This window comes from Aplidium turbinatum, chromosome 4, assembly GCF_918807975.1.
Source record: "Aplidium turbinatum chromosome 4, kaAplTurb1.1, whole genome shotgun sequence".
In the NCBI taxonomy this organism is placed as follows: Eukaryota; Metazoa; Chordata; class Ascidiacea; order Aplousobranchia; family Polyclinidae; genus Aplidium; species Aplidium turbinatum.
The window spans coordinates 23711637-23831317 of record NC_137475.1 but is presented as its reverse complement, the minus strand read 5'-3'; the positions used below and the strand labels follow the sequence as shown (position 1 = coordinate 23831317).

At 37.9% G+C, this 119681-nt stretch overlaps 1 protein-coding gene across 1 annotated transcript; it reads right to left on the bottom strand.

Moving 5' to 3' along the window:
* Positions 1 to 26820: 26820 nt before the first annotated feature.
* LOC145768997 (uncharacterized) lies at positions 26821 to 89532 on the bottom strand. Its single transcript, XM_082580598.1, has 14 exons — positions 89436 to 89532; positions 88556 to 88669; positions 82070 to 82192; positions 81825 to 81950; positions 74857 to 74970; positions 63735 to 63902; positions 61982 to 62161; positions 60097 to 60179; positions 45487 to 45631; positions 42827 to 43003; positions 42313 to 42489; positions 32968 to 33153; positions 29544 to 29711; positions 26821 to 27669 (listed from the first exon to the last, which is right to left on the bottom strand). The coding sequence occupies exons 1-14, from the start codon at positions 89530 to 89532 to the stop codon at positions 27653 to 27655; spliced, it is 1875 nt and encodes a 624-aa protein (XP_082436724.1). The 3' UTR covers positions 26821 to 27652.
* Between the last annotated feature and the right edge of the window lie 30149 nt (positions 89533 to 119681).

Genomic DNA, 119681 nt, shown 5'->3' with positions numbered 1-119681 from the left:
AAATTGAAAACAATGAATATTCATCACGGGTCCCTACAACACTATCTTCAAAATGCACAGTCACCAAACATAGAAAAGAAAGAGAAAAATAAAACTTTTTTTCTTCGGTTGTGATTTATAAAAATAGGCTTACAATCAACACTTGCAAGTGTAACAAGGGCAATTTACGTTTTGCAATACAAAAACAATTACAGCCCAGCACTAAATAGACTACGTACAAAAGAATTTTACCTACAACTCTGTTGTAGGCTATAGCCTATTTAACAGAGAGAGAGAAACCTTTTATTTTGTCTGTTGCAAGAGTAGGCTAGTAGGCTAGTGTACAATTATGAACAATATGAATAAAATAACACCATACACTCTAGATTCAATAACAGAATCCAAGGAGTGGACACTTGTCACACACCTCCCCCAAAATCGGAAAAAAGGAAATCGTCTGCATTTTTTGCATAATTTTCTCACTCGCTCAATCCCATGTCATAAACCTAACAAGTGGAATTGAGAACGCATGGTTTCAGCAGTAAATTTAAAGAATAGTGCCAGTATTATTTTAAAAGGCCTTGAAAACCATGATAGCCTACTAATGAAATATTTCAAATTGAACACTTTTGAGGAAAACCGCATTTCCAAACGAACTGAAGTTTGTCCTCTCTCAACATCATCATGGGTAGAAGCATTTATATGTCAAATTGAACCTCTTGACAAAAAGCGGGGATATAGTGAGCTTGACAAAAAGATAACAAAGACTCTTCAAAAAGGAATTTACAAAAAAGTGAGTTCTCACATATCTTTTCAGATTTTTGACTCTAATAATATTCAATGAAATATCCCAAACTTTTGCTTGATCACAAGATTTACGTTCATTTAACAATCAGAGTCATACAGTGACAGGTCTCATGTTGTGCACGTTCTATTTGAATAAGGGAATGCTAGAGTAGCAGACATTGTATTGGTTCATGTATTTTTACTGATAATATGGTAGCGGGCGTCGAATTGTTTGGAGCATTTCGCCCATAGGCTACCTATAGCAGTAACTGCTGCAGTAACATCCCGAGTACAAGCATGGTAGTGGGAATGATCTGAGAATGATACCTTGGTTTTCTGCGAGTATGAGTCTATTGCAAAGAAATAAACAAACTTCCAGATCGGAAACGTTGCAGCCAAATAATACCTAAGCCTAACTTGATTAAAAACAGAATGAATTGAACTTGTAGCGCCCTGCGTTTCACCTTAGGTCTTTTTAACGTTTGTTACCGTCGTGAAATTTACAATTGTGCTTCGGGATTTTTACCTTAGGTCTTTTCAACTTTCCTTAGGTTTGTTACCGTCATGAAATCGTCGTTCTTTTGCATATATGTAACGTTACCCAGTAATTCAAGTAATTTTGTAGTTGTGCCTCAGGATTCTGAAGCGTGATTAGGGATTTGCGTTCCCCGAGAACTTGCATGTTAATCAGCTAAAAGCATTCTTGCAACCGGCAGTTTCAATCACATATGCGTAGTTTTTCGTCTCTTCAACGTTTTAGTCTACAGATGCTTGATTCCTCAGCGACTATGTATATCGCGTTTTGGCCTACAATTCGCCAGACAGAGAATTTTACTTTTGGTGTAGGGCGTATGTCAGAGTATGGTATAATTTTGGTGCAGTTCACTATAATATGATTTTGGTAGAGTAGTGATATTACTTCTGGCTCCATCGGTCAACGTTCAGTGTGCAGTTTCCTGGGTTGGACTTATGATTTGAATTATGTTCTGTTGTGGAAAGACGATTGCAATCTTTTAAGTTATGTGGTGACAATAAAAATCATACATGTAGTAAAGAAGTACAGACATCGTTCTTGGATCATTTCTGCCACATTGTTGTGCCCGAAATGTCGCTGTAGACTAGTAGGCCTACTACAGCTAGGTATGAGCGGATAAGTTAAGTTACCTGCTGTCCGCTACAAACTGAATCAAAATCATGATTGAGAACATAAAATTAAACTACAACCATAACTGAACTGACGTCGTGACTTTCGAGAAAAGAGTTCGTGGTGAACTTGTGGTTATATTTATTTAGGTTATATTCAACGTATAAGGATAGTTTATATTTAAATATGAGAATGGTTTGTTTATATTTGAATTGATATTAAGGATGTCTAACTGCTTGATGAAATTTCTATCTATCTAATTTATCTAGTTTGGCTATCTGACTCCATGAAATAATTTCCACACAATTATTGTTATTCGAATTATAATTTTAAGTTATCAGAAGGTGTTCGACTGTTCGTATAATATTGTAGGTCTATGGGGGTACAATCTAAATCTTCCTTTACAGTGTTTCTCAGTGAAAGTAACGTAATTGGTAAATTTCCTGACCACTTTTCTGGGTGGTTTTGCATACGCAATGAATCTTTTAGCACGCGATGAAAACGCTCGAGGGCGATAAGAACAAGTCGTTTGATGCTTGGTATTTAGCATTGTCATAAGATCTCGCCATTTCTTAGATAAAAAGACGCTGCCTCTGTCAGAAAGCACTGAAACAGGCGATCCAAAATATTGGACCCAGCTATTCAAAAATGCGTGGCAAACAGTCTCTGCAGTGACATTTGGCAAGGGGTGAGCTGTGAAATAACGTGTATATCGATCTATAACGGTGAACAAGTAGCGATTATGATCTGACTCTGGTAGTGGACCAACAATGTCTACAGATAGCCTATGTTATGGAAACGATTTGTGGGAAGGTCGAACTTTTGTGGTGCAGGATGAGAATATCGCCATACTTCACCTTTTTGACATTGTGGGAAAGCTTTGACCCATTCTTTAACTTGCTTCTTCATTCCTGGCCAAACAACTTTTTGTTGAAGTTGTTTGAGGGTAGACATTTTACCGCCATGTGATAACGAATGAAAATGATTGAAAAAAGTCTCACGAAATGACACAGGTACAATAGGGCGAATGGCGGTAGTTGAAGTATCACACAGTAAAGTTACGTTGGAATTATGTATCGGAAACTCTTCTATTTGAAGAGACGAGTCACTGCTATTGAGCAACTTGGTAATCTCCGCGTCGTTAGGCTGAGCTTTTGCCATCTCAGCATAATCAAACTCTGGTACGTACTGTACATTGTTGATTTCTATACGAGACAGGGTGTCTGCCACACTGTTGTTTTTGCCGTCGATGTGCCGTAAGTCATTGGTAAACTCGCTGATGGACGATAATTGACGTGCTCGGCTGGGATCAAAGATTGATGCTGGGAATGAAAACGTGCAACAAGAGGTTTATGATCGGTGAAAATGGTGAGTCACGAAGTTCCAAATAATGTCTGAATATTTTTACGGAATCGAATATAGCAAATAACTCTTTGTCAAAAGTGGGCTTTTTAGTTTGACACAAATCAAATTTTTTTGAGTGGTAAGCAAGTGGTTGTAGTTCACCGTTGATGTCTTGAAAAAGACAACTCCCAATAGCAAAATCGCTCGCATCAGTTTGTAAAATCAGTCGTGCCCCCGCTCGAGGGTAATTGAGCTTGGTAGCATCAGCAGCGATGCGCTTGCTGTCTTGGAATGCTTTAATACTGTAGATACGGCATCCCATGAAATTTTTCTGATTTCACTGAAACTGTTTCGTTAAAAATTTTGTCAATGGAGCAAGGCATTCCGCTAATTTAGGTATGTGGGCATGATAATAATTGATCAATCCTAAATAACCTCGAAGTTGTTTGATGGATTTCGGTAAGGGAAACTTGTTTATAGCATCAGTTTTCTCACTCAGTGGATAAATGCCGTCTGGTGTTATTTTATGACCCAAAAATTGAATTTCAGACACGCCTAGGACACATTTGCTTTGATTCAGGGTAACACCGTGCTTGCTCAGCCGAGCGAAAAGTTCACGCAAATGATGAGCGTGTTCTTGTTTAGATTTCGAGAACACAATAATGTCGTCTAAATAGGCCATACAGTGGGGTAGAGGTTAAACAATGAAATCCATGAAACGTTGAAAAGTGGCCGAAGAATTTTTTAAACCCATGCACATTACTTTAAATTGATGCAACCCCAAAGGTGAAATCATGGCAGTGTAATTTTTACTTTCTTCGTCGAGTGGGATCTGTCAGTAACCCTTAGAAAAGTCTAATTTGGAAAAATAGTGTGAGTCTCCAAGGCGGTGAAGCAGATTTTCTATTTTTGGAATAGGGTAGCGATCGGGGACAGTTTGCCTGTTTAAATTGCGTAGATCACAGCATAATCTGTAAGGATCAGCGCTACCGGCTGGTTTAGCAACGAGGTGAAGTGCACTGCTATAGTTTGATTCACTTACCTCCAGTACTCCATCTGTAATCCATTTGTTGATTTCTGACTTCACCCAATTGTACTTTTCCGGCGGTAGCAGTCGACACTTCGCAAAGCATGGATATCCCGACGTCACAATTTTGTGCTTCACCGGAACGCGTGCGGCATATTCAGCGGTTCGTGGTGCTGTCAGCTCGGGGAACTTGTCCAATATTGCTGAAAACTCGTTGTACTTTGTCAGTGATATGGGTGCGATACTAGCTTGTTTGCGTAAATGTTGCAGTGCGTGACGTTGTTTCGTGGTTTCATCAATAATGCATTTATTCTTCGGGTTAATTGACAAGTTGAAATGCTGTAAAAAATCTAGACCAATAATATTTTGTTTTACATCGGCGATTATAAATGTCCAAGTTTTTATTTGATCGTACCCAATTTTGATGTCCATGGTACGTCTGCCGTAAGTCGGTATTTTAGTATTATTAGCTGCATACAAGATGTCGTTGGAAAATGAAATAGAATTTTTTTCTAATCGAGTGGTTTGAACGCAGCTCACAGCAGCACCGGTATTGCAAAGAAATAGCTGTTGGGAATTTAGATCTTCAAGAAATAATATGTTGTTATTGAAACCTGGCCCTGTTTCAATAACAACAGTGTGATATACCTACCTTAGGGCCGACACCTCGTTTTTTGGTTTCTGTCTGTTATTTTACATCGAATGGGGATTGTTAGGCCGTGCTGTGTTCCATGAGCATGGCCATTGACACTTAAAGGCGGCGTGGCTAAACCTTTGATGATAAAAGCAAGTAGGTTGTTGTCTTTGGGGAACGTTTGATCTGGGCGTCTGAAATGATGTGCGATATCGGTTTGGGAAGGAATTAATAGGTTGACGGGTTCGGTCAGACTGAAGATTAGACACACTTGCCGACAATTTGATGTTGTAAGGAATGTAAGCGATCAATCTGTTGCATTAGTTGGGCATTGGGATTTTGTTCTGTGGTCTGCTGCACTGCGTTTACTGTGGCATGGGAAACGTTTGTTAGTTTTGACATTTGATCGGCCGCTTTTGCTAATTCGTTTAATGACATTTCGAGATTTCCGGCCAAAACAAGTTTGATTTGATTCGGGAGTTTATTTACAAACAATTCCCGAATTAATTCCGTCGATGCGACATTTTGAGGAAGTTTTGCTCGCATCTCGGCCAGCACTTCGGAAGGCAGTCGATCGCCGATTTCAGACAGTGACATGACGTCAGCGATGCGTTCGTTCAACGTCGGTTCAAAACGCTGAAGTAAGCGTTCCTTTAATTTATCATAGTCTGCCCCGGCGCTGATTAAGTCTTGTATGTTTACAATAATATCGTAAGGCAGACACGGTACAAGTTTGTCTGTTTTCAGACGTTGGCAATCAATCTGATAAGTAGTGAATCTATTTTCTAAGATGGTAAACCACAACCCAGGGGTATCTCTCCAAAAGATGTCGCAAAACTTTTCGCCAGGAGAGATTTTAATTTTTTGAGTAGAGGGTTCGCGATATTCGCTTTCGGGTCGAGGTTTTCTTGGGGCCATACTATAGATTATACAAGGCTAAAACTACAATTAAATTATGAGATACACAAGAGATATTGCGACGATTTTAATACAAAAATAAGAAAAACAAGTACTTACCAATGTTCTCACTTTTCTTTTGTGAAACCTACTTACGTGCGGGGTCACCAATGTGGTTATATTTATTTAGGTTATATTCAACGTATAAGGATAGTTTATATTTAAGTATGAGAATGGTTTGTTTATATTTGAATTGATATGAAGGCTGTCTAACTGCTTGATGAAATTTCTATCGATCTAACTTATCTAGTTTGGCTATCTGACTCCATGAAATAATTTCCACACAATTATTGTTATTCGAATTATAATTTTAAGTTATCAGAAGGTGTTCGACTGTTCGTATAATATTGTAGGTCTATAACACAAATTGAATTTAAACATTACAGAATAGTGAAATTGCAGAACAGGGAAACATTAAGCTATTACGAATTATTACATTTTTAACTAAACAATGAATTTAATGTTTTCTGAGAGCTGAACTGGTCTAACTGGACTGGTTTGATGTGAGCTCTCGTCAAAGGGCGAACAAACCCTTTTATTTTCCGTTCCCTTTTTTCTATTTACTTCGGGAGCAGTTTACATGGAAAATTACAGAAACACTAGGAAATGAATTTAAGTTAAAGTAGTTCACTTTAGTACAAGAAAGGGAAACTTATATGACGAAATAATGGATCGCTACAAACTGACTGAAAATAACGCACCACAAAATGACTGAGAGAAACCATATTGATTTTAGTTTAACTCTAGACCAGGGTTACTCAACTAACCTTAACAAAGGTCCAGTTTGACAAGTTGACTATTTTTAGCGATCCGGTGAATAAGTTATTTCACACGCAACCACGAAAGTTAAACTATCTCTACCAAACCACTTTTTTGATAAAATGTAACTCGAATTGGATTTCTGAGAAAGTGTTGGGAGTCGAAGTCCCCCAGCAACAATGATAATCACAGTAAAAATTGCTTCCTCCCAGTAGAAATCTGTTTAAAAAAGCCCTGAAACGCGGCAATGAGGTTATTCTTCCAAAAGCTCAAAGACCACCATCAGCACCCAGAAGGTCCGGATTCGGAGTCTGCCAGTTGAGTAGCCCTGCGCTAGACGGTTGATTTGAAGGAAACTCAGTGTGATTAGAATGCTCCAAGCAATGCAGCATGCGGCAGATGCACAACGATAAAAAGACGTAAAACTACGTATATGTGTATGAAACTGCCGATTGCAAGAAAACGCACAATTGCTGTCAGGGATTCATACTATTGCTGTTAGTGTTTAACCCATTTATGCCTAGCGTCCTATGTGTAGGACACCTATTAAAATTAAAATTTTTCTTTGCACGTTAAGTTTTTAGTTTTAGACGAAGTCAAAATACGTTTATGAGTGTTTTTGCAGCATATATCACAACTTTTTTCAAAAATTTCTTGTTTTGTTGAGGCTTGAGATCATTTTCAATTTTCCCGATTTTGCTAAGTCTGAAATTTTGAAAATGCATGTCGAATTATATCAATAAATCCGCATATGCAAATAAGCTTCCAAAAATATTTGTCATTGTCTTTATTCGTTATGTATCAACATATTTTACAACAAATGTTTAAATTTAATTGGCAGCAAAATTTTCGAGAAAATTCATTCAAAAGATTGGTGTCCTATATATAGGTCGCCAGGCACACGTGTTAGCAAAATGAAGCAAAAGCGTCAATCAATTCCCACGCATCAAGTGGTATCAAACAGCGATTGCCAATGATTTCTACGCTGTATAACAAAGTAGTTGTGTTTGATTTTAGAACAATAACATAATTATCGTAATTTGCTGAAATTTTGGATAATTTTTTAGTTTTCTCGAGGCGTTTTTACATGGAGGGCATCTTGACGTAGGCGAATTCGGCCTCAAAGCGATTTCGATCCACTAAATGACTTGTTTCAGTGATGTGTTGCTTTGCTACTTTTCATTTTCGTATTTTGTGAACTTTCATTTCAATAAAATGCTCGATGATAAGACATTTCCCATTTATCACTTTGAGCGATAACGATTAGGCCTACGCATTACGCACAAGAAACTTGCGAAATTTGATAGCGGATTTGCCTAGCGTCTTATATGTAGGACGGTCTTTTTCTCGACCAGTATTAACATAATTAGGAAAAAATTAATTGTGAAATGTTTTTTAGGTCATGATTATGCAATACTTAAATTTTCAAAAAATTTTTTTAAGTACTTTCACTTTCGGCACAAAAGGGTTAAATGTTTGGGATGGGATGGACGACAAATGGCTCCTCGTGCCCCATCCTGTGAGTACCATCTGCCTTCAACCAGATGAGAAACGAAATTTGTCAACAAAGAGCCTGCTCACACGACGACGACGACGAGCGTTTAAATCCCGAATAAACGGCACAAATTCTTAAGGAAGGGCCCAAATTCTAGCCAGCGTTTCAAATTCCTAACAAACACAGGTTTCACAACGGCAATAAGACTCAAGGAAGCATGAGAAAAGCCGCAGACGCTACAATATCATATTGAATAATTCAAAACTAAAAAAATATTGAACTGCGACATGACTACTGAGGACAAGGCAAAGATGGATAAGATACTGATTTTGAATTTGAAATTTTTAAAAGTCGAAAAAGGTATGAGCAAAAGTGTGATAATGTTCAAACCACTGCTTTACCCCCTGATGTTGCTGTGTTTTTTTTTTTTGTTTTTTTTTCTGTTTTGCATAATGAAAACATGTGTATCTGTATCACCAAATGCTTGATTTTCTTTTTTTGTATGTGTGTTTGTGTATTTACTGTATATTATGTTATTTAGGCCTACATCACCAAGCTTGAGGTGGCTGCTGACTAGATGACCGTTTGGTCTTTTCGCAGTTTCCTCGTCATATGACAAACAACCGATTATTATTGTATACTTTGTATTCTTTTCATGTTTGTGTTTGTGACAAATAAATAAATGAACTGAACTGTACTGAACTGTGTTCGTCTTTTACAGATGGACTTCAGCAGGCCGAACACTTGGAGCTGACGGAGCTATCTACTGTAAACAAATTTATGCTCTTCAGAAACAAGTTTGGGAACTCCAACACTCTGTATAGGCTTACAGGACAGAACGCAAGCTAGATCAATGACTTGGAGCAGTATGGGTGAAGAAATTGCCTCATTTTAGCAACTTTTTCACTTTAGCAACGCTTTCATCTAAGGGTGATTTACCACCACAAGCCAACCAACCAAGCGGAGTAAGTAAAGCATGTAGTTCACTACGATTTTCACCAAGACGCTTTTCCTTAGCCTTATAACATCTCTCCGGTATTTGGGTGTCAAGCGCACAAATTCTTTACAATTATACGCTCTTCAACTTCTCATCTTCACTGAGATCTGTAAACGACGAATCCATGAGAAATTTATCCATTGAAACTACATTCTTCCTCGAATGAGTTTTCACTGTCGTCAATCCACCACTGAAAGTTATGCGGTTGTCAAGTTTGGCAAATTCGGATTCGCATCCTAAATTTGTCAATGGTGCATGTTTGAATTTGACATCGTCACTACTTTGACCTGCAAAAAAGTTCATCTCGGACAACTGTCTGTCCATTGCATCTAGAACTTCATTCAGTACAGCACCATACAATCGGACTTGACCCCTCTCTGCGTTCATGCACTCCTCTTGCTTGGCTCTAATTTCTGGTATTTTCTTATCGAAAAACGACCTGACACCTTCCCAAGTTCTCTCACCACCCGTGTCATCTTCACGTTTATCAATACTAAGCAGTCCCATCAGAGGCATAATCAGCTCATCACCAAGCATTCGGTAAACTTCAGCACAACACAAGAACCAATCGTTTTGGATGTAGGCTACGTGGAAACTGCGAGTACTAGTTTGTTGGCATTAGGATCAACAATAACGTAGAAGAAATCTAATATTGACTGACGGCAACTCAAGTATTCCCTGGCTATTTCCGTGATACGCCCAAAACGATTTCCAGTAAAGCCTTTGAAACCGTCGTGTTTAATTCCCTGACCAATGACCATCCATCCAATTTTATAATCATTATAAAGTGATATTGAATGTGCAGCGTGGCTAGGCGACAACAATTTGGCGATTGCTATCTGTGCCAAAGTATGGACGCTGGTGCTGGGAAATGTGAATACTTTTTCACCAGCAGATACGTGTAGCAACTTCTGAACACCAATCTTTCGCTCTATCTGTATTACGAAAAACCTTATCGCAAGCATGGTGAATTCCCAAAATTACATGGAAACAGCATTTTGTCATCTTCTCCGCTTCAATACCTAGATGTTGCAAGAGCGTGGTACACTGGTACAGTCACCTGTCCTGTCAGACATCCAAAAATCAATGGCACCCTTGATTTCATTAACGGTTGAATTTGACAATGCTGCCAAGCATTTAAGCTTGTACTCGTATGCTGCGGCGCCATCTGCTCCTGCGTGACTTAGATTCTCTGTGTAACCAGTAGTCATGGTACGTCTGTCTCGACTGGGTCCCGATATTGTAATGTGGTCGGCCTTTACATCATACAACCGATGGCCGGCCGCTTTAGTAGTGTCATCGAGGTCGACAGTTACAACACTGTCTCCTTTCTCTAAAAGTATATTAACGACCATCTCCAAATTCATATGTGAGGCATCCTCCAAATACCTGTTGAGAGTTCTCCCACTTGGGAAAACGAAGGTCAAATCTTTGGTACATTTTCTTCGTTTTTGTGCAGGTGTCTCGGCTTCCGAGCTTCCGCTTGAAAGCGAAGAAATGAGTTCTTGGCTTTCAGAATCCGATTCATCATCACCTTCTTCATTTTCTTCAGTGTTCAACTCCCAGTTTTGATCAAATATCAAGTTAGCAGTTTTTACTATTATACCGGCTAAATCTGCAGCACTCACTTTATAATCCGAGAAACATTGCACTGTACATCGCAATATTTTTTCGTTGAGTATATTGCGACTTTCTCTGACCTTGACTTTTGGGAAACGATCACTGTAGAAGTCATTGACACTGTCCAGAGTATCCGGTAAACTGGACGATTTCTTACTACGGGTAGTGATGGAAGAAGATGAAGACGTACGAAAGTTCAAATTATTCATTGAAAATTCCACATCTTGTTTCTGCTCACCGCTGATCATGATTGATTGATTATCGCCATCAGCCAGAGACAACGATTCCTCATACTGCAACTTCCTACCCTCCATTTCTCGCATTGTAGAAGATTTCATTTCTTCTCTTTTCTTCTCAGCTGATAATTGGCGTGTATCTTGTCGGTGCTTTTGTTTTCGCCAGAAACTTGAAACAGTGGATAGACAAATAGCTTTATGACTTCCAAAGCAGTTATCGCGGTAGAATTCTTCATCTTCTGGAGCCATTTTTACTCCAAACTGCTTCTCTAATTTCGCCTGATAGTCGCTGTTTTTTGTTCGAACATCGTATGCATTTTTAGTCATTCTCTCATTAAAACTCATTACTTTACTAATCCATGCATCCGTTTTCTTGTACCTTGTATTGTTATCTTGTTTGCACAAATTTCTCAGAAGTTCATAGTTATTTTTGATTTTTTTGGATACCACGCTTTCATGCTCTGGGTATACGTTCTTTTCCACCCAATCTTTGCAAAGTTCAGTTGCAACTATTTTGCTGCTATCTACTAGTGTCAGTTGTTTCTGTCCTTTCTTTGTTGTGATTACATTTAACATGCGACCGAGGATGTATCTAACGTGCGACTATCGGGTAATTTACTCAACGTCTTTATTTCTGGTTCCTCATGGTAAACTATCCCATACAACGTTTTTTTCACAGAGTCACTTCGTGTATTAAGTGTAGGGGAGACTGGGGTAAAGTGTGCAATGGGGTAAGATGAGCAACCCCTGTTTTTGGAAAAACGAGTCGGCGGAATTTTTTTATTTTTATTCTGGATGTATCACTCATAATGCCACTTCACTCAATGTATTTGTTATGTCCACTGACAATTGCATTTTACAATGGCACGCAATTATATCAGATTATATTGCATATGTCGAAAATTCGAAATTTTTATTTTTTTGCCAAAAACTGAATAACTTTATTGTTACACTATGTAAATCAAATCTGTTTTTTTGTATTGGTAAGTATAAAGTGTGAGGATATTCAATAAAACGTTCAGGTTGGTTAGTCTTGTAGTTTTGTAAATATTTGTAATTTTGTCACAAAAATCAGGATGGGGTAAAGTGTGCAATGCTAGTTGAAGTACTGTATCTTGGAGCAATTGCTCAACTTACCCCAAAAGAAATAGCCTTAGCTTATTTAATGTTTGAACTGTTGAATTTGTGTCTTTTTAGGTTCGTATTGGATAAAAAAAACAGTGTTGTGTTGTGAAGCATAATGCCTCGCAATTATACAAACTAACTGACAGGGGAATGCTTCAACTTAATCGAATTGCTCAACTTACCCCAGGTCATTGCTCAATTTACCCCATACAATTTATGCCGGGGTAAGTTGAGCAACACGCGAATAAGTATCAATATAAAAAAAAATAAAAATCGTAATGTGATAAAACTCAATCTAAAATGTAGCTGATTCACTAGTGCTTTAAGTTTACCCTATTAAAATTTTCCAAAACAAACCGTTCTTTTGTAAAAGCGACTTAAGCAAAAAGGTGCTCATCTTACCCCACCCTCCCCTACAACTAGTTTCAGACATCACTGTTGATTATCTGTAACGACACGAAAAACGTAGTCTACAACATCAAAAACAAAGGATATAGTTGATTAATCAACTCAAATATGGTTCTGAAATTAAAAAGTAAGTATATTTTTCAATAAAAAATACACAGTTTTAGCTATAACTGTATAAAGCCATTATGTATCACTGTTTTGACCTCATATTCGATATCAGTGACCCTGAAAACATAAAAAATGACATGTTACATGACCTAGTAAGACATAATTATCAAATTTTATCTGAAAAATGTGTAAATTTGGCGGCCATTTTGAATTTTTGCATTTTACCAACCTAAGACATCATCCTAAGTCAAAAATTTCAACGGATTCGTGATCAGCGTGAAAAATGGCCATAAAAAACACTCCTTGTAAAAAAAGTAATGTTGTTTGTCCAACTCTACCAATACTTGAACATTGTACTTTCATTACTTTTAGACAACCAATCTTGGCATGATTGTTGTCCGTCTTCATGTTCTGATAGTTCATAAGCATCCTTTAAAAGTTTTTTCAAGCATACTGCTGTCATTTGCAAAGCGTATCTTGCTTTTTTAATGTGGTTCACATCACATATGGCATTGGTCAATACGACAGTATGTAAAGCAGTCGAGTTGATAATCGTATCAAGACCAGTGCCTTTCAGCAGCTCCAACACAGAGTAGAGCAGTATGTTCAATATGCAATCCACCTAGGAAACAAAAGTAATCGTCTTGGTATGGACATAACCACTGTATCTGTTTCTTCGTTGCGTACAGCGGTTGATCTGAACAGTGAACAACCAACAGCGACCTGGCCGGGATTCAGATATGCTGTATAACCTTTGGCAATGCTCATAATGTGCAGTTGCAAATCCCAGCTATGACTCACATGGTCGATTATTGGAAGAATGTTATTGATTGTTGTGATATTTGCAGTTTGATCTCTTGCTTTAGTTGTATGGTATGCAACCCATGAAGGAGGAGTACCGGTACTGTAATCTTCTTCTTCCCTTTACATTGCAGTAATTGCTGACAGCATCCTTCACATTCAGCAGTAATCTTCTTCACTGTTTTATTGTTGGAGTATCAGTTGAATGTTTTCTTTAAAAGATTCTTCAAAGTCATGCATAGTGCATTGGGGGCGTTGTGCATGTTTAGGCAGATTTGCAAGTGATACATTGAGGAATGTATCAAGCGAACATGCGTTATTTGACTTCAGTTGGTGTACCTCATCTGTCGCCATGTCTACATACTTTCTTCTGACCCGCTGTTCATCTGGATCATTATGCAATTGAAACTGCAGGATTGAAACGGATGTTCCATGCAAGTGATGAATTGCAGCAGAACTGGAGCTGCTTTGGTCGATGTTGTCATCCACTACCACAGTAAATACACCATGTCGTAGGGCAATTGGCAATACTCTTCCACCTGATCTGCAATAAAGGTATTTTACTGTAACTGAGAGTTCTTCAATGAAGCAAAGAGTGCTATAGTAAGATAAGGTTATCGGTATCCCATGATGGAACAAGACTTGCATCAAGTTTTTAGACCTAATAATAGAGTACAGCTTGATCGTAAGGTGGCAGTTGATAAAACCAGCCTTGTCCTTTGTGCGTCCACGAGAGAGCTGTGACTGAGTTGCAGGGGTGTGACAGGGACGAGTGAAAGTTTTGGTGTTCTTTACAATCAACTCACAAATAGTTTGATAAGGCAAACAAATTTTGTCATATTCTGGCTGCTTCTGGCAAATTAGTGTAATCAGGATGGTGAAGTCAGAACCACAAAAGTGATAGCTTGTTTATTCTAACACTAATCAGTTTTCATAGCCTATTGGATAATTCTAACACTGCTTGGTTTGTACCAATATTAGGTCATATTATATGAGACAAACAAAAGATGTACCGTACCGTAACTCAGAAAGATTTGTTGCAATGGTGTGTCTATTGACTGAATAAAGGGAAATCAAACTTTTCTATACCCTGCTGGAAATAGACTAAACAAAAGAGGAATCTAATTTTTGTATTCCCTGTAGGGAATAGGCTAGTAGGCCTATAGTTGGATTTCTCTTTGTGACTGACCAATCTCAATGTTTCCCGAAGACTGACTGACTGCTTAACAATCCTACTCTTAAAACTCAAAAGTTAATCTGTCTGGTGCAAATGCAATTCAAAACTAAATTCGCACCCCTTTCACTGCCCAGGTTACTGTAAACTTGCCTCCCGCTTTCGCATATTGCCACCTAGCCTACACAAAAACGGTCATTTTATCCATACGGTTTTAGTGTTTTGGACAACTGTTGTCCATTATCTGCTTCAATGATTGTTTTGGGTTAAAAAGGATGCTTCCAAACGGTTTTTCAGGCCAAATTACCCCCGAACAAGTACTCATATGCCATTTAAAAAAAATAAAACAATTTTTCTACATGCGCTCTAGCCATCACTACCCCCCAAACGGGAGCGGCATTTTGGGGACTTTCCACCCCCAAAATTTTCGGGCTCCAGACGGATTTTGAGTCTGATGTGTCTAAGGAACTTGAAAATGCATATGAAAAATGTCTACCCAAATTTGCACAAAACAGCCCTAAAACGTGCATAACTGACCAGACTAAATAAACGATAAATGGAGTCTGATAAACAACATTAGCCTCAGAAAATTGAGATATTTCGGACACATTGCAAGAAGCAACTCGTTGGAAAATTCAATGTTGACTGGGATGGTGCAAGGCAAACGAACAAAGGGACGACAAAAAATGAAATATTTTGACAATATCAAGCAAATTACAGAAATAAAAAGCATGCCGGAAGCACTAATAAAAACAAAAGACAGAACAAAATGCAGGCAGTTCATCAGGGAGATCACAGCTGACCAAACATGATCAATCTGTTGAAGAAGAAGAAGTAGGCCTACAATTTTATTAAATTATATTAGCCTACTAACTGTTGTCTAAAATTTTAGTAAACTTTTTAACATTATAAAACTCTAATTAAGTACAAACAATTTATAGTAATGTAGCAACTGCATGATTGAGTGGTGAAAACGTTTGCGCGACTTTCGCAAAGGACTTCGGTTCGACACCGCTCCAAAATTTGCGGCTGTGTCTCGGCAAAGACACTGTCATGCTAAAATAAGAATAGCCGCTGACTCGACAAATATCTCTTCGTTGCTTCTTTATGTGTTGCATTTCTGATCGCAGTGAAGTCTACGTACTCTATAATTATGTTGTTGCAATGTGTCACAATCAAGGTGCAATGCCTCGCGATGGCTTGCTTTGTATCTTCAACGAGCGTGTTGTTTTGGTTGTAGAATTCTGGTGCGATGTGTTATTATCGGTTATGACCTGAAGTAACCTTTGAATGAGAAATCTGTATTATGTAACGCATTTCCAGATTCGTCTGTAAACATGCAAATCTGGAATGTTCTGTTGTTTTTCATAATTTCTGAGCGTCGTTTGTCATGACGTCATAAGGATGTTTACCAGTAGATGTCCGATTGCGAAATATTTATTATGTAAGAATCTACTACCCTACGTGACATTCTTTAAACTTCTTTGAGCTTCTGCTTGTTTACATTAATGCAACTTGACAGAACAATGTGACATTACTTAACCTTCTCGAAGTTACTAGATCGAACAAACCTTTTATAAATAGTGGTGTAATTTGCATTATGAGGATTATTATTGTTGAGATCATTATTATTATTATGAGTTGATTATGAGAGTTGTGGTATGAGTTGTGGATTGGGAGTTGGTGCAGAAATTATTGGTGATTGAGACTTGAAGTAATTGAATACAAGTAGATGAGAATTGGTGCTGATATAAATTGTGTTCGAAATTAGAGTTAGAAGAGAAGCCGTTCGTTAAAGTCCTTTAAGAGTTTTCATTATCATTTTACCGGTAGAACTATCCGATCATTTAATTGACTACTTTTCGGTTATACCCATTAAACTACGTCATTGAACCTTTCCAAGTCTTTTTCCTGGTAAGAGATAAAAAGAAATCGTGACAATCTGGGGGCTCGTCCAGGAATTACCGAAAAAGAATAACCGAATACCGAAGAATACCGAAGGATTTATTGAAAGAATAATAAATTAACAACAAGCTGTCAAAATGGCGGATACCGTCAAACATGAGATGATTGAAGACTTACGGAGCATGGCAGAAAGAATGGGGCTGAGTGACAATGAGAAGTCTCAGTTTGTGATGGAAGAGTATCACAAGATAATGGACCAAAAGGCTCAGCGAGAAGCTGACGAAAGAGAAGATAGAAGAGCTGCTCGTGAAATAAGGAAAGCAGAACTTGAAGCCGAAGAAAAACGAGCACAGCGTGAAGCTGAAGCTGAAGAGAAGCGGGCACTACGCGAAGCAGAAGCTGAAGAGAAGCGAGCACAACGCGAAGCAGAAGAGAAGCGAGCACAACGCGAAGCAGAAGCTGAAGCAAAACGTGCACAACGGCAGTACGAAGCAGAAGCTGAAGAAAGAAGAGCGCAATATGAATTGGAAAAGTTAAGGCTTGATTTAGAAAAACAAAAACTGGACAATGGTGAGCGATCTAATTCTACTAACGATAATGTTCGAAATGTTATGGTGGCGCAAGTTAGACGTCCAGATTTGCCATCATTTGTTGAGGAAAAAGATGAGTTAGATAGTTACTTGTTAAGATTTGAAAGATATGCTGCAATAGCCAAATTGGAGAAGTCGACGTGGGCTACCCAGCTAAGCATGTTATTATCGGGACAAGCTCTTGATGTATATTCAAGACTTTCGCAAGAAGAGGCCATGAATTACGACAGAGTGAAGTTAGCTCTGTTAAAGCGATACAATTTTACCGAGCATGGATACCGTCAAAGATTCCGTGAGGCAAAGCCTGAACGACACGAAAGCCCAGGTCAATTTATTGAACGTTTAAGAAACCTTTTGTTAAAATGGTTTGAACTTTCGGGGGCCAATCAATCATTGGACGGATTGGCAAACCTTATAGTTAAGGAACAATTCACAGATTCATGTTCAAAAGATCTGTCTGTTTATTTAATGGAGAGAAGTCCAAAGACTCTAGAAGACATAGCCAGTGTGGCGGAACAGTATTTAGTTGCCCATGATGAGAAGTTGTCGATCGAAGAGATGATGTCATTCGATCATGACGAGGAGCAAACAAATAATTTTAAAGGAGGTGCTGTTCCAAGAGAAGTACGTTGTTTTAATTGTAATGGCTTAGGCCATAAGGCTGTTAAATGCCGGAAGAAGACTAACAAAAACCATCAGGAATCGAGAAAGTGGTGCAATCGTTGCAATAAGCAAGGACACGAAGCGAAGGAATGCAAGGACAAGTCATTTTCCTTATCCAATCAGTCTGGAAAAGATAAAGACACGGACTTTTATCGATGCGGTTGTGCGTTAATGATTCCTGAACCCACGCCTGAGGGGGAGAGACCAGATGAAGATGATCAGTTAGAGAAGAAAACGGGAAAGAAGACAAAAGAAGATGCTTACAAAGAAATAATACCTGAAGATTACCTGCCAGTAGTGAATGGAACAGTTGGAAACAAAAAGGTAAAAGTTTTACGTGATTCTGGTTCTACGGGTATAATGGTGAGGAGAGATTTGGTTAAAGAAAGTCAGTTAACGGGAAAAACTGGAATTGTGATGTCAATAAATAATACTTCAATCCAAGGACCGTTAGCGAGGATATATATCGAAACTCAGTATTGTAGTGGGACTGTGAAAGCATTATGTTTACAAAACCCTTTAGTTGATCTTATAATCGGAAATGTTATTGAGAGAGATTCTGAAGTTACTTGTTATTCTTGTGGCAAGAATGGTCACTTTGCTCGAGATTGTTCTGCAGATAATCAGCAATAATCTCACGATCACGGATACTACAAGCGCGAAGAACCGAGGAGAGGGGGCAGGCGACGACCATTTGGAGTTTGCTATAGACGCGGTAGACGCGAACACTTCGCCAGGGAGTGCGTTGCTGACGGCGGACATTCGGAAAACAGACGTTGCCGTGACAACCACTGCTACCGATGTGGAGAGATTGGACACATAGCCAGGGGCTGCTCTTTTGATGAAAAGGCTTGCTACAACTGTCACAGAGAAGGTCATCTGGCCAAGGACTGTCCGGAGAGGAAGTGTTTCCGATGTAAGAAGATGGGTCATCTCGCTCGCCGATGCATTGAAGACATTGAGGACGTTGGAAACTTTCGCAGAAAACGTAATTATTGTTTTGAAAAACGCTGTCCTTGGTAGTTCATGCAACGATGGACTAATGAGTCGTTGAAGATAACTTATGAGAATTGATTTATCGAGTAACTAATTGTTTTGTAATGTGTATTGTATTGATTGTGTTGTTATATTGTTTGCAACAATATTCTAAGGGGGGGCCTATGTCACAATCAAGGTGCAATGCCTCGCGATGGCTTGCTTTGTATCTTCAACGAGCGTGTTGTTTTGGTTGTAGAATTCTGGTGCGATGTGTTATTATCGGTTATGACCTGAAGTAACCTTTGAATGAGAAATCTGTATTATGTAACGCATTTCCAGATTCGTCTGTAAACATGCAAATCTGGAATGTTCTGTTGTTTTTCATAATTTCTGAGCGTCGTTTGTCATGACGTCATAAGGATGTTTACCAGTAGATGTCCGATTGCGAAATATTTATTATGTAAGAATCTACTACCCTACGTGACATTCTTTAAACTTCTTTGAGCTTCTGCTTGTTTACATTAATGCAACTTGACAGAACAATGTGACATTACGTAACCTTCTCGAAGTTACTAGACCGAACAAACCTTTTATAAATAGTGGTGTAATTTGCATTATGAGGATTATTATTGTTGAGATCATTATTATTATTATGAGTTGATTATGAGAGTTGTGTTATGAGTTGTGGATTGGTAGTTGGCGCAGAAATTATTGGTGATTGAGACTTGAAATAATTGAATACAAGTAGATGAGAATTGGTGCTGATATAAATTGTGTTCGAAATTAGAGTTAGAAGAGAAGCCGTTCGTTAAAGTCCTTTAAGAGTTTTCATTATCATTTTACCGGTAGAACTATCCGATCATTTAATTGACTACTTTTCGGTTATACCCATTAAACTACGTCATTGAACCTTTCCAAGTCTTTTTCCTGGTAAGAGATAGAAAGAAATCGTGACACAATGGAAGCAAAATAACGTGATTAGTCTAGCCTATTACTGGACTTCATGTCAACTTTACTGGGTGGCTTATATGAAACCGGGTAGGCTAAACAAACAAATAATTGAAATCCTTTTGTGGTCGGACAAAAAGAATAAAACGTAGGTTCCATTTCATATTTAAAGTAATCACCAAACTTTTGCGGAAATCCAGTTTTTATTGGATGAGTTTGGGAAAATGCGAAGTGTGTGCCCATGCGTCTTCATCAATTGGTTGACCCGTTGGGAAATTGAGCCAAAGAGCGGCCAAAGCAAGATATAAGCTTATAGTAACAATAACTATTTGTCAGCAGCTGATTGTAGCAAGAATTGAGAGCAATAGACACCGGTGTTTCATGGTTTGTAGCTCCTGTGAGCTTTACATATGTCATTTCTACATTCTATAATATCCACAGAAACAAACGAAAGCTCCATAATTGCATCGGAGCCCCAACTGACGAAGTTAGGCTACGGCCCTGATTGAATGCAGTCTAGCTTATTAGCCTACTTCAGTTGGTTCATATTCAGTGCAAATAGGCCATAAGTGATAGGCTGCATTGCTTTCACAAGTAGCCTAAAGAAGCAAAAAAAGGCTACAAACCGAAACCCACTTATTATTATAAGACATAGTAGCTAAAGCAGAAAGAAATTTTAAGTCTAACAGAATTGCAGACCAACAGCGTTTTGCTTAGACCAGGGGTCACCAACTGGCGGGCCGCATGCGGCCCGCGGAAGGTATCAGCGTACAAGTACAACCAAAAATACTTTTCTTGAGGACTTAGAGAACATGAAGGCAAGATATACTTTCCGGGAGCATATTTTCGCTTTGCATATAATTCCACCGACCGACCAATCAGATTGTAGATTGCGAGCAAACATTTTCACGAATGAAGATTTCGAAATCGAAACTCCGATCAAGGTTGACGGACAAATATTTGCATTCTATTTTGAGAATGTCTGTCACGAATTTCAATGTAAACATTGATGTTCTTTGCAAAAACATTCAGCAACAAAAATCTCTACAAAATTGTCTGTGAGCATGGGGTTGCTTATTTTAAAGTGCCCCTGACAGGTTGGACCCAAGTATAGTAACTTTTCAAAGCATTTTCTAGCGCAGAATTATGCTTAGCGAACTTTTTAATCTTAACCTCGAAGCTTGACTGGTTAGGGCAAAATTTATACAAAACGACAGTTCCGCAGCGCCACCACAGGCGAAACTCCATATTTCACTGCTCTGCGACGACTTTGGTGGTGTTACGTCATGCTGGGTGGGCGTCGTTAGCGACGAATAAAACAAATGCTTTCTAGATGTAATTGATGGATCACAGTTTGGTCGGAGTTGGTACAAGCGGTTGCTTTTTTCGAAGATTTATTGTTTTTTGCAGTTTAATAAAACTGTACTGGATATGTTCCTACAAAACCTAAAATATACTGGAAGTGAAAAATGAAGAAATCGTACGAATCATCATTCATATTTAATTCATCATCATTCATCACTATTCATAAATAAATAAAAGTTCTCTCTCCCTCTCCCTCATAATGTGCCTTCAGTTGGCCATTGAAATCCGGTGTAACGGCCATCTGGACTTTAAAATTGTTTCGGATTCGCCAAACAATGCATGATGGCAGCACAATCCGCTTGTTGCTTCCGAGAGCACCACCTTGTAGTATCCACTCCAATACATGCCTGTAAGCGACTAATTACCGATACTGCCTGCAAGGAAATAAAATCAATTTGTTTAGTGTTCATTCTTTAGCGTTTAGGGTATTTTTAGCCTAATGTAGCATCCTTACTCTTTCGATAGGTCTCCGTTTTCTCCTTTCGGTTTATTGCTTTTTCTCCAGTTCTTCCTGCTCCTCATAAAAAAAGTCCTCAGAACTGCAGGATGTAAGTGTGCCTCAAAATCGGTCAAATTGGTAACACAGCTAGATGCGTCTTTCTTCAAAAGTGCTTTCATCTGTGGCACTTCATGGCAACATACACATTCATTGGGCTGGGACATAGACTCGCACTTGTGGCAAACGCACCACCTACAGTTCCCAGCACGCCACTCATTGCTGAGAAGATCCAAATCGGGTTGGTGGTGTTAACAGAATCATCTCCATTGAAGTGAAGAGAACATATACGACTAGTTTTGTATGGTCCATCCCACTTTCGAAGACTTGAAGAAAACTTTGACCATTTTCTTCTCAGCACCTTGTTTTGTTTGAAAGCATGAAAAGATAGCACACATCTTTGTCACTGACTTTGTCACATAAACAGCAATTTCCAGGCATTAGGCTACCTCAACCATAAATTAAGGGTACTGTCTGTGAGATACTGCTGTTACACTGCAAATGGCTATAGCCAGATTAGGACAAATAAAAAATTATCCAAATTGTAGCCCTACAAGAGTTTAGAAAAACTGCAATTTTAATTGAATTGAGATACTGTTTGATAAAAATAAGCTCCATCTATTTGATCTAAACCTGATAGTAATAATAAGTTGACTTTTTCATTTCGGTAATTCTCATTTTGCACATGCTTTAGACCAATAGAGCCCCACATATTGACGTTTTGAAGCAGTGTCGTACCATACTTTACCAACTCACCACAGAGAAAGAATGTAACCTTCCCACCCATGGTGACGTCACAGCGAGGTTGCCGTTTTTATTTTCGCAATTGAATGAGTGCCAGATTTGCCGATAGTGAACGAAAGTTTGCAAGCGTGTAACTTAGTAGCATGTTGAAATATTTTACGATTTGCTGGTCAGGGAAGTTTGTTAGTGTCATCTCTTTGGTATCTTAGGTAAATTTAGCAAATTTATTTTCCTGTCAGAGGCACTTTAAGTTTGTAAATGTCATGTAAACGCTAGTGTGCGTTTCATCGTTATTGCGTTTTACGAGCAGTATTCCCTTTATGAATTTTTTTTTTGGCAAAGTAGGTCGGTGTGCCAACTCAATTTATAATAAATTGGCAAAATATCATATATAAATTTAAAGACTTTTTCTGGTTGTATTATGAAAATATTTAGCTTATTACTGCAAAATGTTGTTAATCAACAAATCTTGCCATGCTGCTAAGCACAGCAATATTGACAGTTGTCTAATAATCAAAAAAAGACTGTTTTATGGACTCTCACAAAAAGGATGAAAAACTAACTCATTGCTTTTTCAGAGAGAACATTGTTCATGAGTTACGATAGAAACGTTTTTTCAGTGATTTCTACAAGCGTTTGTTTCATGGTGCCTGGGTTACTTTCTTCCTGTTGTTTGAGCCTATTTTTCGCTGATATGTTTGCAGGTCACTATTGTTGCCTGTATTGCGATGTGTGGAACATTTCCTTGTTTACTGAAACTGCTAATTGCAAGATATCTTTTGCGAAGCGAAATGACAACACCACTCTTCCTTGGCGGTAAATATTCTGATGAAACCGTTCGCCTCGCTATAAGTGCGCAAAACAAGTGGCCGCGTTTATAGGCATTGCTGAAGAAGTCAAAAGTGTTGAGGAGTTTGGCCTGGCAGTAAGGTTGTTCGACTAATTTTGTTGCTGCGGTATTCTAAGATAAGTATTAACAACACGTAACGCTGCTGGATACTGGATACGAAATGCTTCTTTTTTAGCATAAGAGTCAACCTACCTAAAATTTTATTAGTGCGGCCCGCCACAGCTCTCCTTAGTGCCAAAGTGGCCGCTTGCAAAAAAGGTTGGTGACCCCTGGTTAGACATTAACACACTACCAGCAGTTCCTTCAAGCGCCATAGCTTATGCGCAGTTACTAGAGCCCATTAAATAAGTGGCTTATCATTGCATCACTTGGCTTGTTTTTCATATAAAAACAACTTGAATAAAATTTAACAGTCAGATCCTTGTTTTTTAACGTTGGTTCCATGCTTTTATGAAGATTCTACTAACTACTCAACAAGTTATCAAGTATTCACAAGCAATTTGGTGCTTACCAATGAAGTAGCCAGCGTGATTGTTTTCAACGTCACGCTTCATTGCACAGAGCTACAGGAAAGGTCTAATCGCGCGCAGTAAAAACTATTGCCCGATCAGCTGTCTGTCACAAGTAATACTCGTCTTCCTCACAACTGGTCTGAGTTTTTGGGAAATGACAGCAACAAAACTGCGTTATATCAACTGGTTCAACAAGCTGTGATAACTTCAGTCGATCCAAACTTGTTTACGATTGTTGTAACATCGTTAGATACAGCTCTTAACAATCAAACATCGGACATGTCTGAAGTTTCCCCATGCGAACACGAAGAGGCAGACACCCGTATGTTTCTCCATGTGAAACATGGAAAATCCGATGCCATAGTCAAAACAATAGATACTGATGTGGTAATTATTGCAATTTCGTGTTTTGACAAGTTAGAAATCTGTAAACTATGGGTTGAATTTGGAGTTGGAGAAAAACTCGTTTCATTCCAATCCATGATATTGTTTCATCTTTACCTCAATCTCCGATGATTTGCGCTTCTTTACCTTTGTTTTATAATATCACAATCTGTGATACTGTTTCGTCTTTGGAAAAAAAGGCTTGGGATTGTTGGATGCTTAATCTTACCGCAATGTGTGGCTTATTTAACTCTCTGAATTTCTCATGCTCACCTAGTTCTATAAATGACATACAAAAGTATGTCATAGCTCTTTATGGCAATGGTCCTACTATCACGGATGTAGACGAATGCCGTTATATGATGTTTACCAATGGTTGCACTATTGAAAAGCTGCCACCAACGTCAGCTGCTCTGATGCAACATACACGCAGAGCGATACATCAAGCTGAAATACGGAAATCAAGCCTCGTAAATGTTCAGCAACTACCTTCTCCTTTAGCTTGGGATTGGAAACATAATGATGCAAATCAGCTTGTTCCGTTTTGTCAGTCTGCTTGTGGCTCTCGATGTTCCTGTAAGAAAAAATCCATAAAATGCACAAGTCTTTGTTCATGCGAGTACGAAACATGCAATTCGACCACAAAATATCCAATCCTCTCTGATGTTTCATCTTCAATCCACATTGACGTTTCATCTCCAATCCACACTGATCATTCAAGAAATGCTTTTGACTTTCTAAACTCTATCTTGTAACTTGAAAAAACTTGTCGTACACGAATTTTTTTTAACATCAAATTACGTATGGTAGGAATTTAAAGGGCGGGGAAACCCAAATTAACTTTTTGCGAGTTTTTTGTTTCAGCGTGATGTCATTGTGTACAACATGCGTTTTAGAAAAAAAAAATCCAAATTTTGTTGCCCTCGTCTCGCTGAGGCCGCTTTTGTTTGATACCCGTTTGCGAGGCCTCGCGCGCATCCAGCTGTGATGCTGTGCGCTGTGACGTCACAAGGTACATACAGCCGTAGCCAAAAGTTTAAGACCAGACTTGATTTATGACGATTTTTGCATTACTTCCAAATACTGCATCAGATATAAGATGATGCATAAAGATGGTGCAACTGAAACAATATCTGATGCAGTATTTTGAAGTAATGCAAAAATCGTCATAAATCAAGTCTGGTCTTAAACTGTTGGCTACGACTATATGTACCTTGTGACGTCACAGCGCACAGCATCACAGCTGGATGCGCGCGAGGCCTTGCAAACGGGTATCAAACAAAAGCGGCCTTAGCGAGACGAGGGCAACAAAATTTGGATTTTTTTTTTGCTAAAACGCATGTTGTACACAATGACATCACGCTGAAACAAAAACCTCGCAAAGTTAATTTGGGTTTCCCGCCCTTTAACATCGAAAACTGCTAGTTTTTTCATCTTGAATTAACAGTGTTAAGACTCTGACATTGCATTATCTGGGGTCGTGTATTAATTTGATTTGTAGATCATAATGAGGCCTACATATTATTTTAAATTTTAAAGTGGCATGACCAAAAGGGAAATTCACCCCTGGTAGCTGCTCTTCTGGTTATTCCTTTGATGACGTCGTTATTGCGTCATACTGTACTGGAATTATTGTTATTGCTTGCAATTGTAAAATTTTAAGCATTTGCAAAACTTATAATGAGAGTATTTGATCGCTTTTTTCGGAATAAACTTACCTTTGGTTCCTGAATTTGAAGTTGTCTAGTTTTAATAATGCAATGATGACGTCATAAAAGATGCAATCATGACGAAACTACTTTTAGGAATTGTGAAATGGTTTTAGTAACCGGTACTCCAACTACAACCAACAGCAAACGACCAAAATAGGTTAAAAAAGCAAAAATAATATATGTGATGACGTCACAATGACGTCATCAATCAAATTATTTTGTGTTTATTTTGTCTCACTTATTTGTATGTGCTTTTTAAGTTAAAATATACAAAAATCAAATATGTAATTGCACAAAAATGACGTAAACAGAGCTGAAACGTGATTTCTGGGGAAATCCCCGATTTGGGGGTGATTACGAGATCCAAAAAGTTGCGGCACCCACTAAAATCAAAGTTGGGTTGATCAACTGCGAAAATATGCAAAAAAACAACGTGTAACACGTTTAGCCTAAAGATTCCCCTAAGGGCCTGCACTATCTTGCGGGATGTAAAACAAAAGAAATGGAAGCAACCATCCTTAAATTTGAAGTGAAGCAGAAGAAAAAATATTTTGTAAAGAAAAGACAAAGTTTGAGTTTTGGTATATTATTGGGCAAAGTTAAACTCTAGTTGAATTATAGGCTACCTGTAATTAATTAAGTAAACTATGCTTTTGATAAACATATTCTGTCATTTGTCGTTGTCTTAATAATAAGTATTTGACCGCTGATGCAATATTGTCCTCCTTTTTGATCCATAGAATAGGTTAAGAAAAATTTAAGTTGGGAGCCCTTCTGGTAGTCAGATCGCGCACAATTAGGATAACCCATAACATCATGTAAATCCCGCAAAACCATTCTGAGTAGGCTACGGTACTAGTACAATTAATAACCTGCACGTGTTTCACTACTAAATATTTCCTTGCATCTCATAAAATTGTTCATTTTGATGAAATTTATCCACAGCTTATTGTGTAGGCTATCCTAGCGTTAAAGCAACAAACTTTATTCTCGACCAAAGGTTTATTTATTTAGATTCAGTTTGGAAAAGAAAACAATTCGAAACAATGAAAGTCTTAGAACGATGAATGTAGCTTAAAATTCAACCTCGAGGCGGCGTATTCCCAGAGATGTACGTATACGCCGCAAATTCTACGCCGTAGACTTGCGGCGTAGAATTTTTGTTTGCGCTAACGCTTGCGGCCACATTTTTTTGGATAGTTTGCGCTTGAGGCTACACCTTAAAGTTTTCGCGTTTTTTTAGCGCATAGCGTCAACGCATACTTTTTAATGTCTTAGCTGTTGTTTGCATTTTTTTTTATCAAACTTTCCAAATTTTGAATAAGTTGAAAGAGTGTTTTCAATGGGCAAAGACATATTGAAACCAAAACGCGGCAAAACGTCAGATGAACACTTTCAGATGCTTGTGTTTCTTCGTGGAAATTCAAAATAAAACTTGTTTGTTTCGAGTGGTTTATACCGTGTGAATGTTTGGCACCTAGCAAACAAAATTAGTTTACGCTAGTGTATGCGCTGACGCTGACACCGCCAACTTTTTTATAAGGGGCGTATGGTTTTTCGAACATTTGCGTTTACGCTGACGGCGTCAAGTTTTTTTGTATGCGCGTACATCACTGCGTATTCCATATCGGTTTAGGCTACTAATAGATACGTTGTCAAAACTTTATGTTATAAATGCGTGAAACAAAACTTTCGTAAGTTATTTGTTTGTCTTGATTTTGTTTCGAAAGCTTCCATCCAAACAAAACAGACGAGTAAATCATACAGAATGGTAGAGAGTTGTGTAAGAAATCTACAAATTTATGATGAAGGCTTTCACGTAAAACGACATCTAGTGATGATTCGAGTGGTGCTTCTGTTCTTGCCGAGGAGTTAGCGGACAAAACTAGTTTGTTCAATTCCTTCCTATTTTCATTTTCCACGGGTTCCTGAGAATGGAATAATTGAGAGATTCAATGGAAGACTTGTAGCTAGTTACAGTTGCTATATTAGGTGTAGCCTAAATGAAGACATATAGCTCTGTCGCTGTGAGAATTAGTTCTATAAGATTTTAGTTTTGCAAATTCTGCCTTGTAGCCTAGATGCCAATCATTGGTTTATTTTATTTTTCAAAAACTACTGGTACTCAACGTTACCGTATATCTTAACACACGGATTTTTTTGCATAGCCTATTAATAAACGGAAGCGAAATACGTTTTGAGGCCTCCAAGTTGGCTCTCACCTCATTAAAAGTTTACAAAGCTGATTTGACTTGGTTGGACTATTGCACTTTTTCAAAGAAGCATATTTATGAAATTTAGATTGGAACTTTTTTTGAAAACTGGCAACAATAGATTTGAGTACACTTTTCTGTAATCTTGTAATTTTTAGTAGGAAAGTCTGGTGACTCTTTTGCAATATCAATACGGTTAACCAGAGCGTCACGATGCTCCATTTGGGGACCTGTTGTATCTTATCAGTTTTGTAATTGAACAAACGAAAAGGTGCAAACGATAAATTTAAGTAGGGGGTGACTTAGAAGGGTTTTGGCGAAAAGTAATGTTCTGACAGGCTGAAATTATGGACTATGGTAAGCAAATTCCAACAAGCCCAAATTTATGCCTCTGGGCTGTCATTTACTCCCTTGAACATACCCCCTGAAGATGACCACTTAGTTTTTTTTGTCGTATCCAGGCTTACACCCAGTGGTTGAAGATTTAGATTAAGTGGACGGGAAGGCAAGGAAGCCATAATCTTCGTGTCCACCTTCAGGCATGCCTTTAAGTGTCCTGTCAAAGACACAGCCGCATGCTCTTGAGCGGTGTCGAACTGGCGCTTTTTCGATTGCCGTTCCAGGGCATTCACCACTCGGCTATGCAGCCGACAACTTAGTGATTAGAATTTAGATGATTACAAATGTTTTTATGCAGTGTTGCCATATAAAATAACATTTTGTCGTACAAAATTAATTAATTTATAGATATAAAGAATTTTCTTTAATTAACCAGAACATAACATTATGTTTGAGTTCTTGAATATCAAGTGTTATCGAATTTAGCTTAAAATAATTAATAACTGTTTTCGAATGGCTACACCTGGCAAAGTTGCAATTTTTCTTTGTTTCTACAGTTTGGTGCAAGTGATAATACAAACCAACTAGGTCATTTTGCTGCATGCATGATATTTTTTAGTCTAAGATTTTCTAATAAGCTACAGATTTTGGTAAAAGCAACTTTATGGGAATCTGAGATAGTTTAGTTAAAACTACAACCAAGTGCGGTAGTGTAAAAGATTTGCAACTCCTGTATGATACTTTTTGAGATTTTTGCTAGAGGATTTTGAAGTGTTTGGTTTTGTAAGTGGAGTGTGAAATTTTTTTTTAAGAACTACTGCGGTAATGGCTACAAGTTACCAAACATTTTATGAACATTGGACTCTGTTTAGCCTACTTTGGGCTCTGTAGCCTACATTTCACTTATCTTGTTTTAATAAAACATATTCTAATCAATGAGGCGAACTTGAGATGGCACGGTTTTGTCGCTACAACATTTATGTTTTTCCAAAATAATCTAAAATGCAACACTATACGAACAACAACATTTCAATAATTGGACACTTCATCTGTTTGAATAAGTACCTTCTGACGATACCACAAAGGTGAAACAGGCTGTGAAGGTTAGGCCTACTTGGATAATAATGATTTAATTTAGGGCTACTCAATTTATAACTAACATAATTATATGAAACTTATTATTGGAGCCACAAGCTCAGTCAACCGTTTTCAATATTTCGACAGTTTCATTTTTACAGTGCCATACTTACTTCTGCATTTGAATTCGGGGTTTTCCCATTTTCCACTACCACAGCGTAAAATAGTGGAACCCACTGGGAAGAAGCCGTGATTGCAAACGTAGAGAGCCGCGAAGACGACACGGTTGCTACTCAGTAGGGGTCGTGCGTTAGGAACAACAGGAGGAGTGCCGCAGTTTCCTATAATGTGTTTTCATACACGTGAATGATCAGCAGGTTTGAGTAGATGCATTCGACACTTGATATAGCGGCTGGCGTCAAATTTAGTTGGTCTTTCTACTCTTTTGTTTGATAATTAATTTTACATTAATGTATCAAATCAACAGTGTTGGGCACGATAACTCATTTTTCAGTTAAGCGATAACGATAATCGATAAACGAAAAATGCCTAAAGCGATAACGATAAACGATAAATCAAAAAAAAGTTAAGCGATAACGATAAACGATAAATTATCGCCGATAATGTCCGATAACGATAATTTTTTTTTCTTGATTAGCGCTGCCCCATCCCATGCAGCACGAACTGTTTTCATCAACATGACGAAAAATCGAACATAATATAGCCTACTGTAAAGGGACAAAACTTTTTGTAAGTTATGCATGAATAGAATCGCAACAGCGGCAGTAGGTATCGAATCTTCAACCTCTTGATCCAGAATCAAACCACTGAGGTAACCGCCGTGCGTATAATTATACCTTCAGATACCATTTGGATGCTTTTATCAATTGAGTTACACTGCCGCTTACGTGCAGTAGGCAAAATAATTAAATCAAATGAAAATACCATAAAAAATTCCAAACTTTGTAGGCTGTATCGCTTTCTGTTTACAGCAAAGTCAGCAATAATTGAAAAAATTCCAAAAAACGCAAAATGCTTGAAAATTTATCACTAATCTTAAGCGTTATTGGCAGTAAAAGTGTGCATACTGTGAAATCCATCAAGCTTGTCAAATTAGTCGTGTTTAATAATTATCGTACCGGTAATTTACAGATAATTCAGATAATTTTTTTTTTCTTTTGTGAACACTATCATTAAAGCAATGGTAGAATGCTGAGTTGTTGAGATAAGAATTACAATATAGGCACTGTATTAGTGGGAATAAAAATATTTGATTGAGGTAGGCTATGTCGCATAGGTAAATGAGAAAGGTTACTTACGCATTTGGTTATTATTTTTGGATTAAAGTTATATCGCCAAGCTAGAAAAAAATCGATCTTACAGTCTATACCCGATCTTGTGTTGTTATTGTGTGTGAATTTTGTCTTTTAAACTGAGTTTGTGACGTAACCGCACGTCTCAAGGCAAGTTCTTGCAATTTTAGTTAATCTACTCATCTAAAGATTTAATGCGCTTAAAACAGTAAGTTTCATGTTTTGACGAGAGAGATTTTATTTTTTTACGACAATTACTAAAAACTAACACTTCCAACAAAAAAAGAAAACACAAGAATAAAATAGTTGATCGCGAGGTGGCGCGAAAGACCATGTTTCCGATGTACAGGCGGCCTCGTATTGCGACACTTTCACAAACCACTTGCCAATTTCTTTCGCTTCGCTTCAAAGGAATCTGTACCCCCTGTGCACTTACATTTTAATTGTAAAATTCACTCGCGATTGCCGATTGCAGCAAAACAACAAGAGACTTGTTGCATGCATTTTATTGCATTGCAATTTGCAACTCTAAAAATTATTGTGTTGTCAGGGCCGTCGCTGCAGGGGGGCGTGACCCCTCCCCTGACAACGACCTGTGCACACACACTTCAGGCACTGAAGAAGAAGAGGTTTTAATTTTAGTTTCATTAACTAGGTGGCTAGTCAAAGTATTACTTTTCATGGCCTTTTCACTTGTGTGTTGATCCAAAATAAAATTTATCGGCGACTAATTATCGGCGATAATCAAATATTGCCTTTGGCGATAACGATAAACGATAACTGAAAAAATAATTGAGCGATAACGATAAGCGATAAAAATTTATCGCCGATAATTATCGCCGATAAATTATCGCCGATAATGCCCATCACTGCAAGTCAATAATGTCAAAAACGTCGCGAAAGCAGTACGGTTGACAGGGTGTCCAAGGAATATGTTTACTTTTGGATCTAAGAATTTGAAGAAGACACTGCGTACTGCGTAGGCCTATTGGATCTTTATACATGCAAATTCGGTTATTTGAATATATTGACAGAAAAAACTCTCAACCTCTTAAAGAAAGTCACCTCTCAACCAAAATTGTATTTAATATAGCCTGTTGGATAACTACATAACTAGTTTTATCGCATAAGGACTGTAAATTTCAAACCATAACAATCTTTCTGCTGATACTTTGGTTTATAGCATAACCTTCTAATTGAAATAGAAATAAAAGCTATTCATTTCGATTAAACGAAACGTTAACCAATAACAAAGTTTTCAACCGTGTGATAACGATAATGCGCAACAGCGCAAGGCATGAACCAAAAAAAAGACTTCCACAAGCAACCAACTGCACTTTGGACCTGGAGCAGTGCCGGTCTTAGGGTATTTCGGGCCTTGTGCGGAATATGCTTTGCGGCCCAATGACAATGATCCAATTCAGTAATGTAGCTAGGCATTTTGAAAGGGGAGGGGGGTTTTGACGGCTGGCGGGCAAAGTCTGATGATGTGTTTGCCGAAGGCGACACCCAGCGGCGGGGGACCAGGGGGTCCTCCCCCAGAAATTTTTGAAACATTACTTTGCATTTGGTGCATTCTGAGAGCATGTTCAACAAAAATTTGTGTATGAATATGCGATTTCCCTAACCACGAATATTTAGTGAAATAACCCGAACGAATTTCAAAATAAACAGGCTAATGTTTGTTTAAACTCAAAAACTGAAATGGCACAGGTAAGAAAAATGCTATCACTATTTCCGAAATAAAAATTAGACCAAAATCTCTTTTCAGATTTCTACAATCAGCAAATGTTTGATCTAGCCCCAAAAACCTTTCCCAAATCAAATTGAAAACTTTCTGACCATATGCACTTTAGAAATTTGCTGTAAATTCTCTTCTGGTGAGCCTAGAATGACCAGTGAAACATCAATGAAATTGTGAAGTAGCCTACGCATTAGGGATTTTTCCGTAAACCGCGAAATCCTTGCGCTTGATGTTGAAGTTCTAGAAGTCACACTAACTAACTGAGCTAACACGCTAACTAACTGAGCTATCGAGATATTAGTAACTTTATCATTGCTGTTGTTTTCCGACAAAGAAAAGCTAAATTGAATTGAACATCAGACGCAAACAAAAATTTAAGGTTTTGTCGCTACGAGACAACAGCAAAAAATCGCTAACCCTGTGAACGTGTACAAGAATTTGATTTGGACCAAATTAACTTCACACCACAGTGAATTAAAATCTCTTGTTTTCAAGAATATTTTGGTTTAGTTTGTTTAGAAGTCATTTCGTCACTGTTACCGTGGCATGAAAACCTGATGTTTCCCCAACTTCCATCGTGCATACATCTCATTCTCGGTAGACCTCTCAGCGTAAAACCCGCTTTGCATTGATACGTTACAATGCTTCCAGGTCGATACTTTGACTTCAATCGTCCTGAGACTGATATCTTCGCGTTCCTCACTACTGGTGGCATGCTACATGCACCTAGAAGCAAAATAAGCTATGGCTAAACATGGTTCATTATCAACATTTTTTAAGTCATTACACAAATGAGTGTTTCTATTTGTGCCTATTTGGTGTTAAAAGATGAGAAAACAAATGTAAATTATTTATGTAGGCCTATTGCTTATCGTTTTGAACATGAAAGTGATCACATTTAAATTCTCACTGTGGGATTAGGGATAGGCAATATGTATTTTGTGAATCTCAAAACGGGTAGTTCAGTTTAAAAAATCGTGTGATATGTTGTTATCAGAGTCAATTTTTTTTTCAGACAAAGCTGCGTGTTTTTATATTTTGAAATTACTATTAGGCTACAATACCAGAGGCTTTATTTCTTATTTCGGCTTATCTAATTGAGCATAAAGTAGCCTACTTTGAAGATAATGCAATTATGAGATCTATGTAATGAAAATTTGCAAGCAACGCAAGCAAAATATTGGAGCACTCAAAAAATTTCGCTCTTGCTTCGCTTACCCGGTCCGCCACCTCATTTTCAGATATCTGCAGGTGCGCCCTGCCGTGAAAAGGGTTAAGAAACACTGCGAATACGTTTGCAAATAGGCCAAGTTAGAGAGGCAAATATGGTAGGGTTTTATTACAAAGGTAGTTATTGGATAACGGGTAACTTTCATATAGACCAAAATGTTCCTCAAGCTAAGCTGAATTTTCATGTCAAGTTAAATATTTTTGCTTCTGGAATGCTTCTCCAATCAAATGAGTCACAGTAGGCTATGCCACTGATCACAACAGATACAAAATTTAATAGCGAATCTTAAAGAGCCGTCAAAAACCTGAAGACATTTCTAGACAAATGTAAATATCCTTACTCGGCATTGATTTGCTTCGTCAGAGTTGATGATGGGCTGCATGCTTCAAAAAAACTTCCATACTTTCCAAACAACTTGCTGCCTAATTGGCTAGAAATTGTACTAGTGCGTAAGCTTGACCTTGCGGATTTCAAACAAAAAGCCACTTTGACCTTCACCATGGAATTAGATGTTTCCCCTCTATCCGGGTGACCAATTGCTCGTTAGACAGCACTGCCGCTCAGAAGTGGGCGTGAGAAACCCGTTTGGCGCCAACCGGTCTTACATCATAGATACCAATCAATGAACATCAGTTCATAAAAACTGCAGCGCCTTTTTGAGAATACTGCAAGCTGGTGACTCGACGACTGATGGGCTATAGTCTTTCGCTGCTTCCTGTCGTGGTATCTAGATTGCCATGGTGCTATTCTATTCATATTGTATATGAGTGTTGGTCACAGCGGAAAACCATAATATCTTCGTGGGAAAGTTGAACATAAAATTCCTGAATCCTTTCGTCTGTATTCGATGATACCGAAAAAATACTCTTCTGAAAACTTCTTATCACGAATTGTATTTTAAAAAAAATAGCCACAGGCTGTCGAAAAGGACGCAACACAGTACGCACTAAAACTTGTCACCACAATACAAATTACCATGATAAAAGACGGAAATTTCGTCTAGTTGGTAAGCACAAGCAAAACAGTTTTAATATTCGACCAACCTTCCAACAACAATTCTGAAATGACGAAACTGACTTGAGATATTTCAAATGCACGTAACCAGCTTCTGTGGCGTAACAGTGATAAACATTGTGAAGCAATTTTCACAGGTGTTGAAAAGGATTGTGCAATGTTTTACAGGTGTTACGAAGGGATGATGCAATCTCTGCTCATTTTTTAGCAATTTCCATGACGTAAGACACCAGGTTCAGTAGACCATAACGGTTTTATGTGACGTTTGATTTGGGGAACGATTGTCCGTAACATAGCGTCCCCTAGTTATGACAGTACAGAGATGTTTGTTTACGTCGCAGATTCTACGCTGCAGATTTGCGGCGTAGACTTTTTGTTTACGCTAACGCTTGCGGCCACATTTTTTTGGATAGTTTGCGCTTGAGGCTACGCCGTAAAGTTTTCGCGGTTTTTTAGCGCATAGCGTCAACGCATAGGCTACTTTGTAATATATTTTTTTCGCTACAACGTGCCAATACCTTCCAGCGCTGCAGTTGAAAGAATGCTTTCAATGGGCAAAGACATATTAGAATCAAAACACAACAAAATGTCAGATGAACACTTTCAGATGCTTGTGTTTCTTCGTGGAAATTCAAAATAAAACTTGTTTGTTTCGAGTGGTTTATACCGTGTGAATGTTTGGCACCTAGCAAACAAAATTAGTTTACGCTAGTGTACGCGCTGACACCGCCAAATTTTTGTATAAGTTACGTTGACGCATACGGCGTATGGTTTTTCGAAGGTTTGCGTTTGCGCTGACGGCATCAATACGTTTTGTACTCGCGTACATCATTGTGACAGTCTGACATGGCATAACTAAAAAAGAATTGACGACAATCGTGAGCCAAGAAATGAAATACACACGACACACAAATTGTTTGAATCACTCACGGTTAGGTTAATACGCAAATACAAAGGGCATGTAAAGAATGAGCTGCAATAAGAATAATACACCAGGATACATGAAATTGGTACTATAGGTACCCGCTATATACAATGGTTGCGATAATAACCGACTGTTCTTGGCTCAGACAAATGTCGGCCATCGCAGACAGAACTAGGCTCAAACCCTAACTCTTAAGTGTTCTTTACGGGGGCGAGGCACGAAATATCCCTCAACACGTAGTCTACTTTCACTTCCCCCGTACTCTCATCATAGTTGCAAACGGCAACTTTAGCTCTACGAACCACAGGCTTCCCTTTCCTAATTTGTGGGACCACCTCATGCACCCTCCCAAGTTGATACTTCCCACGTTTACCAATGTCTTGAAGAGAACCCACCTCTACAAGTTGACCAGGCTCCAAATTCTCGGCCATTTTTAACCATTTTTTTCGGCCCTGAAGCCTTGGCAAATAAAAATCGATCCATTTACTTCAAAACTGCTGAGAAAGTGACAAATTGAACCGATAATGTTTTCTTAGTTGGTCAATATCATGTGGTTGCCCAACAGCACAGTATGGGTCTAAATATGGGGTCAACAGTGAGTCAGGGGTCATGACAATAAAATCCCTAGGGTCGTCACTCAAAGGTACCAAAGGGCGTTCGTTCACGATCCCAACGGCTCTGCCTGTGTAAGTAAGCAGTTCAATAAAATTGGGCTTACGTATTAAAGTGTCCGAAATGTGAAAAAAGTACTAAGTCATATCGGCCACGAAACCAAATCTACCAAGCCGAAATCTAGCCAAGACATCTGCCAGAGAGTTTAACAAGTCAGGACCCGAAAACATTACATCATTAACACAAGTTCCTCGAAATTCAGACTTACCATCGTAAACAATGCGCTTTTTTATTTGTGACGTCACAAAGTATGGTAAATACCACTCAAATCCCTTTACATTTCCCGCTTCACCAGCACGCTCAATATAACCATTAGATATAAGATCCTTCATGGTGTCAGTAAGGAAATCACGAAGTTCAGGTTGTTTTCTTAAAGCAGCAGCTCTATCCAACGCCAACACAAAATTGTTAGGTAAATCAATATCTTCCTTCAACGGTACAGGTATCTCAAATCGACAATCTTTCAACTCAATATTCGGTTCAACAAGTTCTCTAGCCAAAATGTCATTGCGAGATAATTCACAGGTTTCATTTTGCAATGTCAAATCTTGAATGACTTTATTCAGGTCTGCTATTTCCATGTCACGAGACTCAATTTTACACTGAATGCCAGAGATGACATCCGACTCTGAAGACGTCTGCACTCTGCACACGTTAGCAACGCTTTCATCTAAGGGTGATTTACCACCACAAGCCATTCAATCTAGCGGAGTGAGTAAAGCATGTGGTTCACTACGATTCTCACCAAGACGCTCTTCTTTAGCCCACATCCAATAAGCGTTGTAGTTGCCAATCAGTACATCTACAGTACTAGGCTACATTCACTCAAATGAAACATATTCACGTCATGAAAATGACGGAAACAACTTAAATCCTGCTTATACGGTAAAGTTTTAACATCGTCAGCTCAAGCTGGGTTAACCACCAAAATTATATCACAAAACAGTTCATCCGTCTCTAACGACTTCATGTTGAGTTTAACAAAGTCAGCACAAGCAGCTTTCTGACCAGCCAAGGTATCCATTTTAAACGACGCTTTATCATACGGTTTAAGGCCAAGTTCGCACACCAAATCACTCGAAACAAACGTCAACTGCGAACCAGGATCATGCTGACAATACACCAACTTCGATTTACCCGTCATTGGATTCAAAACACGAGCAGCAGTAAATGCGGTTAAAAGCTCCTTTAACATTTCCAATCTTAACATTACGCACAGGAACTCTGGCACAAGCATCATCTTTGCCGACCGAATCCAGAGAATCACGTGACGTCACATAAAAATCATGCAAGAGAAAAAAATATTTCCTATCATTGTTAGGCCCACACTTATGACAGTTGGTCACATGATCACAGTCCCTAACCATATGCTGGCGCAAACAATTCAAGCATTTGCCAGCTTTCACAATAACATCTCTCCGATCTTTAGGTGTCAAGCGCAAAAATTCCTTACAATCAGACAAAAAATGATGTTCAACTTGACCACGTGACGAACAATACATGCCGGTAGGTTTCTACGTCTGGCCTCACCACCGCGCGGTGCGCCAACAGCAGTCGAGTACTGCGAACTTCCTGACATCACATTATCATGGGGTTTTACCGACGTCTGCCTAACCGGACATGAAGGCAATTTTCCTTTGCCAAACTTTTTAAAATGCTGCGACTCACCAGAATCGCCCATTAGCATAATGCTAAAATCAGTCGACTTGCGTGTTTCCTCCCGTACTACAAAATCGAACAAACTCTGAAAAGTAGGCTCATTAGTGCTACCATACTGATCACCTAAAAAGTCAAGATAGCGTTGTTTAGCATCAAACGGGAGTCGCTTAGCCAAATCCAAAGCAAAACGTCCTTCCAATTTATTGTGCTGACCATAAGCTTGAGCGTAAAGCAGACACTGCGACAATTCATCTTTAAACTCTTTCCAATCACTAGAATAGATCGAAGTCAATATGCTATCATAACGGTACTTCCTAATTTCCGGTTCCGCAAAAAGACCTCCACGAACTTCAAAACGTTAGGACAAGCGAGCTAACGACATTTCTATCTTGTCTTCCTCTGACAAGTCAGGAGTGTCGGAAACAAAATTAGCAATCGTTCGTGCAGCTGTTATAACACAAGCTGCTTGTAACAAAGTCAAACGAGTTCCCTTTAAAAGGCGAAGCTGCCATCAAAGCCGTAATACGAATTTTAAAGAAGATAAATGGCATATTATTACCATCGTAACCAATCAAGGCCGCCTTATCAAAAAACGTCCAACCATTTTGGTATTCAAAAAAGCAATCCTGTTGTTGAGAACTCGATTTAGCGGGAGAAGACAAGCTATATCCCTTAAGGGGCTGAGGGGGCTCAGTCACATGCACAGCCCGATCACGATCCTCACACACGAATCAGTAGACGCGACACGCCTCTCACAACCACTTAAATTACGTGTAGCTGGGCGATCAAAAACTAGCGGCGCAGAAAACTGTGAAGGGGGCAAAACATTTCTTCTGATAGCGGCCCCGTGACCTGTACGTTCTGGGGGAAAAGTTCGGCTATGATTCGCAGACCTTGGCTCTAGAGCCTTCGGAAGATCTTTAGCTGCGGTCCCGAGACCTCCTGAAACCGCTTGAAAACATGTGGATTGCACTGGTCCACTTACGGATTGAACAGGCGTCTTGAAAAGGTTAAGTAAATTTCACCGCGATTGATGTTCACTTCTGGAATGGCTAGAAGAGCCCTTCTTAGAGCTACGCCGGAGCCCACCTCTGATCGATATTCAGCTAAAGCTACCTCCTTACGTTGTTCAGCCCTCAACTGGGCGTCTTTGATTGCGAACTCAGCAGCTCTCGCGGCGGCCTCAGCAGCTCTCGCTTCGGCCTCAGCTCTCGCGACGGCCTCAGCTCGTATGACTACAGAAAGTTCCCCAATTCGAGTCAAAATATCCCTTCTAAGATACCAGGCCTCCCTGACTAACTTAGCCTCATCATTATTGGGTCCTTCCCCAGAATGGCCTGCCCGACCGCAAAGAACATCATCAGGTTTAAACCCAATCGAGTCGACGGCGGTCGAGTCCTTGTCGACACCGAGTGTAGACATATTAAATACTGGGCTTAACAATTAAAATTAAATTACACACACACAAACAATTACATTAGTTATGAAAACTTAACAGCAATGACCGTAAAAAATAGAAATGCACAGTACGTAGTTGTAGGGGTATATCAAGTCCAACCCCACCTGGAGTCTTCCAATCTCGGCTATTGAAAGTTCCACACAACTTGCTTGGATTCGTCCAGTTGAATCTTCAAGCACAGATCGATAGTTTTCAATCTTCTTCCTTGCCAATGACCAACAAAGAGACGTCTTTAATTTTTAGCTTGAAGTTCTTCGGTTCCAACTGACAAGAACACGTCTTTTATTTTTCTTTCTTGATGTGCTTCTGTCCCTACTGACAAGAACACGTCTTTTATTTTTCTTTCTTGTGCTTCCGTACAAACACTAGCTAGATGACGGTCTTTGTATTTTTTATGGTCATAGCAGAAAACCATAATATCTTCGTGGGAAAGTTGTAACATAAAATTCCCGGATCCTTTCGTCTGTATGCGATGACACCAAAAATACTCTTCTGAAAACGTCTTTTCACGAATTGTATTTCAAGAAAAAATAGCCACAGGCTGTCGAAATGGGGCGCAACACAGTATGCCACTAAAACTTGTCACCACCATACAAATTACTAGAATAAAAAACAGAAATTTCGTCTAGTTGGTAAGCACAAGCAAAACAGTTTTAATATTCGACCAACCTTCCAACGACAATTCTGAAATGACGAAACTGACTTGAGATATTTCAACTGCATGTAACCAGCTTCTGTGACGTAGCAGTGATAAACATTGTGAAGCAATTTTCACAGGTGTTGAAAAGGATTGTGCAATGTTTTACAGGTGTTACGAAGGAGTTGTGCAATCTCTGCTCATTTTTTAGCAATTTCCATGATGTAAGACACCAGGTTCAGTAAACCAAAACGGTTTTATGTGACGTTTGATTTGGAGAACAATTGTCCGTAACAATTGTATCGTGCTATTCTTGCAATAGATGAAATAAAAGTTTTCTGTTTCTCTCTCTCTCTCTCTGATGGATTTGATATAAATATTAACGTAAAATGATCTAGTTATCCACCAAGCAAAAAGCCTATGCAGATTAGCAAGGTCTAATATACCAGAACAAGAGACGGAAGAATCTCGCCACCACATAACATATCATTAAATGTTTACGTCTAGTTTTTTTTTAGATGAAGATAATGGTGCTAGCCACTCAAAACAGAGAACAATTGGTTTAGCTTTAGACTACGCCCCTGCTGAATACTGTGCTGCAATACTTGGTGCAGAAGCGTCCATACTGACCTTGCCCATAGGCTAATTAACAACTGCCTGCAAACTGTCACTGGTTGTCTCCGACCAACTCTAACTGACTGTTTGCCTGTCCTTGCAGACATTGAGTCAGCTACACCAGTGTTTCTCAACCTATATTTCTTAGCGGACCCCTTTCGGTGCCTTTGAAGCGGTCGCGAACCCCTAAAAGAGTTTTATCTGAAATTTTGGTGTATTGCGTCTTCGAATGGAATCAAACGTTTCATAAGTTTCGAAGCGACACACTCAGAACAATTTGTTAAACTCGTGACGCACCACTGACGATTGATGACATTGACGAAGTTATGAGCTGGGCTATATGTTGGAACACAGCATCAAAAATTAGTAATCTATATGCTGATTTAATGATTTTCTGTAATTTTTATCAAAAATTAATAGAATTTTTGCCACTGTTAAAAAAATTTCTCATTTTGTTTCATTTGTAATCAATATCAATTTGTTATAATCACAGGTAGGCCTATGTCAAAATATTAACCTGTCTGCACTTTGTGTAATGCTCACTGCTCTTGCAGTCAAGTGTCAAATATGTACCGATTGTGGTGATTTCGTACTTAAACCTTCTATAAAGAAATAATTACCAAAATGAACTATTCCATGTAACTGTGACGTTTAGTGGCTTAAACCGTTGGGAAAGCAACTTGGAAATATGCTGCAGCAAGGTAGTAGGCACGAAGGGCGTAACCGTCAGGCGAAGCCCGTAGGCGTGTTGCCGAAGGCAACACTTCCAGCGGGGGGTCTGGGGGGCCTCCCCCAAAAATTTTTGAAAAACACTTCCAATTTTGTGCGCTCTGAGAGCATTTCCCTGGAGCCTCAGTGGTGGTTTCTGACAGGAACGTTTGCGTTAATTGGCATTTATAGGCAAGACATGCGGTTTGGTAAGGACTTAGACTACTTACAAGCGATACGAGTAATTCTAGTCACGAACACAGTAATTTTCATGTTAAAATAGACGTGATAAAAATAATGAGAAGTTAAACCTAGAATTCAGTCATTATATTTTGCATAGTTTTCGCTCAGGTAAGCACTGCTTTCCTTGCTTTCCCTCACCGATCGTCACTGCCATGTAATGAAAAGCGTTTTATCGTGTTTGACGGATTGAAACAGAGATCTTTTCTGCGGTTATGAATGGTTTTTTCAATCTGAACACAGATAGCTTTTTGTTTGTTTGTTTTATCTTTATCCTGCATTGTGGGAAAGCGGACTTGAGCACTATGCATCGGTGTACGCCTTCCGACGTACACCTGACCCACGCTGCAGCCGACGGCAATGTCTGTTTCCGGTTGTCTACTCTACTTATGACTTAAATTTGGTACTACCCATTATTCGAAATCGATCACAATAGGCTACGTATATTTGAACAATTTCAATAAAATCATGCAAATTTGGGCAAAATTTTTATTCTGCCTCCCAAAATGTTTTGGTCTGTACGGCTATGCACAAAAGTGACACAAAATTGCCCGATAATCAATCAAAATGGCACAGTCATTCATGATCAATTAAGAATGAAAAATAATGAGAAAAATATTGCAAAAATAGTTTAGCCTCATTGAATACTAAATGAGACCAGTCAACGTTTGTTTGTTAATCTGTTTCAAAATAACTTTGTTGATAAGTTAGTCGTTTCGGATTACCTGTGCATTTAATGTTAGGTGGTGACCATCGTAAATCATCTCTGCAATAGATGAAGGCTCTTCCGACTTGAATGTAGCCCCGCTTACAAGCATACTTAAGAACTGAACCTACTGAGTACTTGTCCCGAATGGAAGGAATATAGCCGTTCCTAATAAACGGAGGAGACCTGCAAGCATCTGGGGAGGAAAGTTTATGAAACTCGAATTTATTTTGTGGATACAGAAAAGTGATAATACTAGAGTGCAAGTTTGGATATTTCCGTATGTTAATGGAGAGTTGTGATTTATTTCCAGTTGAAGAAGCAGTCGCGCTTTAGGTGAAAAACCTTCTAGCTCATCATACCAATTCAATGACGTGCATTAGAAAAAATAAGAGATAGTTTCGGGATTTTTCGTGTTAGATGGAGGTCTGGGTGAGTAATGGAAGTACAAGAGACAAATATTTTCTAATTGAATGCTTGCAATGAAAACGGTGAAAGCAAAAGTTGCAATATTCCTACAAAGCTCTACTTACCGACACACACAAATGTAGGCGCTGTAAATCTTCCTGCTTCGGTGCACATCACTGTACTTGCACCAAATGTAATAAATGCATCGTTGCAAGAATAACGAACAATCTCCCCGACACCGTACGTTCGTTTCGGGCTAACCAGCGAGGCGTGTTCCACGTTCGGGTAGTCACTGCAACGAACTGGGAAACAACAATAAAGCAACTTCATTACAGGTGGAGTTTGAGCCTTTGTGGCAACGGGTCTATCTTTTTTTTTGCTTTAGCATGTTGATGAAGAAAGCAAGCAAACTTTGGTAAAATCAGCCAAATTACGCAAATATTCTAGCTTACTCCCTTTTCTGGACGGATGATGGTAGACTTATACCATTGTTTGTAATATGTTCTGCAGTATGCTTTCCATTGCCACAATAACAAAAAAAAAACGACCCTACTCCCCATTCGTACGCAGTTAAGAAAATCAGACACCTGTGTGAGAATAATAATCGAGACGTACCAGCACTGGCTTTAAGGATGATGGAATCTCATACTCAGTATCGTGTGAGCAAGATCTCGCACCTCCTCTGAAATCCCTTAGCTAAAGGACCTATTTGTAGTGATGCCATCTAAAAAAAAAATTTAAAACCATGCCCATTGCCCATGTACAAACATAGGGCAAGGACGCATCAGGTTAGGACGCAAACTCTTTCAATGCAGTGAAAATAAAAATTTCACGTTTGTCATTTTTAGCAAAGAATAAACTCTCTCAATTTTTTTGAGAAAAAAAAAGTAAATATGCCGACAGTGCAGCAGTTTGCACTAGAGTCTGTCAACCATAGTCTGGTTTGCTTAGATGCTTATGTTTCCATTTGTTTCAGCTTATTTCATGGAACTTACAGTATGTTGTACTTAATTACAGCCTTGTATGATTTAAGCTATTGATTATTGAGTTTCTGTAGAAGTATTTCCATCTTTTGTCTTTTCAAGTAGCCAAAAACACTAATTAGACTGAAATGTTATGAATACGGGGTGGTTAAGTTTGAAAAATTAACGTTGCAACAAAGTCAGATCAAATTTCAGCACGTTCAAATATCAGTTGTTTAAAAGTCACATACAGTAGTCCACGCTTATTAAGCACACGGTTAGTGGGCCCACCTGCTTATTAAGCCCAATTTGGTCTCATCCAGAATTAGTTTTATTAATTCCAGTAAAAAAAAACGCTTAAGAATCATAATTTTTACATTTTCTTGAAATTGTGCAAAATACGTCACCATATTGTTTGTTTGTTTGTTTGTTTGTTTATCTTTATCCTGCATTGCGGGAAAGCGGACTTGAGCGCTATGCATCGGTGTACGCCTTTCGACATACACCTGACCCACGCTGCAGCCGACTGCAATGTCTGTTTCCGGTTGTCTACTCTATTTATGACTGAAATTTGGTACTACCCATTACTCGAAATCGATCACTGGGTAGAGGCAATTATCGTAAAGTTTCTTGCCCAGAGAAACAACAGAAAGTGCGGGTGGCTGGAGTCGAACATACAGGCTCTCGACTGCGAGCCCAACGCGCTAACCACTCGGCCACTGCTGCCGATCTTTTGTTTTGCTTTCGACATTTTTACGCTTAATAACGCTGCCAACTCAGTTCTTAATATTCTTTGATCGTTGGGTTGTACAAAACACGCCTCGTTGCTGACACAACTGGCAAAAAATGCAATTCTCGGTGGATTGCAAAATGTGTGGCGAATAACAGGAAAGAATCGATCGTTGTGTACAGTTGTTAACAGATCTAACAACTTTTACCAATAGTGCAGTCGGCCGTAGTCAATTATGCGTATAGGAGTGGCAGAAATTTGTCTACTCTTAATAGGTCTAGCCGCTTAATTAGCCCAAAATCGTCTGGTCCCGAGGTAGGCTTAACCCTATCTATAGCGACACGGGGCTTTATGAGGACACCTCACTCTAGTAGTGAAATATTTCTCAGAAGAAAATATGATAGAATGTGAAATTCCTTGACTTTTAGTTTTTGTTCTTTGCGAATTTTCTAAACCTACACTGATCATTTTTCTACCTTCCTGCCCTTCACAAAAAGCATTTCGTCTCAGGTGGCTGGACATTTTCATGCAACGCTAGATATTATAATTTAATGTAAGTGCAATATAAATGTTAGTGCAATTACTTTGAAATGTAAAAACGCCTAAAATGCCTTACATTTATGCGAAAAAGCATTTTTTGTTTAGTTTAGCATTACTTTATGTTATAATTCAAAAATTGCAATTTTGAAGCTATTTTTGGGAAAGTAGAATAATAACCGACTTTCTGACGCCTTTTCAACTCAAACACTTTATTTTAATAAATTTGTTGGGTAAAAATTTAATTTCTATACGCACAATACACATGGCTATTATCTCATAAAATATTTTGGCTCTGTGATTTTCATAGCTCCCGTTTTTAACGATTTATTAGCACGGGGTTTAAATAGCCGTGATGTGCTTTTCGCGTATGAAAACAACTCGTATTAAGATAGGGTTAAGCAGCGGGAAGTACCTTACTGTACTGTACCTCACATTTTTTTACCAGAATGTACATCATCTGTGTCATACACAATAATAGAAAATATAAAAGAAAACTCACTCTACATATTCCTATTTATGCCAGTAATCAATCTACTCTACAAGCCTCACTAACCCGGCGCCTTTTTGCATGTAAATGGAATGCGATGACGACATGGCACGTCATTCCAGCGACCGTTTCTATGGTGAATCATAACCACACAGTCTTCTCTTCCAGCAAGCAATCGATTAGGCTGTCCCTTCAACCAGTTCTGGTAAACCTTGACAAGTAAACAATTGTAAATTTTATTTTGTAGCCTACAAAACGTAGCTGTCATCGTTTCGTTGTGGATTCTTAAACTGTGTGCTGCCCACACAAGTGCGGGTCGCAAGTGTGCCGGGAAGACTTGACGGTTTGAATGGTATGGTTTTGAATCTTTATCCACTTACTGACAAAGCCTTGATGGGTTATTCCTGGTAGTTTCGCATACTTGTAGTGGCTTTGGATGCAGGGCCGATTACCGAAATTGACAGAGTAAAATTTCCGATTGTTAAAGTCTTGTTGCCGAAGAATTATTTCATCCATTAGGTGCCGCTGAATGGAGAGCAGTCCTTAGAATTCGTTGCTCAAGCGCACACCCCGAGAGTCCAAACAGCGCCGCTTGATCTTGAAGCTTCTCGTTCACGAAGTCACGCGATAACCAACTGAGCTATCCGGGCAGACAATGTTGCCATCGTAAGCGCAAACCTACAAAGTATCGAATTTAGTTTGAAGAGAGCACATTTGCTTGCGTGTTGCAGCAAGCTACGATAAATAGTCGATAATTAAGTGAGTAAAACGCTTGATCATCGAACCACTTCCAACGTTTAACTGCAATGTAAAAAATCCGTATTTCATCTATATGTCACTTACTTGACATTCGCAGGCAAAAAGAAACCCTTCAAATTAAGCATAGCCCAGATCGCTCCTTTTCTGCATGACACTAATCAAAATCAAGCCCCGAATCAAAACTATTTGTGCACACAACCAGGCACACCTTTCACCTTGAAGCAGCATATAAGTAGGCCTTCAGTAAATAAATTTACTGATATGTATAAGACACAGCCGCTTGCTCTTGAGCGGAGTCGAACCGGCACCCTTTCGACTGCCGTTCCAGCGCCCTCACCACTCGGGTGCGGCTGCACTGTCTTGTCGGCAGCATAGCCGAGATTCGAGATTCACGATGTTCCCGGATTACAGTGTGATCTTGAAAATCAAGATCGTGATGTGATCTTGAAGATCACTTTTTTGTTTGACTATGATCTTAAAAATCAATAAGATCAAGATCACTTTAAAATTAATTTTACTTCCTAAATAAAGACTTTTTTTTAGAACTCGTACCTGTACAAAGTAATTAGCCGCAACTACTAACATTAAGTTTTGTTAAAAAAAGTCAATTTCAAGTCTAAGTTTATTTAGCTTAGTGTTGCCATTTCAAAATTTAAAAAGCTTTCTGTGTTGGCCATAAAAAACTTTTTTATGTTGCACAACGTGACAAGCACAACGCGACAACGTGACACAGCACAACGTGACAACTTGCCCTCGTTCAGCTGAAACCACAGCACCAACCTGTTTAAGACCTGTAGCAGCAATCACCTTTTGTAGTTTCTGGACTGTGTTGCACCCAGTCTCGTCCAAGTTTCATACCTTATCAGGAGTAAATTTTTCTCTCTCCAGTAGACAAGAATAATTTTCAAAAAATGTGCTACCATTGTGCCTGTTGAAGCTAGTTGTGCAACTGAGAGAAGTGCTTTCTGGAGTACGGAAAGACAGGTCAGGATGACGCTCATGAAGTCTTATGACCAATCACTTCCACCTTCTTTCAACTCATTCCAGGAAGTTAGATTTTTTAACTTAGCTTCTTTGTCATATTGATAAGCTAATCTTTTTACTTTCTTAGTGCACAAGCCACAATAAAGTTTCGATGCTTTCAGGAGATACTCAGCAAGAAGATTCGCATGATTGTCGTCAAAAACTGATCTGTTATTAAAGTAGGCTATCCATATTTTGGTAGTGTTATTAGGCCTACATTTTGTTCAGTGCTTGAACCCAGTGCTTCACTGCGATGTTTCACACAGTAGCATACCTTCGCAATGTCATATGCGGGATCCTAAATCCTTTGGTAACAGCAAAGCATGGTCTTTTATTGACAAGAACTTCACCCATTGCTCTCTCCATAACATCCTGAGGTATTTTACATCTTTCAGTTTTTTTTTGTAGGTGCGCATGTTGTAAAGCCAATATTGTTCAAAATACAGAGAAATTAGTAGCAGATTTTTGACTGATTACACAGCTATAGCCTACAATGACAAAACATGCAGTTATCACTGATGGTTTAAGTAATAAAGTAAATATCAATAACCTACACCATTTTGTAAGCCAAAATAGGAATATTACTGTGTAAACAGCTTTATTCAAAATTCAGGGATTTGTTGGAAAAACTTTTCAACATGGCCTACCCCATCTGCAATTTTCCAACTAACCCTACATGATCTGATCAGCAAAATTTATTAATAGATTCAAGCTGAGTCTAAGCTCCTGCAAATGCTGTGGTTATTGGTGTTGACAAGTTGACAACATCTACTATCATTACATAATAACAGAATTTTCGCTAACCGAACAAACAACTGAGCTACAGACTAATTTAGATCACCTATGAAAAAAATTTATAAAGTTCAAAAACACAAAATCAAATGATCAAACCAAAAAAAATATGACGAAAAGGTTCAAAGGTCATGTTTCACAAGATGGCAGCAGTTTAAAAAATGTGAGGAGTTAAAAAATTGCAGTTTTTCAATTAATCCCGTTGTCCAACTTACCCCACTCTCCCCCTACATTTGCGACAAAATCTCTAGATCAATCGTTGAATTTCCTGGCAAGAAAATGAATGAATGCTCGACTGTATCACTCAGTTTCTCCAGGCAATTTTAATAGTTGATTTCGTGAATGAAGCAACAATGACTCTACTTCTTCTCGAAACCAACACGACAACTGGGCCCCAAAATAATGTTTTAGCTAAAATACAACTAATTTGTATCTTGCGTTGCATGTTTGTGTTAGGCTACTCAGTTTCTCTAGGGCCTAGGCAATAATAGTTGATTTCGCGAATGAAGCAACAATGACTCTACTTTTTCTCGCCTGGCTTTTGTCTGTGAGAATACTGTCTTGATTAAATTTCTAAAAAATGCAATTTGAATTTGTATGATTTTTGTGTGTCCGCGGGCCCAAAATAACACATTGTACAACAACAGTCGGGGCCGTACAAAAATGTCTTGCAGGCCGGATTTGGCTCGCATGCTGGACTTTCGACACCCCTGATTTAATTCAACCTTTTCTGGACTTTTTGCAATTCAAAGTTACGGATCACAGCATCAAATCATAAAATCTTGCGACGTCTGAATTGATGCACAACAATGCATAGTTACGCTTTTCAATCAGTTTTGAGTCATAGTGGAACGCAAACAATTCTTTACAAATTTCAATGTGCTAAAACCACGTTCTCAAATCGCAACTTTTGGAGGTAGCTATAACATGAAAACAAACAAAAATTTATCACAACAAACTATTTGGAAAAACGCTTCGGCAGTTGCAATCAACGATTTCCTTGTGTGGATATTATGGAGTGGTTAGTTTTGGTTTCCAGCTGAAGTTTGCTGCGTAGCTTTCCATCAAAAGTACCAACTCATCCAAAATGTCTTGAGAAATGTCGTTGTTGTACAAATGGTTTAAATTTGTTCACATCATACATACGATGAAATTAATTTTCATGAAACTTTAAACTCATTGACGATATCTTTGAGTTTGTTGATACATTTGTCAATTCCAACAACTAGCGAATTGCAAAATATGGTAGAATGCATTTCGTTTAAATGATTCAGCATGTCAAGTTATAAAAGGGTTCTGTCACCAGGAAAAAAAATCATTTTCTTTTAAATTTATGGTTGCTTCAACAACTTTAGCTTGCGAGTACTAGCCTACTTTTCTCAACTTTCTCTTACCGTACTTAGATTAGGCTACATTTTTCTTTAATTTCATTAAATTCATCAGTGAATCTAGTGTAGTTTAGGACCGTAATTCACATAATGCAAGCAGTCACAAATTTAAACTGCTACAGTTGTAGGCTACTTTAGCATTGACTCAGCTTCCGATCTTGCTCTTATTGGGTGCATTTAAGTAACGTCTTTAGATCTTCAATCAGGCTACAAAAGGGTAATGTAAAGCATTGGGTTTGACTGCGCCATACCGTGAGTAGGCTACCTTTTCAAAGAAAATTTTCTTTACAAAGATAGTAGGACAGCTTTCTTTTGATTTTTCAGAATTTTTCCACTAACTGGACTATAATTCTAAAGATGCCACAGGCTTACAGTCGATCATTTACTCCAAAAATGATATGACATCTGAACAACACTGTAGGCAGCACTATGAACTTCAACTAGATTTAAGCAACAACATCCATAAACAAAAAATAACCAGGAAGGGTTTACTTTTGTAGAATCCACTTGGAGATTTTCCCCTTTTTGACACTTCGTATTGGTCTCTGCTGCCGCCATTAAAGCATAACAATTCCTGGCGTGCAAAATTGTTGAATCTCTTTTTTTGTAAACTACCCTAGCGTGAGGGTGTGCTAAAGTTCACTGCATGGCCTGTTCGACTCCCAGCTTGGCTTCTCTCTTAAAAGGTTTGTGCCAACTATGTTTATTTATTTTGCAGCACTTGACCTTAATGTTTAAAAATCAGATTAACCAGATTAAACAGACCTACAAGCTAAATTAGGCTCTGAAAAAAGTAAACTTACGTATAGGGTTGAAGAATGATAAAAAAATGATTCAACTTTGTTTACACTTCTGTTTTGTGAATTCTAAAAAAAATTATCTTGTCTTTGCCTAATCTTAGATGTTTCAAAGGTTTAGAGTGGCTATGGTTACAAATGTTAAAATCAAAAGCTGCAAGCCTAAATTTTAAACTGATGTTCTGCCACAACTTTCAACAATGTAGGCTACAGTACTGGTACAAACTTCAAGAAATACATGGTTATATATCATCCATCAAGTAAATTACAACAGTTTAACAAGACGAATACAAAAACAAACGCAATTTAGTGTAGCCTACAGTCTGGTCACAGCGGAAAACTGTAATATCTTTGTGGGAAAGTTGTAACATAAAATTACCGAATCCTTTCGTCTGTATGCGATGACACCAAAAAAATACTCTTCTGAAAAGGTCTTTTCACGAATTGTATTGCAAGAAAAAATAGCCACAGGCTGTCGAAAAAGGACGCAACACAGTAGCCTACTCACTAAAACTAGTCACCACAATACAGATTACTAGGATAAATAACAGAGATTTCGTCTAGTTGGTAAGCACAAGCAAAACAGTTTTAATATTCGACCAACCTTTCCAGCGACAATTCTAAAATGACGAAACTGACTAGGGATATTTTAAGCCACATAAATTGCATCTGTGACGTAATAGTAGATATGCATTGTTAGACAATTCCACAGGTGTTAAAAAGGATTGTGCAATGTTTTACAGGTGTTACGAAGGGATGATGAAATCTCTGCTCATTTTTTAGCAATATTTCATGATGTAAGACGCCAGGTTAAGGAGACCTTAACGGTTTTATGTGATGTTTGATTTGTAGAACGATTGTCCGTAACATCTGATCCCTAGTTATGACAGTCTGACATAGCATAACTAAAAAAGAATTGACGACAATCGTGAGCCAATAAATGAAAGACACGCGATACACAAATTGTTTGAATCATTCACGGTTAGGTTAATACGCAAATACAAAGGGCATGCAAAGAATGAACATCAATAAGAATAATACACGACGATGCATGAAATTGGTACCATATAGGTACACGCTATACACAATGGTTGCGAAAATAACCGACTGTTCTTGGCTCAGACAAATGTCGACCACCGCAGACAGAACCAGGCTCAAACCATAAATCTGAAGTGTTAGGGGGCGAGGCACGAAGTAAGGGGTAAGGGGGCGAGGCTCGGGGGCGAGGCACGAGGTACGAGGTAAGGGGGCGAGGCACGAAATATCCCTCAACACGTAGCCTGCTTTCACTTCCCCCGTACTACAAAATCGAACAATCTCTGAAAATTAGGCTCATTAGTGCTACCATACTGATCACCTAAAAAAGTCAAAATAGGGCTGTTTAGCGTCAAACGGGAGTCGCTTAGCCAAATCCAAAACAAAACGTCCTTCCAATTTATCGCGCTGACCATAAGCTTGAACGTAAAGCAGACACTGTGATAATTCATCTTTAAACTCTTTCAAATCACTAGAATAGATCGAAGTCAATTTTCTACCATAGCGGTACTTCTTAATTTCCGGTTCCGCAAAAAGACCTCCACGAACTCCAAAACGTTGAGACAAGCAAGCTGACGACATTTCTATCTTGTCTTCCTCTGACAAGCCAGAGGTGTCAGAAACCAAATTAGCAATCGTTCGTGCAGCTGTTCTAACACAAGCTGCTTGTAACAAAGTCAAACGAGTTCCCTTTAAAAGGAGAAGCTGCCAACAAGGCCGTACCGTAACACGATTTTTAAAGAAGATAAATGGCATATTGTTACCATCGTAACCAATTAAAGCAATCCTGCTGTTGAGAACTCGATTTAGAGGGAGAAGACAAGCTGTATCCCTTAAGGGGGTGAGGGGCTCAGTCACATGCACAGCCCGATCACGATCCTCACACACGTTAAAATCAGTAGACGCGACACGCCTCTCACAACCACTTAAATTACGTGTAGCTGGGCGATCAAAAACTAGCGGCGCAGAAAACTATGAAAGGGGCAAAACATCACTTCTGATAGCGGCTCCGTGACCTGTACGTTCTGGGGGGAGGAGTTCGGCTATAATTCGCAGACCTTGGCTCTAGAGCCTTCGAAAGACTCTTAGCTGCGTCCCCGAGACCTCCTGAAACCGCTTGAAAACATGTGGATTGTACTGGACCACTTACGGATTGAACAGGCGTCTTGAAAAGGTTATGCAAATTTCACCGCGATTGATGTTCACTTCTGGAATGGCTAGAAAAGCTACGCCGGAGCCCATCTCTGATCGATATGCAGCTAAAGCTACCTCCTTACGTTGTTCAGCCCTCAACTGGGCGTCTTTGAGGCGAAATCAGCAGCTCTCGCTTCAGCTCTCGCAGCGGCCTCAGCAGCTTTCGCTTCGGCCTCAGCTCTCGCGGCGGCCTCTGCTCGTACGGCCTCAGCAGCTCTCGCAGCGGCCTCAGCTCGTACTACCTCAGTTCTCGCAGTGGCCTCAGCAGCTCTTGCTTCGGCCTCGGCTTGTATCTGGAGCTCCTCTCGTCTTAGCTGCAGGTTAACTTGTGCAACTATCCGTGACGAGCTCCTAGACATCCTAGTGCTTACACTTGAGGCGCTATCCCCAGGATGTATGTCAGCATCCAACATATCGGAGTACCGTAGTCCAGATTACTCTCTTTGTTGTGGTTGCATTTTTTCTGTTGGTTAGGTATTCGTTCTGTCCATTTTTCAGCAAGTTGAATTTTTTCTTTGGTATATTTTGGGAAAAGTTTAAAGCTCTTTTTAAGTTGTTCAAGTGCTGCAGTGTAGTCGTGTTGTGTTTCATCTCCTAACTCGTAATGCTTCTCCAATCTCCATATATAATTGCATTGAATGTATTGTAAATGTGGGGTGGTGCGATTTACCATTGAGGTACAAGCGGTCTATTGCTGTTTCTTTAGTGTAGTTGTTGGTCACAAATTTAAAGTTCGAAGTTTTACAAATGGGGTGGTTAACGTCTCAAAATACAACAGTTTTATCGATTTGAGAGGTTTCATTTCTCTGACAGTAAGTTTCAAGTCGTGATTTAAAATGCTGTAATTAAGTTGAGTTTTATCAATTCTGTGATCTTTTGGTCAAATGATATTCAAATTATATCATTTATAAAGCATTTCAATATTTCCGCTTGTTTCAGTATGTTGGGAGCTGATTTGATGACGTGGTGCATGGCAATGTTGGCGATGGATACAAAATGGTTGTCACCTGTTGTTGTACCTTCTGGTTGTTTGTAGAAACTCTCACCGTTTTACGAGATAACATCGTCAAGACTATAGAACGTCAAATATGTGTTTCTGTTGCAATTCGAGGATATGTTGTGTGTTGTTCTATGGGATATTTCAGCCACTCTTTAATTAATGATTTTTGAAGTTAGGGTATGACGTAGAACTTTGATAACAGCCGCGATTAAATGTAATTGATCGCTCTTATCTGTTTGTCAGATTGCCGTTGCATAAATGTTTCTACATAATGTTTGCTATCTCTACAGAATTCATTTATTGTACTTCGACAAAAGGTTTCAAACATCCTTCAGTAAACTAGTACTGACCTTAGGAAAGCAACTGACAGAAAATCACAGCGAAGAAAAATAAATACATTCTCAGTGACAGGCTGCTATTGATTTAGCTTAATCTTGCAACTTCCTAATGAAGGAGAAGTGATTAACGGCAAACAAAGATTGCAAACACTTACAAATTGCTGCACTCTGTACTAACAATGGGCAGAGTACGGCATAGCAGTCAAAGAACAAAAGGTGCATTTAGAGCGCGCATTTTTTACCTTACAGTATGCTGCAGAAGATTAACACAGAATCGCAGAGAAGGTTTGCTGGTGCAAATTGCAACATAATGCGGGTGATTCAGTGTTTGATTTCAAGAGCAAATGTTTTTTCTTAAAAGCGATTTGAAATCTATTGCAGACGTATTTCACTTGAATTCTGATTATCCCTTGCATAAATTCCAACAAGCCAAAAGACTCACAGAACGTTGACAAGAAGTTTCACCTACACTGAGTCAGTTTTTGGAATTAATCAGCAAAATTAAACCCTACAAAGAAGATTTTCATTTCCACGAACTCTAGGCCAATTGTTTGTAAAAAACAGCTATCACAATCCCCGTGACAAGTGCTTCTTCAGAAAGAAGTTTTTCAGCAGTGAGTTTGAAAGTCATGTTTGCGTGATGATATGACAGACAAAAGGCTTAGACCAAGCAACCTCGGTATTATTAACATCGAAAAGGAAAGGTCAACTGATCTCGATTTAAATGTATTCGTTGATGCATTTACAAAATGACCCAATTTAATAGGAGAATCGTTTTGGTGTGGCCTAAATGGTGCCGTTATTGCCAAAATACCCAAAATCTTCAAGATTTGTTTAACCTTATCTTAATACGAACTGTTTTCGTTCGAGGAAAGCACGTCACGAGCTATCTTAGCTCCGTGCTAATTAATCGCCAATAACGGAAGCTATGAAAATCACAGAGCCAAATATTTTACAAGATAATAGCCATGTGTATTGTGCGTATAGAAGTTAAATTCTTACTCAACAAATTTATTGAAACAAAGTGTTTGAAATGAAAAAACGTCAGAAAGACGGTTTTTATTCTACTTTTCCAAAAATAGCTTCAAAATTGAAATTTTTGAATTATAACCAGTGCCGCCAGACCTTCAACATTGAGGGGGCAAAATATCACTGCACGACAGTGATATTGTTTAATTTGTCTTGTTTTGTACTGCTTGTCTGCTTTGCAGTGGCGTATCCATGAGTTTTGAAAGGGCGGGGGGTTTGACGGCCGACGAGCGAAGCCCAACAGCACGTTTGCTTAAGACAACACTCAGCGGCTGGGGGTCTCCCCCAGAAAATTTGAAAAATTACTTTGAATTTGGTGCATTCTAAGAGCATTTTCAACAAAAATGTGGGTGTGAATATTCCTGTAAAATGGTGCTGTCCGATGGCATAGCAAAAGAATAAGATCATGTTTTCTTCGGCATTTATCGGAAATTAAGCAAAGGCTCTATGTTTTCTTGTTGCTAATTCCTGGCTAAGATATTTGAATGTTTGGTATGGGCAAAACTCGATCTTTTAATGCAGTTTCGTTTAAAATTAGTCAAACTTTGTTTTAGAGACATAAAGAGACTGAAAGCATCATTCTCAATATCGTGACGTCACACGCATGCCAAAGGGGGGGTTAAAAACCCCAAAACCCCCCTTGGCTACGCCACTGATTATATCCTTATTATGAAAACATTGAATGACCCAATCTTCTTCTCTCGTATTGTCGCTATATGTCAGGGCATCCGTTGGTTAGCCACTGCCTGGTGTCGTCATCGATGGAAATTAGGCCTTCCATACCATGGGATGATCTATATAGCCGTCAATCCTTGATAATGTGGACTGCCGTCTGCAATTCGTCACACTCACAAGCAGCACTCTCTGCCAAGCCCCAACGCAACATGTCTGCACCATAGCGTCCAACACCAGTGAGCAAACGGTTACGCCTTGATGAGGCAAGTCTAGAGAGGCCATGGCCCAGCTGGTTTTCGGACGGGGATCTGAATACTTGGCGAAGTGGGGACGTGCTGCTTGACCATTGTTCACACCACGCCGCGTGGCACCACTGTTTGCTAGGGCTTCCACCAGAGGCTGCCAGAAGGTCTTGTGCAGAGCGTACAAATGGCTTTCTTGATTTTAGCCGCTGCTTTGGTGGATATCTCAGCGCCGTTGTGTGTAGCGGATGGCCAGGGTTTAGGGCTTTACGGCTCAGGGAAAGAACAGCACGTTGGCGCCGTAGTGCAGCAGGCTCAATGTTTGCAAGGACAGACAAACAGTCAGTTGGAGTTGGTAATGACCCAATGCTGTAGGCCTATGCACTGCCACTACTCTACTAACTTAGAAAAGCAGTCTCTCACATACCGGTAGCTATACATTTCCACACGGTTCAACGACCTTGCTGGTTACGAAACAAATCCTTAAATAAGACGTGAAAAATCATGTCCTTGTTGTAATCGCTGCTGTTACGACAAATTGTTAGCATTGTCTCGGGTTTTTCCACTACGAGATAAAAAAATGATGAAATATTACACAACTACTAAAAATAACTAAGCAAGAACCAATCTGCTGGACTGCCGGTAACAATTGTTACGTAGTCTAACAGGCAGCAGGTAAAGTACATGACTAGAATCACAAAATCATAATAATAACAGCAGTAAGAAGAACAAATTTAAAATAAAAGAAAAAGATTTACCCCCTCCCCCCTTTTGCAACTTGAGTAGACTTCAGGTTGGGATCCAAAAATTAAAAAAAAGTAATAATATGTAATAAGATACAAAAAAATTAAAAAGATGATGCCTAAAACATTGGAGGGGCAGCTGCCCCCCTTGCCCCCCTCCCTGGCAGCGCTACTGATTATAACATAGAGCAGTGGTTCTCAAACTTTTTACAGTCTAAGCACACTTACAATACTACAAATAATTCTGGGCACACTTTATATAAAAATGCACTGAAATGTCATAATTAAGTCAAATAAATATATAAAACTCAAAAATAAAGAAATTATCTTTTTATTAATGGGAAACATGTGCTTGATGAGCCTGTGAGATTTTCTCAATGTTCGGTCTTATGTTTGAGAGGCAAACTCTCATTTCCTCATCGATGCATTGCAGAGTTCCTCTCTTTTTACACTTAATTGTGGCGAGGGTAGAAAAGCCAAGTTCACATAAATATGACGTTGAAAATTGCAATAAAACAGTCAGTGGTTTTTTAGATATCGCGACATGTTCTTTTCTGATAGAAATCCAAAAAGCTTCAAGAGACCACTCTTTGTATTTCATCATCAATCCACGATCTGTGGACACAGCTGCCAGTTCTTCTTTTTCTGCCAGTGTTAAACTATATTCAGAGGTACGGTACTTTCTAAAAAAGGATTTCTAATCCAGTCATATTGCGCAGTGTTAAGTGATGGAAAGTAAAAATTCATTTTTTCTTCTAAAGTTGATAAATGTTCAATTACAAGTGGAAGGATTTCAGTTTTGCAAGTATTAGTTACCAATGGGAACATTTCTAAACTACCTTTAATCGCTGCACTTTTCCAAACGTGTAATTTTTTCTGAAACGCTTTTATCTTGTCAGTGGATGTAAGAACGTTTTGCCCTTTCCCTTGCATACTGGTGTTCAAAATATTGAGATGCTGAAATATATCTGCCAAATATTGTAATTTAGCAATCCAAAATTTACACTGCAACTGCAAGAGATCACAAAAATGTGACTGCTTCATTGCTTCAAAAAATACAAGAAGTTCTTGTCTTAACTCGTGTACACGAGTAAGCACTTTGCCTCTTGATAGCCACCTCACCTCGGTATGTAAAAGTAATCGTTTGTGTTGAGATTCCATATTGGTACAGATTTTTTCAAATAGCCGCGATTTTGCAGGTCTTACTTTTATAAAGTTTACCATCTTAACAACTTCATCTAAGACCTCTCTTAAATTCTCTCCTAAGGTTTTTGACATCAAGGCCTCTCTATGCAGAAAGCAGTGAGTTACAATAACATTCTCGTTTTTCTTCTTTATAAAAGATACAAGTCCCTTGATACAACCTACTATAGAAGGTGCTCCATCTGTGCAAATGCCTACACACGATTTCCACGATAACTGCCACTTATCAAGGTAGTCATTCAGAATGTTAAAAACGTCCTCACCTTTAGTAGTCACACGTTAATAAAACGAACGAATGCTATGAGTTGTGCCTTGTTGGTAATGTCGGTAGTTTCATCAACTTGCAGAGCAAAATCTGAAGAGTGGAGTTTATTACCACTTACATTTTTCTCAATATCAGAAGACATTTCCAGAATACGCCTGCGAACAGTATCGTCTGACAGAGGTATCTTGCTTATTTTTAATGCTGCTTCGTTTCCTAACATCGTACTGACAATCTTTTTGCAAGCAGGCAAAATAATTGACTCACCTAAAGTATGAGCTTTCATATTTTGAGCAATCAGTTCAGAGACTTGGTAAGAAGCAATTTGAGCTTTATCAGAAACAGTCACTATACTCTTAAAGGAACTTGCTGTTTTTTGTTGTTGCTCAGACATTCTCTGAAAATAGCTTATGGGTTTATCTTTTAGATAAAAGTGTTTCTTTTTAAAATGTTTAGCAAGTTTGCTAGGGACCATTGATTCATTGGCCATCTTCATTCCGCAAACTAAACATACAGGCAAAGGATTATCATGACTTCCGATCCAGGAAAACCCAAAACTTAGATAGCTATCATCATATTTACGAGTCGGTCGTGGTTTTGCTTTATTACTAGTACATTTTTTTACGCTTAAATTTTGGTCACTTTCGGCGTCAACTTCATCAATGTCACGCTTTCTCTTAAGAAACTTATCCATATGTAAGAGTAAATTTTTCTAAAAAAAAAGATATTTACATCAACGAAATTTATTCTTAGCTATAAAATCCGCATTACAGTTATTTACTACTATACTTCATTAATGACTACCTCCAGTACACTACTATTAACACCTCTACCACCTTTTCTATGAACACTAACTCAGCAACTAGCAATTTCTTTCTGCTTTACAATTACATTCTGAATCTACTCCAACAACAAAAAACACACATAGACAATTGCTATTGTGAGCAACAATAGACAATTGCTATTGTGAGCAACAAATACAAGTATTACCGAATGTCTGCGACCGTGCCTGAAATTATCGTAATAATGATGTTAAACGGAAGGAGCAGATAAGAAAATTGATCTAATATGGTAACTATTCTTTTTGTTTTTCTTATTAGAATACTTTTTTAGGAATGCTGTTGGGCACACCTAGATAACCTCTGGGGCGCACCAGTGCGCCCGGGCACACCGTTTGAGAACCACTGACATAGAGTAATGCTAAACTAAACAAAAAATTACCTTTTCTCATAAATATGGCATATATATATATGGCATTTTTGGCGTTTTTACATTTCAAAGTAATTACCGTACACTAACATTTATATTGCACTAACATTAAATTATATATATCTAGCATTGCACGAAAATGTCTGGCCACCTGAGACGAAATGCTTTTTGTGAAGGGCAGGAAGGTAGAAAAATGACCAGTGTAGGTTCAGAAAATTCGCAAAGAATAAAAACTAAAAGTCAAGAAATTTCACATTTCTAGCATATATTTCTTGCTGAGAAATATTTCACTACTAGAGTAGGGGGTCTTCATAAAACCCCGTGTCACTACAGATAGGGTTAACTGTTGCCCGCAACCACTGTATTTTAGTCTGTTTGTACTGCAGTGAACCCAAGAAACTTTGAAGGCTTTCTTGTAACCACTTTTCTAACAACTGTTATTAAAATGTGTTCGATTTTCGACATGTAAAGAAAGAGGTCAACTTCTTCTCTATCTATTTTACGACTTATAGTCAGCCTACTGTTAATTTTTTTATATGAACACGAAGTGATGTGTTATCTTGATTTAGCATGTTTGTTCTTTAGAAACTCTCATTAGTGTTGCTTTATCTTCAATCATAAACAACCAGAAAAAGCAAGTGCAATCCGAATGACTAGTCCAAGCTTCTTAAGACAGAAATTTAATATTCCTCATCAATTAATATTTTAAGCTAATCTCAGTTTTAAAGCGATTTATATCGCCTTCGTTTACGACGTCACTGAAAATGTTATCTCCTCCTTCTTGGAAAAACAGTGTCAGTTCTTTGCCTTTTCTGTAAAATGGACCTGGTTATGCCATTGGCATTGACAGGTCAAAAACGTTGATGCATACCTTTTAGATCATCACAATGATTGTTTGGAAAGGTTTAGTTTGAGGATATAAAAAGAATTTTAAATCTTAATTGTCACATATCCATAACGTAATCAATCTTTCAGCAAACACCTCACCAAAGGAGACTTATCAGTCCACTTGTAGTCAGATTCTCTTCTTCGATCATTTAAACCAATCCATTGGTACTCGTTCGTTAGCCCTAGCAACAACACCGTTATTACTTAGTTTATTCCGGACTAAGGCAATCCTTGTAGCCCCAAAACATAAACTACCATGAAAATATCAGAACTGGTAGACTAATCAAATAATAAAGAGCCCAAAATGTAGATACTAAACTCATATTCAGCAAACAAACGTTTCGAAAACTATACTGTCTTCATCTTCAGTGCTACAAACCAGTGTTTTAATAATTTATAGCACTAAAGGTGAAGACAGTATAGTTTTAGAAACGCTTGTTTGCTGAACATGAGTTTAGTATATATGGTTTGGACTCTTTATTTATTTTTTATTAGAGAAGCATGATTTTTGGGCTCTAATTTTTGGTAGACTAACCTTCGCTACTTTGCCAACAGCCTACGCCCCACATAACATGCATCAACGCAATAATGTGAGTCGCAGGAAACAAGCAAAGAAACAGAAAGTTAATTGATTAGAAACGTCAGCGACAGTTAACACTACTGTAGGATGACTGAAAAAAGTTTATAGGCCTACCGTTAACGATGGAAGGTGTCGAAATCGACACCTGCACTATCATTGAAACGACATATAGCAAACATGCGTATTGTGTACTTAGTTGCGTTTCAAACTAAGTCAGGACCACAAATTATAAGTTCTTAAAACTAAAACTATAGTTTTGTTGATAGTGTCGTGACAGTTATTATTGCTGCGAGGCGTATTTTTCGCATTCAGTAAGTTTCCCATTGCCAGTATCACATTTTCTACAGGCTATCTTTCGGCAGTGCTAGCAAATTGTTATGGTGTCACTATCTCTGCGAAATTCCGCCTCAAAAAATTAAGGAGAGATTTCGACTGCTCCTAAAGTTGAGAGTTGTTCGCAGATGCCTGAGTGGATGAACATCTTCCGTTACGAGCACGGCAATGTGAACCTTCCTCTGGTTAATGACAATGGAGGTCCCATTACAGCAATGTAAGTGGAGGCGGTCCACCAGCCACTTGATGTTGGTTCCGCCCATAGTTGTGACGGATTGTCCTACGATTTATGGGCTCGGGTTCCAAATAGCGACTGTCAGAACAGCGACTGTCAATAGAGCGACCACACGACAGCGATTCATTTAAAACAGCGACTGTCAATAGAGCGACTACACGACAGCGATTCATCAAAAACAGCGACTACCACAACAGCGACCTCACTTCTTTTATTAAATCCAAGGCTTACGCGCACACGCACTCTTTCACCCCCTCCACACATACCTTCCATCCCCCACACCTCTCTACATAGTGCCTTCACTACTTTACCTTTGCTTTGCTATTTTCTAACCCTACAAGTTAAGGTTTAAGATGACAAAATAGCAAATGAAAGTTACAGCAGCAAAGGCATAAAACAGCTTTTGCCTGGATGGTATTCACACACTTCACCCTATATTTGGTCGATTCTGACTCATGACGTTTTTGACCAAGAAGCTGAGCATCTGTACTTCCAATACCTTAGCCTACTAATTCTAACTGTAAACTTGTAAACTAAAACTACCCTAAAAATACTTTACAAACTTTATCACAGATCAACTAGACTAGGCAATCATTGTCAAGCTGGTGCCATACAGAACCACCCAATTCAAATTTGGCGCCTACAATAAATAAAATTCAAAAATATGCCACATAGGTGCCAGATGGGGCATTTTTATGGCACTTAAAGTGTTAAGTCGCTATCATAACAGTCGCTGTTTTAATGCAGTCGGCATTTATACAATCGCTGTTTGGAATGTCGCTCACTTCATTACGTCGCTATTATGAAGTCGCCATTATGACAGTCGCTGTTTTGACAGTCGCTATCCGGCCTGGATGCCGATTTATGGAAGGTTGGGGACTCTTGGCCAGCCTTTTTAAGACCTACCGGATCAACCGCCGCCTGCCAGACCAGTGCAGATCCATAAAAATCATACTCATATGCAAAGACCCGGAGGGTGATCAGCATGATATCAGCAACTGGCAGCCAATCTCTATCTGCCAAAATATTTATAAAATTTATGCCGCCGTATTAGAAGGGGGCGCCTGCAGCGATGGGAGGGGGATGGAGGGAAATGTTGTCAGCCGAGAACAAGAGATTCATACCCACATAGGGCGTCTATGAACATGTGTTCATGTTCGACACTATTCTCTCGGATGCACAGTCGCGCAAAAAGAATCTGTCAGTTTTGTTTCTGGACATCCGAAACGCCTCTGGCATGAGTACATAGTCGAAGTCCTGAGTCATTTTGACGCCCCTAAAGATCTTGTTGAGTGGAACTCTGACCTATACGTTTGTAACACCTGCACCGTCCGTTGCTGCAACGGTGAAACCGACCATATCTCTGTGGGGCAGGAAGTCCATCAGGGCTCTCCGTTGTCTGTCCTACTATTCAATTTGGTCATCCAAGTGCTCCTCAGGAGCGTCCGTGACAAAACGGAATGCGGCTACAACTTTCCTGCTAATGAAGACATAAAAGTGCGTTGTATCGCGAGCAGATGATTTTCCTCTTATTTATAACTGATCCCTTCTCTCCCTGGTCCCCTGCGCAAGTGTGCCACCATATCCTATAGGAAAGCGTCAGCATCCGTATGCTGGTCGATCCGGAATCTTTCTCCCTAGCAGGGGAGGAAATTCGAGTCATTCCCAAAAGCGAAACGTACAATTTTGAGGCTTGAACCAGATACGCCTCGGATGCGTCTCTTACCCAACCTTTCATCTCCACCCTAAAGATACACTTTCTTATTTTATGAAATCTTTCCTCACTCCAAGCCAGAAACTTCTGACGCTCATTTCTACCATTCTTCCGTTTGTGTCATACCATCTGCGAGTGCGGTCCTTCAGACAGTATGAATTTCTAAAGCTAGATCGACCGGTGTTGCAGTGTTAACAGTAATTGTGTAATATATTTCCATCTAAGCTTTTTTACACCAATTAGTTGAGTTTTTGCTCCAAATTTTATTTAAATTTTGTCTCCCACAAGAACTAAATTTTTCTTAATAGCTCAGCTTCTCTTCCCCTTGGGAAACCCAAAGTTTATCCGCTCTGCTTAAAAGCAGACATTATAGTTCTCAAACATACCTGTGTTACAATAATGAGGTGGAGACATGGGCGCTTCCGGGCTATCAAACTACTGCCGGTTTTAGCCACTCTGCATGATGGGCCACCCTGTCTGTTGTGGACCGACCTTTTTGCGTTGCGAAAAGTTAGGCTGTTTCCCTAGCCCGATCCGCCATTCTAAAATTTGCGAACGGGTTGCACAAAATTTTCAATCCACCCTCTTCTTCCACTGGCACATTGGCTTCTCAGCCTGATCCCGGCAACTTAAGCTGGTGGACCAGTGGACCTCCCTCTCGGATGCACTCCACCCCTAAATCACGCCGTTCGTCGCCGCCGCAGGGTGTAGCAGGCCGGTTCTTTATTGTCTCTGACCTGGCTATGTTTGTTGTTGTTTTCTTGTTGTGTCAATTATTTTGTTCTCGTGCATTGTTGAATCAAATAAAACCGTTCATCACCGTCACAATGTGGAGAAGACGTATAAGTATTGACGTTGCATAATAATGTACTCACTGTTCACAAAACGGTTCTCTTTCCTATTGTTGATGCTTGTTAAGGTTGAGTTGCGTTTGTTCCGACAAAACCTTTCCGCGTTCCGCCATGACAGGTATTTTCCTGCTTGGTATTGAAAACAAAACCCTTGAAACTTTTGCCAGCCTGCTTGACACGGAACGGTCAAATCTGTACACAAGGTTCGTCAAAGTGAAATAATGTTCAGTTGTTTCTCGGCAGTCGAGTGTAGCAGGAACTCAGCGATAGACACGTGTTTCGCCCATGAGGCTGGGCTCATCAGTATCGCACCACTAGTTCCTGCCACATAGTTCTCAACCGCTGCTTTTGTCAGTCAATTGAATTCTTACCTTTGTGGAAAGAAAACAAGAAACCAACTGTCGCCAAGGATATGCACTGTTGAAAAGGAGCGATCTTCCTGGCGTCAGCACTACCTGACTACTCACTATAGAACAGCGAGCATTGTGTTTCGCTAACCATACCGGTGTAGCCTCCACACTAGCCATCAAGACTTTTCCGAATACATGTGTTTCTCGGCAGTCGAGTGTAGCAGGAACTCAGCGATAGACACGTGTTTGCTGAGTTCCTGCTGTCGCTGAGTTCCTGCTACACTCGACTGCCGAGAAACACATGTATTCGGAAAAGTCTTGATGGCTAGTGTGGAGGCTACACCGGTATGGTTAGCGAAACACAATGCTCGCTGTTCTATAGTGAGTAGTCAGGTAGTGCTGACGCCAGGAAGATCGCTCCTTTTCAACATAATGTTCAGTTGTCGAGTGTCAAGCATAAACCCACTTCATAGACAAGTTGTCGATTAAGAATATCCAATGCTTAATAAATTTCTGAAAACAGCTATGAGAATTACAAAATACCATTACAACATCATCTCAATTGCAATTTACTTCAATGGGAACAAGTCTATAGATGCAGATGAATTGTTTAATAATTTGAAATAGCCCATAAATAATTTTTCAAAGTTCTGCACACAGACCAATAGAGTACGCGGACGAGAAAGCTTTTTCTATCGTAACAGAGAAGTGACATTAGTAGTCTCGTTCCATCGCTCGTCTTTATCTAGCGCGCAATTGCAAGAAAAGCAAGTCTTTCGCAAGGTTCTTTACGCAGCGTTAGCTATGTTTTTGCTTTGGAATGAATATTGATTGGTTTTTGTTATTAGTTGACCTGTTTGATTTAGACAGGCTTAAGGCTTGGAAAGTGAGTTTTAAATAAGTCTTCAAAAGGCCTTTGTTTTAAATCGCTAAACAAGTAGGATAGGCTACGGTATTTTGCAACGTAAAAGTTTAGATAACATTGTGAAATAAAGACAGGCAAGACACAACAATACAGCAGGGTTGAGCATTATTGCAATATATTTTACATATTTACAAATAGTTTTAACAAGCAAACTGTAAAATATATTGTTATAATATAGTGATAATGCTCAACCCTGTTGTATTGTTGTGTCTTGCCTGTCTTTGGTACAAGAACGCAAACTCTCTCCCGAAACTGTATTGTGCCATAACGTGAACAAAAGACATTCAATTCAGTTGGTTTTGCTATAGAAGCATGGCAGCTAGCATGGTCTTCGGATAGGTTTTCTGTGTCTTAATTTTTTACCTGGAGTAGCCTGGTCAGGCAGTATTTATTGTATAAAGAGTTTCAGTTATTTTTAAGGTTGACTTGTTTCAGGGGGTGCAGCAGGTGCATTCTGGTGAATTTTTTGGCTAATACGATGGTAACAATGTGATTTGAAGTAGCCCTCCTGTCTACTGAACGGAAAGTTTGACTGTGGGCCTGGCCTATAGCTAGGGTAGGCATGCCCGAGTTATAGCCTATGCCAGGAAAAATGTCACATGTTGAAGTAAAGAATTACTTTGAAACATTTTTTTTAAATATGCAGAGATTCTTATTAACCACTGCGCGTCGGCGTTTTCGCTAACCTACGCAGCGGCGTTTTTTTTTGGGGAAAATCTTTGCCGGCTTTTGGGCTGTACCAAGGTCTTGTAAACCGATATAAAACTACTTCAAATGGCAGATATTGTTCTTCAAACAGTAAATCAGCCTCTTTTACATAGATTCAACGTATTCAGGCCTTCAATCAACGTAAAATGACTTGTTTAAAACCAGTTGTGAACAAACAAGCTTTCTTCAATTTTGAGACTCCTCAAAAGCATGTGAACTCATGTGAAACGATTTCCGCTGGGTAATCTAGCCGGCGTGGAGTAATCAGCATTTTTTACATGGATTCAACGTGTCCAGGCCTTGAATCAATGTGAAAAGGCTCATTGAATGTGAATAGCCAGTTTGAACAGACTTTTCTCGAAACTGCTTGTAAGCAGACCTGGTTTTCGCTGAGAAAACAGAATCATAAGGATGATTTATTGAAGCCAAACTATTTCTGATATAGATAACAGAAGTACAATTTGGGTAGAGAGGTAACTCTTTTAAACCATAAACAGACATAACTAAGCAACAACACTACATTTAACATTATAAAAACAAAAAAATTTGTTTTTATAATGTTAGATAACAGAAGCTTCAGGGAATTCACCGAATCATACAAGCTGTATACGACCAATAACGCTGTTCCAACGTTAAGCAACAAAAAGTTGCGTCGTGCTTACTGTACTGAAAACGCGCCGTGTCGATCATCGATTAAGCGGCACATTTTGGCCAATAAGCACCCATTTCAGCATTTTACTAATTGGATGTCATTTTACTCATTGGTGGCATCCAGTTTAGATTAGGTGCTCCGACACAACTGATAGGATTAAGTTTTTCTATGTGACTTTCAGGGTCTGAAAAGACACATATGAACAATTTTACATAATATAATAATTAGTAGTATGTAGCCTACATTTTATTTCTTTCAGGCTAATACTTTACTGCAAGTAAAATTTCATATTCTACTTTGAAAACAATACCTCCCATCTGAGACTATGGGGTTTAAATGTTATGTGCCTGGTTGCAAGGGTGGTTACTTCTCTACTATGAAAGTTGATACCACTAAAACAACATTATTTGGATTTACCAAAGTGCAGCATTACGAGAAAGTTGGGTTAAAGCTATTCCTCGTAAGGATTGGATTGTGTCAGATACACATAAAGTGTGTGCAAAACATTTCACGAAGAGGATTTTATACAGGTTTCTTCAGATATTCGCAAGAATAGACGTCTTGCCAGAGACACGCAAGAGTTAAAGCGCTTACGCATAAAATCAACTGCTGTTTCAAAAGTATTTCCAGAATTGCCAGGATACCTTTCGAAACCATCTTCTTCAGCCCGTGCTACTTTTGCTAGTACTGCGCCAGCAAGGCGATATGTGGAAAATGAAAGAATCCAGCAGCAAAATCAGCGCTTGCTTCAGCAAGACGTTTTTGATAACTTTGCATCACTTACAGCCAAACTGAAAGATGCGCATCTTCATCTACCTTCTGGATTTGTAACTGTTTTTAAAGAAACCACAGTTGTCTTTCATTATGTAAAATATGCTGAGGATTTTGCAAGTGCCCCCAGCTGCTTGGATCTGTTATAGTGACTGAGAGCTTGAAAGTTACTGCATTTTTTTCTTTGGCTGTAGTGCCACCACATTTGTATAGGCATTTGCTGCAGTCTCAATCATTGAAAACCACCTCTAAATTGGCGAATATTCTAGCTTTCTGCAAATCTATTATGGATGAACAAGATTCTAAAAATACCAGCAATCGTATAAATTTTGTCAGCATTGCTGTATCTGCATTACAAAACTATCTATCAGCGGATACACTGCCTGACTGCGGAGATGATGGCCATTCAGATGCATCACTAATTCTGTTTATATGTGAACAGCTTAACCTGCTTCTAGTTGCAAAACAAGGACGCCGTTACTCCAGCAACTTAATAACTGTGTCTTACTTGTGGCATCTGACGAGCACTTCTTTGTACAAGATATTAAAGAAGTTTTTTATTTTGCCTTCTATAAGACGACTTCAACAGCTTTCTGTTTCAAACACTGTGAATGGTGGACAAATTGATGTGCAGTACATAAAGCAACGCACTGCTTCCCTACGGAACGAAGAGCGAATTGTCACTTTGATGATAGATGAGGTTTATACAGCGCAAAGAATAGAGTACAGTAATGGAGCCTTTGTTGGACTTACGGAAGATGGGACTTCTGCAAAGACGGTTCTCACATTTATGGTGCAGTCAACATGTGGAAAATATAAGGATGTCATCTGCTTGATACCTGTCAACAAATTGGACACTAAGTTGCAGCGCTTCTGGTTCAACACGATAATGGTGGCACTGCATGACATTTTGGTCGTGATAGCTGCATCTGTTGACAAACATGTTTGTAATAGGTATGTAAATTAATTAGGCCTACTGTATATATATAATAGTTAATTATATCATAGGTACATTAACTCTGTTGGTTGAACTACAATGCATGTGAATTAAGTAGACTAGACCAGTGGACAACATTAAAATATTATCAAATATCCTCTATGGTATGAACTTTTGAACGGGTAATTCCATCTTTGATTTAGATTTTTTTTTTAATTTGACATTAAATATGTGCCATAATTGTTTGATTTTTTGAACAAGGAAAAAAAATTAAGATTTCTATTGTATGGTTTTTGCGGATGCTAAATTGTTGCGGCAGTTTTATTTTTTCTACAACTTCCTCAATTGTTATGTACCGTATAGTAGCCTATAGTACCAATATAACCGTAATAGTTGTGCTTTGCTGCTATTCTATATTATTTGTTTGAACAATCTGTCATGGGTTGTATTAGACTGTCACAATTTACTAGTGCTGTTGATAAAGTACCGTTACTAAATGGAAAATGGTAGGAGGGTGCACATTTTAAAGATACATGTAATGTAACATCTAACCATCAATGGTTGGATGCATCCGTCGTCGCATGGTGTATACCTTGACTGGTAAGAAACAGTGGTTGTGGAGCACTAATTGCAATTCATTTGTTTTAGGAAGATGTTCATGGACTTGTGTGGAGGCAAACTTTCACACAGTATTGTCCACCCAACAAAGCCGGACGAACGCCTCTTTCTACTTTTTGATTTTACCCACAATTTCAAAAACATATTCAACAATTTTGTCAACAAAAATCGCATGCATATTCCTACTGCTGGTCATGAGAACATTCTTGGAGAAATCTGCATACCACTGTTTGATCACGTGAAAAGATTGTATTCTATAGAAGAGCACAAAACATTAAAGATTGCTCACACACTGAAAAAAGCATCTTTAAATCCAAGCAATCTTGCAAAGATGCGCCTGCCACACTGTCAAGTAACCTTGGTTTTTTTTTTCGCTGACACTTTTCGGTCATTTGTCCGAAATGACTTGAAAAAATTCGGTCATTTTTTATTTATTTCGGTCATTTTTTCTGAGGAAAATATTTCCTTTTAAGTAGCTGATACAAACCAAAATTTGCACTTCCTGACTAATTACAACATAGGCGCCAACTTTTTATGCTGTATTGATACATAAAACAATAAATGAACTAGCGATCGGCAGCAGGACAACATTTTTTGAATGCAAACCGCAACAGCTTTGCGATAAATAATCACTAGAACGAGTAGGATGCTACAATTCCACACCAGACAAAATCTGTCATTTTTACATTGATTTAACGTCTGCAGACGTTGAATCAATGTAAAAATGGCTGATTTTGCTGCTTGCAACATAGCAAAAATCTACCATTTTGTGTCGTTTCAATGTCATCAGATGTTGAATGCACCCAAAAACAACATAATTTGCTACGTAGACGGAGCGTGCGTTTAGCTTTACGCGCTTGCAAACAGACTCGATGTTGCTTTCGAAAGTCGAAACCTCTGCAGTGAATTGTCGCGGCAGTGAACCGCTCGCTGTGAAAATGAACTTGAAGTCTCGGCACAACGTAAACACCAACCAACGCAACAAGGGCTGGTACAAACCGCATTGCGCACATGCGGAATAATCAACGCAACAACGGACTCGCGCAAACTGCATGGCGCACACACGACCGTTGCCATAGAAACCTGATCAAAGGCGGAAATATGCGCATCTTTTGTTTCATCTGCAACACGAAAACAAGTCAACCATAAAGTTGAAAGCAGGTCAGTCATAAGTTGCGATATTGTAGTGAAAAGGGAGCTATAATCAAACGTCTCTCCGTAACTATTTTTCAAGAGCTGTTTACGGATGTCAGCAACTTCTAAATTTATTCAAGGTGACGTGCTGTTGAATTGATGTAAACGTGAATGATTTTACTTACAACAGGTACATTTTCAAGCGTATAATCAAGTTAGTACTTGCATTCCATTTTCAAGACATTGTCATTCCATTTACAGTATACCTTTTACTTTTTAGTAAACCTTTTCGTCTCTTATTTCATGGTAATAAATCTAATTCGTTGCTAAACTTTATGTTGTGCTTAGCTTAAAGAGTCGCAGTCCATCAACCGCTAGTTTACGCAGACGCATGGCATGTGTTTGCTTAACCGAAGTGGTCGAGTTTTGTTTATAATAATTAACGGTACCGGTAGGTCGAACGTAGCGATAACTCCGAGTGTGGCAATAAAAGCAATCCTAGTGTGACGACATAATTATGTCATCTATCTGCGTGACATTTTGCTGAATTTACGTTGCTGCTGATGAAATGCGCTTTCGCCCCCACGGCCAAAAAAATAGTTAGGCACCTATGAGCTACAACATTAAGTTTCGCTGAGAAACGTTGTCGTGTTTTATCTGAGAAAACTTTCTTCAACGTTCATCAGCGAAACTCAACCTTGCAACACCCGAATTGACTATATATTTTTCGGACATTTTGACCGAATTGACTATATTTTTTTCGGACATTTTGCTAAAAAATCGGTCAATGACCGATAAATGACCGAAAAAAAAAACCCAGCAAGTAACCGTAAAATTCGCAAATTGACAGGAAAAGGTTCTGTTAGAAAAGAATCTTTGTAATGCCTTTTGTTGTTTTCTGTTTTATTTTTGTATGTTGGAAGAATTTTTGGCTGTATGGCCTGTTTTGAAAGTTATAAGCTTTCGATTTCTTGCAGTAAGTTGTCTACTGCTGGTCTACTTATGCTGTTTATTGACAAGAGGTTCAACCTCTGATGTTTCTACATACTTTGCTTTTGTCGTGTCTTACCCCTACCCAGTATTTTTTGAACATTTTTTTGTCTAAATGTTCCCCGATAAACTTCAAAAAAAGTCAGAAGATATCAGCTTCTTGCATGAACCGTTTTTACGTGGTAAAACATTTGTCGCAAAAGGAGGGCCAGTATGCGCGCCGGGTGGGTAATTTGGGTATGTATTAACCTCCGATGAACCTTTTATGTTTTACCAATTTACAACGTCCAGGTTGCTATTATAATGCGTTTAATATACTTTGGTGTTGCTTTGTGAAGCACCATAGAGCTACCATAAATGCTGTGTTTTCCACTGTGTAGATCTGGTTGCAATACTGCATGACATCATTGACTTAGGATCTATGCTATGATATCCATTTGTTTAGTCACAGTTATTGTCCTGTACTATGCTTAGTGCTGGCATGATTTACCTATACCAGTATCAAGTTATTCATGCCTTTTGTTTTTGGTGTATAAAACGTCTTAGTTTTTGTTTACCATATTGTCACTTGTCAGGTTTGGTAGTTTATCAAGCATGAATCTTGCTTTGTTGGGTTTAATGTAGTTAAGAAACTGATCTTTTTAAGATCTTCTTACGTTGATTTAACGTTTAGTGACATTGAATTGATGGGAAATATGACGAGTAGCTGTTAGGTTTGTATAGCGTACACTTCTGAAACATAGATCAAGCTTCACTGCAAGCTATGTATGGATTTCATTGTAACTTACATATTAAATTTTACGTTGAAATTACGAAAATAAACGTTTAATTAACGTTGATATCAATCTAATTGGTATTCACCTGGTGAACATTATGCTCAAAACCAGGTGTAGAAGAAAGAATTGCTTTGGTTTTACTCAAATACTATTTTGACTAAGTAGGACTACTAATGACAGGGCAAAAAAAGCTTTCGCGTCCGCATACTCTATTGGTTTGTGGTTCTGCATTGCAATCACCTTGCTGGTGTTAATTAATTTTTTAACTCAGAAAAATTTAGTTAATTTTAGTTTGCCGCGGTATGTTTTTGTGAAAGAAAAAAGGAAGTTGAAAATGATATGGAGTGTTGTATGTGTGCATGAACCTAACCTTCATCTTTCTTAGTAAATCAGAAGGTCAGTGGATTGCGTGTTTTACCACACCTGGAACAGTGTTAGTGGCCTGAACTAGATCCAAGGAACATAACAAAACTAGTCTTTTTTTACGAACAAGTTTGCTTTTACGGCCGACTCTAGTAACAAAAAACATTTACTCCGCCTGCTAATCTTGCCACAGAAAAAACGTCAAAGAAAACCTTCGTAACCACCTCTGAGCATGCAGACCTTGCTGAAATTCGTACAAAACTAAAGCATGGATCAAAAAAACATTTCTCAATATTTCACTTAAACACGATTAACTTAATAAAAAACAAATTTAAATTAGAAGAATTAATGACTCAGTTGGATTTTAAACCGAATATAATGTGCATAATGGAAACAAAATTAAAAATGGAGAATCTACTAGTTATTATTGCTGAATATAGCCTAACTTTATGCAAGCTGATTCTCCAACCAATGCTGGTGGCGTTAGAATGTACCTTCATAATTCAATCATTTACTCTGAAAGGCAAGATCTACAATTTATAATCGAAGACTGTGAAAACATGTGGATAGAGCTGTCCAGGGCCGGATTAAGGTTTTATGGGGCCCTGGGCTGAGCTGAAAGTGGGGGCCCTTATCAAGTGACATTTTTCGCTAAAAATTAATGGTGGAGTGGGGCTACGATACGGGCCCAGTTGCATGTATCGGTTTCACGGAGTCCCAAACAGCGGACCAGTGGCGTTGCCAGAGAAAAATTTTGTGGGGGGGCGAAATATTTGATGAATTGAAGAGAACAACAAAGTGTTTGATTTAAAGCCATCGCTACTTGATGTGCAGTGGCGTATCCTGGTGGGTTGAAGCAATAAAAGTGGTAGGGGAGTTAGAGCGTGCCGAAGGCACGCGTATTCTAGGGGGGTCCGGGGGCATGCTCCCCCGGAAAATTTTTGAAAAATTACACTCAAATAATGGATTATAGCGCTTTCTCAAAACACTTTTAGGGTAATATTTGTATGAAATTTATTAGCAGATAAACAGCTATTAACTTATTAAAGATAGCTCTTACACACGAACGGGCAAAAACTGCGGCTAAATAAGAGAACACCAAAATTCAGCTACACAAAAACTCAATAACTACACAAAAACCCAACAGAGTAAGCCATTCTGAAATTGCTTCCACAAGTTAGTTCAAAGAAACGTAAATCGCGTAAATTTTGCGCGATTTACGATTTGCAAAATTTATTGGTGTCTTTCTGTGTGTCTGAAACAAATCCTTGGGGGTGTTAAAAGCCAGATGTCTTGGAAAACGATATAATTTTCTACAAACTTTATTATATTTTCAACAAAGGGCTCAACTTCGAAATCCAAACTTGGAAAATTTGGGGGGGCATGGCCTCTTTCGCCCCCCCCCCCCTGGCTACGCCTATGCAGCGGATCACCTTCTTGTTTGCCCTCGGCTTGCCACCCGGTGCAGTAGGTGGGACCTGTCAGTGTATAACTCCGTTGCGGAAGAATGTGTCAATCTGTGGTGTATCAACGAACTTTAGAAGACTCGATAGAAGAAGAAGAACTGCATTATATCTAACTGACCATCTTGTATCAGATAATGTCTTCAAAACAGGAAACCATCTAGGAATTTTGGATGGACTTGCCAACGATGAGTAGACGAGACGAGCCATGAATAAAGGCTTTGCAACAATTCAAAAAGCTCAGCGGCAGAACGGCATGTTTCTACAGGACATTTAGGCTACCGATTAAACTAAGTGAATGTGCTGTGCAAGGGACATAATGAGCTACACTACATTTCTCGCACAGAAGAGCTTGAAGACCGTTATACTTGCCACTCATATTGGCAGCATTATCATAACTTTGACCCGTAATCCGTACCATTTTCGGATATGAAAGTATCAAATAAATATGTTTTTTGTTAACAAAACGAAGAAAAATTGAATAACTGGGGCTGGGCAGGGGTGCTGCAGCACCGCAGCACATATGGGTGAGCCGCCCTTGCTTGTTTGAGATACGAATTAAAGCAGTAATCTCCAGCTGTGCAACTAAAAAAATTAGTAGATTTTTTTCTTTGAAGTTGGAGCCCCCAAAAGTGGGGGCCCTGGGCTTCAGCCCAGTCCGCCCCCCCCCTTAATCCGGCACTGGAGCTGTCTCATACCAATTCAAAAAAAAAATTATTGTAGGCGTTGTATACAGACAGAGTATGATCCGATCAATATCTGCTGGCAGTGCTAAAAAGCAGTGCCCCGGCAGTGCACTGGCACTGCCCTGGCAGTGCACTGGCACTGCCCTGGCAGAGCCAAAAGCTGAGTCGTACTCATAACTCTGAACGATGTAGTAAGTCAAATCAAATTTGCCATTTCAATCTTATTGATTTTCAAGAATGAGATCACACAAAAAATGGCCGTAGATCAAAATCAGCGTAAAAACAGTGATCTTCAAGATCACTGGGTATAGCCTACAACATAATAGTAAAACAAATCATGTTTATCACAAAACTTTCTGTTTTTGTTAAGCGTTTAGCGAGAGAAAAGTTGGAGATTTTGTATTGTTGAAAATAATTAAAAGTGTCATGAAACAAAGGAGATTAGAAGCAATCGATCTAATTTTAAAGTATTCAAACACGGTGAACGAAATCTCGATGATGTTCTTCGCAATAACAATAGTGATTTAATCTTGAACAATACTACAAGAACACAACTCATTATTTCCATCCTTACTCAAATGCAGATGATGTTGTATGCAATAAAGAAAAATTGATATACACTATGTATATTTAGTTCTTGGAATTATGCTGTTATAAGATGAAATCCTTCTGAATTATGCAATGATTGTTACTAGAAAAAAAACAAAAGCGTTAATGGAAGGTAATAAGTTGAAAGGGCCATTGCTTGCTCACTGCTATTGAAAAACACTTACCGACTTCACAACGGAAACCAGTGAATGAGGATAGACAAAGACAAAAGTATCGGCCAGCTGATGATAGACAAGGTGCGTTGTTAAGACATGGATTTGAGAGGCAAAAGTCAATATCTGCCAAACAAGACTTCGGTCAAAAACAACACAATTAACAATCACAGGGCATCTTGTGCTCAAAAATAACTTGAAACATTATCCCTTTGTATGGTTACAAATGTTATCTTCAACAGCTTGAAAACAAAAAAATGCATATCTTATTCGATGAATTTTCAAGTACACCTTGTAAGAAAAGCACATAGTCGTAAGAAATGGGGAGGCAGGGAGTTGCTGAAGAAAAACATTGCGGATTTGGGAAAAAATGTCCAGTTATTTTTGAAAATCACTCTTTCCATCATGTTTAAAAATCTTACCAGTGTATGAACTTTACATAATTGCTATAATTTATGAAATACATTAATATTTTCAAATGAATGTAAAATATATTATCGATTTTAGAAACTATCTCATGATTGTATTGCAATCTGAGCAGAATGATGTTTTGATTCCACAATTTAAATTTAACGTAATAACTTTTTCGCTGCAGCCGCCTCTTATCTGCTAAATGTCTTAACGCTGTATTGCTTCACTGATTTGTGTTTTTCCTAGGCAATTAAGCGTCATGTGATTTTGCCTCTCCTCTGCCTTGCCGCTTGATTTTTATTCGTTTCTTTTTTATGTTTCGTGTATGTGGATCAGTTTCGTAATTTCAATTGATGTAGATTGTAGAACATATCAGTTGGTTACTTGATACAGTAAGGGCAAACATGAGTATGGCCGAAAACGTTTGTAATTTTTAGTTTATTTTCGTGTTATTTAATTTTGTTAAATGCCGTGTGGTTGTTAGATTTTATTTGTGTATGGTTTAAGAAAATCACCTCTTTACCAAAATTGAATTATTACTTTGTAAAGTATTTGGGAGTCCTCAGCCCACAGCGCAAAAAGCTTTTGTTTTAATTTTCTTTCGTATTTTTGCTTCATTTTGTCCTTTTGACCATTCCTTAGAAGTCAATATTGTACTATTGTTTTCTGATGTAATTGCATTATTACTGCATTATTACTGTCAGACTGCAATTTGTCACTAGAAACCATGTTCCTCGGTTTCTTCATTGCCGTTCGGACAAAGCGAATAAAGAAAAGCGGAATTAAAAGTGCCATGAATAGCTGCGGTCACGAAAACGATCCCAGACAGCCACTTTATCTGGCCTAGATCTCGCAAGGTTCTGGTCAAATCCGTATCTCATCTGGTAAAGATCTGGACCAGACAAAGTTGCTGTCTTGGACAATAGTTGTCTTATACACAGCAAGACCGGCTAACTCGGACGACAATTGTTGTCATACGCACATAATGTTGCCTTTTCTTGCCTGGAGTACAATGCCGTACATTGTAAGGGAATTAAGGAAAGACCTTCTGAAGGTTCACTTCACAGGATCAGCGCATTCTCTGGTGTCCTTTTAATTTTCTTAACAACCTCAACCGACTCGCGTTGACAAACATCAATTACAACAACTTGCTGTTGAGAAGCGTCATGAGCATTGAGCAGCAGTTGTCAGGTTGAAGTTTTCAATTATTGTTTGTTGCAGCAGAAGCATACCAAAGGCAAATCAATCTACGTGACTCAACGAAAACCACTAGATTAAATAGATATGTAGATAGATAGGGATTGAGCGGAAAATCTCAGAATGAGGGCTTGAATCGAAAATGCATGTTGTTTTGGCAGACAAAAGCCAAAGACGTTTTATCAATTACAGTGGTTTTCAACCTTTTCGGTGGAACGGAACCCAATGAAACATTCCAAAAGCTCGAGGAACCCGTGTTCAATAATTTAATTGCCTTATGCAAAAAGCATCGTTTGATTAATAAGAACTCCTTGAAGCGAAGAAAACATGTCGACGAAATTTGGCGGGAAAGCAGAAAGTTAAAGGTAATCGCACCACAAGGAAACAACGAAAATTCGGGATCGCAGCGAACGTGTTAAAGTGTAGCAAATTTAATAATGGCAAACCTAATCAATATTTGATTATATTTAAACAATATGCATATAATAATAAAATAGACCGTCGGATTTGAATGTCAATTTGCGGTACCCCTAGACTTACTGGCGGAACCTTAGGGTTCCGCGGAACCTGGTTGAAAACCACTGAATCATAACAAAACAAGCTAAAAGCGACTTTATTTTTTGAAAAATAGTGTTTGGAGATAGGTTTTGGTCAATTTACGGCGGATCAACTACATCCAGCTTCATGCAAGCCGTTTACATTAATGTCACGCTTTTACGCATGCGCATAGTCATGCGCACAAATCAAAATGACCACTTTCCGTGTTTTACGACGAAACCAAGACCAGAAAAATCTTTACCACAATCTTGCAACATATTTAATGTGTTTTAGTACAGTAGAGAATAATGTTTGAACTTTAAATGCCATAAACAAAAAGTGACGTCCATACAATATTAGGCAATTACACGCAAAAAGTAATTTTTAGAGAAGGGTTTTTTTCTTGGACGAGGTCTTAAAATGTCCTGTTGTAGTCTAAAGCTAGGGCTAAAGTTGGATTTGAAAAAATAAAACCGATTCATCCCCTCTCAATAGACTCATATGTTTTGTCTGTACTCAGTTTTATCGATCATAGCCACTAAGTGTGTTGGTCCAAAAAGGTTTCTTAACTCATTCTGGACGTGTCTTCGACGTAGGCTACATCTGTACTGTGATGTATGCTTTTCTACTAGGTTTGTGAGTTCTACAAGCCAAATATAGCTTTATGGTTGCGCTTTTTGTTGACCTGGACTACATTTGATATACTTGTGTCGGCATTTTATAGTTTAATTGTCGCTTATTTGGCCACCTTGTGGCAATTAAATTGTTTGTGTTTTGACTTTATATACTCGATTGAATAGTTTTACAATGGTGAAACCCTTATTTTTAGACTAGTTTTAATGGTGGGTATGTAAAAAATGATTTTTTTGAAGTTTAATATTATTGCTATATCTCTGCTCCATTTATTTTTTCATGCCTGAGTGACCCCAACCATGCAGTAACATCTTCTGTAACTTATCTTTCTTTTACGTTTTGGCATGTGGTGATTGTTTATAAATCTGGATATTTGAAGTGATCAAGGAGCATGTTAACAATGGATTTTGTGACCATTAGGTAAGCAACTATTTTTGTGTTTGTTCTTTGTTTCTGAATACACCAATTCTTTGAACAAGTAACGCCTCCACCAATTCCAGGTGGTCACAGCGGTAAACCATAATCTCTTCATGGGAAAATTTTAACATAAAGTTCCCGAATCCGTTCGTCTGTATATAATGACCGAAGAAACACACACTTGAACTTCTTTTCAAACAGTGTATTTCTGTAAAATTAGCCCGCGGCTATCGAAATGACTGGTGCAACGCCTTACACCTCAAAACTGTCACTACGATACAGATTACTTGGATAAAAGACGGAGAATTTGTCCAGCTAGCAAGCACCAAATAAACCAGTTAAATGTGCGACCGACTTCCAACAAACAACTTCGAGAATGAATCAGAAAAATTTGTGATAACTCAAAGGCGACGCAACATTTCATGTTTAAACCGGTTTCAACAGGATTGACACGAGTCTTACGGACGATGGTGCAATTTTGGCTCATGTTTTAGGAATTTCCATGACGTAATATTCAGTAGACCCGAACGGTTTCTACATGACGTTTGACCAGGCGAACAACCGTCTGCAACACCAGGCTAGGCAGAAAACGTTTAAGACAATGATGTCCATCAAAATCAGTGTTGCTAGATGTTTTTCTAATATGTTTTTATCATGCAAGTGGAATGCAAAGCTATAGCATACACACTTTTTTAAAGTTAAAGTAGAATTATTTAAATCTTGTTTGTCAATTTTTTCCAAAACAGCTACAAGTTAGAGAGTGATACTAAGTATACGACAAGACACAGAATTATGCCACAAAAAGCGAAAATTTCTGTTTCTGCTGATTTCAGGATACATAAAAAAAAATTCAAATGCCAATTTTCAAAACTGACATTTTGTGACTTGGGTACTTTTTGTTCTCACATTTAAAGCTATCGTCAAAGTTACTTAGTGTAACATGCAACTTTTGGTTGTAGACCTACTGTATGCTAGGCTTAGGCTATTATTTAACCAGTGAGTTTATGACAATCTGGTTGAGGAGATGGTCATCCCTTGTCATAGCTTGTAGGACCAGACTGCGTACGTGGTTTTCCCTACGAAGTCTACCTGGGGTGACGCCTGGTAGTACCGGCAGAAAATCAGTGGGAGTTGGAAGCAGGCAACCAGTGATTATTCTCATGGTGGTGTTGAGGGAAGTGTCAATTTTGCAAGTGTGTACGCTGCGGCATCAAGTGGGGGAAGCATATTCGGAGGTGCTGTAAACATGCGCAAGAGCACTTGTACGGAGTATGGATGTACTAGCACCCCAGGATGTTCCAGTTAGGCATCTCAACAAATTGTTGCGTGCTGATAGCTTAGCATGGAAGGCTTCAGCATAGTGTTTGTAGGTTAATTGTCGGTAGAGCTTCACTCCTATAGGTAGGTGGGACACAGGTTGTGTGGGAGTGGGTTTCCGTTGAGAGACTGACAATTGGCGCGTAGATTCCAGGTTGCAAAGGTGAAAAGGTGTGACAGCGGTCTTTGCCAGGCTCAGTTTCAGTATCCACAGCTTCAGGTAGTCTGCGATTTGGGCCATGTCATCTGTAAGTGCTTCCTCTACCACATGCCAGGACTTGTCAGAATGAAGTAGTAGTATCACAACTGAGTGCAAATCAGCGTGTTGATCCGTCACCTTCGAGATAACATGTTATCTCGAAGGTGACGGTTGATCACGTCTATCATGGATTTAAAAAAAGGAGGTAACAAATTGTGATCATTTTTTTAATATTTCTAATTTTTGCTTTGGTAATTGCAAGTGTTAAGACAAAAAGCGCACCAAATTTGATTACCTTACTGTAAAAAATCCCATTGAAACTCCCTGCTCCCAACAGATATTGAAAATTCTAATATTATGTTTGTAGGCTACTTCGTTTTGGTGGACTTAGCCATATTTTTTTTTTGACGGCAGTCCTCCACACATACCAACTTTTTTCCCAAAAACGATACGACTTTGCCGAAAATGAGGTGCCTCGTTTTTGTCGAAATCGAACGAATTTCATCTTGAAACTCTGACATATCATTCTGTATGCTTTTCTGACTATAAATGTGCACTTAACTCAATTTCGCAATAATGTAACATCTACTTTTGCCCAAACAGCTTCAAATGCTGTTCAACGTGGAAAGATTGATTTGCAATATTTGAAGCAGCGTGCCAGCGTATTAATGTTTGAAATGATAACTTGATAAGCAACGTGTAGCCTTATAGTAACTTTAATACTTAATGAAGTTTGTACTGCACAAAGAATCAAATACTCCAACGGATCATATATTGACCTTACAGAAGATAATGCTTCTGCCAAGACAGTGTATTTTTCATGGTCCAATCTGCATTATTATGCAAAATATTGCAAAAAGGTGTTGTTTGCTTTGTTTAGTTTAACAAGTTAGACACAAGAGGTTTGAGAAGGTACAGTAGTTTGAAAAGATGATGTTTGCTTTGTATGACTTGCTCAGTGTCTGTTGATCATCGTCTATGCAATTGAAAAACGTTAATATTTCTTTATTTAATTGGTAGCCTACCATTATCAAAAAGCATTTTTAAAAAGAAAGAATCTGTTGAAGAGGCTATTTTCAGAGTTTACTACCACAATATGAGGTTGTGAGATCTATGGCGGTAAGCATTATTTTATTAATAATATGTTATGCCATTTACTGGATTAATCTGTCAGCTTATATAGTGTACATTGGACTGATCAAAATCAAAGAAATAGTTTGATTTATATTTGCTTAAGTTTGTTGTATAAAGCATTTATTGGCATGCCATATTTACTGTACTGGTATAAAGCATTTTGTAAATAAGTATTTATTATTTATTTGCTCTACTTTGATACATTTGCTTAAATTTTTTAATGTGCATGATAATGATTTACCATTCATATATGATAATATTGTGTGTACCTTATTGGGTGCATTGTGATGATTTGTTTTTCACCATTCTTCTGAAATGCCAATAGGTTTACCATCTGGTTTACCAGTAGAAATGTTTTTTTTTACCAAAAAAACTTACATGATTTTAACATTTACTTTGTGTAAAATAACCATATAAAATAGCTTCAATTTGCTTTTTCAAAAAAATGTTTGTTGACATGTGTGGTGATGAACTGAAACACAGCTTTAATCATCCTACAAGGCCTTGTGAACGCATTTTTTTACTTTAGACTTTAGCTTTTGAAACGAATGCTCAACATTAGTTTGATTAGCTTATCTGCATTTTTGGCATTTTACTTTTTGATTAGATTGACCAGACCAATTAATGTGCTTCCAAAATGTTTGGGTAACAAGGGTTTAGAACTTTTTTGGATCGTGCTAACAAGTCTTTGTGGACCCCTTGTATAAGATAACTTACTTTTGGCAACTCGTTGAGCGAGATAGAAAAGCCACAATTGCAACACAACCTTTTAGAAAAAATGTGGAGACCTTACCTTTGCTTCAAGTTTGTCGAATTCTCAACAACTTATCATTAGTAGAGCATGGTTTTGATTATAAAGCAGCAAAGCTGTTTGTGTCTATTTCTTTAAAAATAAACAGCTTTCTTTTAATTAATAGTGAGCCTTTTTACCTTCAGCATCGCATTTTAGGAAATACAAAAGAAAAAAAAATGTTCTGAACTGACAAATCCACATGTTATCGAGATAGCCTCAGGTTACTAACTCCAGAAAACGTTAACAGAATTTCCCCGAAAGAATGGTTAGGTAAAACCAATTACTAATCCAACGGGAGTAACTCAAAGTTATAGTCGAAAGGGTTGTTTTTCAATAGCCTACCTTTGCACGAGAACCCGTCATCTAATAAAGTATATCCATCGTTGCACGAACATTGATATCCTCCGTCAGTGTTGTTGCAAACATGCTCGCAATTGTTGTTGCCGGAATACATACATTCGTCCACATCTGAAAGAAACTAAGCTGTTTAGAAACTGCTCAGAAACTATAATGTATAAAACAAAACATTGCATCCCATAGCAATGCAATGAAAGCAAAAACAACCAAAAATTTTTGAAACAGCTTACCATGACACGTGTAGGATTTCTCTGTTAATGCGTATCCGTTTCTACACGCACACTCAAAAGATCCGAAAGTATTGAAACACAGCTGATCGCACAAATCTTCTAGGTAAAAGCACTCATCGTCATCTACAAATGTGTTCAGATAATTTTTTTTTCGTTTTTAGGTTCATCATCATCATCATCAGCCATGCCTGAATAAGGCGTCGGCTACCACGAGTCTCCACAACGATCGATTGTCCATAGTTCTAATTAGGTTTTCAAAATTTTGGTTTGTCCATGTTGTAAGATTTTTGAAGATTTCCAAACGTGGACGCCCTCGGTGCCTCTGACCAGGAAGTCACCCCATCATTGCCGAGTGTTTGCGGTAGACATGCCCGATAAATCTCATTTGCCTTTTTTTGATAGTTGTGATGAGGACGCCAGGGGTGCACCCAGAGCGTCTCCACACTTCTTCGTTAGTGATCTTATCCATCCAGTTAATTCCCATTTTTAGGTTAAGTGGACAGAAAAGCAACGACGCCAATCTCTATGTCCTTCTTTACATATACGATTTAATGTCTTGCCAACGCACAGTCTTATATTCACGATATATTTTGAACAAAGCTTTTGATAGCCTATAGCCGACGTGTGCGGTGTGCAACCTGTGCCCCGGCGCAGTGCGTCCGGTTTGTTACTCAGCATAATACTGAAAGTGCAGGCTACTATACACTGAACTCGGCTGCATAGCCGAAGGGTGAGAGCCCGAGAGCCCTGTTTCTGCAAACACCCGTGTAATACACGGGTGCACGTCACGGGTTTTGTACGAGAAGCTGGGGTAAAAGGACACGTATATTTCTCGTGTTTTCTACGAGCCAATGTTTATGGGGCTGGTTCGACGTTCAAGGCGCTGGTTCGACACGGCTCAAGAGATTATGTCTTTGGCAAGACATTTCAAGGCATGCCGTGGATTGCGGAGTGGCGCCCCTTCGACTATAGCCCTGGATTGTTCTTATGATTACGAATAGTACGCTGCTATAGCCACTTGTGGACAGGTGACGTATACTGTATATACACATTTTCATTGTTGACAAAAAGACGGGTGCTGTTTATATACAAAAAACTTTCAGCAATTCTTTATTTTAATATTGGCAACATTAATATGTTGTGCAGTTGTGCACTGAGGTAACCACCGAACTGAAAAAAACATTCAGAAACAAATTTAAAGTAAAAAGAAAAAAAAATTCTGAACTTAATCCCGTCCAGTAGGCTAAGCGAGATAAAAACACCTGCCGTTCTCAAGTGGCTGAGAGAAATGTCTAAGGCCCTTAGCCTATTAAGGCTAGGCCTGCTGAACTGAATTGTATAATTTGTGAATAGCAAAAAATGAAAAAAACTTTGTGAATAGCTGAGCGTACTTTTTCATGTGGTTCATATCAAAGCAAGTGCAACTTTTCCCAAGCTGTTTAAATGTTGCGCTGATATAATCTGAAAAGCTTTAAGGAGCAAACTGCAAAGTTAGTGTGTGTTTACGGGTAATCGCCCCTTTTTTTTAGTATTGTGTTTTTAAAGCCTGTTGAAAAAATGTGAACACGCAAAAAGTAGATAACGTATGCCACTGGAACAAATTGTACAAAACAAGGGAAAGCACAACTGCAAATTATAAGGTATATTCCTAAATAGCCCTAACAAAAGGGAATACAAGATTGCCACGTTTTTTTTATCTCTTACACGTAAAGAGACTTTGGAAAGATTGATGACGTAGTTTATTGAGATATCAAAGGTTAAACAGTCCAATAAACAGTGGAACAATTCCACTTGTGAGATTGTAAATGAAATCCTTGTAGGACTTTATGAATGGTTCAGCACTTCCAACTGGTAGGCTAATCATCTACCGTACAACTTCTAATAATATCAATGCTCACAATCTGTCATTGCTGGTGGTGCTTTTAAAAACGATTTAATGCGTTTAAGGATCTAAAAACATCTTTCAGCTTCTGATGTTGTCATTGGAGCCACAATCAAAATTTTTAACAAGTTTAAAACTTCAGAAAACGCTTCCTGCAGATATCCATTGATAATAACTAATTCACTTGAATTATGTACACTAAGGTATTTTAAGATTTAAAGGCGTTTTTTAGCTCATTACACCCAAAGAATCTCATTTATAGGCTTAAAGCCGAACGCTCTCTCCTCATTAGGAAAATATTTAGGCAGCTTGCTGTCATGTTGTTTGATACAATTTTTTTCTCTCTTTTCCTACAACGAATTGTAGCATTTCCACCTGGGTTGGCGGCGCCAGTGTGTGCACTCTGCACTGAGTGCACTCTGCAGCCTAAAATGAAGCTAATATTTTACGATAATGAGTAAAAGCAGAGAAAGCAAAGATGATAGTTTCTGTTGTGAAGTCATAAAAGTTGAAACAAATGCAAAGGAATTTATTCTCACACGAGTCAGTTCAATCATAAATAGCTAAAAATCGATTTCGATCAGCTAGTAGCTAGATCAGTGTTTCTCAAACTTTTTTAGTCCATCGCCACTTTTTCGTTATTGAAATAAAATTTCGTCCCCCTAATCCTGTCAAGTAAAATAAACATTGATAATAGAGTGATAGACAAATTTAGTTTTAGAAATTTAATCAACGAAATTGACAGTAACATGAATACATGATAATGTTCAATGGGATGGATGAGCTTGGCGACTTTTACAAAGCTTTGAAATGTTTTGGCGACATCTTCGTAAGATAGAGTCAAAGATCATCCTGTTTATGAACTAGCAAGCGATTTCTTTGCTTTGAAAGCATCCATGCCACAGCCGAAAACCCCTTTTCAACCATATAGCAAGTAGGAAAAGACAAAATCCACATTCTAGCTTCTTTCCAGAGAAGCTCATATTTGCTAGCAACCTGACACCAAAATAAATCGTATCGATCATTTCTGAATTTCACTCTTGACTCATCATCTGTTTGCATATCAATGAACTGCTCTTGGAGTTCCACTTCTACAGTATGTATGTAGGTTCGGTAGAAAATGGTTGTACCACCCAGTTTGGAACATGGAAGTCCACGAGATCTGGAAAGCGAAGTTTCATGTCTTTATGAAGCATGTCTAAATGTGAGCAGTATTTTTGCCGTTGTTCTGTAATCTCGCTCAAATTGGAAACTGAGTTAAGACATTTTGACCTGCACTTATCTTGTTGTTGACGCATTTTATCACAATATTCAGTGATTTATGCAGTTCAGGACTGAGATTACGGGCAACCAAATGCTGACGGTAAATTACACAATGTATTGCAATAAGTCCAGGAATTGCTCTTTTCATCAGTGCAATGAACCCTCGATGCTTTCCAACCATTGCCGGAGCACCATCAGTTGCACATTGTAGAATATTCTTTAGTGGAATCCCCTTCTCTTCGTAGAAGTTTTTCACTGCATTAAAGATGCTTGATGCCCGAATATCTGTAGGAAGACTGAGCGCAAAAATCATTTCTTCTTGTTCTCATTTTATGAACAAAACGCACATATCCAAGCAGCAGCGATACTTTGTCGGTCAAGGTGGAATCATCTATTTGCAGTAAATGGTTTGCGCGTTAAACTATTGTTAGCGCGTTGGACTGTTATTGGTGGTTTGATAAATTCGCCCCCTTCGAGTGTTTTCGCCCCCCGATCGCTCCCTTTGATTTTTTCGCCACCCTGGCGCTCAAAATCGCCCCCATGGGGTGCGATTTCGCCCACTTTGAGAAACGCTGAGCTAGATCATCTTCAGTTAAGCTTATTCAAATAGACTCGTGTGCGAGAATAAATTCCTTTGCATTACAAGACATGTAACCGAGTCGTTCATATCAAGCATTGTTGTGCGTTTGACACTTGTCAGAAGATATTTCATTTTCTTGAAGTTGAAACAAAGCATTTCTTCAGGATTGAAATGAAGGCAGAGAAAATATTGCTTTAAAGCAGTGCTGCCAAAAAGTTAAAAGTTATGCAAAACTACAGACAGAAAGTTTAGGATTTTGATATTTTTTGATCTATTGATGCAAAAATATAACGACATTCAACAAATTTACCAAGTTAAGCTTATTAGGACGAGCCGCCATTGAATTGGCCATCAATGTCTCACCAGACAACAATTACAAGATGTTTTTCAAAAATTGGTTTACTATCATGGGACTTTTGACTTTTGTTTGTTTGTCAAGAGTACGGTACTGTACTACAACTATGAAGCTGCATCACTCTCCAGCAGTTTGGTTGGAAATTCATTTAAAATACGCCAAAGGAGCTCCATCCCTCTCCGATACCGAAGTCACCCGCATCCCATCAAGACCATTTTCATATCTTCTTCACTACATTTTTCATTATTCATGATCATCACTATCATGTTCAAATAATAATTAATGTATATTCCTGAACCCATCAGTTATCGATTCCCATTTTAAAACTACACCACTGTCGTCGCTGCGAACACTTCACTTCATTTTATTTAAAAACGAAACACTGTAGCCTATCTGCACAGTTTTTTGTATAATATGCTCGTGTTTTTGATTTTTCTTTTTTTGAATTGGTTGTAGGGTTTAGTAGTCCCGCATGGCTTCATCAACGGTCACACCTCCAGTTGCTTTAGGTATGTGGAGCCAACTGATTCTTTCAACTAATTCATCTATTTTAAACTGTTAGGTTTGGTGGCTGTGCTTAAATTTACTTTCATCGACGTATCCTTTAAATTTACATCGCATGCACCTTTTTTAAACTTCTGTGATTTTGCCGCCATTTCCTTTTGTTGGTTTTGTTCCCGTAAACTATTGGTAACTTTATCATTGCTGTTGTTTTCCGACAAAGAAAATAAATTGAATTGAATTAACTAATATATGAACTAAACAATGTTGAAATTTAACGTGCATAAAATTACAGCAAGACTCTGTGAATTGTGGTGTGAAAGACCAATGTTGCATTAGGTTAACAAACCCCTAAATCCTGCCACTATAACATAAACATACGTACATCTCATTTTCAACTGTAAAGTCAGTATCAAATTGTCCTGTTTTTGTATGTTTTACGTAATAATTGTTGCAATTCGTTGGTAGTATTCACGTTTTTCCTCGTTATTTCAGGAAAACTTTCGCAAGTGCTGTAGCCTATATTCTAGCACACAATCACATATTGGTGGTTGGTTAGTTCTTGGTCGCTGGTTTGAATCTTCATCTTCGACTTACTCAGTCTGAGAGTGGAGATTCAAACCAACAGCAGTTGTTTTTCAATCTCAGTGGCGAATTCTTTTTATTCATTGAAGTAGTGTGCCTGCCTCTGCACACTAGTGTGTATGAATGTGTAGTTAGATTTACTGTGATGGGGTGGTGGCTGACTAGATGATTGCTTATGGTCTTTCGCTACCATCCTGATTGCGCCATAGTCTAACCAACAGTTGTACAATGCATTGTTTTGGTAATTACATTTACTCTGATTGTTTGTTAATATATGGCGCTGTTAAAACAAAATAAATTGACTTGACTTGACTCAATGGTCAAGTAGGCCTAGTAAACGACATACGACACGCAGATGGCACTGTCATTCTCGCTGGCACAGAAGAGAAACTGCAAGAAAGTATGGACAAAATCAATGAAATCAGTAAAAAATACGGAATGAAACTAAATTTCAAGAAAACAAACGATGATGTAAAACAGTGGGCTGACTTGTCAAGCATTGGAAAAGCAAAAAGAGTAGCGGAAGAACATGACGTGTGGAAGCGAATGACAGCCAACCTTCGGATCGGAGGTGGCACGAGATGATGATGATAGTTGTTCAGGTAGTGATATTTAACTTATTTTTGTGTCACCCCCGACAGATATTTTTGCGTTCAACTTTTAGGTTAGCCTTATGCTACACTAAACATAACATTTCCACCGAAGAATTTGAAAAATATTTGAGACTTTTGTTTAACGCACCCTTTGTTTGTCAGGTAGTTTGACGCCCCGTAGACCTACTTCTATAAATCCCTTGGGACTTGGGTGCATGTACAATTTTTTTCTTTGAAATGATAGGTAAGAGAAACAATACTTCCAAAGTGTGATTACTGATAACTGATAACTGAATCTCAAGTTAATGCCAAATGCCTGATTTTGCTTTAAAAACTGAAAAAAACTTTCAATGTTGTTGTCAATGTTGCCAGATCTTCTTCTGATTTCCGGAGCAACTGACAAATTTTAAGTCAATTTTTGCAGGTAACATTGGCATAAAAGTAGCCAAAATCGGAAAAAAGTCACAAACACTATGTTGATTAGTTATTACCCAGACTAATTACTATCCTATTTTATTCAGGTTTTGTATTTTGGATAGTACTATATTTATGGAGTTTGTACAATAAACTGTATGCAATAGCATATCACTGTGTAAAACTTTGGTGCTTGAGAAGGTGAAAAATATACTTAGATGGGTCGTCACAGAAGAAAATTCTAACACGGTCTCCAAATATCTGATCTGTCATAAATTACCATCATACTGTAGCCAAACCTAAACAAATTTACCTATATTGCAAGTTTCCCCAAATAGTCCTTCAGGACAAAGGCAGTAATAGTCATTCAATCCATCCACAACGCAAGTACCAGCGTTGGAACATGTACCAGGTTGACAAGCTGATCCTAATAGGAATAATAAGTATATAGAAGGATTAGAATAATTACTTAACCTTCATCAGTGAGCTTCAGAACCACCGCACTTTAATACAATTTCATAGTTATAGGAAAAGCAAAACTTTGAAACTTATTGACAATCAATTGAAAAATTCTGAAAATATGCTAGTACTTTTGCAGCCAGCTGAACATATTGTAAATTTAAACAATAACACGCTTTGCCCTGATGTAAAAGGTTTGTACCTCAATGTACTCATGATTGTACAGTCGGTTCTGAAAACAAAGAGACAGAAAATCACGAACGATGTTTTAAGATTCAGCGTGTGCGCTTGAGTATCGTAGTCTATTGATAGGCGCCAGTGGTAGGCTTACAAACTTTTATTAGTATGCAAAACCGCCTAGGAAATAAGCTTCCAAAAAGGTTTTGTTGGACCGAAGATAAAAATTACAACAATCAATCAAACAACACATAATAAAATAGTTGAGAAAAACTAGTTGCGGTTCGATATGAATAAGCTATCATATGACGTATGTGCATGGAAAATAGTTATTTGGTATCCACTAGAAACCTCTAGCTCAGTGGTTCTTAACCTTTTTTCTTTCAAGCCCCCCTTCAATAATGGTCATGTGCCTCGCGCCCCCCTAGATTTTAAATAAGTATCATACCAAAAAAATTGCATTTTTGTCTCTTTATTCCTACACATCAGTGAGATACTTGACACTGCTTCTTCGCGACTAGATTTTTAATGCGAGGTTTAACTCCAGAGTGAACAACGTAAGTCTCCTTCAACTCTCAGCCTGTTTCTGTACTTGGTCTTGATAGCAACGAGAGCAGAAAATGCAGCTTCACAAAGATACGTGGATCCAAACATTGTTAGAATTCGAAGAGCCCGAGTTGCGATAAACAGGAAGGTAATTGGCCCAGAACGTCTCAAGTTTCAGTTCTTTGAAATCTTCTTAAGCTGTGGATTTGAACTTCATCTCAAGAAACTCCTCTTGTCCTTTTTCGAAAATATCAACTACTTTGCATTGAAACGGGTTTCTGATGAACTTCCAGGTTTCACGCTTCTCATCTAGATCTGGAAAGTATTTGATGAACTCCGCTTTCAATTCATTTATGGTGGGTTTCTATTTGTTTCTTTAACTCAGACTCAAAGTTACCATCTTTGAGAGCAGAATCCAAGGTACTGAAGCTCGCTGGATTGCCTTGTTCACTTCGACTCTTCCAGAGGTCGAGTTTGGCTATAACAGTTCGAATGATGTCATAATGCTTAATGATGTTGATTTTTTTTCCTTGAAGTTTAAGCATTAAGTATTAAGTAAATAAAGCTGTAAAAAAGCAATTTGAACAAAAAAGTAAAAATAAAGCAGCGTTGAAAATTATATAAAGCTGAAGGAGTTCAGCGCAAAATAGTTTTGTGAAGTTCTGGTCTAACTAATAAAGCAAGAATTACTGAAAACAATATAAAATAAGACAAAATACAAAATATGACGAACAGCATACGTCCTAGAACATTAAAGTAATTAAAAAAAAATTAAAATTGATGTACAACTCGCGCCCCCCCTGAGAAATGCTTCACGCTCCCCTGGGGGGGGCGCGCCCCCCCGGTTAAGAACCACTGCTCTAGCTGAATCAGTCTCACCTTCAAATAAAGAAGATACCGGTAGTAAGCTTGCAGTGACGGTGGATGTATCCTCTAATTCATTTTTGACTGTCAGAGTCGCTGATATTAATTGTGGATCAACAGTCCTCTCAGCAATATGATGATTTGTGGTAAACATGGGGAAAATTTTTACACTAAATATGGCACGAAGTTTTTTCGATGTTGGAAGAACTTTCTTAGTGAATGTTGAAACACTTGTTTTAGCAGTCGTTTGAATCACTGTTTTTTTGGATTTCAGAAGAAATTTTTTTGTTGCCTTAAGAAAAATGTTTTTTGTGGTTAATAGGTGGAAACCTTCTGTGAATGTTGGAAAAAGTATTTTGTCAGATGCATAAAGAAAACTTTTTGAGGATGTTGTAAAAAATGCTTGTGTAGATGCTGGAACAGCTCTTTTTGTGGTTATTGGAAAAACTCTTTTTGTAGAAGTTGAATGACTTTCAGGTGGTGGAAAAACTCTTTTTATAGATGGTAGGAAAACTTTTGTCGTGATTGACTGGAATTGTTCTATGAATGTTGAAATAGATGTATGTTGAAATGTATGAAGAAAATCTTTTGTAGATGATGTAAAAAATGTTTGTGTGATTGTTGAAATAACTCTTGCACTGGATGTTGGTAAAGCTCTCCCTGTGATTATTCCATAGCTTATTTGTTTAGAAATCAGATGACTAATATAATTTGGTGACGAAAAAACATTCTTTGGGGATGATGGAGGAATTGTTTTTATAGATATTGGGTAAATTGTTTCTGTTTTTACAGACATTGGAAGAATGGGTGTGACAAAAATTGGAAAGACACTTTTTGTAGACACCACAATACAATTGTCTGTGTAAGTTGAAGGAGAGCCATCTGAGGACTTCGAAAGAAATTTTTTTGTAAGTTTTGGGACAACAGAATAATTGGATATTGTTGGAATTCTTTCTATGGATTGTGAAATGACTTTATGGGTAGACGTTAGAGAAAAGTTGTTTGTCTTAGAAAAAAAATCCTTTATGAATGTTGTTGAACTTTTGCTTGTAAGCCATGTATGAATTTGTTCCATAAACAAGGAAACTTTTGTTGAAGAACTTATCCGTGATTTATTAAGAAACGTTGAAAATGTGACATTGGATGGTTTTAAAAAAGAAAAAGAATGAAATATGTTTGTATGTGTATGATTAGTGATTTTATGGGATAAATGCAAAAGGTGTGTTTTAACAAAATGAAATTCTGTATTTTTAAATTGAAAATATATTTGCGGAGTTGATAAAGAAATTCTTGTAGATGGATAGTTAGTGTTTTTATTGAAAGAAGTAAAAATAGTTTTTGCAGATATATGATATGTGTTATCTAAGAGTCTAGTAGAAATGCGTTCTGAAAATGCAAAACAATCTTGCCTTGAAAACAACAAGGGTGTGGTTTTAGTATTTACAAGCAACAAAGCGTTTGTGTATGTGAACAAAGATTTTTCTTTATGTGGTATTAAAGAAGTAAAAGTTTGAGCTAAAAATAAAACTTTCATTTCGGTAGATACAAAAGAAAATGTTTTTATGAACTTAGAAACAGTGGTTTCCGTAAAACCATATATGACCTTACGATAAACAGGCGTTTCGGTAGACACAACAATTTTATATATTTTTGAAACAGACGTGATGTGGAATGAAATAAAGCTGGTGCTTCTATTTTCAAAATATCCCTGCATTTCCGATTTAGAAAAGATAACTTCTTTGTTTTCAATTGTCTCTGTAACGATATGAGAGTTCTGAAGAGATAGATGAGAGATAGTTTTTCTAGTAACAAGAAGGGTGACTTTTGAAGAAGTAGAGGTTATTGATTCTGTAAATGTAGAAAATATGTTTTTCACAAAAGAAGGAAAGAAATCTAAAGACGTGCTGGATATCACTCCAGCCAGTTTAGGAGCGAAAGTCATTTGAAAAGCAAATGAAGATTTTTCATTAGAAGAAGTACTATCAACATATAATGAAAAATTTCGGGAAAATGCTAAAGAAAACAACTCTATGGATAAGGTCCATTGGATGTTGGAAGTAGAAGAACGAACAGGTTTAGTATAAGAAGAAGGTACGGGTTTTAAGGAACTACGTTTAATATATTCTATGCTGCCAAAAGTAATAGGTATCATGGTAGTATACTGTACCATTTTTCTGGGAGAAAGAATGATGGTTTTTGCAAGAGAACCTCGACCAACATGGTCAATAGAAGTTAAAGACACTTGTTTTTTGGAAACAGGATGGCTAGTGTTTATGTGAAAAAAGTAGCTCTTTTCTCTTGAAAAAGAAGCAATAGTTTCAATATAAACTGAAGTCGAACATTTTCTGGGAAAAAAATAAATGATTTCTGTGGAATTAGGTGAAATGACTTTTGAAAAACCATAATGGGTAATTTTTTGTGAAACAGGAGTAATGGTTATATAAGAAGAAGTATGTACGATTATTGTGAAAGCAAGAAGATTAGATTTCGTAAAAACACGATGCATAATTTTTGCGGAAACAGGAGCTATTGCTTTTTTAGCAACAGAATGGATAATCTCTTTGGAGGTTGGAGAAATACGTGCGATGGTAGCATTAGCGATAATTCTTGCAAAAGTTAAAGACATATTTGTCGAAGAAGAAGGGTAGGAAATTTTTGTAGAAATAGGATAGTTAGATTTTGTAAAAGAAGAACTAAAATTTTCTGCAGAATCTAGATAGAAAATTTCTGGTAAAGTTGAAAGAATGGTGTTTATGAAATCCGTAGAAGCATGAGCGATACGTTTTATTGAAGTAGAAGATATAGTTTCAGTAGAAGCAGTATGGACAACTCTTGTGGAAACAGTAGCGATTGTGTTTGTAAAATTAGGAGTGAAAATGTTTGTGGATGAAAAATAAATATGGTCTGTCGAAACAAGTTTATTGAAAGCAGTAAAAACAATTCTCATAGAAGTAAGAGAGATGGAGTTCATAGAAGTAAACGGCATGCGGTTTGTGTGGACATGATGTATAATGTCTATTGATGGTGCCGTTTGATGAATATTTGTCATAGCAGCAGGAACATTCACTTTATGTGACACAATAGTTATAGCTTCTACAAAAACACAAATGGCGGTTGAAGGAATACTGTTTATGGAAATGGAATAAACATCTTCCCGATAAGTATAAAGAATCTTTTTTGAAGAAATAAAGTGGGTAATTTTTTTGAAAACAAGAGAGGCATCTTCTATAGAAATAGGTACAGTAATGCCTATTGAAGTTGTTGAAGAAACAAAAGAAATTACCTCCTTGAAAAAAGGAGCACTCGTTTTTTTAAAAATAGGAGTAATGTTTTTTGTGCTATTGTAATGTTCAGATTTTATAGTAATAGGAAAACGATTTGTTTTGAAAATAAAAGGTGTATTTTGTAAAAAATAACAGGGGCTTATGTTTACAAAAGAATACGGCTTGATTTTTTTTAAAACAGATGAAATGGTTTTTACAGAGTTAGAAGTACAGAGTTTACAAGTTAGTTTTGTGGATGCAGCAAAATTTGCTGTTGTGAAGGATGTAGCAGGCATTGTTCTTGTAAAAGTTGTAGATATATTTTTGGTATATTCTAAAAGACTGGTTTCTAAAGTGTGAGAAAAGGTAGGTTTTTTCGATAATCTATAAGTTAGTCTTAGAAAAACTAATGGAGTAGTTTTTGTACATTTAAAAACAATGATTGTGTTTAGGGTAATTAAAAAGGGTTCAGTAAAAGAATTAAGGGTGGGTTTTGTTGATACAGAAGAACTTACTTTAAAAGCAAGATTCAATAGCCTTGTAGCAGAGAAGGTAATTTCAATAAACGGAAAAACAACACGGTTAGTAGATAAATATGGAACTCTTTCTGTAGATGGAAGACATGTGCTTTTATGAAATGTTGAATAGATGATTTTTGAAGATGCTGGATGTATAGTTCTTTTTGAAATAGGAAAAATAGTTGTTTTCAATGTAGAAGTTACAGTTTGTGCAGACCTAGACGAAATCATCGTTTGTGTGAATGAGTTATAAATAAATTGTATGAAAACAGGTAAAACTGCTTCTGTTTTTAAAGAATGAACGTTGTCAATAACTTTAAAAGAGGTATTGTTTGGCGACAAAGAATATATTGTTTTGTCTGATGGTAAACTAGTCGTTTTTACAACTAGCGCAAAGGTTGGTTTCGTTAATTTGATTGGCTGGGTTTTAATATGTGTAAAAGGTATTAAGTTTTCTGATTTAAAAAAAGCGACTTCTTTGGATGCCTCAATCATCTTTTTTGTAGAGGAAATGCTATCTGTTATAAACATGGCATTTTCCACAGATGACTGAAGTATATTTTTTACAAAAGTGGTAGTTGAGATTTCCTTAACTATAAAGGGAATGACTTTGGTGGAAAAATCGAATGTGGTTTCCAGGTATGTAGAAAGTGAAGTTACTTGTGCATATACAGAAAATGGAGTGGCTGTAAACGCGAAATACTTATTAATTTTATCAGATCCGTTTTTTGATATGTTAGTAAAGGTGAAAGATAGCGTGATAATATCGGTTTCGGTAAATTGCTTTAGATGGACTTGTGCTATCTTTCTTTGAATGTCATCATTCACCACATATATGTCTGTTATGAGGCCCATTGTACTTCCAGATACTTCAGTTTCTTCCAAGTGTGGCATGTTAAATCTAGCTGACGTCTTTTGCATACTATTTACAGGATTTATTGAGAGAGTATAACGTGATGTTCTATTTTCTACTAACGTTAAATCAGTCTTAACAAGCTTTCCACTTCTGGACCTTTTAAATACTTCAGCATATGATTTTTCTAGAACACTGGTTGATGTAACTTGCACTTGGATAGACTGGAAAACTACATTTGGATGAGACAAGTCAATATCTATCATACATATATCGATTCCACATATCTTTTCCCCTTTGAAAGTATTGGTCTGATTAGGATGAAGTCGAGTCAGTTCAAAAAATGTTGTTGGTGTTGAATTTAGTTCAGACAATGCTGTAAAATTTGACTGATATGTATCAATAACCTTTAATTTCGCTCCTGTTAAATTTTCCGGTGTCTCCGATATTTCAAAGTGTGTTTCACCAGGATCGCCATTAAAACTTGGTGTTTTTATATGTTTTGAATTATATTTATAAATTACAAGTTGTCTAGATACAAACTTATCTTTAACAGACGTATAGGTGCTTAAGGTTTCCTTGCTTTTTGACTCTTTGTGGATGTCCATGTGTGGTGTAGTAGAATCAGTTAAAGGTGTTTGATTGAATCCAGAAATTACTGTAGAACATGACATCTCAATATTTGTTACAACTACGTTTCTGTTAATTCTTCCTGACACTTCAGTTAATTCTATGTGTTTTCTAGTGATACCACATGATGATGATATATTTTGAATCGATTGTATGGCAATTACTTCTTTTGAAGTATCATTATCCGTTAGAAATGTGTAGGTTTCACTCACTTGTCCATTCCCTGTTACATTAGCAATTTCCAACTGTGAGTTGGCAACATTACTCACTGTTGTACTTGGTGTACAATATAACATCTGGTTGAATAAAAAAATGCTTGTTGCGTTAGAAGCGTCATCAGTTATTATAATTATCTTTGTATCATCTCCTTTTCTAGATATATACGTTTTGGTTACTTTGAATTGTAATCTACTCCCCGAAATTCTTGTAGCTTCTGTGAGTGAAGTTATATGACCATTACATGTGTTGGAAGTCGAATTGACGTGCAAAACTGTGGCTGAATGAGCAAAAATAATTACATCATCATCGTGCATTACACCACTTCCGTACAATCCACTTATTTCAGAACGCGATAAACCTGTAACTGCTGTCAATACTGGATCAAGTTCGTCCACCGTTGATGAGCTAAAAATGGTGTCATACATTTTAATGGTATTGGTATCAATGTGCTCTACACTTGATTCTATTTCAAGCACCTCCAAATATTTCTTGGTAATACTTTTGGATAAAGTTAGTGGATGATTGGTTGGAAAATCTGTTGATTCAGAAGAAAATCTATCATTGTAATATATGTTAAATGTGTTAGTTTCAAAACCTTTTATCCTTTTCATAATTGGACTTATTTCCATGTGTGACGTGAGAGTAGCATTGTGTATTTTTGACGCCAGGCGCGATACAAAAGCTCGTGTTGCATCTGTAGTGTCATAATTGAACCAAGTTTTGTTTGTACCAGATTCCTCTCCACTCTTTATTATTAGCATTATTTCTGAGTGCACATCTGTGAATTTAAAGAAAGTTCTTTGATTTTCATTACTTTGAAATTCTGGCGTTCGGTAAGAAGTGATATCTTCTGTCACAATTGTATCGGTTCCAATCTTTCTTCCCTTCGTTGACGTTTCAATTGAATCCAAATATATTATTGAAACGTTAGATCTTACTAAGTGTTTTTGAGAAGCTGTTGTTAACCTTTTAATGACATCACGTGTTAAAACCATGTCATCACCGTTTTCTATAATATCATGCCCTCTTACGATTACATCTGCTCTAATCTTATCTCTACTTGCAGTCATTTTGAGTACTTCCAGATGTCTTTTAGAAATATGTGTAAACGCTGGTTGAGTGTGATTGAATCTATATGGAATTAATAACCTTGAAGCAGTATCAGCGTCATCACTACTTCCACTTGTTTCTGTATCAAGTTCGGTCCCAATTTCCAAAATTTCAGTTATTGCTGAGTGTGTAACCAGCGCATGACTAAATGGTGTGATTGCGTCCTTGACGTCAGGAGTTAATGTTGTTCTGAAAATACTATATAAAGATACTAGATCTGATTTGGTAATACTATGGCCTTGATTTTTTGTTTTTTCACTTGTATACTCGTGAAGTTTATCGACATCTGTTGATGGTTTTTCTTTGGTTAGAGTAATTTGTGTGGCTTCTATTGAACTTATCACTTCATAATTCGTAAGAATAATGTTAATTTTTTTGTCACTCTCCAAACCTTCTATTGTGATTAAATGTTTCTTGACAGTATTAGTTGATTTTACATTACTACCAGAGCCTATTAATTGGTCATTTTCCGATAACTCGAATACTGTGGAATGCGATACCACAGCATCATTATAAGTTGCTGCTGTTATGTCAAATTGATGGCTCGATGTTCCATCTGAAACTATATTAACCTTCAAATCTACTCCAATTCCAACTTTCTCTCCACTTCCTGATCCTTCAGTTTGTGTTGTTTTAATTACTTTGAAATGTGGTATACTCAAATAAATGGATATCGTTTGCGTTTCATTTAATTTAGGTATTGTTGTCGTACTGTGTATACCAAACCCTAATTTGTTGACGACAAATTCTAATTCGTTTTGAGAAAATCCAGTTGCTTTTACTTGCGGTATGACATCGTTAATAAGAATTATAGGATCAGTAAACTCAAAGTACGTTTGCTGACCTAAAGTGATAACGCATATGGTAACAGCTTCAGTTCCAGTGTCTTGTGCATCAGTCATCACAATATCTTTAATACCTTCCTCGACTCTGTTTCCTGTATCATTTAAGAGTAGCAACGTAATAGTAGGTTGTGTGTTTAGTACTTCTGTGGAATTGATTAGGGTGAATATTTTTGCACTTGATATAACGTCATGAGTTGCAAATATTTTTTTGTCACTTAGTTGATCACTTTTCCTCTCATTAAATTTGAAAATTGTTGTTAGACTTAAAACTTCATGTTCATCTAATATAGCGTTGTCTGTCCAAATCTCTACTCCACTTCCTGATGTTTCAGTTACTTCAGGATGGGATTTTACAAAATCAATAACGGTTCTGAGTGCTTGATTGAGTTTTGTAACTTCTGTTGGTTCTGAGTTCTTTACAGTTTGTGTAACCAAGTTAGTTTTAATATCATCTTTACTTCCAGTCATATGTATGACTTTGATTTGTAGCTTGGTAACATCACTGAGCTCTCTTTGTGTATTGTTGCATTGAGATACTGTTGTAAAATAACACTGAGTTAAACTTAACTCAGTTTGATTCTTTTTAGAAGCAGTTTTACCTGTTGGCAGTTTCGCACTAATTTCTGCTACTTTAGATAATTTTAATTGCAAGCTTATGATGTCAGTGACTTCCAGTTGTCCTTGAATAAATTGAAAGACTTTTGTTGGCCATGAACGTTCTTCATCTTTCAATAATAAATCCGTAATTAGTTTGCTGTTACTTTTTCCGCTTTCAGTTACCTTCAAATGTGTTCTGGTCACATTGGCTATCATTATTTCTGTTCTATTAAATTCAATCGTTATTGGTAGACTGACAGTTTCATCATTTATTGCAACGTTTGTGACTCCAATAGTTATCTCACGTGTGAAATTTTCAATTATTTTTAAGTTTTGTATTGCTACCGTATAGCTAATAATCGGAGCAATATTTGTACTACTGGTTTCTTTGTTCAACTGTATTTCTATGACTTCGCATTTTAATTTATTAGCATTGTTGAGCGAACTTTTTGTTTGATGACAGAAAAAATCTGTTTTATGGCTTAAAGATTCATCAATATCTGTCATCTTGACAATTGCAAACTCTTTGTCATTATTTTCTAGCTGTTGCTTATTTATATTAGTACATATTGTTTTTGTTCGAGAGCCTGCTGTCACCACCAAAACTTCATTAGCTATTAAAGTAACATTTTCTTCTACATCTACATCATCTCCTGATATTTCAGTGACATTCGAAAGTTGTTTTACGGATTTATCAAATATCAATTCAATCTTTTTGAATAGAAAAACTGTAGTAGGAAATGCTAGTTCAATGCCCGGTACATTATTTTTTCTACTAGCTTCTCTTCCACTTCCTTGCATTTTAGTTAATTTGAAATGTAGGTTGTTGACGTTTGTTAATATTGTAAAGGCTTGAGCACTCAGATAAGATAATGTCTGGCCAGAAATGTCTTCATCAAATACAAATATATAAGTGCTCTCTGATTCGATAGTGTTAGTTACTTTATTAACGTTCAATTGTGACATAGCTAGATCAGTAAACATCAGTTGGGATTGACGTTTTTGAGTCACTGTAATAGAACTTATTATTTCATCATGTTTTGCCATTAGGTTTGTCCCATTGTATACTCCGCTTCCTGACACTTCAGTTTCTTTTACGTATCTAGTAGTATCATCTGATATATTTTTAGTTTGACTAAATTGTACCACACTTCTGTCTGGTAAAGTTTTATCATGTGTTACAATTGCAGCTTTATAAATTTCAGTCTTCCACACACGTGGAATAAACGTTATCTGTGCTTGCTTGAAATGGGATTTCATTGTGAAACTAAAGAGGTCAACACTTCTCTCAGATTCACAAGTCTCAATTCCTAATTCACTTCCAAACCTTTCCTTTGCTTTGACGTATTTGTCCGCTTTATTTGTAGATATCGTTAATGTTTGTTTGAATTCAAGGACTGATGACAAATGAGGCATATCATCTTTTGATAGGAACATGTCAGTGCTAGTCTCATTCATATCTGATGCTACTTGTTTTATTGTCATGTATGAAGCAGTACAGCATGTTGTTGCTGTTTGATTGTAATCAAGCATAGCCCTTGACCGTGAATTATTATGTTCAGTTAAAACTTGTTCATTTTGTTCCATTTTTGCTATAATGAAGTCTTTCGGCATTGCTTCTACGTGATTAAGCTGAGAAATTATTGTTTGAGTAAAGAGGTCAGACACATCATCTATTTCAGCAGTGATTCGATTAACCTCGCTTTCACTACCCGATGATACACTTGCTCTCAAGCTTGACAAATTAACACTATGGATGTTTTTCTGTGGTTGGTGGTATCGAGAAGCAGTTGTCAAACTTGAAATCTCCACATTAACTTGAACTGTATCATTTACATGCATTTCCACATCAGCTGTTTTTGAACTCACCAATAGTGCTGACGTTTGACAAAGTTTAATCTTGCATGTTAAATTTGAAATCTCATCATTCATGTGCAGTACATCGATGGTCATGCCCTCTCCGCTATTAATTCTTGTCATTTCGTTTGTGTGCGATTCAACGAAGATAAGTGTCATTGTCGTTTCAATAAATTGATATTCTGACATTTGGATTGAAACATCATTGTTCAAACTACTGGTCTCATGATTACTTTCTGCTTTCTCCCTAATATAGCGTTGAGAGCTATCATACACTTGGACATCCTGTGATCTTGTAGAGACTCTGTGTCTTGATGCTTTTATGCGTGGGGTTTTAACACCAAAAACTATTATTTGTGTTTTAGGTTTGTGTGTGCATGTAGTTGTAGTGAGAGCATTAGTATCTATTGAACTTAACGCTGAGCCAGTCTTATATTTATTTTTTGTAAATTTAGTAACTTCCATATTTTTTTCAATTGCACTGTGTTGTATTGTAGCCTTTACCGAGAGTTGAAAATTTTCGGTTTGCTTATATACTTCATTAGTAACTTTAATTATTCCAATCTTCTTCATTCCTTTAGTTTGTTTGACTCCACTTCTCATCAATTGCAGTTTAGTCACGTTAACGAATTGTTCAGAGGATTGCATGAATTGTGTTAATATTGGAGGTTTTAGTGTTTCATTCAAGTGAAAAGTCGAGATGTGATATACTTGTGTTTGAAGTACAGGTTTTGTTATTGTAGAATCTGTGGTCAGCAATGGCGAGTTGTTTTTCCTGTTCCGGTTCAAAAAGTGTATGTGAAAATTTTCTTTATCCGTTTGTGTTTCCGATGTAGATGCTGATAAAACAACATGAGGCACTGGTGTAAGTGTGCTCAACTTGCTTAAAGAATATTTGAGATTTGCGTCCTCGGAAAAATGCCTTTCAAAAACACTTGATGATCTTTTCGAAAAATTACGAGCTTCCACTTCGACAGCTTTAGTTGGGACAATAATTTTAGATAGTCCTGATGTGTGGATAGGCAAAGCTTGCTTTTCAGCATTATTTGTTCCAGCAGCAGTTGATTTAAGATGTTGCACGTGACACAATGCTGAAATATGGATTCCGTATTCTGTGCTGTTCCATCCCAAAGAATGAGTATCATCTTGGTTTACGTTACTAGCGTAATGACGAATTTGCATCTCGGATATCTTTTTGATTAGAATTGTCTTCTTGCTAATGGATGCGGAGCTATAGATCACTTTACCACTTGGGCTGGGAACGGATTTCTGGCATTTCTTTAAGGTCGAATTGTATAAAGTTATCGTACAACAGACAGTTTGAATTCGATGAAGTGGGTTTGGCTCTCTTGTTGGGGGATAGATAAAAACAGAAGCAGATGAAGGTTTGAGAGGTTCTGAAAACATGTACATTGTTATATCTACTGCATAGTGATAAAGTATAATAAAAATTATTACAGCAGCAATAAAATTCCTGTTGAAATTCACTAATAGCCTACTCCTTATAGCCTGCCAATGGTTTTTAACCTGCAGGTTAAGCTTAATCGCCCAAAAAGAAAATTTAACATTTTAGGGGTAATTTAGTTTAAAGCTTTTTGGTTACGCTGTGTTCAAATATTTTTAACTCTGTAAATTACAATAGAATCTAAAATAGATAGAGTCTCATATGGGTACCGTTGACATGTCGTTTGTTTCATTTGACATCATGCTTGATGTGGCATCATGGTACCTTTGACCTTTATACGTATAGTAGACCGTAGTCTTGTACATTAATTAGTAATACTCATTTGCTGCATGCCGTGGTGAAGACCAGGATTTCCTAAGTTTGTTTGTAATAAAGGCTCAATATATTTATGAATCTAATTTTTTGCCGACTCCAATCCTATTTTTTATATCCGTTTTTATGTCGAACCATTGTGACAGTAGCAGAGCAGCAGTGTACTAGCCTAAAATTCAAATATGATAACCAACTTTGCTTATTAAACCTCGTTGAAAGAGCTTTCAAACTATTAAGTGACGTACAAGTCATCGTTTTGTGTACAGCCAATATCATAAATAATGGATAGACAACAAATTAGGCTAATTGGGATTGTTTATTGCTATTCAACCCAATTACTTTGTTGTCTAGCTCTAGTAATTGCCTATGGTGCAACAAAATAACTTCTTTTCCAATCATCTAACAACAGTAATTTTTAGTTTAATGCAACAAAGGAGAATACCGTGGATAAGCATAAAATATCATTCACGGATGATAGACAACAGAGTCATTGGATTTCAATAGGGTAGTTCAAACCTAATTGCTTTGTTATGTTTCTGTTTAAAGTGCAGCAAAAATACTTCCTTACAAAATAACCAATAAACCATGATAGCTTTATTCTGTCAAAGCCAGATTGATTCATTTCTAAAAAAAAATTCGAACAACTTGTAAGTTTATTATACAGTAAAGCAAGGCCTTTGCAGTACATGGTGATAATTATTTTTCGTGGGGAGACTATAGCTTAAGGTATGGGAATTATAATATTAAACTAATTGCATAAAATTTATTTAAAGATTTGAAATAAAAGTGAGCAAGGATAATACAATCATTTCAAGGAAAACAAAAACAATCAATCAATCGTTGATACAATCAAATCATGATGATTGAATAGATTAGCCTACAGCACTCTCTTTAATCAAACCACTCAATTTGATGAAGAACATGTTTGAATGCCCTTTTGTGGCTGTATATCAATAAGCCAATGCCAGAAGCAAAACCCTCACACCATAAAAAAGGATTATCTCAAATTCTATTGGAATGGGTTCAGTTGTTGCCACGAAAACATAAATTACATTTTTGCCACTACTGGTAGTAAAGAGCTAAGTAACGAGTACTAATATATCCACATCTTAACACCAAAAGGTCCAATCAGGCAAACATTTTTGACACTAGAATGTTCTTAGAATGACCCTGGAATGTCCATTGGACTCGATCAGCAACTTTGTTATTACTTTTGTTCAATTGTTATTACTTTTTGATGGTAAAGTTTCGCGTGCCAAAGCTCCTTGCATTTCAAAAGCTACGAGATATGTTCAAATTAGTCCTATTGTTTATGGTGAACTTTTCTAATTGCTCAAAGACATGAAAATATAGCTTTTGTTGCCATCCTAATCCAAAGAACAAACTTCCTATTTAAACCTGATCAGTGATCATCATCCCATTTGAACTTGAAAATTGTGAAAAAAAAAGTTCAAATAATACATAAAAAAGATGTAGCCTAATGATTTTACAATCGACAAGCTAAACAAAGCAATCAGAGTTTTCAGCTTGATGGTGTTTACAAGTTAAACAAAAATAAATGGTCTTTTATCAATAACTGTATGGTCATTGACCGATATAGAATGCTAATATTCCACAAAATAATCAGTAGAAAGCGGTTCCCAGAGCTGGTAAGAGTTTTTTTTTGTTTTATGACGCTAAAAAATGACCTTATAGAAGATCACTACACAAGCTTGAACCAATAAGAAGCGTTGTTTGAATATCGTACAATTCACTTTTTAATTCATTTGTTCCTGGTGTTAACTCTACGATTACTGGAAAAAAGTTTGCGTTTACTATTCCAAGGGTAGTTCCAAGTTTACTATTTCCAGTTGTTTAATATTTGAAAATTTTACCTGATTACGTTCAAATATCTTGTTTGATTTACTATTAATCCAGCCTACTTTACCTGCTGAAAAGTTTATATTTTTTAGTTTTTATCATGGCATATTTTATTTACTTAATAAAATTTCCATAACAAAGGCTTTATAAAACATAGCTAAACAGAAGCATAAAGTAAGTACCTAAACTCTTTAAAACCCTCACAACACAACTGAAAAGTGGACAATGAGAAATGTGAACAAGAGCTTTGAGAATCACGCCAGAATCTAACACGTCGACTGTGCACAGAGCACGCAAGATCAATTAAACACAACCAATCAGAAGAGAGAAGAGTTTTACAACACCACACAATGAACGCATTGAGAGCAGACACGTCAACGTCAAGCACGTTAAAAAAATGTTACAGACTATCATCTACCCATTCTCTTGAGTCTTGACACTAGATGCTTTCACTATTTTGTCAACAATATCGACTCCACTTTTGGTTTTGTTACAAAACAAGATAACACCGGGCTTCGTTTATCCGAGTTAGCACGAAAACCTTGTTGATCATGTATGGCAGAGACTGGAGAATATGTTTACAGGAGCATTTGTCTTTACACGCTAGCTTCCAAAGCAATCATTACGTTTTTTTTGTTTTTTTTTAATCCAAACAGAGTGCTTGTTACTCCCCTTCTTGCTTTTTCAAAGTATAGTGGCAGTTCTGGCTTGACCTTTGTGCCGAAAATTGTTAACTTTCTGCTTGAAACTTTTTTCCAAATTGTGAACAAATTCTTAATCTGGCAACACTGTGTGATAGCAAATTTGATACCCACTTTGCAGAAATGTTTTGCATAGATTGTGACAACATAAAATTCCTAAATAACGCAATATGTGATGTCGCATTGTTCCTGCAACTCAAAATATTTATTTGAAGACTAATTTTAAACCAAAAATAAGTCCATACACACTGGGATCCAATAAACCCAATTGGTTAGAAGACTCTCTTTCTCAGACACCATCTCACGCAGAGATTAAAACTGCCATCATGGCCATGAAAAACAACAAAACAGCGGGCCCTGCGGAACCTCCAGCAGATATTTAAAAACTGGTGGTAGTTTAAACCAATATGACCTCCTTCAACCATTCTGACAAGTACTGGCATGTGGTAGAGGAAGCCCTCACAGACGACATCGCCCAAATCGCAGACTATCTGAGATTGTGGAAGTTGAAATTGAGCCTGGCAAGACTACCATCACACCTTTTTACCTGTGCAACATGGAATCCACACGTTAATTATTGATTTTCTTAATGGAAACTCCCTACCACACAACCCATTATCCACTTACCTAGGAGTGAAGCTCGATTGGCAATTGACCTATAAACAACACGCTGAAGCCCTCCATACTAAGCTATCAGCACGCAACAATTTTCTGAGATGCTTAGCTAAAAAATCCTGGGCTGGTAGTACTTCCACAGTTCACACCCCGTACAAGTGCTCTAGCATTTTTTTACAGCACCTCTCAATATGCTTTCCCCGCTTGGTGCCGCAGCGTACACACTAGTAAACTTGACACTGTCCTTAACACCACCACTAAAATAGTCACCAGTTGCCTGCTTCAAACTCTTACTGACTATCTGCCGGTCAGGTAGTGCCCAGCTAGACTCGTAGGGGAAATCACATACAATGGTTTTACAAGCCATGTAAAGAGATGATCACCTCCTCAACCAGATGATCCTAAAATCGCATCTCCAAAAACCCCAGCGGTTGAAATCTCGGCGCCCTTTTCCCGCCATGCTGCAGCTATCTACAACTCCAACTTTCACATTTCTGAAGTTTGGAATAGTAAATGGAAAGAAGTTGCGAGACCAGGATGGACGACAAGATGACTAGACCTGCTACTTTGGGAAACAGCTATTTTATAAGCTTTAGTTGACCTGCACGCTATTTGCTGTCAAAAAAACGAGAACTGCGTCAGGCCCGAACCTTGAATAAGAACTCCAGCCAAATCATCCTTCTCATGTCCATCCTGCAGCAGAAGCTTTGCCGCACACATGGGCCTCAACTGTCATGTTTTGACCCAAGCACGCTAACCACATATTATAATGTCATTTATTGATTTGCTGTCAAGGGGGTTTCTGTATTAGTTTTACTGTATCAAATTACCATCCGCTTGTATCAACTTACCTTCCTTCCGTATAAATAAAACAGCCAACCTAATCTTTTTGTTTCGTCAAAAAAACGAGAACTGCGTCAGGCCCGAACCTTGAATAAGAACTCCAGCCAAATCATCCTTCTCATGTCCATCCTGCAGCAGAAGCTTTGCCGCACACATGGGCCTCAACTGTCATGTTTTGACCCAAGCACGCTAACCACATATTATAATGTCATTTATTGATTTGCTGTCAAGGGGGTTTCTGTATTAGTTTTACTGTATCAAATTACCATCCGCTTGTATCAACTTACCTTCCTTCCGTATAAATAAAACAGCCAACCTAATCTTTTTGTTTCGTCAGATCATGTTTAGCTATATACTTAACTCTTATATCACAAGAAAAGTACGTGGTTTCTAAATTCTATTTGCACAAAAACTAGCTATGAATAAGTCGAGTTGATGAAACAAAAAGCGAACAACGCATCATATAAAGCCATGATAAGCAACAGAACAATAAAAAAAAACTCTCAAAGATCAATCACAATGGGGGTAACTTCCCTCCTTTCTTGCGCACGCCACTGCATCCGCCACATTTTACTTGCAACAATAAAGACCGAAACAAAACCACAAAGAGAAAAGTCGACTTATCTCAAGGGCTTGGACTTGCCCGGACAAGAAACAAGGATTGTAAACCATCGTAGCTGGAATATCCTAGCAATTTGTTTCAACAAGGTAATGCTATGTTGTAACGTCTTATTATATCGCTTACTCTGAGGTTTTTTTACTGATTTTTGCTTACCTTTGAGGACAACAAGTTCCACGTGAGCAATATCTCTGTCCACTCCCACTCTCACCTCACAACTAAACCTCCCAGAGTCGGACATCTTTAAATCACGAATTGTTAGCGACGCGTTTCCAACTTCTGCTGACAGCTTGACTCTTCCTCTATAAAATGTTCAAAATTAAAATGGTTAGAAAGTAATTATATAACCCAATACCACCGCATGTTTGACACACCTAGATCCAAGCGAAAACTCACGAAATACCATAATTATTTCCTCTGCCTTTTATGGATATGTAATCTGTTAATTCACGATCGACAAATACTAAATGGTAACAATGGTCCATGGCAGTAAGGTGTTTTATTGAACTGTAAAAGTTGCTACAGTTTTTACCATAAGTTTAAGAACACTCACAATTTTCCCTCTTATTCAGTAAATATCATACCTATGTTGCATCAATTTTGTTTTCTTAAAAACTAAGGTTTTGACATAACATTTATGCAATAGATTGAGTTTCTCTTTTAGAAGCATGATCGTTGCTTGCTGCACAATGTAGATACTAATGATCTGTTTTAGCCTGATATTGAGAGTTCGCCAGTGCCGGATTAAGGGGGGGGGCGGACTGGGCTGAAGCCCAGGCCCCCACTTTTAGGGGCCCCCACCTCAAAGAAAAAAATCTACTATTCTTTTTAGTTGCACAGCTGGAGATTGCTGCTTTAATTCGTATCTCAAACAAGTAGAGGCGGCTAGCCCATATGTGCTGCGGTGCTGCGGCACCCCTGCCCGCCCCAGTTATTCATTTTTTTTTAAAACAAAAAACATATTTATTTGCTACTTTTATATCCGAAAATGGTACGGAGTTTTTGGATATTTTTTTTCAATATTGGAAACACGGCTTGCGCTGTTTTTTTTTTTCATTTCGTCGCCGCGTCGGTTGGGTAGGTTGGTAGGCTATATGTGCTTATATGTGCTGTAGAAACATGCCGTTTTGCCGCTGAGCTTTTTGAATTGTTGCAAAGCCTTTATTCAGGGCTCGTCTCGTCCACTCATCTTTGGCAAGTCCATCGAAAATTTCTAGATGGTTTGCCTGTTTTAAAGACATTATCTGATACAAGATGATCAACTAGATATGATGCAGTCAGTGCATTAAACAAAGGATACAGTGAGACCATTTTAACGCTTAAAGAATTGGCCTCTGATAATGCTCAATCTCGAGAGAGCAAAGTCGAAGGAGAAAGATTTGTAAAAAAGTTGAAACAACTGGAGACAGCTATTTTGCTTGAAATGTGGAGTGCAATTTTGGAAAGGTTTCAAAAAACAAACCTGTCCCTTCAAAAAAGTTGATTGTGTTTGAATAATGCAGTACAGTGTTACAAAGTCTCATGAGCTTTGTTAAAAGCGAAAGATCCAACTTTGAAACGTATGAAGTAAAAGGTAAAAAGAAATGTGGATCCAACACCTACACAAGTTCTTCAAAACGAATTCAAACCCAACGTTATAGGCATTTTGATAAGCCCTCTACAGAGCCAACGATTTTTCCCTAAGAGATAAATTTAGAGTTGAAGTGTATCTTGCCATAATAATTGACAAACTATCTGCAGAACAGGATAAGCGTTTGACAGCATACCGTGACGTCGAAAGTAAGTTTGGTTTCATTTCAAAACTGACGGATCTTAGCCCTAACGAGATTCATTAAGCTACTGTTGCATTGATGAAGGAATATCCCATGGATTTCGAAGCCAATATTCCAACTGAAACAGTTCATTTTGCAAAACTTTTCAAAGTGAAAACTGCTGATGGTGGAAAAGAAGCCTCAGAAAATCCTGATAAACACAAAGTGGAAGACAGTGTTGAGCTCAACATGTTCTTCCTTCTAAAGGAAAACAGGTGCGTTGAAACCTTTCCTAGCAATGTCTTCGTTGCTCTGCGAATGTATTTGTGTATGATGGTCCCCAACTGCAGTGGAGAAAGATATTTTTCAAAATTAAAGAGAATCAAAAACGAAGTTCAAGATTCTTGGCGGCAAGAGCGAGTTTCGAATCTTTCGCTTCTAAGCATTGAACACGATATTTTGGATTCATTAAATTTTGAAGAACTGATCAGCGATTTTGCCACGAGAAAAGCAAGAAAGCGTTCATTTTAAGTTGATATGAACAATTTTTCAGGGCAGCAAACAAAATGATTACTGGTAGTTTGCAGTTTCATTTTTGATTTATGGCCTATACTCCCATGAATATGATTCTGTTTTTATCGTGTGAAGCTGACAAACAATTCACAGTTCATACATAAAGTTGCGGCCAAAAACAAACGTTTAGTTTTTTTGTGAAACGATTAAGCTTACTTTGATCGCTCTGTATCTCAACAGTTTTGTGTTTAAGTATTCGACACCATTCACACCAAGCACTAAAAGTTTATTGTCACTGCTAAATTTGCTTTTCAACCAGAAAACGAATCTTTTCCGTAGAAATACTGTTGAAAATTAACCAGGTTTTTCCTCACAATTTTCTTGGGGCTAAATTGTTTGTTTTGAACAGTATAGGCTACAGTATTGCACAAAATGAACATGTTATCGTACAGCATATCAATAACCGCCTATAAGCAATTTGTATTGAAAGTGTTGACACTAAAAGTTTTGGAGAAAGGATCGAGTTCACTTTGAACAGTGACAGCCAATCTCACAAACAGATACGTTTGTTGATCTGCTCTAAAATGATTGGTTTTACTTTCATAAAGATATCTAGAGAACAGTGGCGTAGGCTACCTAGAGAATAGTGGCGTCGCTCGGGTAAGTTTGAGAGTTTGCGCCCCTCTAATAAAGTCAGCATTAAACGAAATATGTCATTTTGTTGTTCTAAAAATAATGTTCCTGTTTATATTTGCTTTTTTCGATTCCAATCGCAGCAAAAGCACAGTAGGCTACCAACTACACAATAGGCCTACACACAATTCGGGGTTTGGAGGCGGAGCCCCCAGCTGCTGAGAAATGCTTTTAGTGTCATTAATCGATAACCTTTTTAGAGAAAAATGTCACTCGATAAGGGCCCCCACTTTCAGCTCAGCCCAGGGCCCCATAAACTCTTAATCCGGCCCTGGAGTTCGCTGTGGTAATGGTGGCTTGCACTAGCTTTCGAAACATAGTTCCCTTATCTTGTGCTATGACGAATGATGTGTTGTTATTTTATGTCAGTTCTTTTATTTGGCTTGTGCTTGCTGTATGGATTGCTGTCTGTTGTGGTTATGCATAGTCAGGCGATATTATTGTAAAATTCTGTCCAATCGCTTGATTGAATTAGGTGACGTAATTCCTCCCTTTCGACACGGTTGCTGATCTTTAGACTTTGTCTACTTATGAAAATGGCCTCTTTGAAGTGCAATGGCACCACGTCATTCTCTCTGGCAATGATTGTAAATTCAAAGTCAGCGAGGCATTGTTGAAGATTAAAGACTGAACTTTTATCAGATCTAAGGTGTTAACTTTTAATAATTAACCGCATGAAACAACAACACACTAACATCATTCATCATAGCACGTGACTAGAGAACTGTGAAGCTAGTGCAAACCGCTATTGCCACAGCAAATTAGACTAAGACAGATCGTTAGTATCTACATTGTGAAGTACATAACATTTATGTTCATAAAGTTTATTTAAAGTTTTGACTATCATCTTCAAGCCACCTAACAGAGTGGAAGGTCTGATGTACTGGATGATGAAACTAAAGACTGGCTGCTTTCCAGTAGCCTTTCCATGTAGTCCTGGAACATCGTAAATCTGGAGTGGTAAAAGGATGGACCCTCGGCCCCAGAAACTCACACGATGAAGAAGAAGTGGTTTCTATATTAGTCCCTCTTTTATCAAAGTTAACTGCTTTGAATGCTTCTGATTCATTCCTTCAGATGCCTTGCCATATTATGGATCTGATCTTTTCAGTACTCATTTGACATTTCTTTCACCGGTAGCCTACTCATTTTATCACTTTTACAATTGTTTAACACTAAATGGCTGCTTTCATGCAACTTTATCATTGACTTTCACTTTCTTCCAGAAATGCTGTATTATATGAGGTCTGAGCTGTTACCGGCCATTCTAGCATTTTGACCTATTTTTTTACAAAACAAAATTTGCAACTTTTTTGCAAATTTGACCTTCAGTACAAAGTCTAGCCCATATGTCTCCACTATTACGATCCTTTTTTAAAGAGCGCAATTTCTTCAGACAATGTGTATCCGCGCCAGCTTCACTGTAAGTAGGCAAGACGTTTTGTTATCACATCAATCGACTCCGGCAGACTCTCACAACCAAATCTTCATACACTACTTTCTGTACGTAAGAAACAACCCTATTTAAAGCGTTCTCTTGGAAAGCATTTTATTGTGGTTTCACATAACCCCGTTTCTTGCATTTTGAGACAATAAACTCCGTGAATGCTCCAAGATACGCAGATATCTTCTTTATCGCGTGCAAAGTAAGTATGGCTTCGTTCATCATGGTAATGGAGTCGGTTGCATTTTTTTCTTACCGTCATCTCCAACTACAGTTCCATCATACAAATAGCAGCATCTGCTTCTTCCGTTGGGACTTTGCCTTGCTGCATACGAAAAGATGGACCGCTCAACCACATCTCTTTGGAACCTGTTTTGGTGATGGAGTTCGGCCTGGTGCCCATATTTGTGGAGTTGAGATGTGTCGGACGGAAATGCCTCACTTTATGTCATGAAATGTCTAGCGTCACCCCCATTATTTTCAATTGGTGGCGAATTACACCTTTTACTTTTAAGATCTTTCCTTACAGTTAAGGCAGAGGTTTATCACGGCTTGAAACCTTCTTTCTATAAACATCGCGTTGATCATAATGTGGTTTTCTTCCAGGGGCCCCAACGGTCCTACCGGCTAGTTTTGTTAAAACATTATCTCAGCTCCACGTTTTATCCTTGTTTGGGTGTTCCTGAGGAAGATCTTTCTAACACGTCACAAGTGCTTCCTGTGTCAGATTAAGTTGAGGCAAAAGTAGCGTGAAAAGTAGCGGTAGCGTGCACTACTTTAGCCCTAATAGCGGTAGCGGTTAGAATGCTACTTTAATTTGAGTAGCAGGTAAAGCGCTACTTTTGAAGTAGCGGATGCCCACTTCTGATAGTGACCACTCTGCTTTTGTGAAACCAAGCGTATATCACAAACGTAATGCCTTTTTATAATAGTGGACAAACGATAAGACTCGAAACTGGCGCCATTCAATTGTAAGATATTCTTGAGTACAGATGAAAATATAGTGAAGCAATACAATTAGCTTTATCATTATCGGTTACAGTACTCAATATAGTGAGTTGTAGTCGAGATTTGGCTCAAGAATAGTGCACCATCAAGCCTCCTAGATCCCCTACACACGTTTGAGTTCCCTCCGTGGTACACCAATGTGTCACGAACCATGGCAGGCAGCTTAACCTTTTGAGAACCATTAACTTTTAAGACATGTTTTATTGAAATATTGATGATTTTTATCACAAGTTTGTCCTTTTAAAGAGGTATCTGAAAAAAAAATTTAGAAAATATATATTTTAAATAGAAGTTACGCTTTGTTTTGTTTGTTTGTTTATTGGCCGCTGCGAAAAATATGTACAATAAATCAAAACACAATGTACAGTAAAACTGTTGAAAAGTTTACAATAAAAAAAACGAGTAAAAAATGATGGTAGCATCACAGCAGCGGGAGGCTGCGAAGTGACCGTTCAAGGTCTTCAAGTCAAGCAGCCACCCTTAACTCATCAATGATAATTATAATTGAATAATTGAGACAAAGAGATAATAATACATAAATAACGGTGAAGCTGTCCAAGAAGATAAGAAATCAAAAAACTGATTAGTAGGTTAATTTAGCATTTGTTTAATATGAGTCAATAATTTTCTTTTTGTACATTCTTTTAAATTTCTTTTTGTACGCTGTGGTACATATGTGTACCATTGGTCCTCAAGGGTAATGTTTTAGTATCATTGCTGGTATGGTTTTAGATTAAGAGACTCTAATGTCTCTACAAACAAAATAGCTCTTGCCGTAAACACAGTATCCCTGCGTAAACATGTCAGAAATCTAACAAACAAACGCACAAAAACAAAAGTAACAATAAACACATCAGTGCATTGTAGCAAGCAATAAAGCAAATGTTTTTGAAATCTTCATCAAGTTACAGTTCAACATGGTAGATTTGAAATCAATTTCTCCCGTTGACAAAACCGTGCGCGGACATTTTGCCGAAAGGACATTTTGCCGAAAGACATATTGCCGAAAGACATTTTGCCGAAAGGACATTTTGCCGAAAGGACATTTTGCCAAAGCTCATTTTGCCAAAAGGACAAATTGCCGAAAGGTCTAATTGTTTGTGAATGATATTTATGCGTTATTAGGTTATGTTAATACGTATAGTACGTTTGTATAATTTCGGCAATTAGTCCTTTAGGCAAAATGAGTTTCGGCAAAATGTCCTTTCGGCAAAATGTCTTTCGGCAAAATGTCTTTCGGCAAAATGTCCTTCGGCAAAATGTCCTTCGGCAAAATGTCCTTTTGGCAAAATTTAAGAAACGTTTAGAGACAAACACTTTTTGATAACTACAAGAAAATGATAAGAAATCATGAAAAAAGTTCATGGTACACATATGTACCAACGGTCCTCAAAGGGAAACCCTGATACAATATTCAGCGCATCGCTAATACCGTCTGCTTGGCAAAATACTACGAGCCACAAATATCTGCAATGAATTTTGTAAGCTATGATGAATATTGGTATACCTGAACATGCGGTGCACCTTGTTGATGTACCATTCCTTTTTGAGGATTTCAGTGCGCCGTCGTAGTCTGTTACGAGACCAGGTTACTCGTTTCTGGTAAAAAGGAAGATTGTTACGTGGTGGAGGGTATTGGCACCGCAGCGTCACTGACTGGCCTAACAGAGCTGTCTGTATTGGAAGTGTTTGCGCGTAGAATTCTGAAGAAAAAAACATAAACTCTAAAACGGCTTGACATAATTTAATCAAACTTTCAATTCAACAAAGTTATCTTGGTACACATAACCATTAATATTTTGTACTTTGTGCTGACGCTTAACCATCAGCTGGATGGAAAGAAAACAAATAAATTTGTCACTCAACAAACAGAGGATAACTGGAGTCTGATTCACAACATAAACCTCAGACAATTAAGATATTTGGACACATGGCAAGAAGCCGCTCGTTGGAAAATTTAATAATGATTGGGATGGTACAAGGCAAACGAACAAAAATACGACAAAAAATGAAATATTCTGACAATATCAAGGAAATTACCGGAATGAAAAGCATGTCAGAAATACTACAGTACTAAAAACAAAATGGAGGGAGTGCATATAGAAGCTGTCACAGCTGATGAAACGTGATTAATTTATCGAAAAAGAACAAAGTGCTTCTGGTGTCTCAAACCTCCGTTTGGGCTTCTCGATGTTAGGAGCATTGTAAATTTAAATTGTATTAGGATCCATGTTTAAGGATGAAACCCCATGGATGAAACCAAACAAATAAAATCAGTAAATAAAACAAGCTGGTTTGGCAACTAGGCTAAATAAAATTTATTTGTTGTGCTTTCGCCGCCGTAAAGGCGGTTTCATCAGTAGGAGAAGTGCGGGACCGATGGGACACGGGGACCGAAGGGACATAGCGATATCTTGCTCTCCAGTGAATATTTTTTGGCAATATTGATTTTGGACACGAAATATGTATCTCAGGTTGTGCACGTGAAAGGAGTAGGATCTAGCTCAACTGTGTAAACAATGGCGGCAAAATATTAATTTTAAGACCCTAAAATAAATTGTAGCTATAGGATTAAAAAAATCTGTGGAAAATACCAGAAATAACAATGATTGACAATAAAGTTGTTTTAAATCAGTGATATAAGAAGTAAGGTTTGTGATACCAATGGAGTTTCAGATGTCAACAGAATGGACAGCAGAAAAATATTTCTCAAAATTGCTGATTGCGGGACCGATGGGACAAGGGCATTTTAAATAGGCATTTTAATTTGTCTTTCTAAACAATGAGAATGTTGCCTCAATTTGTCAAAAAGATATAGATAAAATAATCCTTGCCACAACCAGTTGATATAACAACACGCGTAAGCGGCATTCTAGCGTAACAACACGCGTAAGTGATTGTCTCACAACAATCACTCAAGTTTCAAATCATCATCTCAACCAACGCTTCAAGACAACTTTCCACTTTCACTTTTACTACGCTGAAGAGATCGGAAGATCGAAACACTGGCCTTTGTCCGTAGTTACTTTTCATAATGTCTTTTTAGACATTCTTTTTGGGTCAATAATGTCTTTTTAGACATTACTTTTAAAGAAATAAAAAAGAGTAAAAAGGCATGTAAATTTCACTCTGTGTGGAGCTACATGTACTTGAGAGGTTAACTGTTATTTTTTTATTCACTTGTTGATTCATTCATATCAGTTTGTATCCTCTGTGGATCCTTCTCTAGTATCATGGGCCAATCCTATAGATGTTTGCTGGTACACCCCTTCATTTTCTTTGAATTTTTATACTTATATGTGCCGCTTGTATCTAATTTCTTGCATTTTAGATCCATCTCAGATGATTGTTATGTCCTAGCTCAGTTGCAAATTCTTGTCTTTTTTTCTAGTTTTTATTTTTAACAAATTCCAGTCATTCCTTAGCACAAATTCTCTCAAAAAAATCACACCTTCCAATAGGCTGTAAAATTACGTTTCGCTCGAGTCCGAAATTAAAAATTAAATCCAGTCACATTGTCTCACAACAATCACTCAAGTTTCAAATCATCATCTCAACCAACGCTTCAAGACAACTTTCCACTTTCACTTTTACTACGCTGAAGAGATCGGAAGATCGAAACACTGGCCTTTGTCCGTAGTTACTTTTCATAATGTCTCTTTAGACATTCTTTTTCGGTCAATAATGTCTTTTTAGACATTACTTTTAAAGAAATAAAAAAGAGTCCAAAGGCATGTAAATTTCACTCTGTGTGGAGCTACATGTACTTGAGAGGTTAACTGTTATTTTTTTATTCACTTGTCATAACAAAGTTTATTATATTACTATATGTGCCAATTGTTATTTTATCATAAACAGAGATTATTTAAGATAAATAGAAGCCCTTCTATTGTCAGACATATTAAAAGCCTTCGTATCCCCTTCTCCAGATATCCCTGGCTGTTTCAGACTCTCAAAACACTCTAGAGAAATATCGTGATTTGGAGTTTGAGAACAATTACAAAAATGCAGTTTTACTTCCGGAAAAATTTGTTGCTAATTTTATCACGCCTTTGCAAGCACCAAGGCAAAGAAGAGTCTCTGAAAAATTGGGTGGAGGCTCGATGGCAGCTACTACAGACACTCAACTGCATTATAAAATACTTTACTATCCGTTCATGGACAGAGTTATTTCTGAACTGACCGAACGGTTTGAAAGTAGCCTGAATTTAGTGTAGTCATCTAAGCTCAAAAAAAGGGCCAACCCGGAAAAAATTCGTAACTTAACAAATTTGGTACCAAAAGAAGCGCAATTTTATGTAGATTAATATATCCAAAATCCTCTTTAATCGGCTTTGAGCAAAAAATTTGATAGCAAATTTAGTGAAGGTAGGTATTTCTATCTAATTTTGTCAAAACTCACTTTTTAGATTTTCAAATAAAGTGAATACTAAGAAGTTTGGATATTTACCAGGAATATTACGTATCTTTTCTAGCAATAATTGCAGCGTTCATCTGATGAATGCGAAAGGAAAAGCAGAAATAGATACGTTGTTTATTGCTTTACTGACGTTTCGCGCATCATGGCAATGCGCATCTTCAGAGCGAATGATGTACAAAAACAAAATTTCGGATTTATATAGCCTACTGTAGCGACGACAGAAAAAAATAAAATTAATAAACAACAATTTGTATGTGTAATGCAATGCAAAGTCTTCTTATATAATTGTAACGACCAGCAATCTCTTTTCTATGTAAAACTGGGTTACATTAGCATTGTCGGCTTGTCATATGTGATCTGGGTGATAAAAGCATGCAATTTCGACGTAATTCACAGCCTCTTTATTGTGCGAAGGCTGACTTGAACTTCAAACCGGATGAAACCATGATCACCTAGTTCACAATCACAGTTGTACCGTTTCAGTACGAGGAGCAGTTGATATCTGAAGGCGAACTGCTTTAGAGTGTCAGACACGTGCATTCCTGTTGGTATGGTCGGTAATGGAGGGTTCCACACTTTGATATGAAGGGTTCCACACTTTGATAAGTTACTTAGGAAGCGTCAGTATTACAATGAAAGGATCCGGTATTGTAGAATGCTTGCAAGTGGTTTATGGTGAAAATGCGGTTCAACACATGATTTCAGGCAAGGCGATAGCGAGAGCAGTAGGCCTAAGAGGCCATTTTCTCTTACAAAGTGCTCTTCGATTAACAATCATTGGCAGACTCCTACAAGAAGAGATAAAATCGGAAGACGATTTGAAAAAACTGAAGGCCATCTACCACAATCTTATCAATGATGAGATCCCACCTGATGAAATCAACAACTGTGAAGTATTGGAGAAGTTAAACAGTGCTATGGAACAGATGATGAGTAGACTTGGTGCTCCTTCCCGTACAGCCAAGCTTTGGGTACAACATATCCGCTGTATCAACATCTTTAAGTTATTCATTGCTGCGGAAAGGACTGGTAACTGGCAAAATCATCTAGCTGCTACTGTACAAATGTTGAATCTATTTGCTGCAACAGGTCATATCAACTACGCAAAGAGTGCCAGACTTTATCTGCAAATGATGAATGACCTCCCATCAACTTTCCCAGATTTGCATGAACAGTTCACGCTCAACGGATATCATGTTATCCGACGAAGCGCTCGATTTTGGAACGGAATTTGGACTGATATGTCGATTGAACAGGTGTTGATGCGCTCACTGAAGACACGTGGTGGCTTAACCCGTGGAAGAGGGATGAAAGAAAATGTAATGTTGACCTGGGTACACACGATGCATGTTTGCGCTTCAATACATGACGCTATGACAACATTAACTGGGAACACACATAAAACAAGCAATCAACATGCAGAATTAGGAACAAGCCGTATGAAGCGAGACAATGATGATTTGGTGAAGATTCTATCTTGGATTGATAGCCATAACCCCTTCTATGAAAGTGAGCCTGTACTAAGAAATATTGCAACAGGAGTTACAGCAACAGAAAGAGATGAAATCAATTGTGATGATGCAGAAAGTGTTGGTGAAGCAATCCAGCATCAACTAGACGGTGTTTCGTATTCAGAAGCAAAAATTAAGAAGAGAGATCAGATCAAGACGCTGGAAGCACTAGAGATTGGTGTAAGACTCGACAAGGAGAAAGTGCGTGTCGACCCATTGCTCCTATTTTCCAGGTTGCTTGTGTTGATTGAGAGAGAAGAGGATACACAAAGCTATTTCCAGTATGAGCTGACAGCCGTCCCTACCTCGCTGTTTCAGAATTCGATGATGCAAAAATCAAGCAAAGCAACACTGGGACAGGCTTTAAAGAAAGATGTCACATCCTCCACCCACATATGGGATCAATCATTTCATATACTGGATGGAGGTGCTCTGCTGCATAAAGTAAAGTGGCTCAAAAATCGTCCATATCGGTCAATTTTGGATCAATACACAAAGTATGTAAGCAAGAAATATGGACGATCGTGTATAGTTTTTGATGGATATGATAATGGTCCCTACGTAAAAGATCATGAACACAAACGAAGAGCAGAGAAAATAAGTGCCTTTGTAAGTTTGGATAACTTAGAAATGACTCCAACATTCAACCAAGAAGTATTTTTGAAGAACGAGCAGAATAAATCACAGTTCATATCTTTCCTATCAGACGAGCTGCGAAGAGAAGGTCATGATGTTCGAAACAGTTTGGGAGATGCGGACACTCAATTCGTTTCAGCAGCATTAAAGTATGCAGAAGATAACAACAAAGATGTGGTTGTAGTAGCGGCTGACACTGATATTCTAGTGTTGTTGATGTTCCACTGGAAAAATGGTATGCATCTCTACATGCTCTCTGATGCTATAGCAACAAAGGTGACAAAGAAATCTGGAAAATTGAAGATTTGGTCAAATCAACTGGAGATGTCATTACAAGTCCTATTTTGTTCATCCATGCTTGGTCGGGTTGCGATACTACGTGTGCATTGTTGGGACAAGGTAACCTACAATTTGTTTTTGGCAACTAGGAACTTTCATGGTAAACTTGGTTTTACTTGCTTGAATGATGTAAATGTTACTTTACGAAATATTGTATTTAGATAAGCCTTATCGTATTCTTTTTAATATAATTGTACACGATGAACATATTCGGAATTGCCTTCGTTCTTTACTAATTTTTTGGTTAAGCTATGCACAGGCTACTTATATCTATAATCTTTTATGTCAGGAAAAACTAGTACCCTGAAGAAGTTTGGGACAAGGGAGGTGTTCCAAGAAACTGCTAAAGTATTCGAAGACGAAACAGCCACTGCAGAGGAAGTAGAACAAAAAGGACTTAAAATTTTAATGTTTAGGTAACTTAAAAAGTTACATTTGTATTATAACGATAATTTCAAGTTCCTATCACCAAATCATCAATAAAAGTTTAAGAAGTGTGTTCAGTTTTAATATACAAATTTTCTCTTTTTAGCTATGGTGGAAAGAAAACTGGGCGATGGAAGATTTGCGCTACCATCAGTTTATGAAGGCAGCAGCAACATCTAAAACGACAATCAAGCCACAGTCTCTCGCTCCAACAAAAATGCTGCAAAGTATCATTTTCTTCGAATCCATCTGCAGGTGATTGAATGGAAAACACTGATGAGCGTTGAACTAAATCCGCTCGATTGGGGCTGGAAATTATCCAATGGGAGTTACGATCCTATTCTG

Coding starts and splice junctions, on each gene's coding strand:
- LOC145768997 (XM_082580598.1), bottom strand. CDS start 89,532: ATGTTTGGATCCACGTATCTTTGTGAAGCTGCATTTTCTGCTCTCGTT. Junction 63,903..74,856: donor TGGTTTCCGTTGTGAAGTCG/GTAAGTGTTTTT, acceptor CCTTGTGTACAG/ATTTGACCGTTCCGTGTCAA. Junction 60,180..61,981: donor ATCCAGGCCGGATAGCGACT/GTCAAAACAGCG, acceptor TGTTGTTGCTAG/GGCTAACGAACGAGTACCAA.